The 143,834-nt window shown below is 40.2% G+C and overlaps 2 protein-coding genes across 8 annotated transcripts in view; both read left to right on the plus strand.

Moving 5' to 3' along the window:
• The first annotated feature begins 7,120 nt into the window (after positions 1–7,120).
• On the plus strand, positions 7,121–91,327 carry MAP4K3 (mitogen-activated protein kinase kinase kinase kinase 3). 6 transcript variants are annotated; one of them, XM_082049195.1, is made up of 34 exons: positions 7,121–7,409; positions 15,877–15,934; positions 18,910–19,000; positions 24,270–24,334; positions 26,819–26,874; positions 30,472–30,519; positions 32,363–32,405; positions 33,053–33,125; positions 35,433–35,564; positions 35,837–35,899; positions 35,983–36,064; positions 36,163–36,273; positions 41,217–41,292; positions 42,301–42,359; positions 45,008–45,070; positions 55,686–55,744; positions 56,915–56,953; positions 57,254–57,307; positions 61,033–61,075; positions 62,081–62,243; positions 62,657–62,766; positions 65,205–65,246; positions 68,962–69,046; positions 70,676–70,755; positions 73,442–73,502; positions 73,589–73,706; positions 76,334–76,392; positions 78,713–78,816; positions 79,556–79,727; positions 82,332–82,400; positions 82,519–82,611; positions 84,903–84,973; positions 87,451–87,506; positions 89,927–91,327. In XM_082049195.1, exons 1-34 carry the CDS (start codon positions 7,296–7,298, stop codon positions 90,012–90,014), a joined length of 2,700 nt encoding a protein of 899 aa, XP_081905321.1. In that variant the 5' UTR covers positions 7,121–7,295; the 3' UTR covers positions 90,015–91,327. The 6 variants fall into 6 exon arrangements, with proteins under 6 accessions (XP_081905321.1, XP_081905322.1, XP_081905323.1 ...); XM_082049196.1 differs by lacking the exon at positions 56,915–56,953; XM_082049197.1 differs by lacking the exon at positions 45,008–45,070.
• Positions 91,328–97,631: 6,304 nt separating this feature from the next.
• The window catches only part of SOS1 (SOS Ras/Rac guanine nucleotide exchange factor 1), a 50,938-nt gene continuing 4,735 nt past the window's right edge, over positions 97,632–143,834 (plus strand). For both annotated transcript variants that reach the window (XM_082048775.1, XM_082048776.1), the window contains exons 1-19: positions 97,632–98,107; positions 107,611–107,736; positions 110,096–110,227; positions 110,770–110,934; positions 114,462–114,671; positions 115,142–115,285; positions 118,708–118,818; positions 118,928–119,026; positions 131,108–131,235; positions 132,206–132,861; positions 137,633–137,714; positions 138,124–138,246; positions 138,758–138,861; positions 140,096–140,318; positions 140,985–141,104; positions 141,408–141,570; positions 141,924–142,041; positions 142,687–142,859; positions 143,817–143,834. The exon at positions 143,817–143,834 is cut by the window's right edge and continues 99 nt beyond it. In XM_082048775.1, the coding sequence (XP_081904901.1) occupies positions 98,021–98,107; positions 107,611–107,736; positions 110,096–110,227; positions 110,770–110,934; positions 114,462–114,671; positions 115,142–115,285; positions 118,708–118,818; positions 118,928–119,026; positions 131,108–131,235; positions 132,206–132,861; positions 137,633–137,714; positions 138,124–138,246; positions 138,758–138,861; positions 140,096–140,318; positions 140,985–141,104; positions 141,408–141,570; positions 141,924–142,041; positions 142,687–142,859; positions 143,817–143,834 (2,982 nt within the window). In that variant the 5' untranslated portion in view covers positions 97,632–98,020. The remainder of the gene's footprint in view (positions 98,108–107,610; positions 107,737–110,095; positions 110,228–110,769; positions 110,935–114,461; positions 114,672–115,141; positions 115,286–118,707; positions 118,819–118,927; positions 119,027–131,107; positions 131,236–132,205; positions 132,862–137,632; positions 137,715–138,123; positions 138,247–138,757; positions 138,862–140,095; positions 140,319–140,984; positions 141,105–141,407; positions 141,571–141,923; positions 142,042–142,686; positions 142,860–143,816) is intronic.

Below are 143,834 nucleotides of genomic sequence, written 5' to 3' on the forward strand. Positions count from 1 at the left end.
TATATACTGATAGTATTTTGAATAAATGATTGACACTTTTGTATTGCTGGTATGCTAGCTTGACCTAGCATCCCAACTCGTGCAACTCTGCAATAAAATCAGTATCTCACCTCTGTGTGCAGAATTTGGCTCATTTGCATGCACACTAGGTAAAGAACCCTGTTTTAGGGCCAACAGTTCTACCCTGTTTTATGGAAAGCACAGTGAGCCTTTCCTCAGGCCTGTGCTATCCAAATGTGTTTTAAAAAATATAGCTGTGTTGTGTGTTACAGCTGCTCAAATAAAAATATTTCCTCTGGCACAAAAGAACGTGGTGTGCTTAGCCTAGTGAGCTTGGATCTTTCAAATTCAGGCTAGCTTTGTGGTCGCAGATTTTACCTTTTCTCTCCCTCTAAAAAACCTCTAATCTTCAGTGTTGAAACAAACATTTAGTTCACCATCAAGGACTGCAAACTTCAGCAAGTGACTGTTGTGTTCTGGGGAAGAGATTGCTTTCTTTGTAAAGAGGAGGGAGTGATTGTTTCACCCCGTGGTTCTTCCCTGCTGCTGCATAAGGCCTAGAGCATTTTTTCAGGTTTTTTTTTTTGTTTCCAGGTATTGGTTATTCCACTTGTATGAGTAAGTGACTTGCAAGGCACAGTATCTGGAGGTCAGCAGGAAAGGCGTGCTCCACTGACCAGCAGCTCCACTGCCTACCCAAGGGATACCTGCTGAAGCTTTAATCTGTAATTGGCATGTCAGAACAACGCGTTACCTCTTGTCAGAAACCGAATGTGCTGGGTGAGGCTTTTCTCAATGATCAGAGGGCCGGAACAGCTCTGCTGTGAGGACAGGCTGAGACAGTTGGGGTTCTTCAGCTTGGAGAAGAGAAGGCTCCAGGGAGACCTTATTGGGCCTTTCAGTGCTTAAAATGAGCCTATAAGAAAGATGGGGGCAGGCTTTTTAGCAGAGCCTGTTGCAACAGGAAAAGGGGTGGTGGTTTTAAACTAAAAGAGGGGAGATTCAGGCTAGACATGAGGAAGAAATTTTTTACAATGAGGGTGGTGGAACACTGTCCCAGGTTGCCCAGAGAGGTGGCAGATGCCCCATCCCTGGAGACATCCCAGGGCAGGCTGGATGGGGCTCTGGGCAACCTCATCTGGTTGAAGATGTCCCTGCTTATTGCAGAGGGTTGGACTAGACGACCTTTGAAGGTTCCTACTAACCAAAACTATTCTATGATTCCTTCCAAAAGAAGCTGACTGCTGCCACAATGTGCCCACCAAGAAGAACAGCTACAGCCACACCAGCCATGATCCTACTTCAAGTCCGTTTCCACCAAACCCCAAAAATTAAAAGCAGGTGTTACCAGGGACAAGCCTGCCACTGCAGGGGGAAATAAAGGGACATCTAGAAAAGCCATGACGGCAGCTGGCCCATGCTAGGCAAACCTGTGATAGGAGTAATCCCAGACCTGTGAGTGAGGACCTGTAGTGATCCTGTAGTAAGGCTGCTAGAAACTAGCAGGTTTATAGTTCTGCTATAAACTTCCCACTGTCATATGAACCATATAACTGTACGGCTTCAGCTATCTGTCCTTCAGGATGTGGGTGCAATATGGTTTTATGCAGACACACCATAATACACTCTTTATTCTCTGTTTCCTTCTATAGTTTAAATTTAACCTGGATGGACAGAAATGCTCCAGTTTCTAAATGTCAAGGAGTTTCCGTGCAGACAGGTTGTTTAGCATGTGGCTTCTGTCACGTCTCCTGCTGGACCTTTTCCAGTGACAGCAGAATGCAGGCTTTCAGGCTGGTGTCTGCAGACCCCTGGAGAGGTGAGGAGAGAGGTGGCCTGCCTGTGGAAGGTGGCTAAGAGCAGGCTACATTCAACAAGCTTAAAAAACCCTTGTGTGTGGTGTTCACACTTTCCTGGACTGACTGTAGCAGCCTGCAAGAAAAAAATGAGAGTGAAAATTGCTGATGACTGGGCCCTTGTGGGATCCTGCCTCCTCAGCTCCTCCTCTGCAAACTAGTGTCTCATTGCTGTGTTTCAGACATGAAAGGGAGAGCATGAGCCAATGGGCCTCAGCAAGGAGGAGCAGGCCATGCCAAACATGCTATACAGATGCTATTTGTCCTGGTGGTTCATCTTCATTGGGTTGAAGGAGATGCTGTGCAAGCATACCAGCTGGGAAAAGTGGGACTTGATAACAGTGCATCTCTGAGCAATGCCTACCAAAGGGAAAGGCAAGGCGTTCCCCTACCAGTTAAACAAAACCAGCACCAGTCTCCCCTCCCAGCACTGGGAATTAGCCCCCTTTCCCACAGCTAGCCCTTCTCACCTGTCCTCCTCCTCCCCAACCTTTTACCATCTGCTCAGCTTCTGCGCACCCTTTCTCCTGAGCAATCAGCTATGCCCGGCTTCTCCCAGTACCAGCACCTGTGTCCTCTGGAGACCACTGATCGCCAGCAGCATTCATAAAACATTATCTATTACATGGGAACTTGACTTCTTCCTTCCTCCTTGCCTCTTCCAAAAGGATACTGCTTCTCTCTGAAAGACACAGATGAGTATTTCCACACAGTGACGTGGATACATGGGGAAATGCTTATTACTGGGTTGCTGAGCAAAGGCAATCAGTGTTTTCCCTATCATGCTTCACTCATGCCTCTCCTGGCGAAGATAAAACCTTCCCAGAAAAGGCCTGTGCTGCAGCAGGAGAAACAATGCTCTAAGTAATGCAAAATCATGGGCAGGAATCCTGCCTGCTTGGAATTGGCTATTGCTAACTCCCCCCAAGCGGCCTGTGCCAGCTGAGCCATGGAACTTGCAGTGGAGAGGGAAGGTGGGCTGGACCTCATGCAGTCTTTATTTTTTAAAAGAAGGGGAAAAAAAAAAAAAGTAGTGCAGGGCTCTGGCTAGACTCCAGTTGCCACATGCTGCACCGCTCCCCAAAGGGCCACAGGCTGGCAAACACCATGGACACGTCGTACATCTCTCCTGCAGCCACCACTGCCCTGGGGCACCCTGTGGATGGGTTTCTATTAGATGGAGATTTGTTATTGAACTAGCCAGGCCCAAAGGAATTTCAAGGCCACCTCAGAAAGCTGAAAACAGGACCTGCCGTGGGAGAGAGGCATTTCTACAATAACAAGGCCTCAACATGATGTAAATCAACAGTCCTATCAGCAGTGAGACTCCAGCGCATGGACAGCTCGTGAACATAGATGATATCCAATTAGCGAATGCATGCTTGGAGTATGGACGCATGATCAAAGAATAGTTGCATATATAAGGAGGCTTGTTTCTATAATAAATGGCTTTGCGTGATTCACATTGAATCAGAATGCTGAGTCCTTTATCACTCCAACAGCACCCTTTCCCTAAAAAAAGGCACTTTTTTCCTTCCGGTTATTTGCAGTGCAAATGCCAGCATGAGCTGTCACTGGCACCTTGCTCTTCAGCATAACACCACCAAAGTGGCTGCTTTAAAAGGCAGTCTTGGGCAGTGCAGCTGCTTACAGATAAATTAGGCATGCAGGGCAAAGGAGATCATCCTGCATGGGTGCCCCTCCTTGAGCCAGGGTGCTGGGTGCTTGGGATGACACACAGCTGGGCTTGCTCAGCTGAACAGGGATCAACCAGCAAAAGGCATCCCAGAGCAGATGGGAGTCAGTGTGGGATGCCGCAGTGAAGTGGTGTTGGAGAGATACTGGCTGCGGTCAGGAGGGACTGGGGGCTGGACAGCTGCTCAGGGAGGTGTTGAAGAGAGCATGGGAGAAGCCAAGTTTTCAGATTGTTGACATCATGCTGGAAAGATTTAGTTTCTTTTTTGTGTGAAGCACAACGTAAAAGCCTTCTGTTTGAGAAGAAGGAGGAAATGTCCAGGCTGCACTGCTGCTTTTTTACACTTTTGGAATCATCCCTAAAAGTTTGGGGCTTAGATCTTCTCCCTGGTCATCAGGAGTGACTGCAACAGAAGTATGGGAGTTGTGTACATAGGCCTTTCATTTCTGGAGCCAACTGAGCCCTCTAAATTTAAACGTCATACTCTTTCTTTGAGGCACAGCTTACAACCACAACCAATCTGCCCCAGGACTGACACAAACTGCAGCTCTTCTCCCAACCAAGGTAGCCTTCAGCATTCTAGAAAACACCTATCTTCCTCCATGTCTGATTCCACTGAACCCAAGCAGGTGCTCCGTGGTCCCTGTAAGGACATCCTTCCTCTCACAGCAGCTCCAATCCCATCAGTGAATGGGACAGGCTGGCCACTGGCCACATCTTCCCTCCACAGCACTGGCAGATGCAGCACCTCACTCTTTCATCTGGCATGGAAAGATGCCGGAGAGGTGGGAAGATGTCTCCAACCGTGGCAAATTGCATTGGCCTCACCCAGCTGGAGGCAGCTGGAGCTGCCAACACATGCTGGCTGATAAGCCAGCACTCCTGCTTCAAGCAGTGAGTGGGATTTAGGGCTGCAGAGCCCCAAGTGGCATTTGGGATCTAAGCAGCAGCAGGATGGATGGGTTGGGAGTGCAGATGGAAATAATACAGCATCCAGCTTCAGCAAGGTCTTTTTGAGGCCGTGGGGTGCCACTGAGTATGGCTGGGGCTTGTGATCCCTGGAGGCACAGTAGTCAAATGTCACAGCTAGTCCCTCACCATCACCAGAAGAACCCTTAAAGCAAGAGCATTGGCTGAACTGTCACAAGAAAGTTAAACACCCAAGTGCAGTTTTGTTGAATTTGTTTGACCTTTCCAAGCAGTGCTGAAGAGAAGCCCAGCCTGTCTCCCTGTAGCATACGGTTTGGCTGTACTACTGTAGCCGTGTCTAAGGAACAGGAAGAAAAAGGGAAAGTGGGAGAAGTCCTCCCAAAGCTTGAGGAAGCAAACCATGCCTGATACCCATTAGAACCAACCTGCTTCTGAAGGCAGCAGAGGGCACACCTCTCAGCTTCATCTCTCCTACCAAGGAGAACGGACACAGACACTCCCAGAAAAAACCCGTGGGTGTTTCTACAGGAACAGAGAAATCACAGGCAGCTACCATGAATAGAAAGCAGAATTTAATGTGAAAAATAACACTGCTTGCTTCATTCATAACCATTTTTACCCAAGCAGAACTTGGCAAGGATGTAACATGGGAAGAACTCTAACCCATTTTCCCTCTAATGAGATAAAAATGAAGACTTGGAGACAAGAGGTGGGTGATGAGGTTATCGGTGCTTCCCAGCAGGATGTCCGTTAGCCCTTCTGGGCAGAGCTCAAACTCCCTGGCATTTCCTTCCATAATTCATTCAGAGCTGCTGCTACTCCTGAACTTGTCACAGAGCCCAGTCCGTTTGGATCAGCTCTTGGAGCATCTGTGGCAGCCCCGTCCAGCTAATCTATGCTTGCTGCCTGTCCCAGCCCTTCCACAGCAGAAGGTAGCACAGCATGCCCAAAACCCCTCGGTTACGCACCAGGAAGAATCACAGTGGCCCGAATCTGATTCTGGCAGATTTGAGACTGTTTTACTTGTGAGAGCAAAAATCATAAAAATGAAGTGAAGGACAGGGATGCATGGCCCAGGGCGGCTGGAGGGACAAATGTACCGACAGACACTATGCAATTTCACAGCCATCGCTGATACACCTGCCAGAGCTCAATTCCCTCAGCTCCTTCTCTGCTCTGACAATCACACATATTGAAATAGGGCCATCCCCAGCTCCCTCTCCCCACACACCTTCTCAGTGGAGAGCCTCCATACCAACATCCTTGGCAAGGTGGGCAGGGGCAGTGAGTGATCGCTGCATCCTTGTGTCCAAAACCCCCCTTGTCCCAATCTTTTTATCTCACCTATCATTCTGGTGGGAAAAGCTGTGCCTGTTCCACTGGCACAGAGCCCAAGAGGTGCCCAAGGACCCACACTCCAGGGGTTGCACATCTGGGAGGAGGGTTCCTATAGACATCTGGTGCTTGTCACTCACAGAGAGAGGGTGGGGACAACAGCCAAGGATGGAGGGCATGCACTAACACTCCAAAAAGTCACAAAATAAGGGGAAACAGTCCCATGGATGAGGGGGAAGAAGTTGCCCAGACAGGGTGCATTGAATGGGCACACAGAGGTGCTGCAGGTGCACAGCATGGTGCAGATGCGTGGATATCCATAACGTGTGGTTCCCGTGCCCCGCTGGGGAAGGATGGACACCCCACAGGAACCGGCAAGGGCCCCAGGAGCTCCTGTGGGAGCTGGCACCAGAGGCTGTGGATGACCGGGCAAGGCCAGGGTCCCAGCAGGTTCCAGTTTCGAGTGCTGCATTTCCATGCACCAAGGTGAGGGCAAGTGCCCTGTCTCAATCTACAGACCAGGGACTGGGCGCTAGAGGAGCGGGTGGGTGGTTCCCAGTGCACGGAGACAGCATGGAGGGGCCCTTGGGCTCCGGGTTCTGCAAGGGCCCCCGTGTGCACGCCCGGAGGGGCCGGCTCTAAGGAGGGGTCCCCAGCTGCATGCATAGGGGCTCGTGGATTTGCAGATCCTCAGCTGCATGCGTGGGCACGGGGATGGATCGCGGTTCCCGTGCCAAGGGGCTGTCTCTGCGGGGTCCCGGCTGCATGCTCGGGTGCTGTCTCTTGCGGGGAGGTCCCGGTGACCACGCATGGGGATGGCTTTTTGGGTCTCCGGCTCCACGCACAGGGGCCAAACCGGGGGGAGTTCTGAGCCGGCAGCGCCGCTCACCCATGCGGACGAGGGTGTCGAAGCAGGAGCCGATGTCCAGGGAGCGGCAGGTCCCCCACAGCCTGGCGTGCATGGCGAAGAGCGGTCGGGCGCAGCTCGGAGGCGGTGGAAGCGGCGGAGCGGCAGGGGCGGCCGCGGGTCGGTCTCGAACCACCTGTCGGTACCGGGCGCTGCCGCCAGCAGCCCCGACGCACACAAGCCGGGGCACACACCCCGGGCTCGCAGCACCGTGCGGGGCGCGGGCGGAGGGAGGTGCCCAGGGGGCGGGTCTGGGAGCTCTGGGGGGTGGGGCAGTGAGCCGGGGAAAGCGGGCGGGACTCACCTCCCCGCCCCGCCACAGCGCGGCGGGCGCATGCGGAGGGAGACTGCCCAGCCGGTGGCGGACTGCGCAGGTCTAAGTCCCGCCGCGGGGGAGATGGGCCGGGCGGCGCCCGTTGCGCCTGCGCGGTACGGCGGCGCGGCGCCATGTTGCGGGAGTGGGTAGGGGTCAGGCGGTGAGCACTCCGGTGTTGGGTTCCCTCACCCTCTCCTTCATCCTCCCCTCCCCCGGCCCGGGCGGCCGCGGCCGATCGGGACCTCCCCCGGCACTATGAGCGGCGGTGGAGGTGGCGGGCGGGTGTGCGACCTGTCCCGGCGCAACCCCCAGGAGGACTTCGAGCTCATCCAGCGCATCGGCAGCGGCACCTACGGCGACGTCTACAAGGTAGACGCAGCCCCGCCGGCCGGGGGACAGGAGGTGGTGTCGTGTCTTTCCCCCCCCCACGGTGGTGGGTTCCGTTACCAAGCAACGGGCCGCCCCCCCCACCGCTCCGTCCATCTGAGGGGCCTCCGTTGTCAAGCGACGACCCTGCCCCGGCCATGAAGGTCCTCCCGCCGCTGCGGGCAGCGAGGTCGTCTCCCGTTCCCCTCTCGAGCGGGGTCTGCGCCGTCGCACCGACCCGGGTCCTGGTGGGGGCGGTGGGCGCCCGGCATGGCCGACCCCGGCTCCCCTCCGGAGGGGCCCGGCCCCTCACGCCTCTCCTGCCGCCGGCTTGGCAGCGTCCCGGCTCGGCCGGCCCATGCGAGGGGGCGACCCCCGGGGGCAGCTGAGGCGTTCGGGCCCCGCTGCCGGCGCGGGGCTGGCGGTGCGAGGCCGCGGCGCTCTCCGGGCTTCCTATGGCCGCAGAGCCGCCCCGGGAGCGGGGTTTGCTGCTTTTGGGGGCCGACTTGGGCGTCTGTGTCACGGGCGGGGCCTTGGGGTCGGTTCCCCTCCAGAGCGGGCCGGGAGCGGTGGGGGTGCGGGAAGCGCACGCTTGTTCTCTCGTTTCCAGCCCAAATGTCCCTTTAAATTGTGTGCCCGAAGGTGAGCAGGGCTGCTTATCGTGGCTGCTGCTCCCATCCCTGTCTTGGGTGGAAATACCAGTGTTTTGTGCTTGGGTCTCTGTCAAACGCAAGGCTGACCAGCCAGAGGGCAGACTCGGGTGTCGTTAGGATGAGACTCTTTCACGATCCTGTCGTAACTTCAGAAACAGGAAAAGCAAAGCTAAAGCAAAAGCAGCCTAATGTAAGTTTGGCTTTTTGGGCTTTATAGCATGCTTTGACGTTTTTCTCTGCTCTGCAGCGTATGTTGTTATTTGTGTATCCAGCTGAACTCTTGCCTGATGGGACATGTCAGCCTGTCCCTCAGGTAGGATGACACTGCTCCTGTTTGCTGGGGAGCGGAGGGCAGCGCTTGAGTTTGTCATGTCGCTTCCTGTTGGAAGCATCATTTTAACTGTGTGCTTTCCAAGTGTCTTCTGGTTTCTTTTTGTCATCACAGAGTGGGTGCATGTGTTTAAGAAAACTTGTATTGGTAGGCAGGACTGTAAGGAAACACTTAGAGCCATTCCACAATTTGAGGTGGGCAAAACTGGTGCTGTTGCTGCCTTGAATTCTAAGTGAATGCACTGAGAATGAAATTTTGTTTGGGTTGGGGTGGTTTTGGTTTAATCTCAGCTTGCTTAAATGTTATGAAAGTTTCAGGATCTAAATCCTCTTGTTACTGTGCTCTTAGTGTGCTAAATCCCTGCTTTATTAATTAAATGAAAGAGGGTTTTTTGTGGTGTTTTCCTCACCTTGGCATATTTGAGTATTTGTATACTATGCCAATGTTTTAATTATTGAAGTATACTTACCTTATGCTCTAATTTTTTTTTTGTTTTTGCTTTGTTTTTGTTTTTGTTTTTCTGCAAACTGTTATCTTTGATGTGCTCAGCTCTATTTCTTTTGCAGTTTTTAACTGGCATGTTGACTCTGTGATATCAGCTGGATTTTTTCAGTGCTCTGTAAATGATTTTGGTGTATGTGAACTAGCCAAGCCATACGTGTCTATGGTTTAATTTTAAAGATGTTATCTCCAACCATAGAGTGAATATTTATGTTTGCAATACCACCGTGCATCTGAAACCTGTTAAGTTTCATTGGATTTGTCAAGGTTTTCTCCATAGTTATCTTACTTATGTTGCAGTATCTTTCAGTTTGGTGCTCTGTGAGTGGCCAGTGTTTGGCCCTGCCTGAGACTTTTTTATTTTTTTGAGGCACAGGAAGTTCCCTTCTTCCTCAGAGTGGATTTGTGATAGAAGATGATACATCAGGAACAGGTTACAGTAGGCTGGTATTATAATTCTCTCTTCTAGATGAGAGGTAAGTGCTTTCTGATTAGGCTGTGGACAAGGTAGGGAAAATGAGACCTGCTTTTGTCCTGGATGGATTATTGTCTGTTTCATTTTGAGGAAAGGTCTTGTCCAAGGTGCCTTTAAAGTGGCATATTTTAAATTTGTGAGGGGTTTCATGAAGCCTCTTTCATTTGCTTCATCTGTAGGTGAACTTTGTGGTTGATGAAATAATTGTGTGAAGTTGAGATTCGTCATGTGACGATGGTGCTCATCAGCGGTGGGATTTTAGCAGAGTGGATGCAAGCACTGGATGTACTTGGGCAGCTTCAAACTGTTCTTTGTAAATTGTGGTTTCCCCCCATTAGCAGGGAGAGCCACGTAGGGAGGTATTTCTGCTGTTAGTAGGTAGGGATTATTACCTTAATAAGATGACAATCTTGTTATGTTGACATTCTTGCTAACTGCTGACCTTTCTGTAACCTGCTTTCCTGGCAAAGTGTTGAGGAGCTGAAAGCAAAGCAGACAGGCATTTACTTCCTTGCTCCATTTCTGTTGAACTGAGCTACAACAGGGCATGGTTAAATGTATTATTTATTTAAAAAAAATAGTTATATTAAAAAAAAAAGCAGAATGTCTACTCTGAAGATTTTTGAATTTGAAGTAGGAGCCCGTAGTGTGGACTGACGTACAGAGACACAACAGGAATGAGAATATGGGTCAGATTGATGTGGTCCTGCTGCTATGAATCCTGCTATTTAGCTGGTACCTGGAAATGTGCTAGTGCACCACAAATATGGATTTTTTGCTTGAACCAATATTTTAATTATTTGCCCTCCCACACAAGTTCAGCTTTCAAAGAGGCCTTGGAGAAGAGGATGATAACAGCAGGAAAGGTAATGGGTAACTAACTTGTTCATGCCCTTAGCTGTCTATCAAATATTCACAGTCAACAATAAGGTGTCTCTTCTAACTGACACCAGTGCAAATTCACTATAGGAGATGAAGCTTCATCTGCTCCAAGGCTAAGACCTGCCCAACCAACCTACAGGCCTTCTATCATGGAGTGACTACATCAGTGGACAAGGGAAGAGCTATGGGTCTTGTCTGTCTGGACTTCTGTAAAGTCTTTGACATGGTCCCTGACAACATCCTTCTCTCTGAGTTGGAGAGATATGGATTTGATGGGTAGACTGTTCATTGGATGAGGAATTGACTGGATGTCCACATCCAGAGGGTAGTGGTCAGTGGCTCAATGTCTGGATGGACACCAGTGACAAGTGGTATCCCTCAGGACTCCATACTGGGACCAGTACTATGTAATATGTTCATCAATGACATAGTGGGATCAAGTGCACCCTTAGCAGGTTTGCAGAAGACACCCAGCTGAGTGGTGCTCTTGACATGTCTGAGTGATGGGATGCCATCCAGAGGGACCTGTACAAACTTGAGAAGCGGAGCCATGGAAACCCCATGAGGTTCAACAAGGCCAAGTGCAAGGTCCTGCGCCTGGGTCAGGGCAGCCCCTAGTATCAATACAGGCTGGGGGATGAAGGGATTGAGAGCAGCCCTGCGGAGAAGGACTTGGGGGTACTGGTGGATGAAAGATTGGACATGAGCCGGCAATGTGCACCTGCAGCCCAGAAGGCAAATCATATCTTGGACTGCATCAAAAGGAGTGTGGCCAGCAGGTCAAGGGAGGTGATTCTGCCCCTCTGCTCTGATGAGACCCCACCTGGAGTCCCATGTCCAGCTCTGGAGTCCTCAGTACAGGAAAGACATGGACCTGTTGGAGAGGGTACAGAGGAGGCCACCAAAAAGATCAGATGGCTGGAACAGCTCTGCTGTGAGGACAGGCTGAGAGAGTTGGGGTTGTTGAGCCTGGAGAAGAGAAGGCTCAAGGGGGACCTTATTGTGGCCTTTCAGTACTTAAAAGGGGCCTATAAGAAAGATGAGGACAGACCTTTTAGCAGAGCCTATTGTGACAGGACAAGGGTTAGTGGTTTTAAACTGAAAGAGGGAAGATAGAGACTAGATACAAGGAAGACATTTTTTCCAGTGAGGGTGGTGAAACGCTGGCCCAGGTTGCGAGGTGGTAGATGCCCCATGCCTGGAAACATTCAAGGCCAGGCTGGATGGGGCTCTGAGCAACCAGATCTAGGTGAAGGTGTCCCTGCTCATTGCAGGGGGGTTGGACCTTGAAAATTCCCTTCCAACCGTTCTGTGATCTGGATTGCTTAGTTCTTCATGTATCCCAGGGGCATAAACACTGGATTTAAGACTGTTTCCAGTGAGGATCTGAAAGAGAGATGATGTTTGAGGTTTTTGTGGGTTGGGTTGTTTGTTTGTTTTAAATTTTAGTGAAATTATATTGCCACACTAGATGGCTAAAATGTTAATATTACAAAGTTCTCCTTAGAAGTTTAGACCTTTGGACAAGGAAACAGATTTTCTCCTTTCAAAACTGCTGAAGTTAATGGTGAAACTGAGTTACTACTTTGTCTGATAGTTGATGTGTCTGTAACAAAATACAGACAGATGATCTGCTAGTAATGCTGTTGTGGAGTTGAGTATTCTTGAGTGTTGCATATCACATTTTCATTTGTATGGGTTTGTTTTCTCTGTCTCAGTAAACTTGTCAAGTAATTTAGCTTCATTTAAAGTCTAGTGTAGAGACTGACAGCAAAATTGCTTTTTTCATTGCAGTTACATGTCAGGAAAATTCTTGAAATTTGCCTTCTGTTTCTGTCAAATATTCTTGTTCAAAATGACACTTGCTAGAGAGGGTAAAAACTATAATAGTTTTACTGTTGTACAAGTAATTTCTGTCTTTTGTATTTCAGTGTTTCACTGTAGTGAAAAATATAATTGTGTAGAGTGGCCAGCAAAGTGTAAAAGTGGAGTTATGGTGTTTTTGATTGTGGAAGAGAGACAGTGTCCTCTCCTGCTTAAGTTTCAGGAAATATTCCTAGAGTTAAATGGGGTGGCTGATTAACTTAGTTTGCTCTATGTTTACTTCATGTCTCATTTAGAACAGCTTCTCTGTGTCTTGGTATGAAATTGCAATTCTAATCGTCACTGTTCCCAGGCCATCTGTAATTTATGCCATTTTGGGGGGCTTTGGGTTACAAGTGCTGCATGTGGTATTCTGACAGAGACAATATTAATAACAATAATAATAATACTATTATTTTCCTGCTTGCCCGTGTCCTAATACCTTTGGTTTTGGTAGTAACTACACATAGATTTTTAAGTGTATTCTGAGGCAATTGTAGGTCCATTTATTTTGTTCATACAATTAATTTATATCACAGTATATCTTGGAAAAAAATAATTGGTTTAGGTTGGTAAAGGTTGAACTTCATTTGTCATCCGATAGGTCATGCATCTAGTGTAAGTGAAGCCTTCCAAAGATTTTCAGCATCTTACTGAAAGAAAGGCCCTTGTTTTACTTTCTTCTTTACTGAATTTCAGATAATTGTGATAATTTGTGAGATTATTGTTCTTGCAGAGGTATCTGTTATACCATCTCTGCCTTATTTCAGTTGTTGATGTCGTTTATTGCTTCAGCAAGTTCACAAATGAAGATACAGAACTCCGTAGGGTGCACTTTGCTTGAGGTCTCATATTAAAAAAGAAAAAGCCTTATTTTCTGCCCCTCAGCCCTTTGGCATGGGTGTTGGTTTTGATGAGGGAAGTCATGTATCGACCAGCTCAGCTGTTTCACGTTGAAACTCTCAGATTCTGTGGGTGTCTCTGGGGAACACTTAATGACTGTTGCTGCTTTCTGCCATAAACGGTGTTTCAGAGTCTCTGGTTTCTGGTAGCACTCCTGGAAGAGAATGTGTCCAGAACAGATGAACCTGAGGAGTCTCCCATTTTGCAGTTATACGCACAAATCTCTCTGCGTGTGTGCTCTTGCTCCTTCCTCCTGGGGTGGTCTAGTAAGGCATCAATTCTTGTACAGCTTTGCTGCTCCTCAAGTAATTGAAACTTGGCCTTTCAGTCGTGTGCTTTTTGACAGGCATTTTAGTCTTCCTTCTTGATTGACCTTACAGCTGTTGAAGCTCCTTTTGTTGTTGCTAGGAATAAGTGTCTATGTTTTGAAGGCTCTATTTCAGCTTGAATCGCCTTTTGAAGCTTGTCAGGCAGGCAGAGAGGAGTGGATGTTCTGCCATCCTGTATTTACTGCACTAAGTACCGCCGGGCTTACTTTCTGTGACTGTGGTTTCTTTAACTACGAATCCCTGCCTTGTGTAGGGATTTTTGCCTTCGTTTCAGATCCTTTTGTTTAACATCACCTTTATCAGAGCATTGCTTTCTAAAATTGTAGCTGTTCCAGGTCAGGAAACGTGTCTGTGTGCTGGGACGAGTTATCCTGTGAAGTAGAGACTTGCTTAGGGATTGCTTGTCTGCATTTTGTTCAACCATTCACGTAGGAAGAAGTCAAAACCAAAGGTGCCCTGTTGTTACCGTCTTTGCTTTTTGTTTTGGTTTTTGTTGCAGCATAATACAGTTTATATTACCAGCTTCCATTTGAAGGACAAATATAAATTGAAGGACAAATATAAACTAGGAAAGATGTTTACCTCCTTAGACCATGGATTTTGTGTTTATACTGGTTCAGCTGCACAGACCTCTCCTGAATCTGCTGGTGTGGCATATCTTTAGGGCAGTGTTACACACTAGCCTTCCTTCTCCTTTTGTTTCCCCTCCTTTTCAGACACACACCATGCAGATCTCTTGCTCAGCTGGGATTTCCTACTGGAGCCCATCCGTGTACTGCCCTACCATTGCTCTTTCCTTCTCTATTTCAGAGTAATAAGATCTTTCCAATCATGAGGTTTTTTGGTTAATAAATTTTTGTATAATGTGATAACAACAAAATCTGAATTTTCCCAGCTCTTGTTTCTGGTGGGTGGCAGTTTTTTACGTAGCATTTTGTTCTGATGTCCTATTGTTGTCACAGAGACACTAGTAATTATTTCCCTTTTGATTAGGTAGTGCTTCTCCAGTTTGACATAGCAGTTGGTGTTGGTGGTTTTTTTTAAGCTCCTTCCCAGATATGTCAATCTGTGTAATTCTTTTAGCCACTGGTAAAATGGTTTTCCATGGCAAATATTGTATAAATGCTGTATGTGTTCAGTAAAGTGACTGTGTATAGATGCATGCATTGTAGGCCAATCTTTGCTTCTGGAAAACCTGTGTAATGCTTTCCCATTGACACAGTGAAATCTGCATGAGAAGGAATTAGTTGCTGGCTCCTGGTCATGGAAACAGGGATGGTAGGTAAAACTCTTGGCTTTTGCTGTTAACCTCATCATCTGCAAGGCTGGGAGAGAGAGCACTTACAGGGCAAGTGGAAACAAAAAAAAGAATGTGTGGTTTTTTTTCTGTGAGCCTCGTTGAAATTTTTGGTTGCATTTGCCAATTTGAAAATAGGGCCAAAAGGCATGCAGTGGGATAAACCTCTTGTGGGAGGCTTGGCCACGGTCACATGTCCTGTGGGTACAGCGCCAGGTGCTCCCTGGGCCCTGCTTGTCTGCACTGACATCTGCGTGCCTTACAGCTGCTTGGCTGTCTATTGCAGGGGTTGGCTTGTTTATGGATTTTAATACAGAAGGACGGCGTAGTTAAGGATGGTTAGGATAAGTTAAGGATAGTTAAGTTAATGGTGTAATTTAGGGCTGTTGTATGGCAGTGCAAGGTTTCTTGAGCATAATTAAAGCTAGCTTCTTATCTCACTACAAATTAGTGTTGGGACGTGGTGGTGTTTGGTTGTGTATTTTGGTTTCTGTGTGTGGTGGTGTGTTGGTTTTGCTTTTTGTTGTTGTTGGTTGTTTTTTTGTAGTTTTTGTTTGTTTGTTTTTATGACTTGCTTTGTTAAAAGATGAATCCAGGCGAGAACTTTTGTTGGAAGAGTGCTTCCTACAAATTTGTGCTAGAGAGGAGCATGCTAGAGAATTCTTACTGTTTGGTTCTTACTGTTTGGTTCACTGTCATTAAGCCCAGACGTGGATTATTTAAAATAAGTGTTTTGGATCTAACAGTACTCAGAGATGCTTATCTAATGAAAACATATGCTGTAAGCCCCAAAAATAAATGCATGGTGTATTTGGAAAAAAAATCTAACCTTGCATGAAACATAAATACAGGCTGCCCATGGAGGTTGTGGAGTCTCCTTCTCTGGAGACATTCAAAACCCACCTGGACACATTCCTGTGTAGCCTCATCGGAGTGTTCCTGCTCTGACGGGGATGGAGGAAGAGGGGGGGCAGGATTGGACTGGATGATGTTTTGAGGTCCCTTCCAATCTCTAACATTCTGTGATTCTGTGAAGATGTTTTAATTTATTGGCTCCTCCTGAGGTTGTTTTTGCCTTTTTTTTTTTTTTAATTTTTTTATTAAGTGGTTTCACTGTTGTAGACCCTTGTGTATCTCAGTTGCTCATTGTATTGTCAGAGAATGGTGAGTGGAGAATGCAGGGCTAATTGCTGTGTTCTGCTCTCTAATATTTTTTCTTTTTTTTTTTTTTCTTAGGCTAGAAACGTCAACACGGGTGAGCTAGCAGCAATTAAAGTAATAAAACTAGAACCAGGTAAGTGTTTCTTTACTGAAATAGGCTGCAGAAACTAAATATTTTCATGCTTAATATACAATTACACAAAATCAGTTGAGTCCACTTATTGAAGGGATAATTGTTGACTTTTAGTGTAGGACAAAATATGCTTTAAAAAAAAAATAACAAGCATGACAAAATAGATGTTAGAGGAAAACATGTAACTGGAGAAGAGTTAAAGGAAAGCTAATTAAAATTTAAGTGAGAGTTGTGGTTTTTTGTCTTAATACTGTGTTTTCAACCCGTGTTATACAAAAAACTGTATAGAACAAAAGAAATGAGGAAGCCAGCAAGGCAGAAAACAACTCAACCTGGTAGAAGTGTAGAGGGAGAAATAAAAAGAAGCAATGGTGTAATAATAGGTTAGCATTAGTATCCAGGAAATTAGTACATTTCCTGAAATTCTGTTGGAGACTCTGATTAAGACATTGTTGTATGCTAGATTTATGCTGTGATTTCATGAAGTACATATACCCTACAGATCAGTTATCAGTCTGCAAATGCTATTCTCTTAATCTGGCTAGACTTGTTGGACAAGAGTACAGTAGTCTGGGAGGCAAAATTTCCAGACTTTTTGTTTAATTTTTAACTGTTGATGTTCCATTTCTGGATTTAATGTTGGGGGGAATATTTTAAGTACTACCTGGTTTGATCCTTAAGGTCTAAAATTATGGAAGTGATTAGAAATTTTGTGTTTATATAATGCATGCACATTTAAAATTCAAGACAGGACAGTATGTTACTACGTAGTTCCAGAAGTGTCTGTTCATCGCACTTGTTTAATTCACACTGAAAGTTGTGGTCTCAGATTATCTTGTCCAGTTCTGCTGTTTTGGCTTTTTCTGTCAGTTCCCATTGCTGGAGCACTTGGCTGTGCATGATGGGGATCACCAGTCCAGCCAAGATGAGCAGCTGTGCTGTGTCTCCTTATGGAACTGTAAAGATAAAACAGCAAAGGAGACTTGTGCAGTGGGGCAAGAACCATAGGATTCAGCAGACTCAGATTATATCAGCCTTTAAAATAGGTAGTCTTTTAGTAGGACTCGGAGAATCGTGCTATGTGCATTTTCTGAGCTGTGGACAGAGCCTGGGGTTTCGCTGCCCTCACGATGTTCTGATGGGTGAACAACTGGCATCTCGCAGCTGGCAGCCTTTGGATACCTGATTGGTGCATGAAGAATGTACTTTAGCTCTCCTCTGTTTGCTCAGCGAGCTCAGTTTCTCTATGCAATTGTTGCTTCCAATTGCAGTAGAGGCTTCACTCAGAATTTCAGACCAACAGTGTCCACATCCCAGGACCACGGCACTGACTTTCTTTGCAAGTTTTGCAGATTAGGGGAAAGTGTGCAGATTGAGGGTTAATAATGTTTGGACGCTTACTCTAAAGCTTATGCTATTATACTTTAACACCTGTCTGTATGTGAAAATAATTTTTTGCTTGCTCTTCAGTGTTTGCGTGTTTAAAGGTCTAGCCAGGATATGGAAAGCCATCAGCAACATACCATGGATAGCAGACAGTCTTTTGTGATGTTAACTGGCAGCTTGTGGTTTGAAGTTTGCTTTCAGTTAAATAAAATACACGTGAATATTGGATTTCTGGTTTGAAAAGTACCAAATGATTAGGTCACCAATATGTCGATGTATTAGGAGAAATGTAAAACATATTTTTTATAGGTAATAGCTTGGCCAGTTCTATTGGAATTTGTTGTGTTACATTTCAAATTTATTAACAGCCATATTTGAGAAGTGATTTGGGGTTGCAACAATTGATAAATACAAGCTTAGTGTCTATATTAAACTTTTTAGACAATAGCTTTGGCTTCTGGTTTAAAAGCTCTTGAAGAAGAGTGCTACGGCAGTACAATGAAAGGAGAATTTTGACATACTTTGAATTTTCCTGGTTTTTCAACTTACTTATAGAGTCTCTTAACCAGTTAACTTCATGAATACTTATTTTAGGCCTTCAGGCATCTCTTACCTATAAAGTCCTTGAAGTTAGTAAGAATGAGGTTTTTTGTGAACTCTGTATCTCTAGTAAACAAACTTCAGAAGAGCTTCTTTAGAAATAACCTACCAGACTATCTTTAATTTGCCCTTATGACTTAAGAAATTTCAGAGGAGCCCCAGTGTAAGATACTGAACTGCAAAAGAGCATTTGACATGTATTTCTTAAAAAAAAAAAAAAAAAAAAAAAGAAGAAAATTAAAAGGCTGTTAAGTATCTGTTACCAACATTCTCTTACATATTTATGTCTTTCTTACCTTCCCTCTTTAACTTACCTACAAAATTCCTGCACAATGCCCCAAACCAAAAATGTCTCTATTTGGTTTTCATTTTTTTTTGTGTGTGGTGTTTTGTTTTTTTCAATGTTCCCATCTGGTAAGAACCTTTTCTAGAAAGAGAGGGACAATTGATGTACCAAACAGTAAGACTCAGAGAGGTGCCTCGTCTGTGTCAGTGTTTTATCTGGATGTAAGTTTTGCACAGTCCATAAATTTACGTGCTTACAGAGTTTACTGATAAGTTGCAGCAGCAGTGTACTATTGAATTTTTTTTTTTCAGGAAAATGATCAAATGGGTGTTGGACATGTGGCAAAAAATAGCAAAGTTTTGTCATGTTTTTAAGAACCTGGACTATTGGCAGGGCATATGCAGGTGGACACAGCAGAGTCTTGGTGAAAATAGACTTTAGAAAGAGCTATGACCAATATCATAATAGTTATCAGCAGATGTGAGGTCCATCTGGTCCAGAATGAAACTTCTTAAGGATATAGTTACTTATTGCTAAATCCTGCTAATAAAACAGCTGTAAATCAGTATTTATATGTCTTTGAAACTGGCAGATAATTAGCTTAATTACTCAAAATGTTTATTTTATAAACATGTACTGAAATTCTAGTTGAGATCCAAGTATTAGCCAGGCCAGTGAAAATATTCATTCCTCTGCTTTTCAGGAGAAGATTTTGCTGTTGTGCAGCAGGAAATCATTATGATGAAAGACTGTAAACATCCAAACATTGTTGCTTATTTTGGCAGCTATCTCAGGTACAGTTTGTTTCTTTTACTCACTTAAAAATACCTCTCTATACCCTTGAAGAGAACAGGTATATAAGGTGACTTAGACAAAACATAATTTACCAAATAAGTGTAATCCACTAATATATTATTTTTTCACATTTACCTTAAAATCTGTTCTGTTTACTACAGTGTCTCTCTCTAAATAATGTTTCTTCTAGCAAAATGTCTCAGTGAACATGTAGTCATGTTTCCTTGGAACTAAGTTGTCCTTTAAAAGCTTTGAATTTAATACATAAGTGGAAAATGAAGAAGTATGACAAGAATGAAGCAAGTGTGTGTGTATGTAGTATCTCTTAAGTCTGTTTCAGGAAAATGTCTCTTAAATTTGCAAAACTTTGGGAAGTATAAATATTGCATAATACAGATAGAGTTCTCAGAAATGTTCTGATTTAACTGGTGTTGGCATGTAAATTTGTCTGAGAACTCAAAATTTAATGTCATGAGGAAGTAAGGAGGAAAAATGTTGTTGTTTTTTTTTTTTTCTTTCTTAAGAGTAGTAGTGCTATGTTAAACTTTAAGGACAATTTCATACTGAAGTACCTGAGAGTGTAAACTGTGCAGCCTTTAAAAAGCCTGCTGGTGATTTGTGGTTTGGGTTTGCTTTGAAATCTGAAAAATGATCAATATTTTAGCACTTTTAATCTTTGCTTTTCGTTGTTTAGGACATTTAATGAGTATATGTAAATTACTCTGTCTGATTATTTTTTTGTGTAATTCCTTTTGTAAGGTATTATGCTTGCTTGTTACAAGTAAACTCATACTCCACACAAAGTCTCAGTATTGAGAAAATTGATGGCAAGTTTCTAACAAATTTTGCTATTATTCTTTTTAATACATTGTCACAGAGGCACCCTGAAGTTAGTTTAGGCAGACAACAAGGTCCAAAACAAACTTTTATTCTGGTCAAAAAGGTACAGCAAATTAACTGATAAAGAACCATCTTTGAAGCAGGAATATATGACAGAATGTGGTTCTTATATTTGGATTGCATCTTTTTCTTTTAAAAATCCTTTTAAATTTGACCAAGTTATCTTCTGTGATACTGCATTTCTTTCATTCTAGATCAGCTAGAGCTTTGGAAATCCTGTTTTTGGAAATACTGTTTCTTTTCTAGCCAGCAGTGTCTGGTTTGGTGCACATCAGCAGTACTACAGAAGAGCTAACATGTGCTCCCTGGCTTGCTTGGCCATTGTTGAACATTCCTTGTCTTGCTCTGGGTGAGCTGGGGCAGGATGTTGAAATGGCAAGTGTGGGCTGCTTTCAGGTGCTCCTAGTGACCTTGACACTGAATGTGTGCATAGCTGGAGCAAACTGAAATTAAATGAGTTGAGTGTACCAGAACTTGGAGGTAGTGCTGTGGGAGCGATGAAGTCCTGGCAATAAATGCTAGAGAAGAAGAGGTCTCATGCAGAAGCTCAGCTGACTAATGCTGTCCTGAGGAGTTTCTTCTCCCTGCCTCTTTTATTCAGCGTCCTGAATAGCTCTGGATGCTTGATGAAGCCATGTTTTATCACTGGCGGGGTTCATTGTATCTTTCTGAGTATGAGTACCTTGTTAGCTTTTGTCTGATGAGTGAAAGTATTGGATGAAAGTCAATAGAATCTGTGTTTTGAATTATGTTTGCTTTATAGTAATTTCAAAGGCCTGGAGTGGAAAAGCTAGTCACAATAGTATTTCACAGACGTTGTTTAGCATGGAGCATGAAGGAAGACTCCAAGAGCAAATATATTTTAAGAATAAGATTAAGTGGAAATGCACTGAGAGTATAAGAATGAAGAGGATAGCAAGCGGTTGACTATCCCATCAGACAAACACCATCTGCATGCTGCGCTGAGCAAGGCAGGAGTGTGTGACTGTGTGCTGCTTGCATTATTGTGGATACATGTGCAGGAAGGTATCAAAGCCTGAAGATGAAATCAACAAGCCACGCTGTTCTGGCATCCCATGTCTTGAAGGGTGCTTGGTAGCCTGAATGCTTTTTTTAACACCATGCTGGTCTGTAAGCTGCATTATGCACAAGAGTGTGTGTGTGTGTACATGTATGGGCTTGGTTCTCCTAACCAAGAGTGTCTGCACTTTGGTTTTGAGAATTTGTGGAGTTACTAGTCTGACAGGAGCTTACAGATTTTTCTGGTGGTAAAGTTGGCAAGGGATCTTGTGATCTCCTAAAAGGCAGTATTTGGAAGCTCCATGTTATGGTGACTAAGCTGCTTAAATAGATGTTGTATATTCTGAAAGTTGTGTGGCAGCAACCACATAGTGTCCTACCCTCCTGTTGCACCTTCTTAATCTTCCTCCCAACCTCAAAGCCTGCCTTTGTTTGAGAAGAGAGCACCTTTTTGTATGTTGAGGTGTCCTTGGCTGCATGCAGTTACTTCGTTTGTACCTGTCTGCAGTATTGGGAAGGAGGCTGTGCTGATGTTTTTCTTGGTGTGTGACATTGTCTGGTGTGCTCCACAAACCTTTTCAGAAGACAGATTTAGAAGAAAGAGGTAAGTGCAGAATGGCAGAGGGGAGGGGTGGGTCTCTGCTGTGCTGTTGTAGTTATCCCAAGCTGTTTCTCTAGCATATGAACTTGTGACCAGAATGTGATGGTTCCAGTTGTGTTTGTTTCTGGAGGTGAGATGATTTGTGTTGTAGAAGTGCTGATAAATATATGCAGTTGTCTTACCAGCTGCTGCTTTGAACTAGTCATAGTAGGAACAGATTGTTCAGTATAACTAATAAAAAGCTGTTTCTGATGAGTTTTTAAGATTTCATGTGGAAACACTGAACAAATCTAGTGTTGCATTCAACATTCTTGAAATGTTGTAGAGTGAAATGGTGCCTCTTCTCAGGACGCTGTATTAAGGCTGGGGATGCTTTTTCTTTAAAAAACAAAGTTTTCCTCTTGTCTCAGGGTATCAAAATACACCTTTGTAAACCCAGAATTAAATTTTGGCACATATATTATATAATCTGCCACTCTGTTGTGCTCTTGCTTGGTCCCCTCCCCTCTCTTTGGTGTAGGGCTTCTCTTTTGTCTGGGCAATTGAATGGCTGTCTTTGAGGCCTCTCATTGTCTGACCTTTTGTTTTCTGTAGTGTCTTTCAGTGCTAAGAACAGTAAGAAAAATACCATTAACCTAAATTTGGCACTTATCAGCATATTGTTCCCCATGCTTTTCTTCTATTTACCTATGGATTTTTCAGAGAGTCACATTTCTGCCTTGCTGTTACCCTAGGTGTTAAGTTGCAGACACTAAATGGTTCTGTTGATCCTGGCTGTTTTGTTTGCTGTGCTTGCCATATGCTCTGCAGACACACACAACTGTGTACCCTGTTCCTGTTGATGACATGGATCTTCACTTAGCTCAGAGCACTTCGGCACAGTAATAAAAGGCTAGATAGTGAATTAGAAATGGAATCTCCTCTTCTGATCCTCTTTTGTTTTGGTTCTTTTTTTTTTCCTTTTTTTGTGGTATTTTTCCACACTAGGAAGTTAATGCCCTATAGGGAAAGGTGTGATTTTTTTTTTATTTTTTTTTTTTTTTTTTTTATTTTTTTTTTTACAGCACTTATCTACTTCGTGTCTCTTTGCAGGTGCTCTGCTGCTGTCCAAAGGCTGCTGGGGTTGTCCTGGCTTTTTCCCACTTCCACACTGCTGCTGCTGTTGGCATCAAACGGGATGCAGCCACATGGGAAAGAGTGGCTTTCATGAGCCCGGTGCCCCCAAAAGTGTCTCTGTCTGAGTCCTGCATCATTGTGGGGAATAAACAAAGCACTTGCAGATTTCTGTCTCCTCAGTGTTTCTTTCTCACTCATGTTCCTCTGCTGCCATTGCTAATTCTGGTTTCTTTCACTGGCAGTCATGTTGCTTCTGTGTCTGACTTTCAATGGAAAGCCTTCACATTATTTCAAGCAATGCTTTAATTAACCCCTAGGAATGTATGGAGTTAACAGCCAGGGACTCCTGGTGCTTTAAGCCTCTGTAATGCCTCAACGATACCTTTCCTAGCACTAGAGGAAGCAGCCAGGGCGTAGCTTTGAGGACCATGTGGATTATGGACATTAAAAGGGAGGAGATCCAAGAAAGAAGTTCTTCCTTGGAAGAATAGCTATTCTAGCTTTTATCTGCTGGTGAGAAATACTTGCAATTTTTGGCTTGGGGGATGACCTCAGCACTTACACTGTTGCCTTGCAAAACATGTCCACGAATGTTGGCATTGCACACTCAGCTATTCTTTCTGATAGGGGCTTATGAATGCAAGAAACCCAAGACCAGGGGTCATGGGCGAACTGGAGAACAATCATCCATCTTTCCTTTGGTTGTTCTGTGTTCCAATCTACCATAAGGTGGTCGTATGTGATTTTTCTTTCCTGCGTGTTTTGATGGCCAGGAATGACCAGGGCAGTCCCAGATTTTCTGCTCTCCACAATGCCTTTCTGTGGCCTCACATGGTACATCTGTCTTACCAGTGAAGATTACTAAGTGAAAACAGAGTTTAGTGTCCGTAATGGAAGATACCTTTGAATCCTTCAGTCCATTGTCTATTCTGGGAAAGCACCTTTTATGAAGGTATAGTGAGTCAAACTGAATTGATTCCTGTAGTAGGAGACATCTAAAGAACTTCCCTCTGACCCCTGGCACAAAAAATATCCATAGGTATTTTTGAGGGAAAAGGCTTATTTGAGAAGGTGCTGACCCACAGCGTGGACTCCACTCTGCCTATCTTTCACTAAGGCACTAGAGCTTCACTGCATTTTTTGTGAAAGAAATTGAGTTGAGAGATATCCCTAGGGCTTTTGCTTTGAGGGTTTGTGTGTGTGTTAATTCCTCTGCTCTGAAAAAAAAGTGGAGAAGAAGTGAAAATGATGAAGAAATAAAAACCTACATCTGTTTTCTCTCTACTCTCAGTAAAAGTATTTTTCATTTTTTCTACTTCTCTCTATTTTCTCTACTTTCAGTAGAAGTATTTTTTTTCATTTTCATAGTAGATCTTGGACAAAAATCAGTGTGCACGTTTCATTAATGCTGTTTCTGTTCCTCCAATAAACCCTGGAATATTTTGGGTTTTTCATTAGTTACTATTTTGACAGTGAAGTATCACATAGAGAGTAAATAATATTCTTTATTTGACTTGTACTTTTCATAATACAGAGCTTGTTATATTGTGCTTTATAGCGTTTGAATCCTGACTTTTCTAGGTGCTCTTTTCGAATCTTACAGCTAATGAATGGTTTTGTTCACTTTTTAGACGAGACAAGCTATGGATTTGTATGGAGTTTTGTGGAGGTGGCTCTCTACAGGATATTTATCATGGTATGTCAAGACTGAAATTCCTTAAAATCTAAGTAAAGCTTATTTTCAAAAATGGAGATTATAGTGTTTTAGAATCAGAGGAGGAACCCTAAATTTAGTATCCATGATAACCCAGTTAAAGTAAATTTTAGCTTATGTGTTTACATAATTGGTTGGGATTTGGTTTGGGTTTTTTAAACAAAATTATCTATAGTGGGGTTTTTTTGGGCAGCAGAAGTTATTTCCTTCCTTCAGTAGCTCATACACCTATCACTACTTTTCCAAGGGTATAGCATTATCTGATGTTGCATTATAAAAAATGAAAAATGTATATCCTTATGTGCTGTCTTACTTCATTGCCATTTTTTTTCTGAGCTTTTAAACTTTGCTTTAGTGTAATCTATACCACTGCATACAGATACCAAGATAAATGCATTGATTAGTATGGGTGCCCTTGTCCTTTGTGTTCTTTTGTGTGTTTGTGTTCTTTTTTATGTTTGTATAGCAGCAGTGGTACAAGGGTCTTTTATTAAATGCTGAATTCATGACATGAAAAGCAAAGGTGGCCTATATATTTGCTTTAGGCTTAGGTGCAATGAGTGGTCAAAGAAATGAGGGATGTGTGTGAATCTTGCATAACGAGAGGATCAGTCAAGTGACTGCTAGTTTTCAAGAGACAAAATCAGTTTTGAGGGATTTCACTGCTCTGGAATTAAGACTTGCTTAGGAAAAGATAATGCCGTTGGTGAGTAACGGCTCTGTGGTTTTCAAGGGATGTTTTTCAGACAGGAAATCCATCCATATTCTAAATTCTTAAGATTTTATATGTTAAAATCTTCACATTCTTCTCTTATGTGTAAACAGTATGTATACCGTTTTACATTTACCTTGGGTGCAGTTAAAACATGTCACCAATTCACGAATTTGCACTCTGCTTATGGGGTGATTATTTGAGCATGGCCTTGATCCTTTACACCTTTGCTCATGTTGATAAAAACTTTGTGTCTAGTGGGCTTTGTTATGTGGAACACCTGTAGAGTAGGAAATGAGCTCATGCCACATAAATGCCTGAACAGATGTAGAGGAGAAGTTTCCTGTTGCAGCTGATTTTTGGCTTTTCTGCCAGTAGTTGGAGGGGATGGTTCTGTTGTGATCTTAATTACTTTCCAAAGGGTCTTACTCTAGTTGAACTGTAGGTCTCTGTAATCTTATGTAATTTAATTTAATCAAAATTAAAATTCTCAAAATAAACATACATGCCTAGAAATATGAACTGTGGGTGCTAATACATTTAGTTTTATGTGGGTTTGGAGCTTTTCTTTCAGTAAAGGGAAGATGGATTTAGACCTCTTTTGAAGACATATATTGCATGATACTAATTTATATTATGGTGTGAGTTTTGTAGAAGCTAAGCAGTTAGGTGCTTAAATCTTGTTTAATTTTTAACTCCCTACTCCTTCAGTTTCCTTTGGGAAACATCATCCAACTTTTCTGTTTGTTCTCTCTGCAAAACCTGAGAAGCTTGCAGGGAGGACTGCCTTTCCCCGTCTGAAAACCCTTTAATTTCATGGCCAAAGTCCAGTGACTGGGTTACAACTCGCAGGCCATTCCTTGCTTGCTCTTCAGTGTTTGATTTATGTATTTATTGAGAATTTAATTGCTTTCCTTTAAGAGATGTGGGTGAAGTGGGACCCTGGAGGGAGAGGAAGACAACTCCTTCCCTTGGGAATCTGCTCAGCCTGCTCAGAGGGAGAGCTTGAGAAGGCACATGGTGTGGCAGGCCCAGAAGCAACAGTGCTGGTAGCTCATGCAGGAAAGGGTTGAGAAGCTGCAGAGAGAGATGGAACGGCTGCAGAAAACAGGACAGTGGGAAGGATGGAAGGAGAGAGCAGGTTGCAAAATGAGGCTCAAAGGGGACAGAGCAGAGGTTGCTGCAGCTTTGAGTCACCGAGTTGGAAGTCCAGCCTTGCATAGGACACAATGCATTGGTGCAGGGAAAGAGTTGTGCTTAAGTCACTGTTTCTGTTTCTTTTTCCTGTTAATTACTTTGAGATTTATTTATGGAGGGAGTTACCCTGTTTCCCTGAAAATAAGCCCTAGCATGATTTTTCAGGATTTTTGAGGATGCTCAAAATAATAAGCCCTACTCCAAAAATAAGCCCTAATTACAGTTCATTTAAAAAGTCGATTTAAATAGTGTCCAGGCAGCTATACATGTAAAAAAGTAATAAGTTTTAGAGAAAAAAAATTACTATAAGACCCTGTCTTATTTTTAGGGAAAATAAGAAGTAGTAGTAGTTTCCATTCCAATGGCACTAGACATTTTTGAGTTTAAAAAATGTTTGGTGGTCTTTGGGGTGCTGGGGGAAAGTCTAAGCACATTTACTTTGAGACTTCTAGTGTAAGATCCTGTCAGTGTGAATGGGAGTAATTGAGATATGTGTTAGGAGCGTTAGGTATCTTACCTGATTTTGAGTATTTTACTTTTTTTTCCTTCCATTTCAGTGACTGGACCACTTTCAGAACACCAGATTGCCTATGTTAGCAGAGAAACACTACAGGTAGTGTGTTCTCAGGTTCTTGTGGTTGACTTTTAATGTAAAAGTATTAAAAGCTAAAAATGAAAGCTACAAATAAATGTGATGCCATGGAAGTACAGTGTTTGGATGGATTAGCATTTTTTCAGACTTTTGGGGAGGTCCTGTATTATAGCCTAGAACTGATTTGTGTAATTGCATAATTTAAAATAATCTTTAATCATTTTAAGAAAACTTTCATCATCTTTCCATTGTTAATTTTTTTAAGGGGGGAAGCAGCATATTTATTAATCTGTATTTGTGAAACAAATTAGTTATTTCAAGTTTGAAGGAAAATGTAAAGACTTTTGCATATCTGATAGTTGATCTGTGCCAATAAGAAAAAATTGTCTGTGAGCTTGAGATGTTCAAGTTAAGGTCACCAGCCTCTTGTGAGTATAATAGCCTCTATTTTTCTTGCCTAAATGAAAGGTTTAGTTCACCAGTAAAACTGCTTTTTTGGTAGATGTCTTGCTTCCATGTGAGAGAGCAGTTCTTGGCTTCTAGTGAATGCATATCTGTTGAATGCCATCAGTTGAGAGCTGCTTCCTCTCTCACTCTCTCAAGGTAGCTTAGTCCCTGAGCCAGCTCCCTGGTGTGCTACTTACCATCTCCCTCTGCTCTGCCAAAGATTGCTGACTTCTGACTTGCAGAACATGGCTTTTTTTTTTTCTTTACAGTGAAGTCTTGTGTGATATCTGGGAGTGTTTTGGTTTTTGAACCTTTAAACCCTTTTGTTCTTACAGAATCATAGAATGGTTTGGGTTGAAAGGAACCTTCAAAACTCATGTAGTCCAACCCCCCTGCAATGAGCAGGGGCATCTTCACCTAGATCTGGTTGCTCAGAGCCCCATCCAGCCTGGCCTTGAATGTTTCCAGGCATGGGGCATCTACCACCTTTCTGGGCAACCTGGGCCAGTGTTTCACCACCCTCATCGGAAAAAATGTCTTCTTTGTATCTAGTCTAAATCTGCCCTCAGTTTAAACCTTCAGTTTAAAACCGTTACCCCTTGTCCTATCACAACACGCCCTGCTAAAAGGTCTGTCCTCGTCTTTCTTATAGGCCCCTTTTAAGTACTGAAGGGCCACAATAAGGTCTCCCTGGAGCCTCCTCTTCTCAACAACCCCAACTGTCTCAGCCTGTTCTCACAGCAGAGCTGTTCCAGCCCTCTGATCATTTTGGTGGTCTCCTCTAGACCTTGTCTAACAAGTCCATGTCTTTCCTGTACGGAGGGCTCCAGAGCGGGACACAGGATTCCAGGTGGGGTCTCACCATAGAGGAGTAGAGGGGCAGGGTTCCCCAACTCTGCTGATCACGCTCCTTTTGATGCAGTCCAAGATACGATTGACCTTCTGGGCTGCAAGCGTACATTGCTGGCTCATGTCCAATCTTTCATCCACCAGTACCCCCAAGTCCTTCTCCGCAGGGCTGCTCTCAATCAATCCTTTTATCCCCCAGCCTGTATTGATACTGGGGGTTGCCCTGACCCAGGTGCAGGACCTTGCACTTGGCCTTGTTAAACCTCATGAGGTTTGTGTGGCCCCACTTCTCAAGCCTTTCCAGGTCCCTTTGGATGGCATCCCGTCCCTCAGACATGTCAGCTGCCCTACTCAGCTTAGTATCATGTGCAAAATGCTGAGGGTGCACTTGATCCCACTGTCATGGCATTGATGAAGATAATAAATAGTACTGGTCCCAGTATGGAGCCCCGAGGGACACCACTTGTCACCGGTTTCCATCCAGGCACTGGGCCATTGACCACTACCCTCTGGTATGGACATCCAGCTACTTCCTTATCCACTGAACAGTCCATCCATCAAATCTATAATCTTGGAGCATGGAGAAGTGTTTCAATAGTCTTGAATGGAATTTATGAAATCATTATTTATTGTGTTGGAAGATTTCTTGGTTAATATGTATTAATTCCTTGCAAGAAGGAAACTTGCTACTTCGTACGTGTTTTCCAAGTATTATTCATACTCATTTTTTGTGTATTTTTAAGTTGTCTGTAAATACATGCTTATAATACTCTGACCAAATATTACGTATAAAGTTTCTGATATCTTGCTGTAGCTTATAATGCAGCAGTTACTCTTTCTAGTAAAAATTCTGTGAATGTAGGCCATCTGTCCGTCCATAAAAGTAATTTGTCCAATGTTAATTTTGCCATGAACCTGGAATTTCACTTGGGTGCCTAAAGTTAGTGTTTGACCTCCATATTTAGAAGACCATTAAATGATGTGTTTTCAAAAAACATTCTCAGTTCTGATTGGAATCAGTGAGTCTGATCCTGAAAATATAGGTCCTTCAAATATGACCGTTAAAGTATCTGCCTCCAGGCATTCAGTTTCAGAAATAGTGACCTCAGGTTCTTCCAGGGCTGTGGTAAAAATTAGCGAGTTGTTGAGCTTTCTGTGCCAGTAGCATTCAGAGATTTAAGTGTGAGGAGCATACATGAGACTCCTCTAGCTAATGCCAGTTGTTGCAACAGTTGGGTAGATGCTTTGATTAATTACACTCTGTACCAAAAGCAAATCAAGTCCAGTTTTTGGGTCTGCATGCATGCCTGCAGTGAGGACTCTGAAAAGCCATTGGAACAACTGGGTATTATTAATTGTTTCCCCCAGAGAAACAGGTTAAGACGTCTGTGAGTAGGATTCTTTTTCTTTCTTAGTTTATTTAAAGGAGTTAAATTTTGTATCTGATTAGCACATCAGCTACATTGCATGCAGGTTTTCATGAGCTGACAAAGGTACCCCAAAACTGTATCTTCAGTGGTACTGTTGTCTATCTGTACAATGTTGTTCACTTGAAAATCTCTAGTACCAGGTCATGTAAGTAGTTGCTTCCTTGTTTTTCCAGTTGTTATATTTAGGACCATCCATGAAAAAACTGATAATTGAAGACAATACGAATTTATTTTTGTGATCAACTCCATACTGTCTTGCATGAGCTGGCAAAACAAAAGTTTCTGTCTTGACTTGGGTATCTCCCATGTTAATGTCTTTGTGGAGGTTCATGACTGCAGAGCAGGGAAGATGTTGACATGTCTTTTTACCCCTGGAAGAGAATTTTAGTCAAATGCTTTGGTACTTTCATTGAGACCCAGAAAAACAACCTAATGCTTCTGCAGAAAAACATGAGTCAAAGTTGAACTGCTGTGTTAAAGCCAAAGCGCTGCCTGCTAGCGTGCATCTAAACTTAATTGTGTAATGAGCTAGGAGATAACTGCACTAGGTATCCAGTCATCTGACTGCTGAATAAAAGACTGTTAGGCAATTTAAATGTAATTAACTTGGTCTAAAAAAGTGACAGTTACCATGTCCAGAGGAAAACCTGGTCGGGGGATGCTTTTCTTGGAATACATGTGGTGACTGATATTTTTTCCATCAGTCCTGTGTTTTAGGTATTATGATACCACATATATTGAATTTGCAAATGCAGTTTGGATACAGTGAAGTATAAGAATGTTCTTCAGTCGATGGGTCATGTAGATGATTGGATTGGTCTTGTAATTAAATAAGAAATGTATATAAAATGAAAAAATATTGAACTTAATTATTATCTAAATATTTTTGCAGGGACTATATTATCTTCACAGTAAAGGAAAAATGCACAGAGATATAAAGGTAAGTAAAAACTGAAGGCAATTTTTTGTTTTTATAACAGGCTACATCACCTCTGATGGGTCTTTACTGTTATGTATAAATTTTGGGGATATTTTTAAATATGTAAGCTGTTTATTAGAGTAAATTAAAATTTTGTGCAAAAGGAAAGAGAAAAATCTTTCCTTTAAATGCATGCATGAAAATAGTTTGTTCTTTTGATTGGAGGCAAACATAGTATTTATATAGACCAGTGCTGTAAGCTCCAGGCATCAGCTGGTGTCCAGAGCAACATGTGTTCAGATGACTGTAAGGATGTGTCTGTGCAAAATGAAAGGTTTGGTTTTTCGCACACCTTTTCAAGAAGCTTGTTGTGCCCTTCTCTTTGAACCAGTTAGTGGGCAGAGCTGTTGCTTTGGCTTCTTGCTTTCTTGGTAAACAGATTGCAGGGCAGTGACTGTTCTGCGTGGTTCTTGGAGACTGTTTCTGTGCCCTTCCTCACATGTTAAAATTAGAGAGGATATCGCAAATCAGGCTCTTCACATTGAGTTATTTAAACCATAATCTCAACAAATCTGTATCAAAGGTTGCTTGTTCAGTCTCTTACACTCTTTGTTATAGTTTCCTTCTAGTGCTTCCTGTTGACTTTTTGTCCCTGAAATTTTACTACCTACTTTTTGATTTTTTGAAACTCTTCCTTGTTCAGGCTGCAGCTTAAACTTGGCAGGCTTCCTCCTGGAAATTTGACAGTAAATTATCATATTCCTTTGTGTCTTGTAGGGGATTGGTTTTGTTTGGTGGTTTTGTTTTTCCTTTGTCAGACAAGGAATGCGATGTACATAGGAACTTCAACTTCAACACAACCTTAATGCAGCCTGATTCCAGGCTGTTTTTGTAGACTGCAGAATAATACTTGGGTTTTGAGCAATCATAAAAGTAATTTCTGAAAGAGAGATTACCTTGGACATGAAAATTAAACATTTTTCGTTATACTTTATAGAATGCAAAATGATGCTTGTGAGGACTGTGTGCATAGATACTTGGTTCTGAACAGAACTGTGCTGATAAGAAATGCTTACAGTGCTTATGGAGAGAAATATTTTTTTTTTAAAGTCATTCTCATGAGCATGGAAAAACAGTATGTTAATCTCTTGGCTGTGGACCTGTGTTTAGCCAACTCCAGCCTTCACTCTACACAACCTTTACCTGGTTTCAGTCTTCAGATCAAGTTTGTTCTCAGTCCTTTTATGCCATGATTTTATGGTACTGACTACCGCTTCGGGTTAGTTTTGATTGTTGAACTGAAGTCAGTGGTACATACAGCCACACAACAGGGAACTCTTCAAATCGAGCACTAACAGAATCTCATTTGCGTAAGGACGGAAATAGTTTTGCTAAACACTTGAATATCAAGGCAGGTCCTTGAGGGTATAATTATTGTGGTTCTCAAACAGGACAAAACCTCCATATGAAAAGAAAAGAAAATTACTTCCGCTTTGACCTTTTGGAGTTCCTGTTTCCATTCAGTCACTGTAACTAGAAAAAAGAACTAATCAGCATAGGCAAAACATCATATTCTGCTTTTTGAGAGGGTTTTGTATACAGTAGAAACTCAGTAGTACCAAAGGCTGAGAAATGCTAAACTAAAAATGAATGAGAAACCTTATATATCCGAGTTTCTTTATATAACAGAATAGCAAGTTTCTAATTTCACACACATTTCCTTGGTAAAGTTGCAGATTTCTTGATCACACAGTCCTTGGTTTGTCTAAGGCCCCTAGTTTGCCATAAGATCTGACTTTTGTTTTTTTTAATGTGGTATTGGAGGAATCTGCATGGATTAATTCAAGTATGCTTACTTTTTAAGGGAGCAAACATTCTTTTAACGGATAATGGACATGTGAAATTAGGTGAGTTAATGCAATTTAGTTTTATTAATAGTTTTTCATGTGCCCTTAAAAGCAGTCTTCTGTATTTTGTTTAGTGATACAATGGCTCATGTAAGGAATTAGTGAATGTCAGAATTGTTTTTCTCGTACTGGTAATATCTAACTGCACCATCCAATTAGTGTCTGAAGAGTAATTGGAGTAGTTTTGGAACACTAAGGTAAAAGACTTTCTGATGTGGTAAGGGGGAAGCGAAAGTCAAATCAAACTTTTTTGATACATTTTTAATAAAATTTCCCATCCAGGGTCCTTAAATGTGAAATGTACCTTTTAAAGTTATCTGAAAGAATCTCTTGGATAATACTAAATGATGTATTTAATCATCTTGGAACACTGCTAGGACTTGTGTGCTGCCCTGTTTTTTCTTGTGTTGATGGAGGCATGTTTGTGTGTAGCCTGTGTATTTGGCAGGCGACTGAGAGGAGCTGAACCTATGGTATCTGAGATACACCAAGTTCCCTTTATTTGCTTTTGTTATTTATTTTTTGTTAAATATTTCCAGTATATTTAAGAAACTCTTATAGTGGGGAGACCAAACTTGTGTTCATTAACAATTCATTCCATCAAATAAGTTATTAACTGCTGTTTTCGTTTGTTTGGTTTTTAATAGCTGATTTTGGAGTATCTGCACAGATAACGGCTACAATTGCCAAAAGGAAATCATTCATTGGCACCCCATATTGGTAACAATATTTTGTCATTAATATAATAATAACATACAATACTGTTGAAAAACTTTGATAAGAGCATGCCATGTCGCTTTCTGGGTAGACTAATCCCTGAAGGCTTTGTTACTGATTAGTGATTATGTCTGTGTTACTTATGCTAAATCCCAAATGAACTGAGTATCAGAGAAAATGCTCTAATGCTCTGTAAAACTGAAAGGCTTTCTGTGCTGCTACCACTGTTGACTAATGTATCTCAATTTAGTCAAACTTAGAAACTATCAACAATTTTACTTGTTATTAAATCTGATCTTAAATATTTTTTTCTTCCCTGATTATTCCATTTTGGTATTTCATGTTTATTTCCCTCCACCCTAGATAAGTCTTTTTTGGAACTCCTCAGTTGATAATGAGTTTCATTTGTTTGTCTCCACAGATTCTCTTGCTGCTTATGAAATGTTTCCTCTAAGCTATTTTCTTTTTTATTTGTTCCTTGTTTGCCTAAACTGATTGAATTGAAACAAACATTTCTATTATATCTGTACTATTTCTTTATTCTTCCCTTAGTAAACTAGTTTGCATAATTTATCTTTTCTGAAGTTAAGTCATTTTATTTTCTTCTCTTTGTACTGGCAGTGGTTGTTCCCTTTCACTTTGGGGTAAACACGTTCTTCACTATAAAATAGCACTTTTGTTGTATGTTTTCCCAGAAAAATATTCAAAATCCTCTTTAGTAGCAACAAGTTTAAAATGTGTATAATGGAAAAAACCCTCTACTTTCACGTATTCAGCCTTGAAATAGTCAGGCACAGCATTTGTAGCATTCTTCTGCAGTGTAAGTCATGGATTCACTTCCCTTTCAGAATAATGTAAACACCCATCAGTCATGATTGTGTAATTGGTTTGTGTCTCTTTCCTAAGATGTCTGGGTGACTTCAGTCCTGGCCTGTATCACTGTAACTTCCAATTTGTGCCAGGCTTCTCAAGTGACATGTCAGAACTTTAAACAATAGCTTTGAAAGCATTGCATAGGTTAAATGCTGATGAAAAGCATCAGTTTTTCTTTGTAAAGCTTCTCAGAGATTTGCGAGGAAAAGCAAAGAAGCAAAATTGTTGAGATGGTGGAGAAGAAAATTAGCTGGAGACAGGCGGTGTGAAGATTTTAGTGATTATTAGGGGTGTCTGGGCAGGTGGTGCTTGGATGGGAGAGAAATGAAGGGCAAAACTGCTGCGCACCATCTTTAGCTCTAGTAACCCTGCTATTTGCTCTTTTGCTCCTCCCCCGTGTCTTTGTAAAATTCATCTGTGTTCCCCTTCTACCTTGGTAACTCCCTCCTTTTTGATTTGAAGCAATTGGCTTTTTTAATTAATTCTTGAAGAAATTTATGTAAATATAATTTAACTATGCAAACATCGAAATAACTTTTACCACCAAACCTGATGGTGTTTTCAGATCTACAGATAAGGATGTCTGTATTTAAACTGTGCATCATTCGAGATGCCACCTGCTGCTTTACTGCAGCACTCATGTGGTGATATTCATCTATCTTGCCTATATTGAGTTAAATCTCCAGTTCTACTGCTACTTTCCAAGTCATTTGGACTGATAAAGTTCAAAGCTAAAACATACTAACTTGTTTGCCATCTGATATGACTATGTAGGACAATCAAAGTCATACCTTTGGCCATTCAAAACCTGTGACAGTTCATAGCAAATAATTTTCTTTAGGTATTCCTATTTATGTGTCAGTTATGTCTGTTAATTTTTGTCACCTGAGGATGTGAAACTACTTTGTTAACTTAAATGAGGTCTTCTGACACTAGTGAGGCAGACTGCAAACAAGGAGTGCAGAAGTGACAATGTACCTTCAGGTCTCCTGCTTTCAGGATACAAGAAAGCTGACATTTTGTTACCTTTTTTGTTGTTTGTTTTTTTTGTTAGAATTATTCTATTCAAAGTCAGTTGATCACTTTCAAGGGCAGTGTGTGAATTTTGATTTTACTGTAGTTCAGTAATTATACCTTTAGGCACTTTGCTGGTTAAGTTGGTAGATCATTGTGTGCCTGCAGAAAAGGTTGAGACAGATTGGCTTCATCTGCTGACTGCTAAATAGCTGTTTGGGACACTACCTGTTAGTTACTAGACGATGATTGAGGGAAACTTCTTGTATATGCTAACTTTTTATACACACGTATCCATGTGTATAAATGTATATGTTGTGATCTTATAGACAGCTTTAGGGAAATGAGTGGAAAACTGCTGTATACAGAAGAATGTTTGATTTGTGATGAGAATTTTATCTCAAAATGTCTTTTATCCTTTAGGATGGCACCAGAGGTTGCTGCAGTAGAAAGAAAAGGTGGCTATAACCAGCTCTGTGATCTGTGGGCAGTTGGAATAACTGCTATAGAGCTTGCTGAACTTCAGCCTCCAATGTTTGACCTGCATCCAATGAGGTTGGTAAGAGGTTAAAGCTCAGTGTGTAAATACAGTTTGTAAATAATCATTTGGAGCAGTGGCTATGTGTACCTTTGTGGTGTTTGGGGGTACTGCAAAGATATTGGGTTGTAAGTGTTCTGAATGTACACAATAGAAATTCCACCAACTCTTTTTGGTGCATAAATGTGTGATGACGGAATTCTTCCTGCCAACTAAATAATGTATTTAATAATTAATCTAATGCATGCATTGCAGTGTAAACCACAGAAATACTGTTGTTTTTTTGCAGAGCACTTTTTCTAATGACGAAAAGCAACTTCCAACCTCCTAAATTAAAGGACAAAATGAAATGGTAAGTACTCTTCTGTTTCAGTAGGCAATGCTCACGTATTTCACTGGGCAATTGATTCTGATGTTTACCACTTCATTTTGCAGGTCAAATAGTTTCCATCATTTTGTGAAAATGGCACTTACAAAAAATCCTAAAAAAAGACCTACAGCTGAAAAATTACTACAGGTATAAATTTATGTATGGGATTTTTTAAAGTTATAAAATTAAAATATACTTAATATGTGTGGTTGTAATTTTAATGTGTTTTTCCTTCTGTCTTTCAGCATCCTTTTGTTACCCAGCCATTAAATCGAAGTCTTGCTATTGAACTTTTGGATAAAATGAATAATCCTGATCATTCCACTTACCATGATTTTGATGATGATGATCCTGAGGTAGGAATATGTTTTGATCGTAGAATCAGATTTAAGTTTTCATTTGCTGACAAGACTAAATTGTTATGATTTATTGATCCATGGAATGTTTTGTTATCTGGGAATAGTCTCAAGGGTTACTTTTACTTCTGGTTGTGCTGCTCTGTCGCATGTACAATCACTGACCAAAATTCATTGTATTTGGGGGAGAGAAGCTCAAAGAAAAGAGGTGTAAACACATTAATTTTTTTTTGTCATCCTTCAATAATTTTGCAACAGTAAGCGTGGACTACTCTCCAGTCCTGAGTTTTGTCATGCATTTTGCTTTCTGTTTCTTTGTGGAATTATGTTTCCATTCATCTGCAAAGAAAGGATTCATAAAAATGTTTTTATACCTCTGTAGAACTTGTTCTTTTGTTCCTAATTTACTTGCTTATGAGGAGAATGACCCTGTAGTTGTTTTGTCAAATGGTTTGCTGTGTGTTTCTTGCAGATTATGTTTTCTATCTTAGAATTCTCTGAAACTTTATTTCACTTACAGTTTTGTCAAAGGCAAAGTTTCTAATATTCTGCTTTATCAACTGGGAAAAAAATAGCATGCTTATGTAAGATGATAAACAGCACAGGACTGAAGTATTTCACAAATAAGAGCAAACAGATGTTCTGTTACTGCATCCTGTCTCCACACTTAATGTATGCTAGTGAAGATTTACCAAATGTTTACAGTTCCCTAACTGATGATCTCTTCTGGGGGGAAAAAATTAATCCTTTCAACACAAATGCCATTGATTAATTGATTGCATACTTACGTGGTGTTTGTTTGTGGCTTGTTTTGTTTGTGGCTTGTTTTGTTTGTGGCTTGTTTTGTTTGTGGCTTGTTTTGTTTGTGGCTTGTTTTGTTTGTGGCTTGTTTTGTTTGTGGCTTGTTTTGTTTGTGGCTTGTTTTGTTTGTGGCTTGTTTTGTTTGTGGCTTGTTTTGTTTGTGGCTTGTTTTGTTTGTGGCTTGTTTTGTTTGTGGCTTGTTTTGTTTGTTTGTTTTAATGGATAAACTACTCTAAAAGTAGTGCCTTCAAAGGAAAATGAGCTTAAAAGAAGCAACTGCTTTAAGATGCTAATTTTCAGATTTTGCAAGTTAAATGATTTTTTACCTTCTGGAACAGCAAAGATGGATTGACATGCACCTAGTCTGTCTTCCATAGAAGTTGAAATAAAGAAATGTGGAATGAAGCCAAAGTGAAACAGATCCTTTTTTTGTTTTTGTGGGTTTTTTTTGTTTGTTTGTTTGTTTGTGTGTTTTTTGTTTTGTTTTTGTTGTTGTTGTGCTTTTGTTTTTGTTGGGTTTTTTTTTGTACTGTGGAGTGCAGTGTTTACGTATTTCCTAAATGAGAGGGAAAGAGAAGAAGGCATAAGGATTGAATAGTCAATACTTTTTAAAGCAATTGCAAATAGTGGAGCACACTTAGTAAATTTTTCAGTTTGAAAAAAAAAAAAATCCTTTCAGTAAGAATTTTGACCTTCATTTAGGGCCACTTACGTGGTAAATCTCTCTTCTCTTCCTCTACGGAGTCACTTCAGTATGTGTTTTTTTGACAGTTACTTGTAGCTTTCAAAATAGTGTTCATTCTCTTCTGTCCCTTCTGATTTAGCATTAAGAAGGCTCTTCTGTTGTCTAGTGTATTACTTAACAGTTATCCCATAATCAAGTGTGCTATCAGGGGAAAAAGCTGTGCCTTGTCTATGGAGAAAATGAAAACAACCTCACAGCGGTGATGAGAGAAAATGCATATTTTCATCATTTATAAAGGAGCTGACTGGCTGACAGTACGGAGGACAATCAAGCTGCTTGCATGTCTTTTGACAGGCATTCTTTCAGATGCTGGTTCATTTGTTGTTTATCTTATATATGCTGCTCCATTCATGTGCTTCTTTGCTAGACATAATGATAATTCTTTATTATTGTTTGTTGCATGGGCTTTAACTCTCTCCACTGAGCTTCAAACACAGTTAGCTGTGGTGCTGGATCATTTTCATTGGATAGGCAACTTAGATGTATCTTCTCATTTCTCCCCTAACTGTGTTGACAGCTAACTTTCCATTGAGACATTTAATCCACCTGCAAAATGAGATTGACAGTGACACTTGGGAAAACATTTTATTTTGTAATAAGCAAACCTGTAACCCACCTCTGTGAATAAAACAGGTGATAATGAATTATCTGATGCATCTTAAGCAAGGTCTGTGTTTCAGGGGAAGAATCCTGCCACAGGCAAAGCAGTTGTTGGCATTGTGATCTTTCTTACAATTAGTTGAAGGGAATAGTAAGTGTACACATTCCTTTTATACACGGTTGAATTTGCTCCAAAACCTGCCTGCTCACAGAGGTAGGTGGAGATGTTAATCTGAACCTGGGGATTGACCATACCTGTACTTGTGGCAATCACTTGAATGCATCCATCAAAAATTGAAAGAAGCAATATAACATGGTACAAACAACACTGGTGAGAATTTTGGACTTCAGACCTGCTCCATAGTTCCTTTAGAATTTTGGTTCTTGGGGTGGTGGTGGTGTTTGTGTTTTGGGGTTTTTGGTGTGGTTTGTGGCTTGTATGTTTGTTTTGGTTTGGTTTGGGTTTTTTTTGGAGGCTAGAGAGCTTGTCTGGCTATTTGTAGTCTTTGAAGTCAAGTCTGCCCACTGCAAAGTCTGCCCACTGTGATGACAGCTCTTCACCTGGCCAATGTGGCTTTTATGGGGATGCTATCTGTTACTGCTTGGGTAGTCTGCAGAGTTGTATGGATGAGGTAGAGATTAAGATGTGAATTTGCCACCTCTTTGAGGTGTGCTGTACTACATCTTCAAATCATTCTAAACTTGGACAAAGCCGAAATGTTAAATGTGTAAAAACATGGCTAAAACCACACAGTCAGTCTTTTTGGATATAATCAAAAAGGTCTTCCGTAGACACAGTTGTTATTTGTTTGGTAACAATATTGTAGCTGACATTTTAAGTATTTTTCTCTACCCTGATTCCTGGAGGACCTCATTTGGTTTGCCAATCAGTCAAAGATGGGATTTCCATTAGGGAATCTGCTTTTCCTCCCTTAAGAATAAACCTTTGGAGATGTTGGCAACTACCTGTTCACCACATTTCTGTGACAGTGATATTAGCTAAAAAGTTTGCAAAGAGGGAAGTGCATATGGTTTATCCTTAGCACACTCTAAGTTTTGAGTGAGAACGTAGCTCTTGAGGTCTGTACTGTGATTAAAATTGTGCCCAAATAGCATTTGTGTGGGGAAGTTAACCTGCATTCCTTTGTCCTCTTGCACGGCTCAGATGTCAGCTGTTTTTATTGGTTCGTTGGTCATGGAGAAAGAGGTGTGAGGGCAGGCTCTGACCTGTTGTGTAGTACAAACATCTGTCAGGATGCAAGGAAGTAGCACAATATCACTGCAAAGGCAAAAATACCTCCCAGCCCTACTACAGGCCGGTTCCTGGTGCTGGCATTACTTTTAGGGCTCAGATTGTTTGAAATACTGAATTAGAAAACCAGAATAAACCTTGAAATGTGTTCTGAGCTATAGCAAACTGTTTTTAAAGCTCAGAAGAATGCACAATAGACAGGTCGGAACTGAGGAACGGGAAGTTTGGCCTGCATTACAAGAAACAAAACACTGTCTGTGAGATACGTGGGAGGAAATATATACCCACAATTTGTCTCTCCAATTTCAAAAAAGACCAAAGTCAACTTAAATGGTAGATGAAACATTATGTACGTGTGTGTTGGATCCCAATATAAAGCAAGGAAATAGTGTGTGATGAAAAGGGGAGAAGGGAATAATGCTTTTAGATAATATTTCAGGGACAAACGGAGTTGCTGAACTATTTGTAACTCATGGTAGTACAGAGGTTGAAGTTAAGTCTGTAATCACTTCATAGTCAAAAGTTGCCAAGTGAGGATTGTAATTACATATATAAAAGCAAAGCTAACATACCAGCACATCAAATCTCTGATATTATTGTGTCAGATTCCTTTAATTAAAAATTGTTTTGCTGCCCCATATTCAACACAGAAACTTCACAAACATACACGTTTCAAGATTACTTGGGCTAACATGATGGCGAATGAACTTTTTTTCTGACGAGTAAGATTTCATTACATACTGAGAGCACACTGTTTGGATTTATGTTGCTAATTTTGGTGCCTAATTGTATACAGCAGTCAACTGGTCTTGTACTCTTGTTAAGAAACCTTCAGTTATAGTTTCTAAGAACCTGCAGTAGTGGATGTAGAAAGAAGAGAGTACATCTGGCAGGGGCACTGGAAAGAAAGCTGTGCCTTAAAGTTTGTGACACTTCGTTCTGTAGAGAAGTAAATGGAAATCTGGGGGAAAGATAGAAGTGGAACATAACTATGGAGGTTTATTTGTAGAAATGATGGCATTGCTCTTGCCACAGAGCACAAGAGTACCAGGAATACTCTCTTCTACTTAGCTTTGAAAACCTTAGGCTAACTTCTCATCTGCTCAAAGGAACTAAATGATGACTTCTTAGGAATCAGTTTAAGTTAGAAGCTGAGATAATGGTTGCAGTATCTAAACATAGGAAATGCTGCCCATAAGTCAGATTTAGTCTTACTGCTTATTCTGGAAACTACCAATACCCTTAAGCTAAAAAGTGGAAAAAGGAAATGTTATCTGAGCAAAAACAAGTGCTGGCCAACCTTGTCTTTATTTCCTAAAACCCAGTGTTTTAAAAATCCTTATCCTGCAGTTGAAGACACTTTACAGATAAAATGTCTCCAAATAATTCTAACTTTAGTGTGCAAAACCATGCATGCAATCTTTATCTTCTGCTTGATTTCTTTCTTTCTTTTTGATATTATGCTAAAAAAACCTGCTAAAAACAAGGTACACAATACTGGATTTCAATATTTTGTTGTTGAAGTATTTTGTTTTTCTCTTCTAGCCTCTTGAAGTGCCTCATAGAATTCATTCAACAAGTAGAAATGTGAGAGAAGAAAAGACACGCTCTGAAATAAACTGTAAGCATGTGTATTATTACAACATTAAATTATTAAAATAATTATTGTTATTCACATATTTCAACTGGTATTCTGGGTGTCTGACATATAGAAACATTTTTAGTGATCTATAGAAAAATTAAAACTTGTGCTGTTTTACTTCTAGATATAAATTCTAGATGACTGTGCAAAAGAAATACTAGTGTAACATATTTGAATATGCCTTTTGGCAGCACTTCAACAAATCTCACCATTGCTGCTGCTTAATTGAACAGGGTGCAACCTGAGCTCTTCTGCAGGCTGATTGGTGTAGCTTCATATGCCAGAGCAGCAAGGATATTTGGAGTGATGCCAGGTTCTGCAGGGTAGCAGAATGGCAGAGGAAGATTTTTCTTTCTTAATTTAGTATCTTGTTGTAGTTCTTGCTTTTGAATTGAAACAGTCATGCAGAAATCAGGAAGGGAGGAGTTTTATCACTGGCCACTAAAAGTAGACTCCGTCCCCCAAATCGTAATCACTCTTGCTTTAATAAAGTTAGAGCAATACCTGGAGCTTTAGTTGTCTTAAGCTAAAATTGAGAGGAGTTAGAGTATGTGCCAAAGAACCGTCCTAGAAGACATGATTAGGTCTCTCCATACTTCCTTCAAGGCTCCTTAGTGCTAATGAATCTCCCAGAAGAACAGATCCAAGAGTGAATTCACAGAATGGATGAGGTTTTTTCTATAAATTACAGCTGTATTGCTCCTCTAAAGAGGGCACTTCACTGCCCTATTTGCTGAATGGTTTTCTTCATCCTTCTGATGAGTAGGAGGGGCAAATGGTGATTGTACTACCTTTGTGTTAGAGTACTTTCTGTGCCAGTTGGTTTCTGGCAGGCACAAGTTCCGTATGTGCCTGTCAGAAGTCTCCATCAGTGGGGATATGACACACTCATTAAACTGGATTTTTTTTTTTTTGCTAGCCTTTAGAGATAGATTTTGTCTAATTACAGTTAAACTTAAATTCTTGTTTTCCCTTTCTTTTCTTCAGTTGGTCAAGTAAAATTTGATCCACCTTTGAGGAAAGAGACAGAGCCACATCATGAATTTGTGAGTAACATGCAGCGTGGGCTATGCTCTGCACGGTATTGCCTGTTAATATCTCTGGAGGAGGAGAAATCCAAAATGTGTAGCATACTTCCTTAGCCCTACGAAACTTGGTAGCAATTTTTCTAACAAATTGTAAGGTATTGGTCCTAAATTTTTTGCTAGCATTACGCTATGCAGCAAGACCCTGTGTTTGTGGGCTCTGCCAGGTGTGCTCTATGTGCTAAGCAACAGCCCTTTGTCTTGTGGGTTTTGTCTGTCCTTTATACCTCATTGCCTAGTATATCATTCCCTTAATTATTTTCTTAATTGTAGGATTACTGTGCATACTGAAATGTTTCTCTCCCCTGTTGCTTGTATTGACAAGAATTGATAATGGAAATAATAAAATTTGGAGCCTGGAAAAGAAGTATGATGCATGTTAAGAAACTGTTTTTTTGTGGGGTTGTTACTTTCCCATGCAGTCCTTCTGTGGCCCTGTATCACGTCTGAGCCATACTGGGTCTGGCAGTTCACATATTCTGTAAAGGTGTATTATCCATGTTTTCTTCTTATGGACCCATCAGTACAAGGGATATGAGAACTCAAGCAGAGAGGAAAAAGGCATCTGTGCTGTCTCACACACATGATTGTAGTAGCTTCCTCTCTTCTGTGCAGACTGTTGCTTTCCACATTAGTGCACTTGGGCAGTTTGTTCACATTCCTGAATAAAAAAGACACTCCTTTGTTTCCTTACTGCAGCCTTATGTGTTCTCTTTGTTTTTCTAAGGCAGGTGTTAAGGTGAAAAAGTTGGCTTAGTACATAGATGGGAGGGACATTGGCCTTGCTCTGAGTTGCTTTTGGGCAAGGTGTGTACCTAGGAATGTACTTCCTCTTCTGTAGTGTATAAGCCAGATGTGAGTGGAAATTCTGACCTGTATTTGTACTAAAATCTCCTTCCCCGTGCCTTGTCCTTTGGTAGTGGGTCAGCTGGTTCTGGGTGGATGAGGTTGTAATATAACCCTCCTCTTCCTCAGCAACTGGCTGGACAGGTAGTCTGCAGTTTCTGGTGCTTGTTTGAAATGGGGGAGAGTAGCTTATGAAATCACACGTAGGACTTAAACAATTATTTCAGACATGTTATTTAGGCCTTGACTTAACTGCATAACAACATAATTTAGGAGCCCTGGTTGTAGAATTGTTTATTAAATATGGTAATGAAGTCAGTGTTTCTGCCATAAACTCATCAGTTAACTTAAAATTATTTTTTAACTGATTCCAAGTTATCCTGACTTTGCTTCTCTGTTGCGTTGTCTGGATTATAAAGAAAATAAAATTGATAGCATCATATAGTTCAAGTTATAATGCTTTTGCTCCTTTAGAATTGTTCTGATTTATACACACACAGAATCATAATTGCAAAAATGGAGAAGCTGAAGTTTTAAAAATACTTTTCCAGTTTTTCTTGTTTTATCAATCATGGCTATACATACCAGTTAGTGGACAAATTAATGGGCCAGAGAGGTGTTTTCATTGCAGTTCAGGAACCTGAGTTGCTAAACTGGGGAGGGAAATTTGTGCAGGAATTAGATCACAACTTTTGAGAGCACTTCTTTGGCAGGTGTTGTCAGAAGGAAGGAATCAAGCCTTTTCCTGTGTTGCATTTAGCAATCAGGACCTTTGCACTTTGGAATCTCAGAAGCTCTTGCTGCACCAAGAAGGGACTTGAATGATCCAGATTGATTCTGCTGATAAGGAAATCTCTTAGTATTGCCTATTCCTGTCAGAGTTTGCATATTTGAAACCTATCCAAAGAACTTGCCTCACCTTCCTGTCTATAAGGAAGGTTGTTTGGATCTTCATGAAGAAGGAAATGTTCCACTGCTTGTATCAGAATGAAGCATGCAGACCTGAAATGTCCTTCCCAGATAAAACAGAACCATGGTTTTGAAAATGATGATGTTGGGTCTAGAGACCAAAGAAAAACTGTATTTTGTCATTAGACATAGAACCAATGGACAGTTTAAATTGGCATGTCAAATGCAAATGAGGTCTAATCAAAGAATGGATGCTGTAGCAAAGAGCTTTAGCAGGCTGAGCGGGAAGGTTTTAACAATCTACACACTTTGGGAGAGAAGAGTGTGTCTTTTAAATGGAAGCGGGAGCAAGCAATGCCTGTCTCTTCCTCCAGTGATGACAGTGTGGATCCCTTTTCATTAAAACAGTTCTGCTTACCCTTTTGCTTCTGTGTCACTAAAGTGTGCTCAAACTTTATTTACTGATGGGTATGAGTGCACAAGCCAAAGACTGGACAATTGCAGCATGCTGAGTTATTGGTGGTGCACGAAGATGTTGCACTGGTGCACACTTAGCTCTTACTGAGGTAGTTTGTTGCTCATTACCTGGTAGCAAGCTCATTAGTACATGAGTGGGAGCTCATTGCTCAGGTGGTGCACAATAACTCATTGTGTTGATGTGATTCAGTAGTGTTTGGTAATGTGACCATACCTGTAGCTGTGTTTTACCCCCATCCACAGAACTGTCTTAAGATGGTTTGAGTTTCAACTAACAACGTGGGTTTTTTTAAGCAAGAAAATTTCCCCTTATGTATACCTGGCTTTCAGTCTCAATGTAAATAACTTGAGTTTCTTGATCTCTACCTAATGAACAGCCTGACAGTAGCGATTTTTTGGACAATTCAGAAGAAATATACTACACTGCAAGATCTAACCTGGTATTTTTCATCTTATGCTTTTCTTTGTCAGTGTTAGTTTTGTCTTTGTTATCCCAGTGTTAGTTTTGTCTTTGTTATCCCAGTGTTAGTTTTGTCTTTGTTATCCCAGTGTTAGTTTTGTCTTTGTTATCCCAGTGTTAGTTTTGTCTTTGTTTTCCTTTCTCAAAACTTGTGTTCTGTCCTGTTGTTGTACTGGTGTTTTCACCTGTGTAAAAGCTATTCAATGTTAGTATTAGTCTATATGTGTATTTCTGTAATGTAGGAGGGAATTCATAGTATGTGCAGTATTGCAAGTATTTAACCTGTATTCATGTTTACTTGAATCGCTTTTATAGAAGGGGCTCAATGTTATGTATTCTTTCTAATTTCTTTATTTAACTGCCTCACAATGCATAACTTTTAATTTCTTGGTGGGTGATTAAAAATAGAAGAGACATTATCTTCATTTTTTGTCTGGTAGTTCCTTTAAATAGTGCTATGAAAGACTATAAAATTATATAAATAGAAGTATTTGAATTCTCCAGATGGTAATTATGTTACAGAATGAGTATACATTCAATATGATAATACAAAGTGGAGTCAAAAGTGTTTTCAATGGCATTTGGCATCATTTATAGTCTGATACATTTTCCAAATTTTCTCTTACTGCACTGCTAAAAAATTTGGTTGTTAGCATTACAGTGTAGAAATTACTCTAGGAAGTGAGTTTTCTAATTTCTCTGCTCTTTAGGTACTATGTAGTTAGAAAAGTAATGCTTTTAAATCTTGGACATTTTCACATACTGTTAAAAAAAATGAAGAAACATTCTGTACTAGGTGAAGAGCATTATTCTGCTAACTTTATTTGATTTGTGAGATGTTTAATATAAGTGCTCTGAGGAGAAAATGGAAAAGTACGGTGTTTGGGAATGTCTGGTTTTGAAGTTTTTGTGATGCTTTTTGTTTTGGATTTGTTTGTTCTGACATCAGTTGGCTTAGTGTGACTTGAATCTGCTGATACCATAGTTACTGAGAGCTTAGACTGTCTTCCCCATTCTGGGAAGGAACTTCCTGTATTACTTGATTATAAAAATGTTTCACAGATTATTTTGAGATCTGTAGCTTAGATTTCTTTGTATGTGATGGGAACACCTCCATCCTGTGCAATTGCTGTGTGGTTTGGTTTTCTTTCGGTTTGATTTGCTTTTGGTTTCACCTTTTCAGTTTAACACTTACTAAAACCCATCTTTTTCAGGTTACTTTCAATATTGTTGCATACCTTGGTAGCCTGGTGTCTGTGGGTCTAAAAAATGAATGAGAAGATGTCTGAGAGCTGGACTGTCCTTTCCCATCCTTCTTTTGTCCCATGCTGTTTAGTACAGTCTTCAAAAATTAGTACTATGATAAAACTTACAAGGTACTACTGTTGAAGGGGTTTTAAAGTCAATTGACATCACTTTCTGTGTTTCAGTGTTTTCTTCACAACATCCTGTGGTCGTTGTGAATCAAAGAGGGGAATTCTAATTTTGTTGTAGTGCTTCACCCATTTGTGAGGTTTTTCCTTCTGGAAACTGGAAGAAATATTTACTAGTTGGCTCATTCATTATGGACCAGGAGATACTAATCAGACTTTGTTTCTCTCATTCCCCCAGTCCCTGCTCCTGCTTTGGCAGTATTGGCTTCAGATACATTCAGTGAGAAGCAATATGTGGATTTTTAAAATGTCATTGAGGAAAAGAGTGCTTTTTCACAAGCATAATAACCTACTACTGTTGGGCTCTTTCCCTTGCTGTTCTGCTGGTTTTATAAAATACCTTAGGAGCAACAACTCTTTTGCAAAGTTATGTGTCTCTAAGGTCCTAGAAAAATTTTTGGAAATTGAGGCATATTTTGAGCAGCCAAGTCATAAAAGGTATACAGCTGAGGTGTGAAGCAAATATAGGGAGTGAGAGAATTTTTACATGTCACCTAGAATTTTGCACAGCTAGGTTGGATTGTATGGCCACTTACGCAGTCACCATGCACATTACACCCTTAAAAATCACTTCTCTCCGTTTCCCCTTCCCACCACATCTGTGCTTCTGAAAACAGCTACCTGGATCTGCCAGAAGAATGGAAAAATTCACTATAGGTCTTGTTTGCAGGGAAAAATGCTGTGTCCAAACCCCAATATCCCTTCATGGAAATGGCAACCAGACAAGGACCAGATAGTACTACCCCTTGATCTTTTACAAATTCATTCCTATCTAAATAAATAACACAATATTTTGCTCTAGGTACAATGCTCTTCTCTTTTTCAGGATAGATCTTTTTTACTTTTTCTGCAACTAGACAACAGATTCCTCAGGAACTTCCTTGGGTGCTTTTCATCGTTTGAGATTTTCTTGCACATGCTCTTTCTTGTTATTTTGAGTTTCTCATGTTCTTCATCTGGTTATTGTGCTGTGTTTTGGCAGCTGTTTTCTGACAGTCTCCTTTGCCTCAGGAGCAGCAGAGGTATGCTGAAGACTTAAAAAAAAAAAAAAAAAAAGAAAAGTCATTTGTGCACCTTAGACTTTACATAGAGTAGACCTCAAACAAATGCTTCTCCCATATTTTTCACTGTCTCTGCACTTTAAAAGCAGTTGTTTGGATACAGACTCAAGTGGGCGAGCTGAGCATTGCATCTGCACTCAGCTCAATAAATGATTTAAATCAAAGTAATAATCTCTAAAAATATATACAGCTTCGTTCTAGAACAATTTTTAAGTTTTATACTATTGATCTGGGAGAAGCACCTGAAAACCCAGTGGCGAACTAAATGTATGACTGTTCATCTTTTATTGTGGCAGCCATCATGGTGACAGTCTCAGGAATCTACATGAGTTGGCATAGCAGGAACAAATTTTTGTCAGTTGAAATGTTTTTGCTATAATTAGGCATATGTGCAGAAATAGTCTCAAGTATATAAGATCCTGAGGAAAAAATGTGCAACTTCTTTCAGATTATTTTTTGAAGCAAATCAGTCCCCTGTTTGGGTTCCCTGTGTGGCATTGTAAATGGCTGTGTCCGTCTAATGAAAGGAGGTGTATGGGGTAGAGAAGAGCTGGGAGTAAGGGCTGTTAAACCCAGTTTCTGCAAAGCTGTTGCTGTATGTTTAACTGCATCTGTCTCTCAGAGGTGACATGTTGTACTTAATGACTGGTGGGATCTGTCAAGGGAACTCTGTAGAAGAATTTGGTTGTTTGTCCCAAAAGCACTATTTCTGAGACACAAAGCTTACAGTTGTTCTCATTCAAAACAAAAGGTCATATTATTCAAATAAAAATATTTTCATTCACGTTATCCTGATCTGCAATGAAATACTGTAGCTAAAAAAATCTTTCTTGCCTTTCATAGCGAGCTTAGAAATAATTCCAGTTCACATACGGTAGACTGAGCTGCATACCTTTTTAGTTATAAATACCATCAGAGAATATCCAAAAAAAGATGAGGTGGGAAGGAACCCCTGGAGATGTCAAGCCTACTCCTGCTTAAAGCAGGGACAGCTTCTAAGCTTGATATGGAAATTACTTTCGCCCTGTCCAGCTGAAGTTTGAATGCATCTCAGCATAGAGACAACTGAGTATCTCTAGGGTTGCACTGCTCCCATGAGGAGCTGGGTCCTTGTAGCCTCCATTTGCATTGCTGGCATATTTGCCTGTTGCCTCTTGTCTTTCCACTGTGCATCTATATGCCTTATAGGATAGCTGAAGGCAACAGACACTTTCTCCAGGCTACAAAAGCTCTGATCTTTCAGCTTCTTCTATTGTGCCATTTGCTTAATCACTTGAACAATCTTGGTGGCCTTCTGCTGGCTCCCCTCTATTCTGTCAACATCTTTGTCCTGGGAAACCCAGAACTGGACACCACATGCAGATGTGGCCTTCCAAGTGCCGAAATAGAGTGGGTAACACCCTTTTGTTTCACTGTGGTTTACCGCCTATACCACAAGTGTGTGCTGCTGATGTGGTCTCCTCCTCATCTGCTGACACCTCCAAACCCTTTTCTGCAGAGTTGCCCTTTCTGCCCCCAGCTAGCTTGTCCTCAGCATCTGTACGTGTATGTAGTTGGTCTGTCCTACCTGCAGGACTTTTCAGTTGGCCATGTTAAGCCCCATAGGGTTTTGTTGCCTACTCCTCCAGCTTGTTGAAGTTCCTCTGACTAGCAGCTCATGCTTTTTTGTTCATGTTAGATGTTAAGAGAGTGGTTTCATGATAATGTTGGCCAGCTACCTCAACACCTTAGATGCATTCTACCTGGTTCTAGTGTGCATCATACTAATTTGTAACACTATAGCTAGTGATTTTTTTTTCTTTGTATTAGGGAAAAAATTTAATGTTTCTGCAATGGACTTTAATTTAGCCTGGAGTATTCAACACACAGTGAAAAGTTTTGAATTCTACCATTTAAGAAAGTGACAGAGGAGTTGAACAGAACTTGGATTTGTTATCTTAGGTTCCAACCTATAGTTGTTTTCAGTTGTTATGAACTTAGGGTTCATTTTAGATTTCTTTAGCACAGAATTCAGTAAGAGGGTTGCAGTTACCATGCAGTCTGCACTGTTGTATTTGCCAGATGCATTTATACATTTGGTTCTGTTTAAGTAATTTAGTTGTGGTTGGTTTTAGTTTTGGTTACAAATATATTCTGGGTTTAATAATTTGTAATAGTTGTTGGTAACGCTTAATTTTAGAAATGAGATGTCTCAGCATAGCTATTCTGTGTTAGTTAATTATTTGTGGCAGAAAAACTAAAATATTGGTAGGAAAGGATTGAATGAAAGAGATTGACAAAGATAATAGAGAATGTTGCCCAGAAGCCCTTTTCTTTAGTTTAAATAATTTTTCTCCTTACTACACATGCATGCATATGCTTTTTCTTTGTTACAAGCCGTGAATACTCATGTCCCTCTTAGTTGCAATACGTTTTTAGAGTTATGTTAGCTATCAATGCTGAATTTCAGAGCAAGTCTTCGAACTTTGTTCAGCTTTAAGTAAGGAAATGATGAGTAGTCCTTATGATCAGAAGCAAATAAATGGGAATGGGGGCAGAAGTGCCTAAGGGTTTGGGATGTGGTTTTTGCTTCCTTGTATGTTTTGGGTATCTTCTGCCTTAGCAAAAGTAATTGAGAAAATGAGGTGTTCAGTTTTACTGCTAGGAGGCAGTTTAAAAATGCTGTGTACAATTGTCTGTTGCATCTAGGCCTTAACATAGCTAGTCAGGGTAGTGATGTCCCGTTATATGGGTATGAAATGGTGGTGTTTGTGCTAAGTAGGCATTCACAGACAAAATGCATAGAAAGCTGTAATACAAGGGAGAGTGGAGCAGTGGTTGTGTATCAGTAATGCACAGTAAAACCTCAGTCAGTCACCAGGGAAAAATTATAGTTGGCGTGTTTAAAAAAATATACAAATAACTTGCTATTTCTGGTGTGTTAAGCTATCCAAAGAAATTCAAGAATGGACTTCTTAATGAAATAAAGGCCTTGAAAATATCACATATGCATTAGGTAATATTAGGCTCTTTAAAAAAATGATCATACTCTTTTATGAAGCGATATGATGGGAAATACTTAGTTTACTAAGAAATAGAGATGTATATGTGCCTTCTTGTTTGATATGTTAGTAGTCCAAAGGTATTCTTTGAAATTCAGAGTTACTTCCCCAACACTTTGTGTCTTTTAAGTCTGAATTTTGTCACTTCAAATGATCTTACTTCTCACTAGATTACAGGAACAGCAAATGTAGGAAGTAACTGTGAATCGCTGGTTCACTGTATACATTCATTTTTGGTTTTTGAAAGAACAAACACCTAAAAACAGATTTCCAGTACAGCTCAGGCCCACAGAACAAATTAGGAACAGGAGACTGCCAGAGCTACAATAACAATTCATCATGAAATTCTGCATACAATTAATAGCAGGTTTTGAAATTTAAACTGCAGAAGGTATTGTACATTGGATGATTCCTGGGGAATTTGTTTCATAGCATGGCCTTACCACCAAATGTGCCTTTGTTCCAAAGAGATATTTATACTGTTTTTAGTCATTGATAATTTTGAATATATGATATATCTGAAGGTGTTATTTGCCTTTCTACATCTTTTCTTCATTTAATATTACCCAGGCTATTGAGAAGAACTGGTACTTATTGTCTGTATTGCCTCTTTTCCAAAGTGGTCATTGCCAGCAAATAGCACTCTGTCTTCTACATAGCTGTGTTGGTTCAGGAATGGGTTGTTGGTAACCTGAGGCTGAATGCAGAATAATCTGGGATTGCATCTTTGATTTAACACCGAGGTTATTGACCTCTTCTCATTCCTACAGGCTGTAGATATTCAGATTCTCTTAGAAAATATCTGCCTAGCCACTCAGATTTACTCTGTGGGGATGTTGTCTGATCTAGAAAGAAGTTTAATTAACAAATTGGTGTTGTATGTATGTTAAATGAAAATATTAATGTAGATTCATAAAGTTGTTGAGTTACTTCAGGGATGCAGGAGAGGTACCAGATTTTTGTTTTGTTGAAAAATACCTTTATGTTTGGCTTTTTTAAAAAAAAAAAAAAAAAAAAGTCTCGTTATATACTGGTGGCTCACTCACCCCCCTCCATACCCCCAAATAGGGGAGAGAATCTAAAGGGAAGGAAGAAACTTGGATTGTGAGAAACACAGTTTAATAAAATAACAAAATACTAATACACTACTCGTATTTATCTATAAAATAAAAGATACTCAATGCAATTCCTCACAAACTCTGTCCACACCGAGCAGCCAGTCCCAGGAAACAGCACCTGGTCCCGAACAGCTGATCCCAGAGAGAGAAAAAAAGGATAAAGGCAGAAGGGCCCAGAGGCCTCTGCAAACAGCAGGATGGGAAAAGGCTGAACTAAACGTCTCGAACATAACTTGGCTGAACAGGTCTCCAAGAGCAAAGAGAACACAAGAAAGTGACTGGAAGGTCCCGAGTCTCCTTAAATAATTAGCATGATGCTAATGGGATAGAATACTCTTACTGATCAGTCTGGATGTCAGTCAAGCTCTGCCCCATCCATGCCCCGCTTCCTCGCTGCCTCACACCTGTGGGCAGAGTGCTCAGAACATCCTTGGCTCTCAGACCAGAGCAATTAAAAGCATTAACTCTGTCCCAGGGTGTTATCTCTTGTTCTCAAACTCAGTTCAAATAACAACCGTGCTAGCTATAGAAAAGAAAGGTTTCTAACTGCATGAGGAAGATTAACTCATTTTCAGTCAAACCAGCACAACTGGTTGTTCTGATAAAGTATAACAGCTCACTGATGGCTTTGCAGGATACATGCAGTATTTACTGTTGTTTTGTATCAAATATGTAGCTAAAAGGTTTATAAAGTTATAACTTCTGGATATATTCGGAATAGAGTGTACAGGCAAAAATGTGTTGCACTTTTTTAAAGCTTTCTAGCTCTTGGTATTTATCTGTCAAGAGTGCAAAAGGAGAAATTTCCCTAGCAATGGATTAGTTCTCCCCATGTTTGGAGTGAAACCTAGCCATATTTAAAGCTCTTAGAAGAACGCTAACAACCTAATTAAGGCAAAAAAAAAAAAACATATCCAATTAAGATCATAGCCAAATAAATGCTAATAGGCAGCACAACAGTAAACTGAATCATAACAAAGCTTTTGTCCTTTAAAGCATTTAATCAAAAGTAATTCTGGCAGATGTCATTTTTCATAAAGAAAATTCCAGTAAGGTTTAAAAAGTCTGGTGATAGATGAAGGCTCCTTAGGTTTTATAGGGGTGTGCTTATTTTCTCTTATTAATTTTCCTGTCATTGCTGTACAATATACACAGCCACACACTGTGCAGTTTGTAAACTAAAATGGACAGATTTTTTTGTCTCTGCCCACCGAAAGATCTTTGTTTCACACTTTTGAATAATGTGATTTTGCAACATGTAGACAAAACGCATGTCACTTCAAGGTGAAAATCTCAGATTTCATTATACTGATCTGGGCTTATTTTTTTCAACAGCTCTCCAGGCTTTGTTGTGGTGTCCTCTTACATGGACTCACACAACCTGTTTAACCTTCTTGTTCGTGAATCTAGTGAAATCTTATTTTTTGCCCTAGAGCCTGAATCCTCAAAATACCTGTGCTTATATGTGGAAGTTTTTGAGACTGAGAAGTAATATAAGTACTCGCAGTAAAGAAAGTTAAATTTGTGTTTCTTTGTGGTGGATTGAAGTGCATCAAATGGTTATGAGGGCCAGCAGAAGGTAATTGCCTAGATGAGGTGACAGATATTAGGAGTGATGAAGATACTGCAGTTGCAGAAGGCCTAGGGTGGCCTTTCTTGAGGGAAGAATCATAGAGTCATTTCAGCTGAAAGAGACCCTCAGGATCAAGTCCAGCCATAACCAAATTCTAGCACTAAACCATGTCCCTAACAATCTCGTCTAAACGCCTTTTAAACATCTCCAGGGATAGTGACTCCACCACCTCCCTGGGCAGCCTGTTTGACTGTCCGCCAACCCTTTCTGTGAAGAATTTTTTCCTAATATCCAATCTAAACCTCCCCTGGTGCAACTTGGTCATTTCCTTTCATCCTATCACTTGCTGCTTGGGAGAAGAGACCAACCTCCTTTCAGGTACTCGTAGAGAGCGATAAGGTCTCCCCACAGTTCCAGTTCCCTCAGCCACTCCTCATCAGACTTGTGCTCCAGTCCCTTTGCCAGCTTTGTTGCCTTCTCTACACTCTCTAGTACCTCAGTGTCCTTCTTATGATGAGGGGAAGGATACTTGCTGAGCTTGTTTGGGGCAAGGAGCAGGAGGAATTGAGGTTGGGGGGTAGGAGGAGTCGAAATTGGGGCATGGGAGGAGGCTGAAACTGTCAAGAAGGAAGATAAGGATAGTGGGAGGGACCAAAGACACCTGGGACCTCTTCCACCTGCTGCCTCACAGAGCCCAGGACACGTTCCCAAGACAAGCGAGCCTTCCTCCCTGCTGCCACCGCCGCTTGTGAGCCCTTGTTTTCTGTCACCTCGCTTTCCAGCTCCACTGAGAGATGCCTGGGGGAAAGTTGGGTGGCCCTTGTCAGTCAGATCCATAGAAGTGGATGGGGTTTGGTGGTTTTGGGGTTTCTTCATTTAATTCTAGAAAACAGATGTGTAGTAAAGTTGGTACAAAGATTGAAAAGTCAGTCTCTCCATAGTTCAGGAGATGCTATTAATAGCATCAGGCTTGTCTTTGCAGTTTTTATTCAACCCTCTGATTTATGCATTCTTTTATATCAAGTAATTATCAGTTACATACTGTTTTTACCACACTCTCACTTGTCTTGGGAAAATACAGGGAAGTCACTGAAGCAATGAAATGCTGCTGAGAGCTGTGGTAGAAACACCCATGTGGAAACTACTACTTAACTTTACAGAGCACAATTGAAGGTGCAGTAAACAACCTGGAACTCCTTGCTGAGCACAAAACAGTATAAATAGCTTTGCATTCAAGTGATTACTCTTCAGTCTGGAACTGAAAGCTGCAGTAGCTTCTGCTTTGTCAGTTTGGACAACTGGCAAATCTAGTCTGAGGCTTTTCCTCTGTTTTTTAAAAATGCCCTTTTGAGAGATCAGCCCCATGAGTTGTCACCTGATCCAAGTTTGTCACTCTTATAGCTTGGATATCTTGGCATTTTTCTGAAGGATGGCATGTTTTTGATACAGGCTGCAGCTGAAAGAGGCACATTTAACAGAAGATGTTGGGAGACCTTTTTCCTGGAAAGGAGCAATGTTGCTCCACTTACCACTGGCTTTGGTGATCAGTAACTCTCAGTATTTTGGGAGCAAATTTATGCTCAGATTTTACCTGTTGTGATCCACATGAAGAAAAAAATACCTTGTAATTAGAGCAGTATCCTCCTGGCAGATGCTGATTTAATGGTGCTTCGATATGGTGCCTCTATTCCCATTAATGCATTAAATTTGTATGCCTCATGGCATCTAGTGAATAATAGTGCTGGAGGTCTGATGGCACTTTTTCTAAGTGGCCCATGCTGCATGATTGCTTGAGTGCTTGGCTTTGCTATTAATATTGTATTTTTTCTTTTTTATACAAAAGGTGATCTTAAACTAAACATGTATCGTTATCCTTAAAATACATATTGCTTTAAGCAGAACTATAAAAACACGTTTACTGTCCTCTCCGCTTATTTGATGTTCTCATGTGCCAAAGAACTATGTCTCAATCTGAAATGAATACTGTAATATTGAGGGATGGCTGGGTTCTCTACAGGGTCTGGTAGAAGACAAGGTCCTTTATTTTTTTCCCCCCCTTTTAAAAAGAAATATCTTTTTGTTGTTGTTTTGTTTCCTTTTCTGCAGCTAACTTTATTTGAGCAAAGATCCATATGTTCAAGGAAGGTGTTAAGGTCAGAGTTTTAAAAGTAATTAAGAGATGCAGCAAACTGTCAGAGAGGAGATTTTTGGGTGCAGTGGGACTGAGAGTGGTGTTAGGGGCCAAGGAGACCAGAGGAGTGAGCCTGGTTGGTAAATCAGATGTGGCAGAGGAGATAACAGCAGCATGACAGAAGGTATGTTTTATGCTTACCTGTTTGTCTTAAAGATTCGTTCTCTTATATTTGTAGGATCTACAGCTAGAATATGGTCACGGTCCTCAGTGTGGCTACTTCTTGGGTGCAAATAAGTGAGTAAGCAATGATATTTTCTGTTTTGAATTCATTCAGTGCTGCTTTAAAATAAAAATCACGAATGCGTGCTAAACACATTAGCTGAAATGGATGTAGTAACATATGTCAAGTTTGTTTTATCACTTACAATTCCCAAATCACTTATTTATTTCTAAAATAATAGTAATTCTAATGATATAGAATTACAGCACTTCTCAGTATTTGAAACTGTGCTGACCATATTGTCTCTATAGTGCTGTAAACTTCCTTTTGAAAGCTGTTATCTTGGTCTGCTTGTTAACAAAATGTTCTGCGTGGATAAGTCCCACACACCACAATTTTACCCCATCTAGGAGCCAGCAGTGCTGCTCCTTGACATTGCTTTATGCCCTTTTTCATGTTATAAGGTGCTAGAAACATTCAATTCTAGGTGCTTTAAAAAAAATAAAACTTGCCTGTCTCAGCAAAGTCCTTTGACTTCATGTTCATATACTAAATAATTTTGTTGTGTTATGAAGGAGTGTTCCATGTAATTCTTCCTTTCCAGCCAATTTCCTAATTTAAATTTATGCATGTCAGAATTAGAGTGCTAGCTTTGCTTTGCTAAATTAAATAATATTTTTAAAATGCAGAAAATCTACTCATAGAACGTGATCTTTTTACTCAGTCTTTTAGTTGGGGAAAATAAGAGTATTGATATCTTCTGAAATCTTGTTGTTTCTCATCCCTGTGTTTTGCCTGCTATTTCTCCCTGACTGTGTTTTCAGACAAAGACACAAAAATGGGAAAAGTTCAGATTGTTACAAAAATTAACTAGGGAAGAATGAATTTATTTCAATAGTAGTTTAATCCTCTTGGCAGTCTGACTTTTTAAAATGTAACCTTCTTGGATAATATGGATTTGTTTTAAATTGGATGAAACTAAGACCACTGCACTTGGATGAACAAGGACCACTGCACTTTACAGCAATACATGAATAAGCACATAAGAAAGTGTGTTGTGTGGAAACAAAGACAGCTGTGTTAATTTGTTATGTGGATGGTTAATGTATGCTTTTAAGGCCAGCTGAAATAACATGCTCTGGATAATTCACTGTTAGAATCATAGGAGCATTTGTCCTGGCTTTTGATAATTAAGTTTGTGTGCCACAATTAAACTGTGTTCTTGTTCTTATTTAATGCTGAAGGAGTCTCTTAAAATCAGTTGAAGAAGAACTGCATCAGCGGTAATTCTATTCTTTTTTTTTTTTTTTCTGTCTTGTGTGTTTCAAAGTCATTTGTGTGTTAATTTCTTATGTCTGCTACAGCTAGTTCTTGCTTGTCCCTGTACTTGCTGAGAGGATATGGGAGAGGCTTAGTTGTCTGGATTGCAGCTGTGCTTTCAAGAATAATAATAGTGATAAAAAGCTAAAAGACAGCAAAATTTCGTAAAAGAGGTAGTAACCCTTGAGCTCAGACTTTTTCACAGTAGCCAAGGTGATTTTAATACAACTCACTCAGCCATAGTACCTTGTTCATTTTCTTAGGGGACATGTGGCACATTTAGAAGATGATGATGATGCGGACGATGATGCCAAACAGTAAGTTCTTTCTTCTTGTAAAAATAAATATATATATATATAAGCTGAATTTTGAATAGATGAAATAAAAAAAAAAATGAATAATGTTCTAGCCCTAATATCTCAGCATTCTTCTTCTTCTATAGCAGTTTTAAAGGTAGACATTTAATGTTGTTCCTATATGACATTACTAGAAGTTTTCTTATTCTGCTGATAAACTTGTGATAAATTAGGGGGGAAAATATCTTGTTCCTCACTTGATGCAGTTGTCATTTTATCTTCTATTCTTGAACAAAATCTTGGCATAGATACATTGAGCCAGTAATTCATCTGATCACAGTCCTGATGTCTTCTTTAGAACCTATGAATATATATTAAAAGAAAGCTCATTAAAATACATAAATATATCCATAACTATCTTCTCTAGATGACTTTGTTCAGCCCACATTGTTAGCTAGGAGGATACTTGTCTGGGTCCTTGATTTTTTGGAACAGAGCTGGCTCCCTTACCACAGAGAAAACAAGAGTATGTAACTGCAAAGGCCGTAACAATAGGCATGTGTTTAATTATGCTCATATTAAATTCTACTAATATAAGTATTCTAGGGCTATTTTCAATTGACAGATAAGAGCTGAAACAATTTAAAATGAATAGGCAGTATGTGGACATTTACATTCCTGAATAAATCTGATGTAAAGACCAGAAAGAAAGATGTGATTGAGACAGAATTCTTGTTTACTTTCTGTTAATGAATAATTTTTAAAGACATTGCTTCATACTAGAAACCTGTAAAATAAGCGTTATCTATTACTGGCATCTGTCTCTTACAGAGAACCAAACCTCTTTTTTTTTTTTTTTTTTACTTAGGTTATTTTACTGCTGCTCTTTTATAAAAGGGCAGTGGTTTTATCACTGTACTGAACAGGATGGTAGAGCTACTGATAGCATCTGACATTAGTTAGATTAGTTAGGTGACAACTACATTGAACTTGCATCGTTTAATGATTAACTTCTCAAAACACAAATAAGTTTGCTGTTTAACACAAGTCATATTTATAGAAGAAAAATGATTTTTAGTCAGTTTTTAGCAGGCTTTATTCCCTTGCTAATTGCTTAAGAAATTCCTTATATTTCATTATTAGGCAGTTGTTTCAAGGCATGATTGGTTACAGAGTTCATCAATAATATCTTTGAGAGGAAGAGGTTGATAATGCTCCTCCTTGATCTGCTCCCCTGCATTTGGCCCAAGCTGAGAACCCACTTTGCTCCCAGCTGGATAGACCTTGGTAAAGATAACTCAGGTTTCCTGCACTGTAGGATGCAATGGTCCCTGTAGCTCCATGCTGCCAGCCCCACTCTGGCCATCAGTGAAAATGCTCTGGACATCTGTGCTGCTGCAAGCCAGCTCAACTTGGTTCCTCCATCCTTACTGATCTCTGCACGTTTTTTATATATAACTCTGAGTCTGTTCAGTTTTGCTTAATCTTGTTCTTTCTTCCTCCATTTCTTGCTTTGTTTGCAGCCAGTATCATCAACTTTGGTAATGTTCCAGGGCTTGGAACCTCTTGATCCCTGCTGTCTTGAAGTGCTTGTGCTGATTTTTTGTCCAGTGTTTTGAGATCCTTGTTGCTTGTGCAAACTCCATGAAGACTTTCAAACAGTGTTGGCTTTAGCTGCTTCTGTCACGTTTCTGTGGATTTTCTTTTTCAGGTTAAGCAAGAAAGAACCTGATAGCTTCCAGGGAGGTTCCAGTTCGTTTGACCCTAAGAACAGTCACCAATAGTCTTCTAAAAAAGTCCTGATGTTCTTTGCTTCTTCCTGTATTCCATCCTAGGTACTCTTGCCCTACAGAGAGGGCCTGGCGATTTCCTATAAGCGCAGGAATTAGCCTTGAATGCCTCAGCCTTGGATCAGACAGGTTGTGTATCTGCGCCTTTCCTCTTAGTATCTGCTTGAGCCCAAAGCTCTGCTGCAATATGTTGGGTCATCAGCTTGGTCTTGGATATCTTTCTCTGTACCCCCCTGAAGATTCAAGGCTCTCATTTGGTTTATATTCTGAGCGGTGAAGCTGCAATTGAAGAGCACATGTGACATCAGTCACTTCTCCCTTCAGATTCAAAATGAAAACAATGAAGCCACTGTGTGCCTTCCAGTCCACGCTGGTGCTGCTGCGTGACTCTGAAGCTGGGTGATTCATAGAAGAGAATCCACACACTTCAGGGAACGATATAAAATTCTCTCTCTTCGTTTAACAATTTTAATTGTTTTGATATTTCTTTTTCTTTCATTTGCAGCAAAGCTGACAATACTTGAACTTCCTAGTTATGGAAGCTGGGCAAGCAGAAATTATTGGGGCACTGCCCCGTGCGATCAGCAATGACAAACTGCACAGAAACCTTGCTCTTAAAACCAGAGCACACAGTCCTTTGTACAAACACTGTCACATTTATGCCAAATACTGTGGTGTGGATTTTTTTGTGGTATTTGTTTTGTTTTGCTTTGGTTTTTTTGTTGTTTTTTTTTTGTTTGGTTTGATTTTTACCTTTGACTGCTCAATAACACTGTGATGTCTGAGATACAGCGAAGAATATGAAAGAAAATAGTAATGGAGCTTGGACACACATGACTGAGGACTTAAGCTTGGTCCCATGTTATAAAAAGAATATAATTTCCACCATCATAATAGCTGAAGTGCATTACATGGAGTAACCCGTTCTCAGAAGTTCCCTTCCAGCTTCTCTGAAGTAAATGCAACTGATAAGATGCCAGGACAGTAACTCCTGAAAAGAATGAAGCAAAGCAGCCAAGTTGTTGATCTGTAAACAAGGAAGCAAATATCTTAATACTTGGATATTTTCCCAAAACTTTGGAACATAATTTAGAAATAAGGAAAATACTGTGCAAGAATGTCAAGTTTTCACAGCTATATTCCTAATTTATTTAATGGAAATAATTTTCTGTTCCAAAAGATTAGGAAACAGGACACTGTAAGACTTTTAAAAGCATAAAAAAGTAGGAATTTAGGATTTTTTTTAAAACCAGCAGAGAAGGAATGCTCCTGATGCTTCAGCTTTCTTGTTTCCTGCTGGTATCTTGCACTATCGAGCCAAGCTGTTGAATTGCTCTTTTGTTAAAACATTGTATTTACCAAGATTTCTGTGAAAAAATGAAACTTATGAAAGAAACAAAACCCAACAGCAACAACAAAAACAAACACACACCAACACAAACCAACCCAGACAGTAGGCTAGCTGTCCATTGCAGGTGGATTTTGCTTTCATGAATAAGGCTGTTCTGAAAAAGTCAGTGGTAAATTTATCAAGGAATGGTTTTCTGCAGTTTTCTTGTAACTCCGCTTTGCCCTGTATAGCTACAGATGGCCCTTCGGAAAAGCTCACCGATATCCTAAACCTTCCTCCTCTCAACAGAACATATCAGGCCTGCTCTGCATCTCCCTACTTTTACAAATATGTGTATTTTCAACAAATCAGTTCTTGTCATTTTGTGCTCTCTAGGGAGGATCTGTGATGCTCGGGTTTTCGGGTGGTATCTATGTTATGCACAGCAATAACAAAATGTTTGAAAGTATTAGTGATGCAATTATGTGGATATAATAGTGCTGTTGACAAGTTAATGCTGTTTATTTGCATGGCATTTATAAAATCGTATATTCTCATGGATACCGCAATATGAGTTTCGAAGAACTACACTGAATAACAGTCTGTTTTGTCTCTTTCCTTTCTAGTGCTACTATGAAACCTAAAGTGCCACCTCCTTTACCACCAAAGGTAGTTGGGGGGGATTTTTTTTGCCCAGAATAAAAGGGCACTTTAAATAAGCAAGTGCAGAAGTGTCTAAATGACTATACTGATGGTTTTCTGTCTTGAGCCATGACTTGAAGACTTGAGGCAAGTTTTAAATCAGGAGTATAACCAGGGGGTTGATCTATACGTTTGTAGCCTTTAGTTGCAAATCTGCATGAAGTCTTGCACTGTAGGGTATTTTGTCAGTGTGAAAGTGCTGTTGCTGACTAATTGCACTTCTGATAGTTTAGAAGGAATAAATTGGATAGTTAAAAATGTAGTGGCCCAAGTAGTTTTTAATAAAGAGCTGCCAAATAAAGCACTTGCGTCTTAACTTCTGGTGTCTGAATGGTGATCTTCAGAGGCGTGCCTGGGTCAGATTAGGTTTTGCATGCTGCCACTTGAAAAGTAAATCTTTTCACATTGATATTATCCTAATATGAGCAAAAATAAAAATTAAAAAAGCTTGCATCTTTTTGTCCAGTTGTCAGTTCCCCAGACAAAAACTGCAGGTTTAATTACTTACCCTCCTGCACTATCTTTACTGAGAAGAACTTTACAAGCAGCATCAGTGTAGCCAGTGTCTAAACAATGTTTCCCTCTGTGGTTAAATCCCCTATTTGGGATTCCTTACACAAAGTTCTGGCTGTATCATTGAATGTTCCCTAGTTCCTACTAAAATGCCTGAATTGGTTATCTGCAGTCATAAACAGTAACATTTCTGCATGCCCAATAATTGTTTAATGCATGAGTTAAATATAATGATTTTGAATTTCTCCTTTGTCAATAACAAGGTCTTCCTTATTGCTCTGCATTTCCTTCTAGTTTGTTTTTGAAAGAAATCTGCATGGTAGAACACATTGCTTTCTCAATTTACATGTGAAATTCCAGGATCCAAGTATTACTTGTATATTTTTCTCATTGAGAAATAACAGGGATGCTTTGAGTCTTTTTTCATTATGTTTTTTATTATTACTATGTCTTTTTCAGCCTAAATCCATCTTTATGCCCCAAGAAACTCCTTCTTCTGAAAATGATAATCAAGGGACAATCAAGAGATGCCCAGCATCAGAGAGTCCAGCAAAATCTGCATCTCAGGTTCCACCCAGACCACCACCACCTCGGTTACCTCCACAGAAATGTAATGCTTTAGGTAATAAGAATGAAACCAAGAAGTATACAAATATTTCTTAAATAATCTAACGTGATTTTATTTCTACATCTTCACCTATGTCTAAAGTCTATTTAAATTTAATTGATAATTGAACTATAGCCAAGTTTTTCTTTAGAAATGCTAAGTACATTTTTCCTCATAACTCTGATTGTATCCCTTGCTATGCCCACAAAAGATTGTTATATTAATTACCAAAAGCCATGGACTGAGATTGAAAGTGGCTCTACAGACGGTTGTAAGTGCTCATGTAGGAACGTGTATGCTTTAGAAATAGAGTATCGGAACGTGATCTGACATAAGTGGAAATTTTGGCCTTTCAAAATTGTTTTTAGGATAGACTACTTTTTGAGTTGAAGGTAGAACAACACATTTCTAAATATGAATCTTCTTAGGTAATGGAGTCACTTCTGTACAATTAAATGGTGAAAGAGAGGGCTTACCACATCAGCAGAATGAAGCTAGAGACTCTAATTTTTCAAGGAAAGAAAAGAAGGAAATACTGGTAGGTATTTAAGCTTCTAAGTGTTATTTTAAAGTTGTCTCAACTGTTTTACACGTGCAATGAAACAGAGCAGGCACTCTCTTTAGTATAGAAATAACGCTGCATGGCATCTTGTTTACTTTGAATCAAAGCACAGTTTTGCTAGATCATCTGGCTGTGATACAGTCTGAAGTTTGAGTCGGTATTTAATTTCCATTAGAAACTACCATAATCACAGATATACAGGATTTACTTGCTTTTGTTCACATACTTGAGAAGCACATAATGAGAGCGAGATCCTTGTGAGACAGATGTATTATAATGTGTTGTGCTGAGCAATTAAGTAGTATGCTGCCATCTGATGGCCTGCTGGAGGATTTGACTGGCCCTGGGAAAGGAGTTGAGTCAGGGCTGCTCCCAAATGAGTCCTTCTCCTATCCCAGATGTAGGCATACAGGCTTTTTGGTGTTCTAGGGGGGAAAAAAAGAGAAATATAGATTGAAGGTCCAGATATGCAAACTATTTGCCTGCTGGCCTCTGGAGCTCTGGGTTTCATGGTTTAGCAGCTTGGATTTAGTGTGAGACTTGAGCTACCTGTACTTACATGAAGTTGTACTCATGGAAATAATAGTTTTACACTATGTCATGGAGGCACCCCAAAGTTAGTTTAGGCAGACAACAAGGTCCAAAACCAAGCTTTTACTCTGGTCAAAAAGGTGCAGCAAATTAACTGGTAAAGAATGGGGTTTTAGCACTCCAATAACATAAACACAGGTTCAAATATCAGTTGAGGAAATTATTGAGGTGCAGCAAATAATAACAATGGAGATCCATAGTGTGCATACACGTGGCTCACAAAAACAACGTCAGAGCCGCCCCTGACTTCAGGAAACAAATACACGTACTCATATTTAGGCACGGAATACCCTCACTTTGTCTAGTGAGGAAAAACACCCGCAAATTTTGCAAGGAAATATTAAGTAGGTTATCACTCACCCAACGGTGCAGTGAGGCAGTCCCAGTCCTGGGAGATTACCTTAGGCAGCGATCCTGCCTAAGGGGAGGGCTCTCGATGGCAGCATTTGGCCCGCTGCTCCAAGAGAACATGCCAAGCGCATGCCTCGGCAGAGGTCCCGTTTATATAGCTGTGTCAAATCTGACTGTGGGCGTTCCAGAAGCTTCTCTGCACCCCCACTCTGGCTGTGGGGTGCCCTGAAACTTCTCAGCTCCTTGGCGCCTCTGCGCCCCCTCCTCCTCTCTCTTGACCCTGGCCAACAGGCTCTGGGGTCAAACAAAAGAAGCTGTTAACCTCATTGCAGGAGAGGCGGGGGGGGGATGTCTGCACCATCCATATCGAAGGAAGCGGGGCGGGGCCGAGGGAGAGGCCGGGGGGGGGGCGGTGTGCAACTGCCACACACCACGTGCAGTCTGATCTAGCTGTGAGCTGAGGAATGGGAATACTGCTGCATCCCTTTCTCCTCTTCAGTGAGTTTTTCCATCAAAGCAGCAAATGGCTTCCAGAGTGGTCGCTCTGTTATTATTCAAAAGCAAAAGTGAGAATGTGAGATAGGAGAAAGTGGGACATCTGTAGATAGATCAGATTAAATGTAACATGAAGTTCCACTCTTTGGGGGCTTCTTCTAAGGATGAGGTTGGAAATGTCAGTCTTTTGAGAGAAGAGGAAATACAGCAGAAATGTGTGTGTTTTTTGCTTTGTTTTAAGGAAGTGCCAGTAATACTGGCAGTACTTTGGAAAGTATGATTTCCTGAACTGCTTTGAACTTGGCATTTGAAATGGTGTGTTTAAAGTTTCCTATGTTACCTGTAAAATACTCAGAGAAATTGAGACTGATACAGGAAAGTGGGTCTAGTACTGATTGATAGAGTTTAATGCTGCTTGTAATATTGAACAATTTAACAATATCTACAACATTGTTTAAACTTTGCATTGCTGGATATTACGTGCTTTCAGGCATCATCGTAATGTGAAAATGTTTTGCAATAGACGACGCAGACATACAAAGAGGAGATATTAGGGAACCATATTAACAGTAGATACTTCAATGAAAGAAAGATACTGGTAGTCTGTGGTAAGCAAACTTAGACAGAATTATGGAATTGTCAGTTGGAAGTCCCTAGCCTAATCTCATGCTTAAAAATAGGACGGTAGCAAAAGCTCAGCCATGGCTTTCAAATCTAGTACATGTGGCATTAGACACAGCAGAGTGTCCCAATAGGTACCTAGTGCCTTCCATTTAGCATAGCATAGAAATATGCAAGTGTTGGCTCTTAATTGTCTCCTCATACAATTATGCTCAGTTACTTATCAAGTGCTTTTAACAGCAGTCTAAAAAAATTTTTTAGACTTGTATTTTGGTTATGTTGTAGTATGAGGGAGTGTATATGCACATTTATGCATGTATATGCATGTGAGTATAAACATACTTTTTATTTTCTAGAAACCAATTAGTAATGGCCTTCCTCCCACACCTAAAGTACACGTGAGTATTGCCGAGTCATACAAGTGAATGTTGGAAGCAGGACATTTCCTTGCTAAAGCTGAAGAGAATACATTTTTTGAATGTTTGTAGTATTTTTTTTTAACTGTAAAAGCTGGTATCTCTTAAAAATGTTAAGCCACAGATATGGGATTTCAGAAATCATCATTGATTTTGTGCTCTTGAAGTAAATTTTGAAAGGTTACCTGTTTGCTTCCTTCATTAAAAACTGAATGAGAGTTCTGTGACTACTGTGACAGAAGCACTTTCAGCGCTGAAGTCTCTCAGGAATTGCAAGTAGCTCAAACTCTATATTATGCAGCTCTAAGTTTTGAAACTTCTGAAAATAGTATTCATAGATGCCTTAGGGCTGGAAATAACTGTTGCAGACATCTATGTGCCCCTTCATAACATAAAGCAAACTAGAATTTCATTACAGTTTCTGTGTAGACTTATCACTATGCTTTTAGCCAGCACTGTGATCAAAAGAGCCAGTTTTCCCTTTTTGACCATTTGTTTCTGCTCTCACCACTCTCCTTGTTGTGTGGGCGGTGCTGGAATGTGCATTCATGTAGTTTTGCTGTGCACCAAATGGGGGATTAATCTGATTTTAAACTAACCTTTTTGCTACGTTACTCCTAAGCCAGATCACTTTCTTGTCTTTCGATAAGAAAATAAAATTGCTACAAGGATATGTGATTGCAAATGATATTATATTTTGCTTCCTACCAATTTTAGAGAAGCAGGACAGGTTAAGGCAGATGTCATGCTTCTCTTCCTTAGAACTGTAATCTCTTGGTTATATGCACAGGATTGTCCCAGAGCTCTGAATTCTTGATATGTTTAGCATCGTTTATTGAGGCCAATGCTGTTGTAATAAACTAAATATTAAACTAAATGCATTGCCTAGGAGCATGCACTTTCAGCTAGTGAATGACAGAAATTTGGAAGCACTCCTAGCTTTGAAAATAACTGAATCCTCACAGGGAGGGAGAAATATGATGGATTCAGTGACTGGAATGAGAAAAAGGGGTAGAAAATAGAGCAGCTCAAAATGAAGTCATATGTGTTGAATCTTGGCCACAAACTTCGGGGACAGGCCATCAGACAATGACGGTGAGTTGCTAATACAATGAAGCTGTTAAAAGAGACTTATTAAAATAGGAAAACTTCTGAAGCTGATCAAATGAGTCTCTGGGTGTTGAACAGCTCTCTGCACGTTCATGCATTTTTGTAGCGCACTAATTCTCTGGTTCTGCTGGTCTTCAGGTTAGAAACTCTTTCCATTGTCCAACTCTTCTTCCCTCATCACACCCCACCTTTTATGCATAACAAACTTCGTAACCTTCCTGTTAAGTGTTGAAGACTTGATTTGGCATTTACATGTTCCTCTCTGCTTGCTGTCTCTCCATCAATTGCCAAATAACAAAAATTTGGGTAAGGAAGTGGGTTTTTTCTCCTAAGTCATTGAGATTACTAGACCTTGTACTTTTCTCTGTTGTGGAGCATGGTTTGCATCCTGACATCACCTAGGAGTCTTATAACAAATGTGCTGCTACTGCAAGTGAAATTTTGACAATATTTCAATCTCTTCTTTTTCTGTGGTATATCATTGTTCTGATTCTTGTTTGTTTGGGTTTGATTTGTGGTTCTTAAGTATGTTGCCGAGTGTGAAGTGTTTTGTGTTCTCCTTGTCCTCTGAAATAGTTAGATGTTCTAGTGTTCCATTCAAAATGATATCTATGCATGGTTGCCTGTGACTGTAGAGATTTTGTTCAGCTTTCTTAATAACCCAGTCTGGTAGTGTTTTTCCCTGCTATCTCAGGTGGCTTGCATCACACAGAGACTTGTTAGATCCTCCCAATGAGGAAATGCCCAGCCTGCTGAAATTCCCCTGAGACTTAAATGCATCCATGGCAGTAGCGATGCTTCAACCATTTGTTCCATGTTTGCGGGCTTTTTTCCACACTAGCAACTCAGTTTAATTTCTCTGATTCTCAGCTGGTTCCTTGAGATTCTTTTGGTATTTAGAGATTATACCCTCAGGCTCCGTTTACCCTTCTGAGGCGTTTGCAAGCAGCATCTTGACTCTGCAGGCTTCCAGAGATTAGGGCTGAGAATGGCCAGAGGAAAAAATTGTTAGTCTCTTCTGATTTCTATCTTGTCCTTCTTTCTTATCCAACTTAACACTGTAGCTCAACTAGGTCGTAGCAGTGAGCACAGCTTTCCTTCTCATCTCTCTTCAATGCTTGGCAAGCATCAAGGAGAATTGCGTAGCTGGTTACAGGAGCAGCAGAAACACCAGTATTCTAGGAGATAAGTGCTTCCAGTGTCCTCTGGTGTGTTTTCGGTTGAGTGCCTTCCAGTGCCTTGCACACGTGGAAAGAGGCCATAAAAAGCCCGCCTAAAAAACCTTTATTGTTTTTCTTTATGTCATCCCTCCTTCAAACTCTGCCAAGGGGTTTGACAACACTGAAGCTGTCAGTACCTCAAGGTCACTCTGTGTCAGTGTCTTCTCATATGCCTGCCTCATGTATATGTTATTTTTCTTACACTTGGAGACGGTTCATCTCGTTGTCTAGCAAGCAGCTAGTAGTCAGATTCCTGCAGTAGTACTGGCAGTGGTGGAGTCTTTGAAGTTATTTTTCTTTTCTTATTAAAGTAAACTATGTTCATAAGAGACTGAAATGTGTGCAGACTTTGTTATTCAGCAGCAGGTTAACAAAATAATTGTCCAAATACTGACATGAGAACTACTTGGTTAATTAAGTTTATAGATTGATAGTAGTTTACAAAGTATTAATATGAAGTGAGAACATTGCCATTCTGTAGCTATATCACAGGGTGTGTTGCTTTGCGTAAAGGTGATACCTGCTTGTATTCCAAATGACAGCTGTTAGCTATGACTGGTTCTTAGCTAACCATCATTTGATAAATGATGACATGTCACTTTACTAATTGTTGTTTACTACTGCATCATTCCTTTTTATCTACAGTACTATCAATCAGCTCTGTTTCTTAACAAACAGGATGGGTAATTATTATGTTGGCATTTGACAGGAAAGACAGAAACCCTGGCTTTTGCTTTTCTGTCATCTTGAAGCAAATTTACTAAGTATTCCTATAAATGCCTACAAATGTTGCACTTCACTAGGAGGAAGATGGAGAGATTTATTAAATTACACTATGTCAGTCACTTAGTAGGCAATCTGAGTTTATTAAGGTTATGCTGAACAAGGAGTGGCATCTTCTACAAGAGGTTTTGCTTTGGGAAGCAATCAATACTGAAAATAACTTGAAACAACACAGAGAATCTGACACTAAGATTTTTATTGTTGCGTGACCTAGAGTTTTATTTTAAACGTGTAAAGTGTGGCAAGGATAAAGTTTCTCTGAGATTTCCTGAAGTCATGTTATTCAGGAACCTTTTTAGGTTTGTCACCTTTGTAGTAAGCATGTGCTTAGACTGTTAATTTAAGAGCCAATTCCAAAATGCTAATTCTTGTATGTTTGTTAGGAAGGGTCTTGCGTACAAAGGAAAAATCACTTAAAAAAAAAAAAAATCCTATTGTCAACTTGTCTGGATGAGGTTGTTTTCCACATGGCAAATTAAGCTAATCATAACCTTTTGTTACTACTTTAAGTAAAAATAATCCTACTGGAAATGTCACGTGTTAATTTTTCATAAGTATATTTTTAATTGTTTTTACTTCTACAGATGGGTGCTTGCTTTTCAAAAGTTTTCAATGGCTGTCCATTAAAAATTCATTGTGCAACATCATGGATAAATCCAGATACAAGAGGTAGTGTATTGCCTATATTTTACCAATTTTGTCCTCTCTTCGGATTTCAGGAGTTGTAAAATAGGTTTATTTATGTAAGCACAAGTTCTTCTTTAATTATGCCACTGCTGTCTGAAGTTCGACGTTTTTAATTATGTTAAGGTATGTGGGGTGCAGTTTTCAGCTTTGATTAAAAAGAATAAATTGCATATCAAAGATAAAAAACAAAACAAAACACTTTTTTTGTTGTTTTATTCAAGATTCTTCTCAAAATGTTAGTCCAAAAGATGCCAATCCTAATTTGTTTTTAAAAAGTCTGACTTCTGGATCACAGTATCACAGTATGTTTGGGATTGGAAGGGACCTCAAAAGATCATCCAGTCCAATCCCCCTGCTGGAGCAGGAACGTCTAGGTGAGGTCGCACAGGAACATGTCCAGGCGGGTTTTAAATGTCTCCAGAGGAGGAGACACCACAACCTCCCTGGGCAGCCTGTTCCAGTGTCTGTCACCCTCACTGAGAAGAAGTTTCTTCTCAAATTTAAGTGGAACCTCTTGTGTTCCAGCTTGATCCCATTACCCCTTGTCCTATCATCCTAGTTGAGATTTATCTTTGTCATTCTTGATCATTTATCATTATTCTCTATCATTCACTTGATTCAGCGCCCCCCAACCCAACCCTTTCTGGTCCCACAGGTTTCTGCAGCTTGCTTTATTTTCACATACATTTTAGTGCTTTATTAAGTAATCTGATGAAAGGGATAATTGGTAACATTGTACTCACATTGCCTGCAATTTCACCTTTTGATTATAGGCTCTATAGACATGCTGCTGAGCCAGTAAATAAGAAAACACTTAGGGTTTTTTTAGAAACTGAAATTACAGGAGTCAGTCTTTTGCAGTTGACATCTTCTCAACATGAGATGTCTGTTTTGTTCATATGCCTAGATACAATCCAGGGTATTAATTATGTTCTAGAAGTGAGGCACCTGCAAAGTACTAAGAAAATGTTACAGTCAGTACTGCTGTTGAAGTACTCCAAAAGAAGCCTATGAATATGACATAAAATATATGAAAATGTTGAAGTAGGAGGCCCCACCTTGAATACTGTGTTCAGTTTTGGGCCCCTCATCGTAAGAAGGACATGGAAATACTATAGAGAGTTCAGAGGAGGGCGACAAAGCTGGTGAGGGGTCTGGAGCACAGGTGTGATGGGGAGAGGTTGAGGGAACTGAGGCTGTTCAGCCTGGAGAAAAGGAGGCTGAGGGGAGACCTTAGCACTGTCTGCAACTACCTGAAAGAAGGTTGTAGCATGGAAGGGGTTGGTCTCCCAAGTAGCAAGTGATAGGATGAGAGGAAATGGCCTCAAGTTGCAACAGAGGAGGTTTAGATTGGATATTAGTAAAAAATTCTTCCTGCAGAGAGTTGTCAGGCATTGGAACAGGCTGTCCAGGGAAGTGATGGAGTCACCATCCCTGGAGGTGTTTAAAAGGCATTTAGATGAATTTCTTAGGGGCATGGTTTAGTGCTAGAGTTAGGTTAGGTTATGGTTGGACTCGATGATCCCAAGGGTCTCTTCCAACCGAAATGATTCTGTAAAACACACCTTCCTTAAATGAAGATTTCAGGATTTTTTTTGTTTGTGTTTGCAGATCAGTACTTGATATTTGGTGCAGAGGAAGGTATTTACACACTGAACCTCAATGAACTTCATGAAACATCGATGGAGCAGGTATATTTCTATTTTCATATTTTGGAAAAAAAAACATATCTTTGGCATTTTTTTTAGCCCTTCAGATTAATGTGGTATAATCCTTGTAAAATTATCTTTACTACAGTTACTTTGGCACTAGCTACACTGAGAAATACCTTTAATGTTTACTACTGAATATACCTTTCAGTCATGTTTAAGTTTTTAGTAGGCTGACCCAGGTCAACATATATCAGTGTGTTGAACTTCATCGTAGTGCATTGTCCTGCAGTTAAATGGTTTGTTAAATAGTATGGAATTTCCCTGATATATTTTGGATGAAGGATTCTATTTCCTTTAAAGCTTTGTTACAAGATAAAATATTTGCAACAAATATGTTTCAGCTACAGGGAAGCAAGGAGTTCCTTTATACAATAGATTCCATTCTTTAAGTTTTAAAAGCAGCTTTGGCGGTGAGACTCAGCTTACTGAATCCCAACTAAAACTCTTGTCTTTGCAGAATCTTATAAACAGTAATTTTTTCAAGGGACTGTGGGGAGGGGGAAAGGCCAGTTTCAGGCTTTGCTGTATGGTGTCTTCTCCAGCTCTTTTGTTAATCTCAAAGAGACCTGTTTTTTTCCTGCCTTCTCCCTAACTTAGGGAGCTATTCATCTGCCACCAAGATGGAGAAGTTTGCAAGGACAGCCTTCATACTGTAAGCTGGAGGCAGGCACTGGTGTTTGCTCATCATCCATGATCCAGACATTGTAGATGAATCTGTTTTGTTGAGAAGGCAGACTAGCTTGTACTGAGCTCCACGTAGCCCGTAATCTTACTGGTGCTTGAGTTAGCTAGTTCAAACGTAGTTCAGGTAACTCTCTGCTGTTACAATGCAGTTGTAAAATCTCTGAGAAATATCACTAATACAATAATTCCTGTAGGCCAAGTAGACCGAAGAAAGTTTTGTTTGATTTTGTTTCTTTTGGTTTGTTTTGTGGCTTTTTTTAAAAAAAAATTGGGAAGGAGAATAAGTGTAATGAAACTCCTGCTCTCATATCCAACCTTGTTTTCTCTAAGCACCGTGTTCTGTACTGCATTGGTCTAGTGAGTTTTTAGGGAAATGTTGTAATAAGCACTTAGAGATGAGAAGAGATGCTTGTAAAAACAGCCAGTCATGTGTGGAAAAGAAGGGATCAGTGGCAGGCCAATCAGACTGCAGATTTGAAGTATTGCTGTTCTTCTCTAATCCTCAAATACTAAATCACAATATGCTTATGCAGCCACAGAAGATCAATCAAACTTGCACATTAATTTTGAATACAGACAGACTGGTAGATTACGTTAGGTTTTTCTTACAGTGTGTTTAGGTTATGAGGACACTTCAGGAATAGTGGTGCACTCTCTGTGCCAAATATTTATTACAGTATTATTTATAATAGGCAATTTGGCTTCAATAGCATTTTCAAGTTCAGTGTTTCACTTCATTGATTGCTCTCCAGGTCTGATACAATTCAGCATAAAAGCAAAGGTAGTACCCTTGGTAATTTTTCACTACATTCCACTTTGCTAATGGACAAAGCAGAAATAACATACCTTTCCAAGGGTTAGTGCAGCTTCAAGATGAATCTCTTGCTCTTTGACAGAAAAATATTTCCATATTTACAGATCTCTTAAAATCTTTCTAATAAATCATCAGTGACTTTTTTGTTGTTGTTGTTGTAGCTTGGTGGGATTTTTTTTGTTTGGGATTTTCTTTTTTTGGGGGGGTAAGGAGTGAGATGGTTCCTTTTTTGGGGGGGCTTTTTTTTAAGAGCAAAAGAAATGTCCTCCTGAGTGGTCCGTGTATCCAACAGTCTGTTTTGTAAAGTGGCAGCAGGAAATGCCTGTGAACTTGGCAACTGTCTGCTGTCCATTCTCAGACTCCACTGCACTCTGAATCAGGGATGTTAGAGGATCCCTGCCTATTGGCTCCTTGTGTCCATTTACAGACCTGTTGGACACGAGTATCTCTAATCCCTCAGTTATGCTGTTGATACTTTCTACCTCCATGACCTCTTGTGGCAGCAGTCTCTAGAAGTTATGTGAGTGGGGAAAAAAGTACCAACTTTTTAAAAATATCTTTTTTTTTCTTTTTAAAGGATGTCTCGTTGGTTTCGGTGTCATCTTTCTACTAATTGTGGGATCTGATTAATAACAATTCTGCCTTGACCATTTGTTGCATTCCTTGGTCACTTAAGTGAAATGTGTAATCATATGCAGATGAAGAGTCCCTTCTAGTGCCAGATTTAATAGTTTCAAGAGATATGGACTGTCACAGGCTTTAGAATGGCGATGGTTTAACCATGCCTTGTTTACTGAAGTTTACATTGTTAAGCTTTTTTCCTTTGAAGGAGAAAGTTTGGTTTTCAAAATTTTTGAAAAGGGATGGATTGATCTTTATAATGGTGTCTTGTTGGGCTCATTATATTACTTGAAGACATGAATATAAAATGTGCTAATTGTCTAAAAGTTAACATGTGTGTTAAATATAGTGTGTTTGTCTCTGAATTAACTCTGGAATCCAGATAAATATTACTTGGCTTAAGCTAATTTCTGCTAAAAAAAGTAAGTCAGTATTAGTTTTGTCCTGTTGTCTATACAGATATTAATTGATCAACTTAATGTGCCCACATTTTGTGTATATCAAATTGAATGCTTTTTGTTCTTTGTTCTTCCTTCCTTTTATCAGCTATTTCCTCGAAGGTGTACGTGGCTATATGTCATGAACAATTGCTTGTTATCAATATCTGGTAAGTTACTGTGCTATCCTTGAGTGGTAGTGCTGGTAAACATTTGGTTTTGTATTCGAAGTGTGGTTTTGTTTTCTAATTTCCAGGTAAAGCTTCTCAGCTTTATTCCCATAATCTACCAGGACTCTTCGATTATGCAAGGCAAATGCAAAAGTTACCTGTTGCTATTCCAGCACATAAACTCCCTGACCGAATACTTCCCAGGTAAACACACGTCATCAGATATATCAGAATAACTTATTTCTGGGAGTTCTAAATACGCTTGTGAAATTCTAGGAATACCAAATAATATGGAGCTCTGTTCACGGATTGCCATGAATAACTCTACGGGTCTACCCTCTGATTAATGCCCATATAATATACACTAACCAAGATGTGAATATCTTCTTATTAAAGAAATGGGTTTTGGTACATCGTACCTTCTTGTCATGAAGCCTCTTGTTTCTGGGCATGACTCTTTTCAGGTATCATCCAGTGTGGTAAATCCTGGTTGTACTTGACGCTAAAAAAAAATCTAGGGTCAGTATTGTACCTGTGATATTTCAGGCAAGTAGAAACAGTGATCTTGCATCAGTAGCTCTGGGCACTATCTTTTAGTTCTATGAAAAAAAAAAAGGGGGGGGTGTGTAATCTCTTACTGCAGAGGGAATGGGTTGTTTTGAAAGCTGGGAAGAGTAGAACTGGGTTACAGATCTGACATTCATCATTGTATTGCCATTTTTCACGGACCAGTGTAGAGGGTACTTTTGTCTCCAGCATGTTGTGCAGCCTCTCCAGCTTTATTTACTAACAAGCGCATGCAAAATCCCAGAGACTGGGTACAGTGCTGGCTGCCAAACAAGCATTAGGAACCCATTCAAATCCAAGAGGAGGAGGTAATAGCACTAATCTAGTTTGAAGAGGAACCTTTAATTCTTAAAGTGCATAGTGAATCAGTTTTTTCTCATATAATAGGCTTTCTGTTAGGAAATTGTACTGTGGAAGACCTGATTCTCTGCTACCTTTGGTTCTGCTAGCAGCCTATTAACATTTAATTCTGGGATTCAGGAAAAGCTTCTTTTTCAGTCACCTGCAAACATAATGGTGCAGCACTTGTCTGAAAATTGTGTTATTCCTAGAGGCTAAATTCTAATCACCCAAGGGATAATATGTACTTTGAATTGTTGTCTTCTCTGTGCCTGCACCACTGTTCTGTTCCTTTCTCTTCCAAACTAACTTTTACTGGGTGACTTTGGCTTGAGGACTGCATCAGCAGTGGACTGGTAGCCATAATTACAAGGATCATGTGAAGAAGGCCTTCTGACTACATTCATCATGGAATGACAGCTCACCTAAGTTGTAAAGGGCTCAGAAAATTTCTTGTCCAGTCATGTCACTTCCCAAGAAAAATGCAGCCCGACCTGAATGTGCGAGCGACAAACCAGACATTCAAAGGCAGGAGAGATTCATTTAGATAATCTATTTTGCTGTTTTATCCCTTGCTGTTAGGCATCAGGGTAGTAACATTTAGCTAGGCAGAAGTAGTATGTTTAAGTATATAGAAGAGCATAATTTTTTTCCTACTGAGCAACAAAGTGTGTTCTTCAGCAAGTTCCTGGATACCATGATGATGAATGCTTCATGAAAAATGTAGGTATGTTAAAAGCAAAGGTTTTGGTAGGCAACATGCAAAGCAAAATAGAATTTAAAGTAATTTGTGAGGTTCATATATTCACCTGCAAAGTGGTCGAAGCTCAGCTTATGATACTTGGTAGGCAAATATTCAGTAGCAGAAAATATGTCTGTGATGAGTCTCCTTTCCAGCTTCTTTCTTTTGAATGTCCTTGAGCAGTTCCTTTCAAACCTTCCATGACTTCTTTCAACCAAAACTGGTGGCCAGTCCTCAGTTTTCATGCTGCTCAGTTCTGCTGCATTATTACTCACTTCTGGACAGCTTCATCTGAAAAGCTATGCAAGTATCTTCCCAATTCATAGCTTTGACTGCAGCATCTATCATCCAACTTATTTGCATCTTTTCTACAGCATCAAGTTAGTTATTTTTACTCTCCAGGCTACTGTGGTCAATCTCAATACTGTCTGTCATTGTCTAGTCTCTGCAGAAACACTAGTTCCCACTACCAGCAAATAACATCTTATCTGGCTTATCTGATAAATTTTCAAGTAATTGTTTTCATGATTTCTCAAGTTGTGTCCTTTGCACATGAGAACAGATCTTGCAAAGCTGCAAGTCTGAAGTCCTCCTTCCGACCTCTTGAAACACATGCTGTGCTGCCTGTGAAAAGTTTTGTAAAATTTAAGCTGTTAGTTTGCATGGACTTTGCCCCAGCAAGCTATCCAGTACAGCATCGTTTCCCACACCCCTTGGGTCGATGTGCCTTTTGTGTTTGAAGTATAATGACCTAACGAATAAGAGTGAACTTTGTTGTCCGTGTAGTAACCAGCACAAGAGCACAAGATGCAATAAGTTACAGCATTACAGAGAAGAATGATCATGAGAGTACCAGTAGGCAATCCAGGCATGTGTATAAATACATATCATTAAATAGCAACAGATAGTGTTAAATGATGCTTGAAGGTACTGAGGTACCTATTCCTCTCCGTTCCTGACTTTTATAATAACTGCATTGATAATGCTGCATAACTGAGAAGCACCCCCTTGCTAACAAAGGAATGACCATGTATGTTCTAGGCATACCATTTTGCAAATAAATATAAAAATATATTTTTAGTTTTTCTGGGGGGCAAATATAATTTTCCCACCACACCTCTCTAAAAAGCAAATTAAATAAATTGTTTTAGTTGATCAATACTTTTGTATTTATATCTTGCAGAAAGTTTGCAGTGTCTACAAAAATTCCTGACACTAAATGGTGTCAGAAGTGCTGTGTTGGTAAGTAAAGGTCTGCAGAATAAATGCCAAGAAGCAGTACAAATGGTAGCAGCATTAAGATCACTGAGTCAGGTTTAGGAGGTAAAAGGAGAAGAGATTTTTGTCATTATTGTGAAACTATGCATTTGCAGACAGCAAGTTCATTCAGGTTAGTCCTTGTGGTTAAGCAATGAAAACTCTCCCATTTTGCTCTTTAAATATGAAGGCAATTCTCAAGAAACGCAAAGATGCATGTCAAATTTAAACCAGCAGAAGACATGTCAAATTTAAACCAGCCCTCAGGAAGAACCTAATCTCCATGGATGGACTGACTTAAGGAAGTTACCATCAGGCTAAAGTAGCCTGACTTCTTAGCACAAGTTGCAGTTATCAGTATTGGATGATAAAAAGCAAGGAGTATTTTCACTTCTTTGAGGACAGTGTTGTCTCTGAAGCCTTTATAGTGTGAGACTTGGTAAGCAAGCATCTGTCAGTTATTCTGACAAAAATCTCCCTGATATTGCTACAACATCTGATGTTTAACAGTCATTTATTTATCCAACTCACCTGTTAAAACTTGACTTTTTCTGGGATACAAGTCCTCTAGGGTGCGGTAGGGTAGCAAATTAAATAAATTGTTTGCTATGTACATCCAGGCCTTGCCCTAATTTAGGCATCTTGTCAAGCTGTGAATGTTAATGGATGCTGAAGGGAACACCCGAAGGGGTGGAGTGACAGGTATCAGAATATGAAGGCTGGCTTTGTGACATGAAAGTTAATTTGGAAGTCCATATGTTTGCAGATCTCTGTTTATGACGTGAGGATCCTGATGGTGTGCTCCTCTGTGATCTGTTTCTGCACCAAAAGGCACAGAATGTAACGAGAGTGCCATGGGACATGGAGGCTGCTGTCCTGGTGTTCAGAGATAGCTTAGCCCGATGAGCCAGGAGTCCTCATTGCATTATAGGCCTAAGTAATATTTGTGATAGCAAGAAGGCAGCTGCAAAAGGCAGGCCCAAGGGGAGAAATGATAGATTCCCCCCTCCTGCCCTATTTACTACACGGAGCCTCAGCCTCCATTCATGCTGGCACCACTGATGTCCCTTCGCCTGCGGGAAGCAGCAGTGCCACAGGAGGCAGGAAAAGATAAGAACTTCTGCTCTTGTTTCTCCGCCTTACGGGTGTTGGTAATTGCACATTTTGTGGTTTCTGCTACTGAGTTCAGCCTTCCTAAAGGTCATGCCAAGCATTATTTGCTGTATTTTGCAGTTGCTTGGACTGATACTGAGTGAGAATTTGAGATTAATGAAATTAAGCTTTGATGTCTAAGGTGCCAAGGGATTGCTTAGTGGATTTCCTTGGCAGCAAGGTAGTATGAGTGTCTTTCAATTGTGTAGATGGTGTTGGATTGTAGAAGCTTGTTATCTGAACTGTGTTTTTAATTACCTGATGGCCCACAGTCACTTCACTGTGCTTTAAAATCTGGTCTTTAGATGTAGTTATACAAAGTGTAAAGTAACAGTTGTTCATCTTAATGGATATGCTGGCGCAGTGCTTAAGCAGTGACATTTTGTCAACGCTGTAGAGTTAAAGTTGTGAAACTTCATATTTCACAGTGCCCAATTTTGCAACTTTTATTGTTCTCTTCCAATTTTTAATTGAGTTCTGACAAACAATAGAAGAGCAGTTGAGTGGAAATAGATTATGACACTTTAAAAAAAACAACCCACTGGATTTCCTGCTGATCTGGGAGAGTTAATCAAGAATATAGACCTCCCAGATTTTAGACTTGCTGTGTCAGTGCTTGGCAGGTAGCTAAGCAGTTCTCAAGGGACAGTGAGTGTTCAGTGCCTGCTGGATAACTGTCTGTGTGTAATAGAAAAAGCCATTCTTGTAATAGCTTCCCATGATGAATTTGGAGATAGCTTAGGCAAACCAGTGTGGTGGGGCAAGATACTTCAAAGGTGTATGCAGTCAACTATTTTGTTTAAGACTATGTCAAATAGTAAATCCCATCTACTAGTCTTAAAAAACAAAGCAAAACCCACTTTATTTTGAGTTGGAGAGGTGAAAGGTACCACAGTGCTCTTGTGGGAGTCCTGTTATGGCTTATTTGGCACCAGCTGTTCATGCCCAGTGGAAGGGCAGCCCCTGCTCCAGCATGATTACTGTCACCATTTTCATAGTGTGGATGTTGACTTTTCAGCAGCTTTTTTAAAAAAAAGATTAGAGCGGTAGTGGGTATATTCTAAAAGTGTATGGACTGTTATTTACTTTGAAATTGTTTATAATTTGTATTTGCTTAGTACACTAATGTATTTTACCTCTCCTTTTTTGGCAGTGAGGAATCCCTACACGGGTCATAAGTACCTTTGTGGAGCACTACAGTCTAGCATTGTTTTGTTAGAATGGGTTGAACCAATGCAAAAATTTATGTTAATCAAGGTAATGTTATGATAAGGTGAAATACTCTCATGTTCAGTTCTATCTATCTTGAAATGACTTATGAAGTAGTATTAGCCATTTCTCGATTTACTTGACTTTACTATTGGGTTCTGTTAAACTACTTTGAAAATAGCTGTTTAAATGTGTAATATGTATTAACTGAGTTAAAATATTTACAAGAATGTTCTTGTTTTTGCGGTACACTTCAGTAAAAAGAACTCTGGCTGACAGACTGAGATGAGACATGGTAGAGTGATAACATGGGTTAACAGCAGGCTTGCTCCCATGCCAGAGAGAAGGTGGCCACTTATGTGTTGTGACACTGGAGGTGCCCAGAAATGCTTGTTATCTTCCCATGTGACACCACCTGAAGAGACAGAGCCAGGGTGGACTGATGTTTGTAGAGAGGCAGCTGCTATAACTTGATCAGCCTGGGAAACAAGGTTTAGAGACTGCATAGCCAGGGAGAGCAGTGGCAGGTATAGCACTTTTGGCACCTGTGGGTAGCTGCACAGCACACACATGATGAAAGACATTCTATTGTATTCTGAGTCAGGATGAAGCTTCTGTAAATAAACTTAACTCACACGTTTTGTATCTATCAGTTACTGTTACCTGGAGAGTAAACTTAATATTACAAAATGTATGACCTAAAATTTACCATAGAGTTTAAATAGCTAATAGCAACTCAGACTAAACTTGTTTCCTTTCTAATATCTGTTTTTGTTTCTTAATCTAGCACATAGATTTTCCTGTACCTTGTCCACTGAGATTGTTTGAAATGCTGGTAGTCCCTGAGCAGGAATTCCCTTTAGTTTGTGTCGGTGTCAGTAGAGGAAGAGACTTCAACCAGGTGGTGAAGTTTGAGACTGTCAACCCAAATTCTACCTCTTCATGGTTTACAGAAACAGGTTTGTGTGCTGTTGTAATTGCATTCAGAAATGGTCCTTGCTCTTCTATTATAGCTGAAGCACTAAGAAAGGTAGTTTCCTCTGAGAAAACTAATGGCTAAACCATTAGGTCTAAGTCAGAATTTTAAGTTCTCCATTTAAAGGGGTATCTTGTTGTACCTGCTTGCACATGCACTTTTTTTTAATGTTTCTGCTTTTTGAACTGACTGGATTTCTTGACATGTTGCATATAGCAGAGGATGGAGTTGTGGCTTCTTGCATTTCCATAAATCAGGCTGTACACAGCTGTTACCCGCTGTGCTGTTCTGTGCTCTAGCCTGGCACCATTTTTTCTTTATTTAATAGATTTTAATCAAATTACATTCTGAGCAGTTCCTTTCAACATCGCTGTAGGTGTGGTTTGACTCTGCGATAAGCCAGTGTGGTTAGAAGTGGTGTTATAAGCCCCCTGCAGAGAGACAGCACATTTCTATTCTTCCGATGTTTGTGGAAAGCGGAAGGGATTAGGACCACTGGTAGCAGGAAATGAAGTACCTGTCTGTCGCCGGTCCTGGTGCTGTGTGTGAGGAGGCAACCACCTGAGCAACAGTAGAAATTCTCTAATGAAGGAAGCATGCTAAGAATTACTTTTTGAGAGTTGCAAGGTTTCCCCCTAAACCTAGATACAGTAGTGAGCTGAGCCTAGTCATAGCTTGCAGATTTAGAAGCATAGAGCCCTTGTTGATCCATGATGAATTTATACATAGCCCTGTGCTGACATATACGTGTGTACGAGTCTAGCTGATGGTGTACTGTGGAATTCCCTAAGAAGTACAGTTTCCACTAGGAGGATGCCTGCTGCCTGCCTTGCTGCTGAAAAGTGCATCAGATTTTGACCCAGTTTAAAGCATAGCTACAAAAAATAAAGTGATCAGTGGATGGCAAATTAATGCACTTAACTGCTTCAGGGTTAATGCATTTTATTTGCAAACTCATACATCTGTTTACGTAACTTTGTGACTTAGTAGAGTCCATAGAAGTAGCAAACCGAAGAGAAATTCTTTGACCCTTGAAGTTTTGTCATTTTTCTCTCAGTATTGTCTGCGTTAGTGTGTAAGTACAAGAATAATAATCCCTTCCCAGTTCTTTTTTTTTTTTTTTTTTTTTTTTAATATGGAAGATTTAACATTGCATTGTGCCTTCCAAAAATACTACTTTAGCTTCCTTGAATCATTTTTGTGTTCTCTGTGGCTGTGTTGTTGTTTTCTCCTATTTGTTTGACCACTCTGATTCGAACTCTTGTGGTTTGGGTTTTTTTTGTTTGTGTTTTTGTTTTCCTGTCCCCTGCTGACAGGAAAGTGATCATGCAGTGAAACAGATTTTTTCAGTGTTCTTTAAATGAGGAAAGTGTGTACCATATGGTCACAAATAACTTCCATTTCATTGTTTGACACTTGATGTTTTTTTAAGTGTCTGATAAAGATGTTTTACAAAAATCAGCTGGCAGAGACTTACTGCAGGGGGTTTCTCCCCTTGCCATCCTTCTGCTGTCAACTTCAGCCAGGGCCATGCATGTTTCCACATCACATAATGTGGTTGCACAGATGTTTATCCTCCAGTACTCCTGTCACATGCTTTCATCATGGCTGTATGCACGTTTGGTTAAGATCATGCATTAGAAATTGGTTAAGATCATAAATCTATACCTTTGAAGACAAACAGCAAAAAATAAATGGAGGGACCATCTCAAGGAGCACATTTCTGCCATCATGCTTGAGGAGTTTTTTGCTTCTCAGCAGGACCATGGATTTTATTATTTAACTGAAAGCTGCTTTTGTATTTTAGGTAACATGCTCTAATTTCTTATCTCTAACAGATTTAATGAGTTTCTCTTTTCTGTGTGAAAGAATGCCTACAGAATCACTGGCAGTAATACTGAATTAGTAAGAGCTGCTTTTTGTGAGTTTTAATGTTATAACAAACAAATGGACCAAAATTATACATCTCTTGAGTTGATATGTCCACTAATCACTTGTGGGTCAGATTCCACTGTTTGCTGTGATGGAGACTACTGCAGCTGTAACCCCGAAGAGATGGATGTAACCCTTCTTTTAAGAGTTTGGACAAGGAAATAATCTCCTACTTTGGAGAAGAAAATAATCCCCTATTTTTGGAAGGTCTGAAAATAGCAGCAAGAATTAAGTACTAATAAAAACATCCATAGCAACATTTAGAAATAAAGGCAGAATTAAAATTGAATGAAACAGCATTCAGGTTTAGTGCGGACGGTCTCATATATCTGCCTTTTTTTTGCAACAGCACTATTAAGTGACACCAACAGGGAATAAAGGGAGAACAATGTACACGAGTTTGCTTTTGTGACGTGGCTCAGAAAAGGCTGGATTAAGTACATACTTAAATATCACAGCTTCAGTTTTCCTGTCACAGTCAACATGTTGGATAAGTGGACATGCCTCTCTAAGAGAAGAGAAATGTCACTGATAAGGTGATCATTTTAAGTAGATAAAAACACACTAACCCATTAAATTGCCTCAATCTCTAGAACTTCCATTTCAAATTTCATGGTAATTTATGCTACGAACTAACAGTGTCATTTTTTTATAGACACTACAGAGACAAGTGTTGTACATGTAACACAGCTGGAGAGAGATACCATTTTGGTGTGTTTGGATTGTAAGTTTTAGTATCAACTAAATATATACTTATGCATGTACTTGCATACTGTCTGTCTTCAAATTAGATCATGTATTGAAGTTTAATTCTTGGTTGACGTATCATATTTATTGTCTAGGCTGCATAAAAATTGTGAATCTGCAAGGCAGGTTAAAATCCAGCCGCAAACTGTCATCGGAGCTCACATTTGACTTTCAGATTGAATCAATAGGTAAGTTGGATTCATTATTAATATTGAATATCGGGATAGTCTAGAGAGCTGTGCAGTCACCAGCCATATGATACTTAACAAGAGCAAGTGCCAGATTCTGCACCTGGGATGAGTTATCCTGTTTATACATATAAACTGGGGAACAAGAGGCTGAAGAGTAGCCCCACGGAAAGAGATCAGGGGATTGGGGTTGATGGCAAGCTAAAGATGAGTCAACAGTGTGCCCTGGCAGCCAGGAGGGCCAGTCGTGTCCTGGGGTGCATCAAGCACAGCATTGCCAGCCAGTTGAGGGAGGTGATTGTCCCACTCGACACCACACAGGTGCAGCCTCACCTCAAGTGCTTGTGTGCAGTTTTGGGTGCCTCATTGTAAGAAGGGCATCAAACTATTAGAGTGTCTCCAGAGGAGGGAGTGGGATTAAGATCGTGAAAGGTCTCAGGGGCAAGACTTATGAGGAGCGGCTGAGGTCACTTGGTTTGTTCAGCTTGGAGAAGAGAGGGCTGAAGAGTACCCTCATTGCAGTCTACAACCTTCCTCAAGGGGGGCAGCAGAGGGGGAGGTGCTGATCTCTCTGTGGTGACCACTGATAGGACATGAGGAAATTGGATGAAGCTGCATCAGGGGAAATTCAGATTGGACATTAAGAAAAGGTTCTTCACTCAGAGGTTGCTCAGTCACTGGAACAGGCTGCCCATAGAAGTGGTTGCAGCATCAAGCCTATCAGAGTTCAAGGAGCATCTTGACAATGCTTAGTCATATGATTTAGTTTTAGATAGTCCTGTGAGGAGCTGGGAGTTGGACTCTGATCCTTATGGGTCCCTCTTTCCAACTCTAGATAATTTATGATTCACTCATTTACTGTGGCAGTCAGGAATTACACATGCAAACTGTCAAATCTTTGGCATTTGAAACACTATCTCATGCATTTAACTTTGTGTGAGAAGACTCAGTGAAAGGTTCTAGCCCACTGTGCAATGGGCTTCCCTTTGAGCAATTGGAATGGATTAATAACCCTGGAGTCTTCCCTGATAAAGCTGAATGTCTTGAGTATATGACAGCCTCTAAAGGAATATGTTAACCTACATAAACCCTATGAAACCCTCATGGCTAACTCAATCTGCATGTGTGATCACGCAGTCCATTTTTATAAAGCAGCTTAAAGACTAAATTATGATATGTCACACTTCACGTAAATTTTATTTTCTTGTGAAGAATCTGCATAATTTAGATTTGTGAAACAAAGACAGAATACACTTATTTTAACAGTTCTCCAGTTACATACCTGGATTGCATCACATGCTTTTGAAAGAGGGATGAGGAAGGATGTGTGCACAGATGGAAGGTAGCACCAGAAGAGGAGGAACACTAGGAATAAAAATAAGGAGCTGGAGGGAATTTACTTCTGAGGAGAAGCTTTAAAGTTTCAGGTGCTTCAAACATGGTGTCCCACAGAGAAGGGGACAAAAAGTCATTGTCATGGAAAACATTACTTCTATGGCTGCTCTTGATAAGGAAGGAGGAGTACATGCACTTGAAGGTGCTCACTGTGGGGCCTCTGCACATGCTGCAGTCCCCTCTCTGCTTGTCACAAGCGAACTATCAGTGTCCTGTCTGGCCTGGTTGTGTCTCCAAAGAGCTCTGCTCTCTTTCCTGCATACCTGCCTAGAGTCAGGATGCTGGATACAGATGGGACAGATTCTTCCTGGTGACCTACACACTTGCCCTCTCTCTGAGGAAGGCCCTGGACCGATTTCCTTTCACAGGGTTCAAATGCAGGTGTCTGTCACCACCTTTGTGACAAGGGGAAGGGTTGGGAAATAGAAGACTCTGTAAATCTTTGCATTGCTGTTGCAGAAGCAATATTACCCAACAGTTGCTGGGAAAGTGAAGAATGTCACTGCAGTATCCCTGCAACTTTTCAGCTAAAATTCAATGTATACATTCTGCTAGTATTAGAATGAGGAGGGGGTTCCTGTTTAAAGGAAAAGACATGTTTAGGACTAGAGAGAAGGACCATTTTAGAACTTTTTCTGGTTGGGTGGGAATATTTTTAAACCCTGTTCATTAAACAAACAAACAAAAATATATAAATGCGGCTGCTTTTGAGGGCAGGTTCAGTGATTCCTGAGACATTTTGCAGTCTGTATCTCATACATACAATAAAACAATATATACATGATACAATAAAACATACATGCTCAAATTTCAAAATTGCCGTCATATACTTTTGGCCTTAAAAGCATGAGTGGGCATTATGCCTCAAAACTGATTCCAATGTTCTTTGTTACCAGTCTGTCTACAAGACAGCGTGTTAGCGTTCTGGAAACACGGCATGCAAGGAAGGAGTTTTAGATCAAATGAGGTAAGTACTGCATTTTGCTTCAAATTCTAGCTTCTATTAGAAACCAAAGAGAGGATAAATCCATAATTTTGTGGTCTGAAAGAATAAAACATATCAGCGACTTCCTAGATTAGACCTGGAAGGTGGAGTTGCATTTTAAGTCTGTTTCATAAGCTACAAACTAATTAGTGAAGCTATTTAAAAGGCCCTGTCAAGTCTAACATGAGAAGCAGAAAACAGCAAGAGACCAGGCCACGATGCCATAGAAAATATCCAAGCCTAATTTTTGGTAACACTAATTTTCTTCACCTTCAGTTGCTTTGAAGAACAGTGTCAGTCCTTTAGCCTCTTGCACGTGGATACCAAAATTTGGGGGTTGCCAGTGGTTTCACGATGCACTGCTGAGCTTAGTTTTTTGTCACAGTGTCAAATGAGTTGCTTGTTTTTTAGTTTATTCCATGTTCCCTTGGTTTATGAGTACTTCAAGAATTTTAGTGCCCAGCTTTCACAAGAAGTATTTTTCATTCTCAGGAGAAAAATGTCAGATGCACCTAAAGGTTTTTTCTAAAATTTCTGTGTAGTCCCTTTTTTCAGCTAGTTTGATGTGATCTTTAGACATTGTTAAACCATTATAAGTACCTTCCGAGCTCTTTTTTTTTTCTTGCTGCAAATGTGCTTTGTAGGATTTTAATGAGTCTTTTAATCTGGTTATTAAAGAATGTTTACAAACTTCAGCAGTTGTTTCATCAGCTGAGCAACTGAGGTCGTTATGACTAACTGTATTTTAAGGTACATGTACAGTCACACCATACCAAGCTTAGATATTCCACATTGTTATACAACTACATTTGTTTGCACAAAGCCACAGCTGATCTAATCTGTGATGACAGTAAGGCTGCTCTTTATGGGAAGTTAGACCAGAGACTAGAGTCGGACTCATTTCCAAGTCTGAAAATGGTTCTTGTGGCATCTGTGCACGTTTGATCCCCAGGCATGATTGTCCTTCTCCCAAGAACTCATAATGGTGAACAGCAGCACCCTGCTGTTAGCACAGACCAAGAGGATGAGATGACACTGCCAGGCACTTCTCCAGCTCTGGACTCCTGCTGGCAGCATTCTGCAGGGCTCAGAGGGTTCCTCCACCCATTGGCACTTAGTAGCTCTGGTCCAGTTGTTAGAGGACATGATCTAAAGTGCTGAAGCGCAAGTGGATGCTGTGATTTATTTATGTAAAGCACAAGGAACACTGTCTTTGCTGTCTTCTTGCTTTGTTATTGTCAAGCCAAAGCCAGTGCCTAAATGAAGAACAGAAGGCAGAACTGAGTTGCTATCAGAAAACAAGCCACCCCAAAACTTTTTATCTGTAGAACATATCTAGGGTAAGCTCTCGGGCCTTCTCTCTCTTGGCTGTCCTTACTAGCCACAGCTATGGTGAAGAAGAAGAAAAAACAAAAAACAGTCATTTTAATCTGTAATATGAAAAGCTTGCATTACGAGGCTCAAATCTCTACCATATTAATTACTTTTGAGGAATTCTATGCTATGTAGTATGTAGGAAGCTGCTACATGGGACAAAAACCTGACCTGTCTGTCTTTGAAGACATTATTAGTTCAGGTTCCCTAATCTTGTATCAGTTGGTCTAATTTGGGAGGATTTGAGCTGCTTGCAAAGTTATCTTCTTCCACAACCATGACTTGCCACAGTGGTTTGATTGAGTGGGAAGAATAAAACAGGGAACTGTGTGAATTCTGAGACAGGAAGCTTGAAATTTGCACCAAGATTATGCACTCAGCCCCACAGCAAGCAGGAAGTCCTTTTCTTAACAAAGTGGGAACTTTGTTTTGAATTAAAATTCTCTTGCAAGTTCTCTGTGGCATAAGTGAATTCATTAAGTCAGATGATGCTGCTAGGATCTGGGAAGGAGTGAAGAATCTCTCCTCAAGAATATGCTTCAGTTGATTAACATGATGTTTCTTTCAGTGCTTTGGTATTCATGTGATCATAAAGATGTATCACAGAAGTACAATTCACCTGTGGTAAACAGAGCTCTATTGCATGAGTCTGAAATGTCAAAGTACTATTTTTTCTTTTCACAGTGTACATGAGCATCACAAATTAGATTGTTTCTCTCTTAAGGTTTTCAGAATATGAAGCTATTGTATCAATACTATGGTTCAGAATTTTAACAAAATGCATTGTATGTGTGATTTACTTGACTTATTTTTGATACCTACTCTAGAGTGAGACAAATTGTACTCTACAGCTGCCTATTTCAGTCATGGCTGTACAGAGAATTGCACTAGTAGCCTGGATGCTGTGCAGTGCTGAGCATGGCTGTTGTGCTTGCAGTTGCTACCAGAGGAATTCACATAATGTGGTGGAAATTACATAAAACTTTGAGATCTCATTTGAAAGTGACAGTTGCATTAAATTCTCTAGCTGACTTAAATGAGCAGTAAATTGGTAACATAGTCACTTATTTTCTCTTTTTGTCTAGATCACACAAGAAATTTCTGATAACACAAGGATATTCAGGCTTCTGGGATCTGACAGGTATGAAGAGAAGTGAACATGGCATGCTAAAATAGAAGAATGTGTGTTCCTTCTACCTTGTAAAAGTTCTTTTTGCTTGTTTCTTGTGATTACTTTTTTAGCCATATTACTCACTTCTTTGTGCACGTCTGCCTTTCAGCCTTTCAAGTTTACTTCTCTTTCTTTAAAAAAAATAAATCTAAAAGTGTTTGTGGGCTTCCAGAAGTACTCAGCCATGCTAGCAAGCTCCTACTTGGCTGCAGTCACAGCCTCCAGGAGTGTCTTCCTTTTTGTGCTGTAACTTTTTTGTTTAACTTGGTGAAATCTTTACTGTCAGATGCTGCGGTAGCTCATCAAGATCTACTTATTGAGACAAATGCAAAAAATACTTTAAAATGTAAATATCTCACTTTCACCCCCAGAAGGGAACTCTACCATTGTCCTCTCAACATGACAGCTTAGGTCTTGTAAGAGCTCTTGGTAATTCCCAGCATAGCTGGTTTTTGGTGTCTGCTTTGCAGGACGTTAACACTGTGTCTGTCTGACCCATCAGATACCAGCTTGCTGAATCAGTAACTGCTATTTCAGGAGTGTCATTGACTTCCTCAACTTTCTCTGCCCTGCTGTTGAACTTCGTACTTCTGTAACAGCCACAAAAACATCAGATATTTTATCTTCTGGGGAGTGTGTGCTGACAACACGATTTCATCAGTACTGTATTCCTATGAAGTGCAAAGATAGGCTTTAGTTTTTCTTCTGAGAATTGCCTCTGTCTTATGCCACTTGTAATAAACTCACTCTCTTGTCGCATCGTAGAACTATCAAAAAAGCCTCTCATCAACCCAAGGTTTTCCACGTTTTCTGCTTCTCCAGGCTTGATAACAGCCCATAACATCAACAGCAGTGAATGGTGCTGTGGCTTTGTTGGCTCGTTACCAGCAATTGTTGCAGGCTGAGGGTTGAGGGTTCTGCCCTATGTGCAATATGTGGTAGCTTTTTGGTAATGGGTAGTTGTAAGTAATACTCATCTCTGACCTGAGGTTCCAGTGAGGTATGTGTGGAGCTCAGCTTTATGTCATTTCTCTTAGTTGTTGAGAGACAGCAGCAGAGCTCCATTTAAAAAGGAGTCTGACTTCTCAATGGACATGACATTGCAAATCACTGCCTTGGAAAAATGTCCTCTTCCCCAAATACAGTTAATCTGTTTCTGGCTTGCACTAATAATCTCCCAAGGCTGAGTCAATGTTTAAATACTTTGCACTGCAATAAACTTGCAGCTCTGTCATATTTTGTGCTTGAGCTGTGAAAACTTTTTCCAGTAACATATGTAATTTCCTAGACAGTTCATAGGAACTGGGGTTCTTAGAAGCAAAAAAACTGGTATCAGTCTGATAAGAGCTTGCATGTCACTTTCTCCTGGTGAGCAGGGATTGCCTTGTGGTATGAGGTGCCATTCCCTTTGTGGAGCACTTTGAGCAGAGGGTAGGTTTTCTGAGTGATAGTTTTGAAGGAAGCAGCCTCTCCTTGAGTGAATGCACAATGTATTGATTTGAATTTCCCACATTCTTCCTTCACTGTGGAGGAGAAATCAATCGTGAACATTCTGGTCCATTTAGCAGTTTTAGCAGTTCTTGCCTGAGGACAAAAACAAACAAACCAACACCCCCCTTCCCCCACCCCACCCCCCCCCCCAAAAAAAAAAACCACCAAAAAAACCCTCAAATAGTTTGTGAAACAGAATTGTGACTGCCAATTTCTCCACTTCGAGAGAGGTCTGATGTAGGACATCTCTTCTGGTCCTTGCAGTTGTAGTGTAGGTTGAGCTAACCCAGTCTCCTGTCTCCAATGCTGGTCAAAAGTGGACACTGAGAAAAGAATAAGAGAGAAGATTCTGCACATAGCAGTCTTTTCCTTGAAGACTCTCTAAGCCTGAAAGCCTTTGTCTCTGGGACTTTCAGAACTGGAGGGAAGTTTCTGTGGATCTAGGTTACATGGGCTCAGGGAGAGACTAGAAATGCTCCAGAACTGGAGCCTGATGAATGAGTTAGCTTTGCAAAACACTGGGAAGCACAAGCTCAGTCAATGGAGGAATGATGGACCCTCTTCAGAAGCCTGTACTGAAAGGAGAAGAGGCAACAGGCTTACATTGTAGCATTGAAAATTCCAGCTGATAAAAAGGGGGAAACATCATGGTGAGGATGGTTAAACAGTGTAGTAGAAGCCCAGAGAGGCAATGGGAGATCCTTGGACACCTTGCCTGGACAAGAGCCTGAGCAAGGTTTGAGGCTGGCCTTGCGCGGCTTTTGGATTAGAGGCGTCCAGGGGGAAGAGAAGTGACCTCCAGTCAGATGGATCCTGGGAAATAATATTTACAGTTATATCCAGGGATGTTTTTAAACAAAGGCTTACTTGATGTTGTGGCTTTTTAATTTTCATTTTAGGGTCGTGGTGTTGGAGAGCAGGCCGACAGATAACCCAACAGCCAACAGCAACTTATATATCCTGGCAGGGCATGAGAACAGTTACTGAGAAGAGCGGACGGCAGGCAGCTCACCTGACCAGAGAACACTCCTGCTCCAGCAGCATGCACAGCTGGCTGAAATTGCACAAAAGCTGCAGTAACCCGACTTCAGTTACTTTATAATTTATTGTGGCATGAGAGGAAGATGAGAATTGTTTGTGGTATAGACACATAAGCATTATGATACCACAGAAGTGCTTAATTTACTGTTATGTAATCTTTGTACATATGCAGTATTTTTCAGTGAAACTTCTTGCTGAAGACCTACACTGACTTTCTGTAGATAGCGATCCTCCTGTGAAGTACAAGAGTCTTACCTGTACAGATGTAAAAGTCACTGAGGATGCAAAAAAGAAATCCGGGTACTATTTTAAGGACTTCTCATGTGTTTATTATAAAGTGGGATGCTAGCAACAAATATAGTACATTTAACTATGCTATTGTATTTTATTATATGTAATTTACTAATACAAGTAAATCTTAACTTTTAGAAATTGTAACCAAGGCTGTAATCGGATTACAATCTTGTTTTAATTTTGATGCAACACACTGGTGTTCATGTTTGCACAACGCATTGAGATGTGATGTATTTAGTCACAAAAGTAAGCTGTGACTTCGTGGTTATAACTTGGGCTTCGAAGTTTTTTTTTTTAGTTTACTTGGGTAGTTTTCATTGTGAAACAAACCAGTTAAACACCTGTATTTTTATATTTAATTGAAACTGTCCTTACAATTACTTCTCTATGCTTAAAACAATACCTTCTGGATGGGTGTCAGTCCCAGACTAGTGGTACCTGGCTGTAACACTCAATAGGTGTTTGAATTATTAGTGTATGCAGTAATAAAAATAAGTATTACTGTTCATGTTACTACATAGTTTCACATCACAATGAAAAGGAGCAACATTCCACGTTGTGGAAATGGCTCAGATATGTTGTCATTTGACTTTTTTTGGTCTTATAACCATTTTCACACTTTTCTTGATTTTAGGATGTTAACACATGGCCAAAATAATTTAGTTACTACCTCATTCAAACAATACAATGGTTACTACACATCACAGGAGCTTAGTTTTGATCAGAAGTATTTTTGATTGCTGTTTTCCAATGGAGTATGTAAATGCCAAGTTTTAGCAAAATGCACACGTTTGACTCCTTTTTTGTATATGTTCTTTATATTTTATTGTGATAATATACACTAAAACCAAACTAAATTTAAAGTGATTTATGGCCTGCATTATTGTTGTGATTGGTAATGCTTTGAAATATGTTCTCTAATGTATATAATGTAAAATAAACTTTTTTAACATGTTGTTGTACAATTAGATTACCACCTGCCCTAATTTTCCACATAACACTAAAATGGAACATACCGAGCTTTGACTTCTGCTATTAAATGTTTGTGCCAAACACAGAAGCTGGGCATTTCTGAATGAATGAATGGTCAGACCGCTGGAGTTCAACTCAGTTTAGGCGAGCACTTGAGGGTAGATGTTCTTACCCTTTTGGTCTTTAGGCAGTGGATATACATATCTGAGATAAGCCCAGGTTCCAGCTTGTTTGATTTCTTCCCTCCGTCACCTACTTTTCTACCTCTGACTGCAAAACTGTTGTGTTTGGGGTTTTTTGTTTGGTTTTGTGGGTGTTTTGGTTTTATTGTTTGTTTTGGTTTGGTGTTTTCTGTGTTGTTTTGTTCTTTGGGGGGGTGGGGGTGGTTGGGTTTGGGTTGGGTTTTGTTTTTTTCTTTGCAAGGGTTTTTTTTTCTGCTTATGGGACACAAGCTCGCTGCCTCTGCTGGCCCCATCTCTTCTGTTCACTTACACTGAACCTCAGATCCGCCCTGTGGTGGTAATGCAAGCCTGAGAAGCCGAGTTCTCAGAAAAAGGCAAAAACTTGTGTGTGTTTCACAGCATGTTTGTGTTGCCACCCAAGGGGGATTTCCATCCTGCCTCCCATGGACTATGCTTTACTTTGATGTGCAAAAAGCAGCTAAATTTTAACCAAGTACAGTATAGCTGATGTGCTATAAACACACTTTCTCCCATGGGGTTTCTGCATTAGCTGTGTTTTGGTGTTTGGGGCTGTTGCTGAATTACAGGCAACAGGAGCTATGGGATTATTGGGTTTTATTGTGGTTGAGCATTTTTGGTACAGGAATGCATGCTGGGATGCAGCTAGAAGAGCTAAAAATAAAAGAGGACAAGGTAATGGCACGTGGAAAAAGAGGGGCATTGTGCTAGGGCAGGCTTGTCTCAAATCTGTCTGTATAACCAGGACAGCTTTGCTTTCCATGTGTTGCTCCCTAGCTTGAAAGATGAGAAGGAAGTGAAGGATCCCTGCTTCTTGAGGAATTGTCCTGTTGCAGGATTTGGGGTCTGTGTTATGAAACTGCCTCTCCCCCACATGGAGTTGCCCAGCTCCTTGGCTGGTAGCTGCCCTCAGCTGAGCCCAGGACCTTGGATGTCTGGTAGAGCAGTCGCCATAAACTGAAAGTTTCCTTGAGCCATGCTTGGTGGGAGCTTCCACCATCCCCATCCTGATGTAAGATGGTGATCGGCGTGTGGCTCGCTGACAGGAGTCACAGACACCATGAGGTTAGAGCAAGACGTTTGCCTACAGCTTGTTGATGCAGCTTCTCTAACAACCTGTGTAGCGTCCCTTTTTCTCTCTCCTCCGAGCGAGAGATTCTTGCCGCTAAGAGGCAGAAGTGTGTCGTGATGGGGCATCCACCAACCTGCCAGCAAAGTATGGTCAGTGCAGGGGATGAGCTTGGGTCTCAGTTCACACTGAGGTTTCTTAGAGAAAAAAGAAGCCCGGGTTTTTGGGTACACGGCAGAAGTGCTTCTGGAAGCTGGGAGGATGGCAATGACCACTGCTCTTATCTTGTTCTTGCACATTTCTCCATACAGTGCTGCCTGCCCCTGTCAGAAACAGGATCTGGTGACCTGAAAAAGGCAGGGTTCAGGTTCAAGTTCTGCGTCCCACTGCCCTTGACTGAAACCAAGAGCTGTGCGAGGTGAAACACATGTTGCTGGCTGCCCATTCTTGTAGCTTTGTCACTTGGACCTTGTGATGGGGCTGGGGGAACCCAGCAATGCTGTGAGCAGTGATGGGGATGGATGTGTCCCCCAGGTGGGAGGGGTTTCTTATGCTCCATGGGGTTCAGCTTTACCAAGAGCACTACTGGTTTTTGAAGGAATCTACAGGAAAAGGTGAGGGGAAAAGCTGGTAAAACCAGGGAACATGGCAAAACCACTCCAGGTAGATCTAAAATACGGGTTATAAGGAGTCATGTTCCAGGCCTGTGTCATCTGTTGAGGGGTGCAGAAGGAGCTGGGGAATGCGTCTGGTGAACCCCAGTAGGCTGTCAGATCCTCACTGTGGACAGCAATGCTGGGTTTGCTGTCTGCTCAGTGTCAACCTCCACAACACAGCTGCATCACTGTTGCTGGAGGTCATCTTCTCTCCTTGGGCAGCATCTCATTGGGTGCAGATTTTCCCTTTAGAGCTAATTTAAGTTCAACACATTCAGGTTCCCTTTGCATCACTCTGACAGGCAGCTCCTGCTAGCAGTGTCTTGCAGGCTGAATGGAGGACTACCTCACCAGCTCCAGGCAGTCCCTCCTGGTGGTGCCTCCTCACATACTCCACTGCAGCTGCTGGGGGTAAAGGGGTGCTGTCACTTGTTGTAAGCCCTGTTGCTTGGCCAGCCCTCAGAACAGTATGGCAAAAGGCTGCTGTGACCCTCCACCTCATCCTCCTCTCCCTCCTCCAGCAGCACTCAGGGGCCTCGAGTGTTCCTGTGCCACCCACAGACATTGTACACCCTTGTAAACCCACCACTACACTGGCTGTGGCCTTTGGTTTCTACTCCTTCTGACAGCAATGGCAGCAAGTCTCATCTTCACTTGTTGACATCAAGGCTGGATCCTGCTGCCTGCCACCCCGCACCTCCCTATGCCACTGAGCTGCTTCTATCCCCTCATGACTCAACTCCTCTGTCACTCCATCCCTACTAAAGCAGCCCCCAGTTTTCAACTCTGTGCTCTTCCCTGCAAAAGCTTGCACCGTAACAAGCACCCAAGCTGCTGCAGTCCTTCCTCCAGGTCCCCAGACACCCTCACCTTGGGAGATGTGCAGTTGCAGATGTGGTCACCACCAGCACCTGTGTCTGACTGCACTTCCCCTGCCTACGCTCACCATCATGGATGGGGCACAAAGCCTGGGCTGGGAAGTTTTAGCTGAACAGCATCTCTCAGGTGTGCTCTGCCCTTCACTGGACTCAGGGGACTTTTCTCACTGTGCCATACAGGCTGGTTTATTTGCCCCAAGCAGTGAAGCAACAGCTCCTCAGACAGCACCGAAGATAGTTCTGTCTTGTTCAGTTGCTTTCCAAGCAAAGCCACACTCTCCCATGTGGCAAAAGTGAGTGTGATCAGGTAGAGGCCAGTGAGGAGCTCACTGCCCTGTCAGCAGCAGTAAACCCAGGATGGCCCCAGGCATGGGGCACTGAAAAAGCACTGAAGGCCAGGAGAGGAAGGCCATCAGCTGGTGGAGACAGAGCTCAGGCTCAGACTGTCCTGTGGCCTTACCCGAAGTTTGAACTGGCTGAACACAGTGCCTGCAATCTCACATTACCCAACACTGTTTTGTTTGAAGGAAAGAGGTGCTGCAGAGCCCCAGCACCTTCATCTCCAAATGGAGGGGCTGCAGAGCAGAGCACAGCACTGGTGCATTTTTACACCCAGTGTTGCACATGCTTGAGAGCAGCTGAAGATTTAAACTTCAACAGACTGATTTTTTTTCCATCATAAGGCAGCATGTGCAACAGCTCCACAGTCTACAAGAGGCTGTGATGGTGTCCCTGAACACGCAGGCAGGCTGCTAGACCAAGCAAATACCTCTGAGACGTGAATATTCCTGCCTTTCATCCTTGTTCCAGTACTCTCAAAGCAGAAATCTGACTCCTTCAGACAGCAGTTCTGTCTGGAAGAAAAATACCTGAGGCAGAGCTGCAGGGTTAAGACAGCTTTTTCTGAGAGGCTCCATCCACTACCTGCTAAAGTATTGCTCAGTGTCTCAAGAACATCTTCTGTCCTCAGAGCACTTCACAAACACCAATTAAGTGAACCTTCCAACATGAATACCATTCCAAACAGGTGTCTGCATGACCAGTCCTTGTGATGAAGAGAGACTCAGCAGTCTCTGGCCAAGCAATCTGCACAGGTACTTTGCTCTCCTCCCAGATGGGAAACTGATCCTATATCTTCCTTCCAGTGGCTAGTGAAGGCTTTCACACATCTATCTCCCTCCCTGTACTCCACAACAGCAGCTCAGTATTTCCTTTTCTAGCCCTTGGGCTCTTCCTGACCCCTTGCCTTGCAAAGCGGAGCACAAAGATCGGCTTTTCATCTCCAGCATCGTTCTCCTCCCTCTATCCTACCATGCCCTGGAGACCACCATGGACTTTGTCCTGTTTAAAGTTCTGGGCTTTATTTGCATTGTGGTTTTGCTTTTTCTGGCCTTTTTTTTTTTCCAATAACCAAGCTTCCTTTCATGCTTGAGGCTGTTCTTGTGCTGCTTGAATGGGGTGTTTATTTATAATCTCTGATCTTGGTCCCCATGTGAGATGATCACAGAATCACAGAATCGACGGGGTTGGAAAAGACCTCAGAGATCATCGAGTCCAACCCTTGGACCAACTCTAGTCCGTTTACTAGATCATGGCACTAAGTGCCATGTCCAATCTCAGTTTAAAAACCTCCAGGGACGGCGAGTCCACCACCTCCCTGGGCAGCCATTCCAATGCCTGATCACTCTCTCCGTCAAGAATTTCTTTCTAATATCCAGCCTAAATTTCCCCTGGCAGAGTTTAAGCCCATGCCCCCTTGTCCTATTGCTGACTGCCTGGGAGAAGAGACCAATCCCCACCTGGCTATAACTTCCCTTCAGGTAGTTCTAGAGAGTGATGAGGTCACCTCTAAGCCTCCTCTTCTCCAGACTAAACAAGCCCAGCTCCCTCAGCCTCTCCCCAGAGGTCTCATGTTCAAGTCCCTTCACCAGTCATGTTGCTCTTCTCTGGACCCGCTCCAGCACTTCAATATCTTTCCTGAACTGAGGGGCCCAGAACTGAACACAATACTCCAGGTGTGGCCTCACCAATGCAGAGTAGAGGGGAAGGATCACTGCCCTTGTCCTGCTGACCACGCTATTTTTGATACAGGACAGGATACCATTGGCCTTCTTGGCCACCTGGGCACACTGTTGGCTCATGTTGAGCTTCCTGTCAATTAGTACCCCCAGGTCCCTTTCTGTCTGACTGCTCTCCAGCCACTCTGCGCCCAACCTGTAGCGCTGCAGGGGGTTGTTGTGACCAAAGTGCAGCACCCGGCACTTGGCCTTATTGAACTTCATCCCACCGGAATCAGCCCATTTTTCCAGTCTATCCAGATCCCTCTGCAGAGCCCTCCTGCCTTCCAGGAGGTCGACACTCCCTCCCAACTTGGTGTCATCAGCAAATCTGCTGATGATGGTCTCAATCCCCTCATCTAAATCGTCAATAAAGATGTTAAACAGGACTGGACCCAACACTGACCCCTGGGGAACACCACTAGTGATGGTGTCTTTCAAACCGGGAGTGACAGCTCTCCAGGAAACAGCAACACCACCCCTGTGCCTCCAGCTCCCAGCAGACAGTTGCCACGGGCAGACAGTGTCTCTGTGCCCCAGGCCACCCTGGCTAGTGCAAAGCTGCCAGTGGGATCAGTCGCTGCCCACAGGGAGCACAGCCCTGGAGCATCACTGCAGCATGTCCACAACGGCACCAGCTGGGAGAGGGTCTGTGGGGCCGCCCCTGCCCCTGAAACGGAGAAATAAACTTAACAGCAGAGTCAATTATACAGTTAAGCAGCATTCTTTATTTTATCAGCGCTGGGGAACACTGGGGATCATCCTCCGTAAGTGCTCCAAAGACTGGATGCTCTTGTGTTGCTTATGTTCACATAATTACTACATATGCGTTATAATTTTTGAAAATTTTGACATACATCTATACTGAAAAATAACTGATGTTAGTTATAATTATTTAGTTTCTTACTTACAATGCATCTATTAATTCGTTAAAACTAAGCACTCTGCTTCTAAACAATGTATCACCTAATCTTCTGTCTCCCTCTTGTCATGCAGAAGGATCTAAAACTTGAAAAATATCCCCTCATTTTGCAGGAGGTCAGAAAGCATTTAGCATGTCAATTGGTTAGTGATGGGTACGTCCTTTGTAACTTAATCACAATATGCATTAATCTAGGAGCTTCTCTTCACCGCAGCACAGCTCCCCAGGGGTCTGACGTGGACCCAAAGCCCCTCTCTTCCACGCGCCCCCCAGGGCCCGCGCTCTGCCGCGCGCGGCGCAGGGTGCCCAGGGCGCCCGGCCCGGGCCGGACGCCCCCGGGCTGCTCGGCGGCTGCCGCGGAACTGCGCGGCACCTCCCACCGACAGGGGGCGCCGGGGCGGCGCGGCCTCGTGACGTCCCTTCCGGCGGAGTGGGCGGGGGCGGAAGGCCTCTAGCAGGCGCCGGCGCAGCCGCAGCCGGTACGGAGCGGGCGGGGCGGGTGCCGCTGAGCCGCGCGTGCGCCGCTGAGCCGCGCGTGCGCCGCGGCCGCCAGCTGTGCGCGCGAGGGCCGGCGCCGGGGAGAGCGGGGAGGTGGTGGCGCTCGCGCTCTGGGCGTCCGACCCCGCCCCTCGCGGCCCGCGCGCCGCACCGCGTGACCCCGCTCTTGCCGCCCCCTCCCGCCGCCCACCGCCGCCCCTCGGGGCGACCACCGAGCGCCGGGGGCGGGGAATGCGGCAGCCGCCGTCTTCTCCCGCCGCTGCGGGCCTGCCGCCGGCGGCGGCGGGGGACCGCCGCGCCTCCTGCTGAGGGGCGCCCAGCGCTCCCGCGGCGGCCTCCTCGCGGCGTCCGGCCCTGCCCGGCCCGCCCCGCCCGCCTTCCCGAGCGGGCCGGGCTCGGCGGCACCATGCAGGCGCAGCCGCTGCTCTACGAGTTTTTCAGCGAGGAGAACGCGCCCAAGTGGCGGGGGCTGCTGGTGCCCGCCCTCAAGAAGGTGAGGGCGAGCGGGGTCCGCCACCCCGGCGGGCGAGGGCCGCGGGGGCTCGTCCCGGGGCCCGGCGCGGCGGGCCGGCCTCGGCGCGGGATGGGCCTCGGCCGAGCCGCGGCAGCGGGGCGGCCGGCGCTCCCCGCGCTCCGGAAGCGGCTGTAGGCCTCGCTGGGGATCGGTCGCTGCCATGCTGCCTGCCGGGCGCCTGCCTCGGCGGGTGCCGCGGAGGGGAGGTCCGGCGGCCCCGCGCAGCGCTCGGAGCCGCGCTGGGGCGATGCTCTGACAGGCGGAGCGGGGTTGATAAAAGCTGGTTAATGGACAGGCGGTTCCTGGCCCCCCTTCGACGAGAAGGAAGCAAATGGTGCTGCTGTGGTTTTCTGCTGGGCTACCTTAGTGCCCAGCATTGACACGGCTGGGGGGGATCGTTATGAGGACCTTGTGAGAGAGTTTTGGTTAATTAGTGTTCGGGCTTAATGACTTTTAGTTAAGCTTCTTTTAGCTTAAGTGCCTTTTTGCTGAGAAGGCTTCCTTAGGACAAACCAGCAAGTATTGCTCCCTCATAATGGTGAAGCTTGTGCCTGTGGTGTGAAAAGAATTTATTTGCAAGAGAGAGAAAATGGTGAGGGCTTCTCTTCAACTTCTGCAGCCAGAGCCCAGAAAGTAGAAGGCTTAAGAAACAAGGGGTTTCTGACACCGTTGCTCAAACTGGCTTCAAATTGCAGAACTTGATGCTTGTACACAGCAACGCTTCATGAGTCCATCTAGTTACAATGATTAACTGCAACTTTTGTGTAAAGAAACTTGCTCCTGGGGCTAGTTGAACTATTGCATTCTCCGCTATGGATTTTAAGTGTCAAGTGTTGCAGTTGTACTGGTTCAGTATTCTTCTTGATTTCCTCTTGCAATGTATTGCTTCGCTTTCCTGGGTGTGCTCCTTGAGGCCTCCAACACTGTGCTGTTTCATCCAGTCCTTGGAAATCTTGCGTGTTTCATCCATACTGTTAATATCTTATCCCTGATCAGTAGTCACTTCTTTGAAACTTCTGCACTAACTGTACAATTTACTGCTTCTTGTGGTGCTTGGAAGCACTTGGATGACCATCTGACTGGAACCTGCTTGGAAACTAGATCTACCCAAGATCTCAGCCAGGGAGAGCTCATTCCTTTGGAGCATGGTTTATTCCATGATGTAGCAGAGGCTTGTCAAATTCTGAGTGAGGCTCAGTGCTAACTGCTGGAGGACATAGAGTGAGGATTCAAGGCAAGTGTGCGCTAAAACTTTGGAATTACTCGCTACATCTGAAGAGCAAGATTTCTCCCCAATGGAGAAGCTATTTGTGGAGTCATCCTGCATTAGAGATGCCTACTGAAGGAGCTGGCTAAGTTCCTTAGGGGGAAAAAGGAATTCTGGAGTCTGAAGTCAACAGAGAAAGCCGACGATGACAAGCTACCCAGGATGACAAACTGGCCCTGCAAGGTATAGTTGCCTTGGTTTTGTTGTGCTGTGCTGTATTTCTTACTGTGGGTAGAGGGGTGGCAGGAGTGAGGTGTAGCTAGTTCTGGAGGCTTCACACTCAAACTTGCAACTGTCTGCAGGTGTTAAGTCTCTCAACCTCAGTTCTTCATGAAATCACCACCTTTTTCTTCTCTCAGGCTATTGCCTCCTATGCTCCAGAAGCACAGTCTTCTGCTGCTTACTATTGCTGTCCCTATAAAGGTGGAAATGAAAAATCCATCCATGTTGTCATCTGCTTTACTGAACAACCAAATGCTTGAGCTACAGGAAAACTAAATAGCAGATGAAAATATTAAATTATTATCTTAACGGCTTTTTCGTGAATGGAGAAACCAAACTGGGTGTTTCACTAACTTACACAGGTAGTGGTGGCTAGGGTGTTTAGCCCTGATAAAGTTCCCCTAAAGTAATGAACCTGTCATAGGTGGGAGATAAAACCATGAACATTGCAGTGTACCTGGTTTGACAATCGTCTGTCCTTGTTCACAAGGCGGATGTGGTACTGCAGCTTTGCAGGCAGTGGGTTTAAGACTCTCACCCCTCGCTCTGCTCTCCAAGGACTTGAGCTGTACCTGCAGGCCAGCATGTGGAACTAGTAGAGATTGGGCAGCATATGCCAGTAAGGTCAAAGAGCAGAACTGTCCTGGACAGAGACTAGTGCCTTGTGGCTTTGTCTGCTGAATTGCTAGAGCATCTTATCTCAGTAGGAGTCAGATTATTTGAAGCTCATGTATGTCCTGTTGTTACTAGAGAACCTGTCCTTCATTTTCCCCCATTAGCTGACCAGATGCTGACACTCATTCTCAGGCAGTGACAGCAAGCTGGTTTCTGAACTCCACTTTGAAACCAGGTAGATGCACAAACAGGACTGTAGTGATTTCCTGCATAGCTGGAAGTGAGACTTAATAGTTTGGGAAGAACTATGTTGAATTAATATCTCTGATGAGGACAGTGGTATTTAACATTGTTAAAGCATATATACAAGGATGGAGTAATTGCAGCTATTGGGGAAAGCTCCCACATGTGGACTGAATAATTAAAATGCCGTTGCCCTTTTGTAACTGTGAGTTGGCTTGTAATGCAGAGCTCAAACTACAGCCTTGGAATAAATTTCTTAAAAAATGCCTGTTGTTCAGTCATCGTAAATAGCTTTTTTTTTTTTCCTTTCCCAATGAGTTATTTTCATTCAAGTTTTTGTTGTTTTTTAATCAACCAACAAACCAAGAATATGTAGTAAGAATAAATCTATTCCTACATCAACAGAGTCTTAGGAGAGCATGCCTTGTATTTCATTAGACGTGAACCTTAACAATGGAACTGTATTTGCATTGAACAGCTGCATTTGCGAAAAGCAGCTCTTGTACCATTCAGATCATAATGTAATCTCTTTTCTTCCGATTCTCTTTCAGATGCTGTCAAGATAGACTCCAGTGCACTCAATTAGGAAGAGGATAATGTGTGCTGAGATGCTTCTCTGCCTGGTTACTGTTATTTTGAACCAGCAAAAGAGGAATGTTGCAAAGATCTTTGGTTGCTGTTGAAAGGCAGTAATTGTGATGATGAGGTGCAAGAAAAGGAAGTAAGAATAACAGCTGGTGTCTGAAATTGTAGTTGCAGAGATGGACAGAAGTTTTGATGCTGGGGCTGAAAATGAAGGATTCAAGACACATGAACACCAGAGCTCTTGGGTGGCTGGAGATGGAGATACGTGGCTTTTAATGCACCTTGAAAAACAGTCTCAGAAAGGACACTTGCAAAGTGACGCCTCTTCCAACATTCCTTCACTAGTGAATTTATACACTTTGTTCTTGTCATAACCTTTTGGATAGTTTTTCCTAAACTTCTTGCTTGTGTAACTCTTGTTTATGCAGTCAGAATTTCTCTGCATGCCTATGACTTTCTTCTTCCCTGATATGTTGTTTTTTACAGTAGAAAGTGTCATCCTTACTGATTGATACCTTAAGCGATTCAATGATTAAGAAAAATGAAAGAACTTTCTTACCTATATATATTCCTCTGTTTCCATACTCCAAGTTGTTGTGAATCAGTTGAGCAATTAACAAGGGGTGATATTGAAATCTGTTGTGATCAAAATGATTGGACTGATGTGGCTTGACAGTTGAGGGGGATTTGCTTCCTGAGTTAAAGAAACTGTTCCAGACATCGTGCTTCCAGGTATTCCATGTGTCGTATAGTCAGTCTTCTGTACCTCTCAGAGAGCAAAAGAGACAGGAAAAGCTGCTTCAGTGACTACAGAGTTCTCAGGAAGCTGTGGCTGACAAAGATATTTCTACCTGACTTTTAATTACCTAGTTCTTCAAATTGATGGCAGTCCAGTTACCACTTGCTACTTGGAATGGCACTACTTATTCTTGACATTGCTTCATTGCAGATGTAGAACATCCTGAGCTGATTGCTTGGGTTCTCTATCCTTCTGATGACTGTGGAGGATAAAGTTAAGATCCTTCTATGGTTCAAAACTTTACTGTAAGTTTTTTCATTTTCTCACTGGTAGAGTGTAGTACCACTCCCTTGATACATCAAGGGACATGTTAGCAAAAACCTGAGTCTTGTGGCCTCGGTGATTTGTTGCTGAAGTCTGGATCCAAGACATCTGTGTTTGGTTTAATTTACTGGATTTTTAATTGATCAAGGCAACAAAACATGGGCAGGGTTGCCACATATCAGCAGAGATGTGCAAGAATAAAAGAAAAAAGCTTTTTATGGAGTACTTGCACTATGAGAACACTCATATATATATATATATATATATATAAGCTGTACATAAATTTTTTTCATCCTGGAGTGTTTTAGTGGTAAGCAGTTGCTTGTTAGTAGTTTGATAGTTATTGAAGGAAGATTAACAAAAGATATGTTGAGTAAAAATAAGCGTTATAACACTAGTGAAGACTTTCAAAGTTACTGAAGTGAAGAAAATTCTTCACTGCCCCACCTAGAAGAACCTACTCTGTTGTCAAGTCATTTCTACTAGTAATCCGTTGAATAAACTGCGAGGCTTTAGAAAATTTTAGGTTTAGACAAGGCTTAGAAAAACACTTATCATCAGTGAAGTTTCACCCTCTCTTGTTAGCGCTTTGGAAAACAGCTTGACCTGTTGTTTTATTTCAACTTCTTCCATTTTATTATCAGAGTGCTGTGGTAAATATAATGGGATTTTTCCTTTAGACACTTTCTTACAGGCACTTCAGCTGCCACCAAGGAAGACTGGCAGCACGGTGGTACCTGTACTCAGCAGTGAAGCGCAGTTGTTCTTTAGCAGGCTTGGGTTCATACTGTGACTTTTTGCCAGAATACCAGTAAGTGCATAGTCTTGCCCACATGTGAAAAAATTATCTCTAACCAACAGTAGATGCTTCGTTTTTATTTCAGTTTATTTTGTAGCTTTAGAATAATTTCCTTCTGTTACAAGCTTTTCTGAAGCTGCTGGAGCTTTTGCTGCTCCTGATGGGACTTAGTTCAGTATTGTTCTCTCTACAGCCTTTCACACATAGGCTTTTTCTGGTGTGTTCTTTATTTAGAGAACTGCAAACCTGATTGCGTTGATTGCTAATGATTATTTTAGAGCATTATGCTGGTGGGTTTTTGTAATATGCTTTAAGAAGTCTTTGAGAGGTTTTTTCATTGTAAGTTGGAATTTTTCAGCTTGACAACAAATTAGGCTTTTCCTCATGGCTGTGTGAGGAAAAGGTAACTGAAAACTGTTGCCGAGGAAGTGTGGCTTAGTGTCAGTCATACTGTTGAATCTGCTGTATGAGTTTTCTTATCTCTTTCTAGTGCAGAATATGCTGCTGTCAGTCTAGACTCTGTTTTGGGTCACCTTGTGACCAGTCTGGGAGTTGTGTTGGACCTGTAGGAGACCAAGCCTCTGTGTAAGCTAGAGCTGTTCGTTCTGTAGTCCTTTAATTATATTATATATTAAATTATATGATAATTTATTGTGTAGAGTTTGAAAGGAATGGCTTGAGAAAGCTTTATGTGAAATAAGTTGCTATGGTTTATGAAGTAAGATCAGATATATTTATCTTGGTATTATTCATTAAGCACTTTTTAAAAATTGGTTTCATTGACATTTTCTGGTAGTTAAGATTTATGGTGGTTGCCTAATTTTTAAGCTATTTCCATTTTTGATAAAAATTCCCTGCTCTTGTGGATTTTAAGGGAAGAAAAAAAAAGCCAAGTGGTCATATCATAGGATTTTTCTGAAGTTCAATGAATTTTCTTGAGCAGACACTGCTTGTCTCTGCTTGTATTCTTAGACAGAGCATGAAAAACTGTTTAGGAAATGCTGGCTCTGCTTATCTTCAAATAAAGAGAATCCTGGTTGTTTCTCTTCTGGGAATTAAAAAAGATTGAATATTCAAAAAAGTCATCAAATGAGTTGAGTGAAAACAGAGCCATGGAGGCAGGAATTTGTAGCTTATGTGGATTGTATTTGCCCATTAGAATTTGCTGGGGTATTTTGAAGAATGGAAGCTTTACTAAAAGAGCAGCTTAAGATCTTTTCACAAATTTCCCTTATCTTAGGATGGACATTTTTGTGTGTGTAGGAGGGAAGGGATGGGTTCTGTCATTACAAATGAGAGGTTAAATGTTTAGATAAGAATCTTATCTAAACATCGCTGCACTTCAGAAGTTGTTAAGTCTGTTTTTATCGTGGGTATTTCTAACATAGGCCTGTGAAGGATCTGGTGGGATTAAAGCCATACTCCTCCTTTTCATGGGTGATAAGGCAGGGTGGCCCAGTTTTTTTAACTTAAAATCTGAGCTGACTTTAAGATACTAGGGGGTTTCCATATTTCTCATAATCTTTCTTGAAACTGGTCATGTGACAGCGTATGCTAACAGCCATTCTCATTTCTTGTCTTCTCTTACTAAATCTTGCATCTTACGAAGTCTTCTTGCGTCAAGATAATGGACTGCTTGGGACTTGCTTTGAGTACCCTCAAATAACACTCTTTCATTCTCCATCTGAGCTTTTAGGTACTATAGTAGTACAGATACTAAAATTACACATTTCTGTGATAATTGTACACCAAGCTATCCTGTAGTTTTGCTTGTTAAGTCTAGTTGTTTTCTTTTGCTTGTATGTCTTTGAACCATAATTGATATTTGTCGGGGTTTTGATTGTGGGGTGACAATAAAACCCTGGCAGATGCATTGTTAACCAACCCCCCCCCAGCTTTCCACTAAGGACAGGTGACCGGGAGGGAAAGAAGGACAGAGAGAAGAGAGTTGGAAAAATTAAACATGTTTTACTAGTGCTACCAATAAGAATAGAGAAAATAACACAAAATATACAAAACCAATCTTGAAAGTCCCAGCAACTGCAGAGCTGGCACCCGAAGTCCTGGATTGGACTCCGCAGCCAACCGGAGCTGGATTCAGTCTCTCACTAGGCCTCGGTTCGCAGGGACGACTAGCAAGGTCCCCTCCTAATGTCGGCCCTAAGGAAAAGGGATGAGATCCTCGTGATCTCCCACTTTTATATGAAGTATTCACATGAATGGGATGTTACACTCAGTTGGTCAGTTTCTTGGTCACCTGTTTCTCGTTGCCCCTCTTGCGAGAGGTGCATCCATGCTTATCAATAACTTTGCATTCCATTGCTATGTTTACCAAAACATGTATCTGGTTCTCCAGGAAAATGGAGCTAATATGAAAGCTTTAGCTGAGAGGCAAAGTCACTGAAAGAGAAACTTGTTTTTAACAAAACCAGGACAATACTAAATCTCACTTAAGTAGCAATGAAGCTTGTTTACTACCAACCTAGTATATATAAACTACACTGTCAAGCCGATAGTACCTCATGATGTTTTCCTCTGCTGAGGTGGATATTCTATTAAAGTAGAGCTTGATAGTACCAGAAGATGATGGCCTTCGAGAAGAATGATGTAATTGCTGCCCAGACGGAAATGCTTAGGAGCAATGTTTGGAACTTTATCTCCTGAACTAGGAGGTTATCATTGTTGACCCTGCTTTGGCTGGCTATGGATAATGTTTCAGGTCATGGCCTGATGTGGTATTTTTGTGTTTGTTTTTTCTTTCTCCTATAGACTCTGTGTTACAGACCAGAAAAGTTGTGTTAAGGCTGTTTCAGTCTGCAGTCTGTTTTCTAAGTGAAGAACAAAATAGAGCTGCTCTTCATCACTGTGATTTATCATGCTCTGTATTTTTACCATTGGATTGACTTATTTGTTTAACACTTCTGGAAATACAAAGTGCTAGAGTATAGTGTAGGGAGAATGAAATACATATTTGTTCAGTTTGGCTTCCCGACAGCACAGATCAGCTCTGATCTTTAAGAGAATATTTCTGCAAGTCTGTAATTTCTGGTGTTAAGATGTTTCAAGCTTGTACAGTATTTCAGATGTTAGTGCTTGAATTGTAAATAATGGTTGGGACTTCTGGGCATGCTGTTACTCAGGTACATCCACAAACACACTCTGTAGCTGTGCACAGTCAAGTTCTTAGGAAAAATGAAACTGTTGGCATAATCAAAATAGTAGCGTTAGCTAGTCAAATGTAGAGAAGTTCTCCTGTTTTTTGCTGGAGTGCTTTTAAGTTAAAAAAGCAATAACTTCTGCACCTGCTGCATAAGGGTATGCAAGCTGCAAGAAACTAAATACATGTTCTAGCATATTTAAATCTGAACAGCATTTAAATGAGCACCATTTATGCCCAGACATGAAGTTTTCAAACTCTGTGCCTTAGCAGGCAAATTGATTTCTATTTAAAGCTGTTGTGCGTTTGAACTTCATAACATTTAATTCTCGCTATAACTGCGAAGAGGAATGAAATTAAATAGTTATGGCACCATTATTTGAATATAGACATAGGTTTAATGTTTGGATGACACAGATTGTTGGGTTTCGGTTTAAGGTGGTTCAGCTCTTGTGGTGGTGACGGAGAAAACTGGAGGCATTTTGAGTTGCGTGCAGTGGAATGGTAAAATGATGAAATTGGGACTTGAAAGATATATTGCAAAAGTTTACAGTCATCTTGCTCTGGCATAGTATTTGCCATGGGTGTAGGACTGAGATTAAACTGCCTGTCTGTTTAAGCTCTGAAGCACCTGAAATTTGCGTACCTGAAATTTAAACTGGTTAAAACTGTGCTGTTTTGTGAACTACAGATGTGCAAAGAAAAGCTATACTGGAGGTTTCAGAAGTTAAATGACTGTCTGCAAAAATAATGGGAGGAGCAAGGAGGATCGTGCCTCAGTGGATTCACACCAGTGAGAATTTACAGACACTTATGACATACAAGTATGTCATACAAGTCTAGGGACCAAACTCTAAAAACCTCTGAACTGCCACTTAGTGCCAGGACAACATTGTAGCCTTTTTTGAAGTGGTTTTTACTCTAGAGGCTGACATACTTTTTTAAAACAGCATGGAAACAAACTTCTAAACCAATTTTATTTTAGTGAGAGCTAACTAAGAATGGATTAAATAATTTGAAGGCTACATAGTGCTGAAGTCATTGCTGTTTCTTTAGTGCTGCCTCTGTGAAAAAAAGTCTGTATTTAATTATTATAGATTGAGTGATGAACAATGAGTTGTAAAAGGGAGAAAACCCCATGTCTAAAAAGCCTTGTACAAACAATGATTTAAGAGCTAGGGGAGAAAGATAAACGTATGCAGGGTTTTTAAACTGTTTTCCTAAATGCACTGCTAAGCACAGTTACTAATTAGCTGTTTTCTTGACATTAAATGTCATGGTGATTTGAGTGTCTTTAACATTTGAGATTAGTGTTTCTATCAGGTGTAGATGAGTGTTTCACTCATGTTCATCTGGTGTGCCTTAACAGAACTGTGGTTTTGGGTTGGATTTTTCTGAGCTATTTGACTCGTTCTTTTATAATGTTGGGGTTGTTGTTTTGTTTGTTTGTTTGTTTGTTTGTTTTTGCAAGTAAAGCATGTGGTTTGGGGAAGAGCAAAACTCAAAGCTTGAATTTTTCTGTTTACTATAGGTTCAGGTGCAAGTCCATCCTAAACTTTCCTCTACTGAAGATGCGTTACAGTATGTGGAGGAGTTAATTCTCCAGTTGTTAAATACGTTGTGTCAAGCCCAGCCGAGAAGTTTTCTGGATGTAGAGGTATAGAAAATACTTATTATAAATCTGCAATAATTTGAACTGTTATATGAAAAGTTAATATATTAATCATTTCATTATGTAAAAAGGAAAGCAATAATTAATATGTCTTTATGTAGCAGAACCTTCTGCATAAAGCCTGCTCAGTTATCTAATAGTTGATTTTCCTATCAATTGATTTTGTTGTTCAGTGCGCAGTAAAACTACCTCTGAACTGTTGTAGTGTATAACAGATGGTGACCGTAACTTGTGTATGTAAAGCTGACTAGTTCCTTTCAGAAGACCTTTTTTCCCCAATGATATTTCATGCAAACCATAGCTGCTTAGTCTGAGGCTCTTGTGCTGCTTTCTCAGCATAGTGATTTAAGGCTGATACATCCCCTGTCCTCCCAGAAATTTGAACAAAAATAGTTCAGTCATTTTCTCAGACTGAGTTGAGGAAACACCTCTTTCCTCTATATAGAAACCTCTTCTCTTACAATTGCCTTGCAAAGATCTGCAACATCTACTCAGAAAAGCAGCTTGATGTTTGAGAAGAGGGCTTGATCTGAGTTTCTCCATCTGAGAAACAAATTAGCTAAGCTTCTAAGCCCATGAATATCTTAGTACTCATTTGTGCTTAACTGTGATTTGAAGACTTTGGTGCCAAGCCACAGACATGGTGTGCAGTGTGCCTGTTGTTTTCCAGTATTCAGGACTCCCTGTGCTGGGTTAGGTAACAAAACAGGTGCAACTTCTTCATGTTCTGAAGAAAGTGGACTAATGGGGAAAAAATCAAAAACCAAAACAAAACAATGAAACCAACAAACAACACAAACACACACCAAACAAAAAAAATACACAAAAACCCCAAAGCAAAACCCCTTAAAGAAGAAAAAAAAGAGCTGTCTCTGAGCTCAGGATTTGTGAGTTTCATCCTTTCTCTTCTCTTTTGAACACTGATGACACCTCTGATAGTGTTCCAGTGTCCCCTTTAGTGGCTGCCCTATTTTGCAACAGCATTCTGGTCTGGCAACTCAAGAGACAGGAGGTTTGTAGAAGATTGTTTGATGCTGTGTTTTAAACAGTGCTAACAAAACACTTGACATGCGGCATTGCTTTATGAGTCTTACAGCTGTGGAGTCAGGATGAGAAGTGCAAGAATTTGAGATGATACAAGCAACCTCGATTTACCCCATTTGTGTTTATGCATAATGATGCTCTCTTGAATTATGTGGTCATATGCATTTATTTTTTTTCCCCAGGACATCTCTGTTGTTCAGTCAGCAGGCTGGACTATGTTAGGGAAGTGAATTGGTATTAGATAGTGAAGGAGGTTTGGTTTGGGTGGTTTGGTTTTTGTTTGTTTGGTTTTTTGTTTGTTTTGTTTGTTTTTTTGGTTTTTTTGTTGTTTTGTGTGTGTGTGTGTGTGTGTGTGTGTGTGTGTGTTGTTTTTTTGTAGGACCTCTGCTTTATAGAATCGTATTCTGTCCCAGTTTTTTGTCAGAAAGTTTTTATTTAGGTACCTTGTCCTGTACCAGGTCTTTGTAAGTTGTCATTAACGTCATCTTCCTCATTTTGTGATTGCTCAAACGGCGCTCATATTTACATAAGTGAGCACTTGCAACCAAAATAGTCAGTGGGAGCTATGATCTGAAAAAATGTGAAGTTATCTGAAAAATGAAGATTTCTTGCATCTGTGAACACCAGGACTACCAAAAATGGTTGAAGCTTTCGAACTCCCATAGACCTGTGTGTGGGTTCAGCAGGAGAGTTGTTCAGTGCATGGGATAATGTAGATGTCTTCAAGCACCCTGACTGTTGGAATGAGTGAATAAACTGGGGCATAGATGGTCCAGCTATAGACTAGTTCACTGTTTTAAAATACATGGGTGCTGTTTGACATTTTATTTTCCTGTTATGTTCATTACTAGTTTGTATGTATACAATCTGGGCCATATGCTGATCAGTAAAGGTGGAACAAAAGACTCATAATCTTGTTCAGTGACCATTCACTCATTCTGTACAGGAAGTAAAGTGCTAGGATAAAATGTAGTCATGTGTTTAAATGCTGAATTACCAGGCATGTGCACAAGGGGATCAAATTGTGCCTGCAGTGACAACTTAATTCTGGCTTTTCTTAAATTTTGAGCACTAGATTGTTCTATGATAATGATATTCTGATACAGCCCTATGAATGTAGTGAGCAGCATGTACCAAAATGATAAAATGTACGCATGTTGTACAAGCTTTTATAGTTGAAGTACTGAAGTTAGCTAACATTCCTTTGTTAAATAATGACAAGTGATTTGATAACATAGCAGTATTGCTAAGCTCATTCAGATTGTGCATTTACCCTTTAGTCTTTTTTTTTTTTTTTAAGGATCGTGTTCAAAAAAGTTTTCCCCACCCTATTGATAAGTGGGCAATAGCTGATGCTCAGTCTGCTATTGAGAAGAGAAAACGAAGAAATCCATTATCTCTCCCAGTAGAAAAAATCCATCCCTTATTAAAGGTAAGCAGCAATGTAATCTTGCTTTTAGAAAGCAATTAGAAGTTGACACCTGTTTTTCATATTATGTCTGTATGCTGCCCAAAATGTAAACTAAAAAGAATATCTGTGTTTGTTACCTAGTTTGAAGTGTTCCAGTTTAGTTAATTGCATATATTTCTTTTTCACTTAGAAAACTGTTTATTCTCTGATGGATAAACAAAGCCAAGAACTCATTTGCTATTAATTTGTTTGTTCTTGTTTCATTTTGCATGACTAAGAAAATGCTCTTGAAACTTCTTGAGATAGCCCTAAATGTGTAGTGAGAGTTTTTGGGGATGGTCGTTGGCTGTTGTCGCTTCCACAGTTAATAGAGCAGCATTTACAATGACACTGTGTCTTCTCTAGGCCTACAGACTGTTGTGTTTCTGTTATTAAATTATACTGTGGGTATGTGGTCAATGTTTATTGAGCAGGGTCTTAAACTTTCTAGTTTTAGTTGTAACCTGTGGTCTGTGATTCATAGACTGGGTAACACGTGAATGCTTATTTTTTTTTCTTTTCAGGAAGTTCTAGGCTACAAAATTGACCACCAAGTGTCTGTTTACATAGTGGCAGTATTAGAATACATTTCTGCAGACATCTTAAAATTGGTTGGGAATTACGTGCGGAATATAAGACATTATGAGATTACAAAACAAGATATTAAAGTGGCAATGTGTGCCGATAAGGTAAGTTTAACTCTTGTTTCTCATGTCAATGGAAGTTTTAGTTAAGTTTTGACAGGACAATGTCTATTGCTCATTAAATACGTGGAGTGTTGTACCTTTGAAAGAAGAAATTGCTGCCATAAAATATGGTTCCAATAATAGCGTAAAACTACCAAAAAGCTAATTAAGCTTACAGAGCTGTTGCTTGTGCTTACTAATAGTTAAGTCTCTCTTCCTTTTGATGTCACTTGTCTACTCTCAGCAAAGTGTGAATACTTTAAAATTTGTGGAGCAGCACTAACTTGAGAATTCAACATTCCTAAGTTGTAATAATGGAACCTCATATTGTAGCTTTGAAAAAGAAGGCTGAAATTGCAATTGCTTCAGTGTTCTCTCAAAATAAGTACAACTGTATTGCATGTAAAAAGTAGTGTTTTGATGGTCCTGCATTAGCATCTCAGCCTAATCCTTCTAGCAGTCCGTATTTTTATCTGGAGGTAGTCTTTCTTGTAGCTTCAGAAGATTCATTAGGTTCAGGTAGAAGTCGCCTCTTCCTAGCAGGGACAGAGCAAGGTCCTGTCTGTCTTTCAGGTGCCTTTGCACTCTAGCTTCTGTGGCTACCTCAGTAGCATCTGCATTGTTTAGAAAACAAAGCTTGAAATTAATCCTTCAAGGGATGGGATTTAAAAATCTTGAATCTTGCTAAAGTCTAGAGATTTTCAGATTTATCACCTCTTTTCAGTATTTTGTCTCAGTCTATGTTAATATCTTCAGTTGGGATCATCTGTGTGTTTCAGTGAATGCCTCTGTATCATTCCTGCTTTTGGTTTTTTTTTTTTTAAATCCTACTTTCTTGTGTGTTCTTGAAGAGTCAAGTACTTCTCATTCAGAACAGTAGACTTGGTCACTCTTGCTTTTGGGCATATCTGTCTGGGTCATTAGGGCAGGGTTTGGAGGTGTATGTTTGAATATTTGTCGTAGAATAGTATCAGGAACAAGTGCTGTTGCTGCATACTTCTATCCTGGGAAAGGTGGTGAGCAGAAAAGCCATGAGGAAGTTGATTTAGGAACTTCCATTACATTACATTGGCGGAACTCTCTGTGTACACTGAAGAAACTTTTGCAAGACTCTGAAGAAGGCCTGTTGGTTTACTGCCTCAGCAGAACAAGCCATTGAAAAGTGCTACTAAGCTGGTTACTTTCCAGTTGCATGGAAAAACTTCATAGTATATTGTGTTTCTACCCATAACATGTGTTCTGCTTGTTTTTGTCTTTTGAAACAAAACAACCAGAACAGTTTCTTGGCCCTGTGTGCCATTTTTTTGTCTAGCACTTTCACACTTGCTTTTGTGCCATCCATCTCTCTGGAAAATTTTGCCTTGTTGTCAAAAAACAAACTCCATTAAAATGCAAGCTGGTTTTCTTCTATCTGCTCATGCTTCTGACTGCTCTAAATTCAATATCTGGGGTATAGTTACTTTGTTTCTGTGTATTTGATAGTGGTGATATACACACCTCCTGAGTACAGCCTGGAGTCTTCTGGCTCAGGTATGTGCTAGAACTGTGTCCATGAAGCAGTTAGAAATGTTGAGGCCTCCTTGAATACCTGCATTTATTCCATGTAATTTCCTACAGTAATGACCCTATATAATGTCCTATTCCCCAGAATTAGTTGGGATTCTCCTTACAACCTGAGTTCCATGCACATTCACTGCCTTTAAAGGATTAATCACCTTCTTAGAGCTTCAGAAGTCAGTCTTAATGCAAAATGTCCATTGTTCTGCTTTTTGAGGAGCTTAAGACCAGGGTGTGTTGCAGGGACCTTTGACTCACTAGGAGAAGGAACATGCTGTGTGCCCACCTCTCTCCTAACTAGACCTGTATATTTTTGAGGAGTGTTAGAACAAGACCTTTGTGAAGAATTACTGCGCTGTGTAGGTGTGTGTGTGTGTGTTCCATTATTCAAGTCTGATGAACCTACTAGACCATCTCTTGAGCTTACAGGTCCCCAGGTATTCTCTTGCAGAATAGTTCATTTGTCTAGTATCAGTAGTCAACAGCTTGGTTAGCTGACGTGTCTTCTGGAGAAGTGCTTGTAACATGCTTTAAAGAAAGAAGACTTGTGCTGTAAATACCAGAGTAAATGTCATGTTGTTTGTGGCTCATTCAAAAGTTTAATTCTTGATCTCCAGTTCTATAACTACTTTGAAAAACACCTTTTCATTCTGTTTTCTGCCATTTAAATAAACTCTAGTTCACGTTTAATGCATTAGCCTTCCCACCTGTGGTGCTTAGAGGAGTATTTACAACTTTGATCCTGTGGTCTTTTCACTGATTGACAGCAGTCATGTCAGTCTCTGCAGTTAACAGGTGTAGGTTGCCATGGCTTCACCTCCAGCTGTTTGGAAGAGAGGTTGGCAAGCAGCACTTAAGTTCTCATTTATTCTGAAGTTCACATGTATTGTTTGATACATGCGTGACTTCCTGGAAGGGGTGTAGCTCTGGGCAGCAGGTGTGTTTATAAATACAGTCCCATTTATCTCAGGAGAAAGTCATCTTGTATCTTGAGCTACATCTTATGCCAGTTTGTTGTTAAGATTTGCTGCATCATTGTAGATTGTTTGTGGACCCTCTTTAGTTTTTATTTCTGCTAAAGTTATTTCAAATTAGAATGCCTTTTACTAATTTTCAGTCAACGTATTTAGTTTGCCTTTAGGATGTTCTTTGAGTATCACTGAAACAATCCAAAATGTGATTTCTCTTCGCAACTTGCTAAGTCATTGTAATGGCTCCTGGCTCAGATACCATGTTTGGAAGAAGTGTTCAGTGATCATCCTCTCTTGAAGTTTGAATTATGAATTGCTGGTGTTGCTAAGCCTTGCTTGGGTATGAATTGGGACCTCTGGTTGTCATAGTTTTTAGAGGTCCTTTTGCCTGTGTGGTTCTGCAGTATGACTACCACCTTTCCCAAAGCTGATGTCCTTCCTCAAGGGTCTGTTTTAACAAGAGAGCTTGGGAGTTATTAATGACAGAAACCAGGCTGTGCAGAGTGTGTGGGCAGGCCAGTATTCATTGCAGGTAGATCATAGGTTTCTGAGCACGATCATGTGTGACTCCTGTTAAAGCTAAAACTGAAAAGCCAAAGTGCACATGCTTTTCAACTTCAGATAATATAGTGGCTTCAGAAACTTAGATTATGTACGACTAATTCAGAGTAATAGAATACAGCTAAATGGTAAATGTGTCTGTCTACTCCATAGGCCTCCTAAGGTTGTAATTGATTTTAGAACCACATTCTTGGAGAGATGCCTGGATTTTGGCCTAAATGACTGGGAATTCTTCAGATATTGCCACTGCAAATAATGACTTGCAAATTTGTAGCAATGACTCTTACTCTTGTAATGCTCAGCCGAATGATAATACGTAAATCTTACTGCTGATCAGTCTGATTTCATGGGAATAATAGATTTCCTTTACTGGTAACTTACTGAAAGGTCTTGAAAAGAAGTTGTTCTCACTTTGTGGATTTCCCCTTCTCTACTACCTAGGTATTAATGGATATGTTCAATCAAGATGTAGAAGATTTAAGTGCACTAACTTTATCTGATGAGGAACCCTCCACCTCAGGGGAGCAAACCTATTATGACCTAGTAAAGTCATTTATGGCAGAGGTTCGACAATATATAAGGGAACTAAATCTCATTATCAGAGTTTTTAGAGAGCCATATGCCTCCAACTCCAAACTGTTTTCATCTCATGTAAGTATTGTATAAACCACAAACAAAAAAATCCCCTACTGTAATATCTGAAAATCTACATGAACACTTCTAGAATTTAACTGTTACCCAGTTTAATGTATCACTAGTAGAGGAAGCATTTCTGGGGAAACACTGGTTTTGTAGAACTGTGGAAGAAGCTACCGAATTTACTATATTGAATTACTGGCCTGTAATTTAAGATTTGTCACTGCTCTTTACTATATCTGAGTAATTGTAAATTTTTATATATTTATGCATATATGTAGTAATTATTTTAAAAATGAAGTATGATCTTGTATAAATTATACAGGAAGTATGTAATAAAATATATTACAAAATCTTGATCTGCTTAAGGAAGTGCTTGACTTTTGTATTGTAACAGAGTAGCTTTGCACATAGCATTCTTCCTCTTAGAAATTGTGTCTAATTCTGTGTTGATTTTTTTTTTCTGATTCTGTTGCTATTTGCAGGATGTGGAAAATATATTTAGTCGTATATCGGACATTCATGAACTTAGCGTGAAGTTACTGGGTCATATAGAAGACACTGTTGAAATGACAGATGAAGGTAGTCCTCATCCGCTGGTAGGCAGCTGTTTTGAAGACATGGCGGAGGTAAGAGAATACTTGAAGATTCTTTTGCTATTCATATGTATTTTAATGACTTGCACTTAGATGCACTTGCACCATTTTTTTCTAGCTGCCTTTGTTTAGGTTGAGATCTCTTCTTTCAGCTCCACCATGATGAATAGACTGCCCATTTTTGGTAGTACTTTTACCTTTTTAGTCTCTAAACCTCAGGTTTTTGTAAGGCTGTTTAAACTTCAGAGAGCACAGGAGAGAAAAAAAAAAAAAGGCAAAAAACCCCACAAAACAACAAAACACCTGTGACTAGAGTTTGACAGAAATGGACATATTCTGTAACTCAGCTGTAGATCAGGATTACTATGGAAGGACAAAGTGGAACAAGAGCTTCTTTGTCAAGAGGCTTGCTAAGCTGATGAGGAAGGCTTTTGAACTACGCTCGTTAATGGAAGGAGACCAAAGCTTGCAGACTGAAGAACTGAAAGGAGGACATGCATAGCAGAAAGCATGACAACAAAGGCTCTTGCACCATCTTCCTGAGAAGGTGGGATGACCGAAGGCCCATTGGAAGTATCTGTTTCCCCTGTTCTGGACTGTATGAATGAATATAGGCACTCAGGAAGGACAGGTAGGAAAAATGAGGCCAGGAGTCTTGAAAGATCAGCTCAAATACATGGAGCTCTGTTACAGAATAATAAGCTGATTGAATGCTTAAGGACTGAGATTGAAGAGGAGGCCACCAAAGGGCATGTTGTGGTCAAGCTGTTTCTGCAAAGAGGGTCTAATTGACAAGTGGCAAAACCTTCTCTAAACAAGTAGGAGTCATCTCATTATCATGGGCCCTGGCTCTTTTGGGAGAATAACCTTCCTGACATCTACTGGGTGGACAACTTAGTGTGGTTCAAGTAATCCAGAAGATTTCTGGAAGGCACTGGGGACAGCTTTTTGTGGCACATGCTGATGGACCAATTAAGAAAAGTGCTGCACTTGACCTCTTCCTCTTAACAAGGAAGAACTGGCACGAACATTGTAGCTAATTGCAGGCTTGGCCACAAGTGGTAGAGAGTTTAAGGTCCTGAGAAAAGTGAGGTTGGTAAGACTTAAGACTCTGGGTGAGCAGATTTAGCTTATTCAGGGACTGAATTAGGGGTTGTTCAGTCTAGAGAAAAGGAGACTTGGGGGAGACCTTATTGCTGTCTACAACTACCTGAAAGGAGGTTGTAGCATGGAGGGTGTTGGTCCCTTCTTCCAAATAGTAAGTGATGGGATGAGAGGAGACTGCTTCAAGTTGCACCAAGGGATGGTTTAGATTTGATATTGGGAAAAATTTCTTCACAGAAGGGGTTGTGAAGCACTGGAACAGGCTGCCTTGGGAGATGGCTGAGTTGCCATCTCTGGAGGTATTTAAAATATGTGTGACTGTGGTGCTTAGGGACATGGTTTAGTGGTGGACTTGGTAGTGTTAGGTTAATGGTTGGACTTGATCATTTTAAGGGTCTTTTCCAATCTAAATGATACTGTGATTCAGAAAGAAACACAGGCTTCCCAGGAGAAATGTAGAAACTTTGTCTAGGTAGGTGGAAATGATATTAAGAGGGCTGCAGCTCAGCTGGAGTTAAGCTTGGTGAGGAATGTGGAGGAGAGCAAGAAAAGCTTGTATAGGTATTATAAAATAGCACAAAAAAGATGGTAGAAAATGCAGGTATCTTGCTCATGGGGTGAGAGAACCTGTACTGGAGAACATGAAATGGGCTGAGGTATACTCAGTCTCCTTTTCTAAGACTTTACTGGCAAGATGTGCTTCTAGGTCTCCACGTTAGGCCTGCTACCAAAGATTGAGGGAGAGAACTGAAAGTTAAAACACAAGTTGGGGGCTGTTGGTCTAAGGTGGATATACGTAAGTCTATGGGGTAGGATAGCTGGCTAATGTCATTGCAAGGTCACTGTCTAGAATTCTTGAAATTTAGCGGTGAGCTATGAAGGTCTCCAGTGACCGGAGATAAAATATAAATGTCTGATCTCAAAAACACTGAGGAGGATCCTGGAAACTAAAAGCTAGTCAGCCTCTCCTTAGTCCCTGAGAAGACTCGCAAATTTTTCTGGAATTCACATCCAGACATGAAAGACTAGAAGGTGATTGGCAACAGTCAGCACAGATTTCTGAAGGACAAACTGTACCTGACCAGCTTAACTGCTTTCTAAGAGGAGATGGATACCTCCATGGACAAAGGGAAGAGCAATTAATGTCCCTTATCTGAAGTTAAGCAAGGCCTTCAGCACAGGCTCTCATATCCTTAAGTCAGTTTGGTGAGATGTAAACTAGCTTGTATAGTTATAGAGTGGGTGGGAAGTTGACTGGACTGGCAAGCTTTGAAGGACTGTTATTAGCAATATAGAATCTGTCTGGTGGCCAGTGGTTAGTGGCATTCCTCAGGGTCTGATACTGTTTAATGTCTGTGTTAGTGTTGTGGGAGAAGGTCTGCCTCATCAAGTTGGTAGTTGATGTCACATTGTGGGGACACATATGGGAGGGCAGGGCTACTTCTTGGGGCATGTGACAGGCTGGGGAAATGGAGTAAAGGCAGATAAATAGTTCTGCACTTGAGACAAAAAAAACCATGTGCAGTGGTCCAGCTGCCTGGCTGAGGAGCAGTACTGATTGACAGGGCTTGGAGATCCTCAGGAATCATCAGTGAAGGCTGACTGCCCACTGGGTGATATTAGGAAAAGTGCAGCTGGCAGTTTGAGGGTTCATTTCTGGGGAGCACTTGAGACCACATCTGACATACTGTGTCTGGTTTTGGTCTTCCTGGTATGAGAGATGCTTATACATGAGGGTTGCCATGATGATGAAGGAGTTGAGGCCCGTGACATACAAAGAAGGTTGAGTGCTGCGTTTATTCCATCCTAAAAAGTCTGAGGAAGGATATATTATTGCTGCCTTCGGTTACCTGAAGGGAAGGTGTAGAAAAGACTGAGGCAGGCTTTTATTGGGGCTTCACAGCAGAGAACTGTGAGGTGAGAGAGAGCATGCAAATGGTAAAAAGGGTAATGCTGATAGATACTGGGGAGGGGGAAATCTGCAGTGAGGACCATTGAATACTGGAATAGGCTACCCAGAGAGGTTTTAGTGTCTCTGTTCTTGAAGGTGCTCGGAACTTAACTGGGTGAGGTGCTGAGCAACCTCAGCTAGCTTTGATGCTGTATGTGGGTTTGGTCCTCAGGTGGACCCTGCTTTGAACAGGGAATTGGAGCATTTGACCTCCAGAGATCTCTTCCAGACCAAATTACTCCATGAGTCTGTGCATGTGAAGGTATTGATTGTTCTCTATGGGTGTTTTGGAAAAAGTATTCAGAAAAGTCTCTCCTATGTAGCATAGGTGTTTAATATCTAAACTTCATATTTCTTACAGAATAATTTTACAAAACTGATTTTCTTTATTTCTTCTTAGGAACTAGCATTTGATCCATATGAATCATATGCACAAGATATTCTGCGGCCTGGTTTTCATGATCACTTTCTAAGTCAATTATCAAAGCCAGGAGCAGCATTTTATTTACAGGTAACTTTCCTTTAAGTAGGCCATATAATTGATATTAATACATTAATTACATTATATTGTTACTTCAACACATTTATGGTTTTAAGACTGAAACTTATTTTGTTTCTAGTCAATAGGTGAAGGCTTTAAAGAAGCTGTTCAGTATGTTCTACCCCGGCTGCTCCTTGCCCCTGTTTACCACTGTCTTCATTATTTTGAGCTGCTAAAAGTAAGAATGTTGTGTCATTCTGATGTTTTTTCATAATTCTTGGTGTTGAATACCAGAGCTTTGTGTGCTTAGTTAAGTATAAAACCTTTTATAAAACCTTTTATTGGAATAAAACTTCTATGGTGAAAGTAAAGCAAGTTACATGCTCTGGTGCGTGCTATAACTATCTGAACATCAGTTTGTAGTTTAGAAAGCAATAGAGATCTAGGTACTCGTATTCTTGGAATGATTGTTTCAACAGCGGTAAGAGGTAATGGCAAATGACTTTTTTACAGAAAATGTCCAAGGCTTTCTCAAGCTGTTAATTTGTAAATTTAAAATCACAGTAAGATTTCCCTTCAGACTTCATTTTATTTTCATAAAAGCTTTGGTGTTCTTGCATGGTGGTTGTAAAGGTGATACCTTTCATTCAAAGGGAAGGCTTGGTTGATATATATACACTTCTTGGGCTTTTTGTAGTGGGGCCTCACATCAGCAGGGTAACAGTAAAGGCTCTGTAACATACACACAGAAAGAAAACAGCTGCAGAATGTTTTATTTGTTTATCAATTAGCATTGAATTAATAATCTTTAAGAAGTATAGAGCATTTTGAGGAAAACTTTCAAGTAGAATCTTCATTTGGGCTTAATGGAAATGCATAAGGGACACAGTTCCAAACTTAATTACTTGAGGAAATTTTGATCAGAAGTGTAAAAAAAAAAAAAAAAAATCTCTGTTCTTTTGAAGAAATCTGGGTGTGTTTGTCTTGAATGTTTGGTTGGTTGTCTTGGGATAACCTAGTAGTTAGGGCATCTTTGAGTCTGTGTCTACAGTTGTAACACCATTTTTAGTGATTTAGATCTACACATACAGTTTTGGCACGTAGCTCATCTTGTATAATGTGCTTTTTTTTTTCATTTTGGAACGTATCCTTGATCTGTTTGTCTCACTCATGGGTTTGCTCTGACTTTTCAGGCATTTTTAACATATAAGCATTTCCTTTCATGACAGTCCATTTGAGGGGAGTTATGATACTGCTTGTCTGTATTTTGTATGATAGGGGTCTGCGGAGGCATAAGGTTTCTATGCCCATACTTTTATCACACACTCTCGAAATGGAGTACCTAGTGTCTTTGCATACTCCCATGTGAACATGGTATTGTCTTACTTAATATGAAGGATTAATGCAACACAGGCATCCTGTGTTGCTTCTTACCATTGGTAATTTTAGAAGGGGTAAGAGGGCATATGTTTTTATAGAAACAGGGAATAGCTCATGTTTTCCTTTTTTAGGGCTAAGCCCACCTCCAGAAGGGTATCGGTCTTTTTGCAACTCCTGACCTAATGCTTTATGTAATAAAATTCTTGTCCTTTTTCTCGTTCATGCTTTATACACACACCCCCCACCCTATGTAAATCTGATATTGTTGGGATGGATTTTGTTCTGTATATGGTAATTGAGTTTAAAATGCTATGAAAAAGAGACAAAACCTTGGTAAAGTCGTATGTGGAAAAAAAACTTTTTATTTTCTTGAATATAGATAGATTTAAGGATAAAGGGGTTGGCATTTTTCTTTGAGTTATGTTGTGTGAACTTGCATACTTTGAAGTTAGCTCTTTAAAATGCATCTCAAAGTTACCTTCTAACTATACAGACTACAAAAACGTAAATTTCTATCCGCTGATGGTTATCCTCTTTAGAAACTAAAGACCTCCTAAAGTTTGGCAGGGCACCAGGAACACACAAATATATATACTATTTTTAGCTGAAGCTCCATGCTGTAACTTTGCTGGAAAATTAGCATGTGACTAAGGGCTGTGTTTTCCTTCAACCAGCCTGAAAGTCCCCAAACTTTTATAGAAGAAAGTAACTATATAAAATAGCAGCTTCATGTGAAACTGTGCTTTTCTGCAAATTTTCAGATAAGGTGAATTGGCTTTTCTAAATTTAGACTTTTAAGTGAAATAGCTAAATAGAAATAGCTAAACCATAATGTGTTCTGGAAAGCAGGAGAGCTAGATAGATGATTTTTTTTAAAAAAAAGCGCAGATTTGGCTGGCATGATTTACAAATGGAAACTTGTCTCTTAGCAAATATTTTTGAGTTGGAATTCTATCTATAGTGATCTTAAATTCTCAGGATGCTTTCATTTTACAATAGCATCTAGGGTGTTTTTTGGTTTTTTGTTTTTTTCAAACTTTGTTAGTAGACAATAAACTTGCCAGTCTGATTGGCAATTCAGAAATACTCCTCAATTAAACTTTTTTTTCCTTCCTCTTTCACTATGCTAATGTAACTTGGGAAAAAAAAAAAAATCTGGTTTGACAAGGTGTTCCAAGATAAGAAACAACCCTGTTCCAAACCTGATGGTATTAAATGTGTTACATGTTACTAGAGAAGGCACCGGATGGTGAAATGTTAGTAGTTTAGGACTAAGAGTATTTTTAGGTTGGTCCTGTAGGTCTCTTGCTGTGTGTCATGTTGGGCGACACATCCCAAATGATTTTGGGCTTTGACTTCACTTTCTCCGCCTTGTTTCAGCCAGGCTCACAATCCAGAGTGTAATAAATTTAATGAAGTTGGTTTGTAATCCCATCTTTAACCAGTGCAACCCAGCCCAGGGTGGAGAATCACTCAGTCTTAATTAGTTGAACTTTTGCAGTCTGCAAAGTTTTTACAGTATCTGCAATTATAAATCACTGTCTCAAAACATGTGTTGCTTGTATTTAGTACAGGCACTGTAATTAACAGGTTCTCCAGCTTTAGTTGATTCTTAATCTCCTTCAATTAATAGTAAAACCAGAAAATCAGAGATCCAGACTAGCTATGAATTATTTTAAGAAAGTATTTTTTTAGTGTCAGCAAAGGATGTTAGTTTGTCAGATCACTTTGTATGGTGTGCTTCTTTCCAAACACAGCAACTTGTAGGTACAATACTGTTTCGAAATAAAAGTAAAAGCAGAAGTATTAATGTTTTACATGTATTTGTACATGTAACTGCAGTTGAGGGTGACTTATTTTACATCCACCGGAGATAATGTGCGATTTTATGTCTCTGTGACAGGTGAAGGCCTATCTGCTGGAGGAATTTTAGCTTGACCAGACTGTTGCTAGTGTGTGATAAGCACTGCAGAGTGTGTATTAGAGTGTTTCTTGGGGAAAAAAAAAAAAAAAAAAGCCTGGGTGATGTAAAAATTTGTCTCAAGTCTAGGAGGATATTTCCTAGAATATGACAGTAGGTGAAAAATTTAAGGAACTTCGTATGGTTAAGCTGTGAGGACTTATATTACAACTGCAATGTTGTAAAGGTACAGAACATATGCATTATGGTAATACAGCCAGGTAAATGAGGTTCTGTATTTTTTCCTGCTTGTGTGGTTTCATTGACAACACTTCTCTTGCTTTTCTCCTTTAAATGCTAATGGGTTTACACTTTGTTGAGGGTTAAGATTGCGGGGTGACAATAAAACCCCGGCAGATGTATTGTTAACCCCCTCTCCCCCCCACTTCCCACTTTTTGCCCCTCCCTCTCCCCCCTTCCCACTCAGGACAGGCGATCGGGAGGAAAGGAAGGACAGAGAGAAGAGAGTTGGAAAAATTAAAAATGTTTTACTAATGCTACTAATAAGAATAGAGAAAATAATACAAAATATACAAAACCAATCTTGAAAGTCTCAGCAACTGCAGAGCCAGCAATCAAAGTCCTGGATTGGACTCTGCAGCCAACCGGAGCTGGATTCAGTCTCTCACTAGGCCTCAGTTCGCAGGGACGACTAGCAAGGTCCTCTCCTAATGTCGGCCATAAGCAGAAGGGAAAAGCAAAGGGAAAAGGGGAAAAAAAGGGAAAAGGTACAAGATCCTCGTGATCTCCCACTTTTATATGAAGTATTCACGTGAATGGAATGTTATACACAGTTGGTCAGTTTCTTGGTCACTTGTTTCTCGTCGCCCCTCTTGCGAGATGTCCATCTGTGCTTATCAATAAGTTTGCATTCCATTGCTAGGTTTACCAAAACATGTGTCTGGTTCTCCAGGAAAATGCAGTTAATATGAAGGCTTTAGCTGACAGGCAAAATTCACTGAAAGAGAAACTTGTTTTTAACAAAACCAGGACACACTTTTAAGTCAGCTGCATGTTTGGCAGCCAAATGGAAGATGATAGGGGAGAATAAAACTTTGTCACGTGTGTGTTTGTGTGTACTTTTTCCACAAACTTGCTTATTGTTAATCTAAGTAATCAGGCTCTCTGAGAACTCTTTAATTGAAAAAGTTATTCAGAATGTATTTAATTTTTTCTTTCTAGCTGTGGTACTTGATGGATTTGCGGTGTGTTTGTATCAGAGATATGTCTATGCACATGTGTATCACTTCATTTGTCAATGACTTACGTAATTTGTTATAGAGTTGTGATGGGGCTGTATGTTCTGTGGCATAGCGCTTTTTTTTCTTTATACACAGGATTTGTCTGGGCTTTTGAGAAGCAGATGTCTGTTTCCAGGGAATTTTCTAATGAGAAGTAATTACCTTGGAGAATATATTTTTCCCACTAAAATTGCTTTTCTGCAAAAGCTGGATAAAAATCTAACAAAAGTAAAAGTAAAAAAATTCCTCCTCCTAGTTTGCATATTGTCCACAGTGACACTTGAGCTGTGTTACTGTCAATCTGCTGCCAGACCAACAAGTGCTGTACTTTGATCCTTTGAAGAAGGGAGCAGGGTGGCACAGGGCCAGACTGATCTTATGTACATGATGCCTTCTTTGGGGAGTCACATGAAGCACTAACTGAACGCCGAATTTTGACTTGACTTATGTGTTTAACTGCAGGGTTCCAGAGTCCTGTTTGCTGATCAGTTTTCTAGGAATACCTGCAAGGCAAATTCTCCCAACCACTGTGGGAGTGAGGAGAGCTGTCCTGGGGCAGACTGTTCTCTGTGGCTGGTGATCTGTTCCCTGTTCTCAGTGACTGCTGCTGGTGATGCTAGATAGCTCTCCAGCTTACCTGGCAGCAGTTCATGCTGAACACACGTGGCCAAGCTCTCATGAAAACAGATGCATGTTACAGGAACTTGGACAAATTTTGATCCTTCTAAGTAAAAGTTTTGACACAAGTAGTCCATCAAGGATTGAATGTTAAGAAGCTTATCATAGCTGGGATTTTCGACTCCTATAGGATGATGTTAGTTTTTGTGACTGTGGCAGTCATGATAGAGTCCCTGATACACTTGTGTTGCTGTATAGTCTTTTAGTAGCAGTAGTGTATTTCCCTGTCCTCTTCTCCTGCCTCCATTCCTGTCACCTTCTGTACAAAAGGTAGATCCTCGGAGAGAGGTAGCACTATGGTTGAGACTTTCATATGCTTGATACCTTCAGTGGAAATGTTTCTGGATGTGGAGTTGTTGATTTTTGTCCCACTACCCGCATGCTTTCTATGTCTGCTCTTGTAGCAGTACAGGTTTGCATTTTCTGTCAATACTTCGAGATCTTCAGTGGAAGTCTATAGAAGGATGTAGGAAATAAAGACAAGTAAAGCAACAAGCTGCATTCATGGTTTCTGTAGACCAAGTCTACAGATGGGATTCTGCTTGTCATCCCTCATTTCCTCTGCTTATTTTTTCCTTAACAGGGTTCTACTATTGCTTCCCAAAGTGATCTCTGAAATTGTGAATTCATCTTATGTAGCATTCAAAAATTCATACATTTCTATCCAAACATAGAGGTACCATCCAGTTATGCTGAAGGCCTTGTGAACTTGGCTGGCAAAGATTGGATTTGAATTGTATTGTAGCAGTGAAAGGGATTTTAATCCACTTTGGAATTGCAAAAGAGAAAGGGAAGATGTTTTCAAATTGAATTGTCTTGACTATGATGGAAAATTTAGGGGAAGAAAATGGAAGATCTCAGTTACAAGTGTGGAAGCACTTAGGTAAATATTTTGTGATATTTCAAATACTGATCTAACTAAATGTTATCTATTTATGAATTTTAAATTTCTAATGTATTCTGCAGGTCTGCTAATAATGATGAGACAAACCAAAGTGACAGTAAGAAAGAAGAGAATTTCAGAGCATGAAGGCTCTGGAAGGATCTGTGTGAACTTGTACGTTTGTTGCAGAAAGGTAATGAATCTGCTGTGGAGGAGACATCAGCATATGCAAAAAAACCCCACCCATATTTTTGAAGAATGCAGATCAAATGGGTTTTCTGTACTCTGAAAAGACAAGGCCTCCTGTAAACCAAGTAACCATTTCCCTAGTAATGGAATCTGGGCATATAAAATACATATATGGCAGCTAGTAGCCTACAAAAGTCTGAATGTTTAGGAAATGGTTTTATGAGAACATCAAGGAACTTATTTAAAAATAAGGCTTCGGGTTTGTATCTATTCCTTGATGAAGGAAATGTTGATTTTGTAAGCTCAGTGAGAATTGCTCACATACTTTAATCGCTTCCCAGTTGCAGAAACTAAAAGGAAAAATAGACTCTTTTGTGCTGGGCAGCTACTCGTTGAGATTTGTAGCAGGCTAGAGTAGCACTTGAGCAGACCTAATCTGAAATATGCTCCTGACAGGCTATACACGTTTGTAGGAATGCTAGTGGCAAATTTGCCCTGTAAGAAACCTGTTATGGAAAACTTTGAGCTATTGAATTGGTGAACCATCAATGGATAGATTTCTTTGTGATATATATGTTTCTGAGTAGCTCTTCTTGACTTTTCCTCAGCGTACATCCTGATTTGAAAAGTAGTACTTACTTCAGAGTAGTGTAATTTATTTCTGAAACAGATTTATTTTAATTTCATTTCACCCCCTCCCCAAACAAGAGCATCCACATCAAGTAATCAAAGTATCAATTCCATAAATTCACTTGCTCCTTTAGTCTAAATGGTTTCACCTTTTTGGGCTCAGGTGAATTTTGATGTACTTAAATTTCACCTGTATCTTTGAGATCTATGTTAAGTCACATCATCAAGCTGTGAAAGAACTGGGAAGCTTGCACTAAAAGTTGAAATGCTTCTTATTTTCCTCTGTTTTAATGCTTTACTTCTACAATATGCTTCCCAATGGGCTGACCATTTTTTGTATTATGCGAGTTAAAACTTCATGTGAATTAAAAGATGAGGGCTTTTTAGCTCATATCTCTTTTACAATATGCTGGAGGCTTTTTGTAACTAATTATCTGATACCTGACTTTTGATATTTGACATGTTTGCGTAAGAATGTGTGATTAAATGTAACTTTTAAAAATTAAACTGAGAAAGCATAGTTAAACTTTAAAGTGTTCACCTTTACTTCAATAATATATTAATTTCTGTTCGACTCTCAATGCAAACACTTCTGCTGTAATATATATAAATAAACAATTACAGATGTATGCACATTTTTACTGCACTGTGCTCAAAATTTTCTGAGTTGATGTTGAAAACAAAATGACTTTTGAAATTCCAACGCATTAAAGCTGTGTGTGTACGTCTAGAAATATGGCATGGAGTTTCCTTTAAGCTTCAAGTGTGAAGTGCCTTTTAATTTTTCAGAAACGTGTAGTGTTCCCTGCAGTTGACCCCAATTACTATTGCAGATTATTCCTGATGCTTTCTGAAAATTAAGGTTTCTGCATATGAGGGCACTTTTTTCCCCAGCATACTGCTGGTTTGGACTGAGTTTTTTCTTATTTGGAGGAATTGCAGAAAGTCAAAAAAAGCACTTGGGCAGGTCAGTGCTATTGAGCCAGCTTCCAGGATTCTTTTATGTCAGAGTGCCAGCAAACCTGCCTGCCTGCGTTTGTCAGAGGAGAAACCATGTTCATTTCTATGCTTGATCATAAAATAGCCTGTTTCAGGATTGCATTTGGGTAGGTACCCTGTTCTCAGAAACATGTTGAAGAAAATGGTGAGGCATTAGAACAGAAGCTAGAGTCCCTGCTGTCAGTGCGCTGCAAGATCTCGTGAACGAGAGCAGGTAGCCAGGTTACACTGTGGATCAGGCTTGCTTTGCCAGCTATACGAGCATTCTGTTGCCTTGCTGTGGCCTTCAGGATGTCTGAGAAAATTAGACAGTGGATTTTGAAGAGGTTTCCCTGAACCATTACTACTTTGAGTTCATTCTTAGTACTGCTGTGTGCAGCCTCCACCTGTAATGTGGGACAGTTATGCACTGAACTACTTGGATTAATGTTTTGAGGGACAGTCAGTATTGTTGGCTCTGTCAATCAAGTGATCTTGAGTTAAGCCTAAGCAAATTCAGTTGTAGTTTCCCTGCCTCCCATATGCTGGTATGTCTTCTGTGCATAGGAGCTGGTTTGCAATCTCCTCCCAAATGAACTGGGGAACCCGCAGTTAAGAGATTTCAGTGGTTACATTTAGAATAATCTTCTAGGAAGACAGAAGTCTAGATTGTGATATAAGACTTTAAGTACAAGATTTTATATCCATTGTGACACTTACTAGTATTATCTGCATATTCTCATCATAAGTATAAACATATTTTCTGTCATTGCCTTTCTAGATAGATGCTTTCCTGACAGTGTAAGAGAAGGACTACCATAGTTTAATTTTGTACCGCATGAGGAGGATTTCTTTTCTATCTGTTTGGAATTTCCTGGTTTTATAAATATCTAATTCTTGTGTAATGCAATCGGTAGAACAAATACCTTGTTTTCTATTTCTTGATAATTTCCTTAGCAGTCTATTTTCCAAGTTTGTTTTCCTTGAATGGCCAGGATACTATGCCTGTAGTATTGTGAATCATTATAATAATTATAAACCAATTTTTTTCTCATAAGATTATTAAAACCCACAATGACTATAATACTGTTGGTAATCAGAAATCTGCATCTCCTTCCTGTAATACAGGATTTTTCACAGGGCACCTTTTTTTTTTTTTTTTTTTTTTTTTTTTAAAAAGGCACACTTATTTAGCATGTACCTGATTCTTTCATTAGGGGGCACTGCACAGCTATAGAAGAATCTGTGGGATTTGCAGAGAAACTTGGATGCGTTTCCAGTGATGCCATTTCACTTGCCCTAACCTCCTCTTCCAGACTGTCTGGGGACAGTGTAAGATGAAAGTCACTGCTGTAATTTAAGCTCAGTTCTGACTAGGACTGATTTTGATAGCAGTTTATGGTAATTATGCAGTGCTAGAATATAAACTTTTAAATTCCTTTTCTGTGTGCAGAGAAGTGTCTTCGTAATTCACAGCACTGTCTGATTTGCCATTAGTGTTGTTCTAATGCTTAAGAAGGTGCATACTTGTAGACACTGCTTTCTAAATGTTAAAGCTGGAGCATAATTACACTCGCTAGACTTCGATTTAGTTTGTATATACAGTTGGAAATATGAGTTACACCCAATGGATCCTGATGGAGAAATGTTAGTTTTAAACAATTGCTTTCTCTCCAGCACTGTATAGAAACATTTAATTTGCTTTTGGACATGGTATTTTCTGTGAATACCGAACTTTTTGCAACTGAACAGACATTGCTGTAAAAAGCATTTTATGAACTCTGCACAGGAGCAGAATGCATTGCAGTAAGGAGTGTTAATCTGTACCAAAATGTTTCTGAATAGAATGTACAGTGAGTCATTTTTTTTCAGGGTACTTGAGTTGTTAAGTAATCAGAAGTTTTCCCAATGTAGCACCTTTATAGGGGGTTATTTTTCTGTTTCTTTGGTTAGGGCTCCCCTTATACACATTAGCCTACACTTGCAGAGGTTTTTTGTGAGATTTTTCCAGATTTCAAAAACTTTCTTCTTTTGGGCTATGGGCCATTTTTGTTCTGCCTTATGCAAAGCACAGTGCATCTGTGTTAGTTTGACTGGAGCATATAGGTTATAGAGATAGTATTAAAAATAAGGAAATAATTTCATAGGCTTTGTTACGTATTAAGTCTAGTTTTAGTTGATTTTTGTCCTGTGTTTTGTATGCCTTTTGCTCCTTACTCTGTCTCCTGTGCTACCTTTACAAGCAAATGGTAGAATATTGTAGGATCTAATAGGGCCTGTTTTCAAGGAGTCTTGGCTAAAATAATTTTATCCGTTGTTGAAAGGTAGCTACCCAGAGATGTTAGGAAATCCAGCCAAACTCTCTTGATGGAAGTTGGCAAAGAGGCAGTGCACAAGGCAAAGAGCCTCCTTTGAACTCCTGTGCAGGAAAGATGCAGAATTTTAGAGGTAGTTCCACATTTTTCTTAGCTTGCTTTCAGGACTTCTGCCAGCAGTGCTGCATCTGCCTCATCTGAAGCCATCGCTAAACCTAGATGATCTGCACAATGGAAGCAAAGGGAAGATTATACTTTTGTGTTAAATCTAGAGAGTAGAGGAATATGATGAGCGTAGTCTGTTTTTTCTTGGGGTGATGTGTTCTCCCCGAGACCTTTTGTGAAATAATGTCTGCTGTGGTGCATTGTCAGCCCTATTTCAGTGGTTGTTGCATGAATAGGCACTCATGCCTAATGGCGCTTAGGTCGGGAGTATGCCAGATTATGCTACATGAACCAAAGCTGCCTAGAATAAACCTTGTGGTCATCCTTATGGCTGAAAACACAAATAAGGTAGTCTGTGGCACTGACAGCTTTTGCACTGAGTGATTATCTCTGATCGGGGGAAAAAATTAATGCTATTCTGTGACCTTGTCAAGTGTGAGTATGTTGTATTCAGTTGACTTTTGGAGGACAATACACTTCACACTGGAAGCAAAGAGTGTGATTGTGCTGTTTTCAAGAGTGTCTGTTATTGTGGTGCATGCAACCCTGTTGCTTCGCTTTTGAAAACGATGTCTGTCAAACAATCTTTCAGTTGTGTAGAGCCAGTTCTTGGTGTGTAACCTGTATATAATTGTTATCTCTGTTTTATCTGTAAGCCACAGCTGTAGTCAGCATTTTTTTCACTGACTAAGATGTGAAACATGTTAATGCTTAAATGAAGATTTAAGATGAAAAACATGGCAGATCTCATTTCATAAAAAGGTGATAGTTAGACACAAAATAGTAGTATTAACCCTTCTTGTACAGTTTTAGTTTATAACTTTGTTATACTTTTTTTACATAGTTTAAGAAAAATTTGGTTACTATATGAATTGCTTAATGTAGCTGTGTGCTCAGATAAGGACTTAGGTACCCTGGTTTTACAAGGTGGCTGTAATTAGATGCTCTCATGTTTTCTGATGAACAAACAACCCCTCCATGGAAGAAGAACACTTGCATGGAGCATGTGATGAAGGAGTAGCTGGGGCAGTGGGATTTATTTATTCTGGAGAAAAGGAGGCTCAGTTGGAGGGGAAACCTTCCTGATGTCTTTGTGTGATGGAATGGGGAAGACAGAAATACTTCTTACACTACATAGTGCTTCCAAGTATTCCACTGTGAGAAGTCAATAAGGGAAATCCTGATAGGCTATTACGAAAAAAAAAATTCACCATGAGGGATTTCAGACATTGGAACAGATTGTCCAGAAAGGTCATGGATTCTCTATCCTGAGAGCAATTCAAAACTCAATATGGCCCCAGGCAACCTGATCTCTATGTTGGCTGTGCAGTTGAGCAGAAGGTTGGCTAAGATAATCTCCAAGATCCCTTCCAGCCTGAAATATTGATTAGACTGTTGTTAGTGAGGTAAGAGCCCTAGTAATCTTTTGTTTATTAATGAGTGAAGGGGTTTTGCTGAGCTTTAGGTTCAGCTTGTCTGTTCCAGGAGTGTTTGTGCATGTTGCAAATGTACAGACATCCCACAGATTTGATCTTGTGCTGTAGAACACTATGTATGGGGATCTTTCTCCTCTCTTGTTTCTCTTAAGATTTAACACCTCTGATGGGTTATTGTTGTTGAGATGTAAGGTAGAGTTTGGAGGTAAAGTGTGCCTGAGCACGTCTGTGTCCGGGGAAATATTGACTTCTGCTCTCTTTTTACTGCGATGAAGATTCTAGCAGATAGTTGTCTCTCTCGCCTGTGTCAATAATGCACCTGGTTACTCCATTAACTTCAATAACAAGCAGGAGCATGCAAAATCAGCAGATGGTTGGATTTCTTCTTCCTAGGTCAAACTTCTGGATTTGCGCATACCAAAATGCTTGTAACACTTTTTGTATTTGACTTTCAACGTTCACAGCAATTGGAAGAAAAAAGTGAGGATGAAGAGGATAAAGAGTGCTTAAAGCAAGCAATAACTGCCCTGCTAAATCTTCAAAGCAGTATGGAACGGATATGCTCCAAAAGTCTTGCAAAACGAAGGCTTAGGTAAACATGTTTCCATTTTTCCTGCTTTCTGCTCTTAATGCTTTGCTATAAATCCAGGGCTCCCCATTTCCTCTTTTAGTAAACAATGAACAAAATAGTTTGTGACAACCCTGCTTTTTCAGAGGAAGTGACATCGAAGCCAAGATAGTTTGTTATTGTTTTAAAACCATTCGAGTTTCTATGTGTCCTTGCATACTGGTAGTCGGGACATTCTGAGAATTCGCTGGTATGTAGAAAGTTATGGCATTTGTGGCTAATTATGCTCAGAAAATAGATATGCACTTTAAAATATTGTAAAAGTACATTTCTCTGTAATTAGAAGGGAATGTTCTTGAATTCGAAACTACTTAATCTACAGAGTTTTTTGTGCAACGGCTGGTTAGAATTACCAATGGATAGTAGAAATAGATGCATAGATAACTAGTACTTGCACTTTGTAGCAAATTCTTGGATTATACCATCTACTGTTTGATTTAATGCTGATACTTGTGCAGTTATTTAAACATATTAAAACTTTGCTTTTGCTCTTAAAATTGTTTCAATTTTTCTTTACCAAACAAGTTCTGTGCTGCAAAGTGTAATCTTTAGGCTTGGATGTGAATGCATTTAACAGCTTATTTTCTCTGAATGTGTTTTTTTCAAATTAATGCAGTCTAAAATTGTTTGTTGGCTATGGAAATCAGTGGTTTGTTAGGTTAAGAAGCTCTAACGGCTTTCCTGCTTCTGGTTGCATGTGCTTATGCAAAACATTTACTGCATAGAAGATAAGTAGAAAATTTATCAGGTGAGGTATTTAAGAGCAGCATTAGTCCAGGCTTGCAGTGACACTGATACTGAGTGCTGAAATTGCATTCTCAGTGGAATTCTCACTACTCAGGAAGATGATCTTATGTTTTTGCTGTTAGTGGTGATTGTGGTTTTTAAATACATGTATACTAATAGGCTACCTTTCTCCCATCCTTCACTGAAGTGAATCTGCATGCCGATTCTATACTCAGCAGATGAAGGGGAAACAGCTAGCAATTAAGAAAATGAATGAAATCCAGAAAAATATAGATGGTTGGGAGGGTAAGGACATTGGACAATGCTGTAACGAGTTCATCATGGAAGGAACACTCACGCGTGTAGGAGCAAAGCACGAGAGACACATATTTCTGTTTGATGGCTTGATGATTTGCTGTAAGTCAAATCATGGCCAACCAAGACTTCCTGGTGCTAGCAATGCAGAATATCGTCTAAAAGAAAAGTTCTTCATGCGAAAGGTACAGATCAATGATAAAGACGACACTAATGAATACAGGCATGCTTTTGAAATCATCCTAAAAGATGAGAACAGTGTCATTTTTGCTGCTAAATCAGCTGAAGAGAAAAACAACTGGATGGCAGCATTGATATCTTTGCAATATAGAAGCACACTGGAAAGGATGTTGGATGTAACAATGTTGCAGGAAGAAAAAGAGGAGCAGATGAGATTTCCAAATTCTGAGCTTTATAGATTTGCAGAACCCGACTCTGAAGAGAATATTGTGTTTGAAGAAAACATGCAACCCAAATCTGGAATCCCCATCATCAAGGCAGGAACTGTTGTGAAGCTAATTGAGAGGCTGACTTACCACATGTATGCAGGTGAGGCACTTCATTTATTTTGGCCAAAACTCAAGGTAGTGACTAGTTTATGTTTATCTTTCTATGTTAAATGTATGCAGCAAAATATATAAAGCGTCTAGAAAGTGAATGTGCTTTGCAGGGTGCAGATTCTAACATGCTTTTTGAGTTAAGGTTTTGAGATCTGAATATGCACTTCTGTAGCTGTAGCAATTTAAAATATGAATTCTGTTTGGCTGAAGGTAGCAGAATATGCATGTGCATAAGATTATTCTTATGCAAGAGACGAGGGTGTGGGAGCCTGCAGAAGTTGAGCTCTAGACAAAACTTTTTCCTCTGTGCACCACGTTGCAAGATTTAGCTTCCCTTGAGACTTGCAAAGCTGGTGGCACATGGAACACTGTGGGAGAGAGTTGTGTTTTCAGTTAAGGATTGTACTTCATCAGCTGTTACCTGTGGCTGTGCCGGTGTGTAATGAAAAGGCCAAATATCAGCTTGCTAGAAGCAGTCACGTGCATAATTTGGCCCCAGAACTTTGCCTTAATTGGAATTTCCATGGGAATTTGGTTTCAGGTTTCTGTTTGTGTTGAAGATACATCAAAGGCATTTATGTGATCACCCAGTGCAACCTCAGTGTGTGGAGTTTTTCTTTATTATTTCCCAAGTTTTTCATAAGCTGTGCTGAAAAGCATGGGTTTGGGTCTTGTTTTTTTTTCCTTTATTTTTTTTTTTTATTCTACCTGTATGTCAGTTATTCTAAAACTTCGTTCATCTTCATATTAGCGTTTCTCATATTCAACTGTAGATTCTTCTTTTTTTCCTTCCCCCCTTTATTCTTTACACTGATTATCCTAAACTGTTCTGCAGCTCAATCCTGGATACCCTGCATAGACCAGGAATTTTTGGAAGTGGGGAGTAAGCAGAAGATAATTAATGTAGTTTAGTACTTCTGTTTATTTTTAAAATGCTTTTAAATACATCTGTTTACTCCATTACTTTTATCGTTCTTCTCCACACTTTCCTCAGTTGAGCTTTCCTAACATTTATCAGAAACTCAAATGCAATATTGTGCTGGCAGTTTTGTGCCTGTTTTGGTTTTCTTGTAACTTTATAAACTTTTAGCTCTTGGATTTGGATTTTACAGGCGTGATTTAGGACGTAATTTTATGGTTTGGGAAGTTAAAATAAAACAATTCAGCCTTTGAGAAAGGAAGACGCTTTTTTTTTTTTTTTTTTTGAATGCTAGTATTGTATTTGGCAGAGAATTAGCAAAAATAGTGCCCTTGTGAACATTAGCTTTGTTTTGGCTAAGTTGTGCACCACTGGAAATCGCCCTTTCCATACACACTGGGACTTAAGCATCACTGCAGGTGCTAGCAGTGCTCTTCACATGTTGTGTCTATCCAGGGAGCTGCAAACTACATTTTCCAGCTCTGTAAAACAGAGAAAAACCTGGTTTTAAGGAACATATGGCTTGTTGAAATATGTCTCCTGTATTTTTATATATATATATATATATATATTTTTTTTTTTTTTTACATCTACATCTCTTTTTGGCCCTTCTAGCATGTGGGACTTCAAGGAAGAATTCAGATCGATTTATTAGATTCACCTTCATCTACGGTCATTTGAATCTCTGCTTGTAACAGCCCCTTTTTAATAATACTTTAAGTAGGTTGCTTGAACCTTGACATTGTAGGTATGTGAGACATTGACCAAACTATTGAGTGACAAAACTGAGAACATGGGTCCTGTGAGACAAGCTGAAAGACTTTGACCAGAAAAATAGAAATGGTTGTCTTGTGATGTATTTAGCCTGTCTTTGTAGCCTTAAAAATATCAGTGCAACATACATGTACCTGATGCTGAATTGCTAGGTTGCATGTAATTTCTTAAGACCCTTATCTTTCATTCTGTGCCTTTTGTTTTATAATTGCTTTTCTGGGAGGAGAAATGTCATCGTTCTAACCATTCAGTGCTGTCTTTTCCAGGGGAACAAAGAAATAGAGATATAGTGACTCGGCCAAAAATGCTCTGTTGTACAGGAAATGAGGTCCATTTACTATGTAAATCATTCAGTGTTTTGATGCATTTTATGAGGTGCAGTGAGTAGGGCAACAACTTTCCATAGTAACCCTTTGGCTCTTTCATACACCTGTCAGTTTTGTTCAAGGCTTCTGTTTTGCTTGGAGATGTGGGAAGATGAGTACTCTGGTGTTATCTAGACAAACAGCTACAAAGTATAGAAATGCTTTTCTTGACCTACATAGGATTTTGTATGCATGATTGTAATCTTAAAATAATTTATTGACTTTAATTCATATGCCAAAATAGCAAGCCCTTACTTTTCAAGGCAACTTTTCTCAAATGTAATGTGACTGGTTATGGCAGCCCTTCATCTGACAGTCTGAAAACAGTGTTTACCATAGCTGTGACTCTTCTCTAGGTTTTTATCTTTGTCAGTCAAATACTAAAAGGAATAATTACAGATATAATTGTAGAGGTGGTCCCAATTTGTTTTAAGTAGCTGAAGAGCAATTTAGTTAGTTGCTTATGCACAAACCAGCTTGTCCTTTGTTTTGCTGTGGAACAGGAGCAGCCCAGTATAGGCCAGCTCTAGTGAAGTGGCGCTGCCAAGAGTAGGAGGCATCCAGGACAGAGCGACAGCTCTGGTGGCCCCTTGGCTGCAAGGTGCAGCAGACTGTCCAAACCACCCTGTCTGTGCTGGAGCAGCAAAGTAGGGAGAAATCTCCTCTGCATCTTTCCATATATTTTTACATGAGAGAAACTGCCCTTGATTAGAAATTGAGGTTCTGACCCTATTTTCATATTCTTGTGGGTTTTACTTGTTTCAATGTGTTTCTGCGTTCATTATCTCCTCCTTTGCTTGATTCCTGTTTAAGAGCAGCTGGGTTAAGTGGTACCAAGATTTGAAAGTCATGGCATTTTTTTTTTTTCTCTGTAAGGCAGTGCTCTTCTATTTTTAAAGCTTTGATATGTTAAAAGTGCTTGTGCGTCATCGTAGTGTCCGTTTCCTTTCTTGAGGAATTCAAGGGTGATTATTTATAAATTCTTGTAGAACAAGTTATTGTTCTTTTTAAGCTTTCAAATTGGCTGTGTTGAAGAGAGAATTATCACATGAGCAGACATCCTGACTGACTAGTGTTGTCTGCATTTTTTTTGTACTCTATTTTGAGTTAGAGATTTTGCTAGTAAGATAACAAGATTAGATTCTATTTTCTTATCTACTTCATTTGAATTTCAATATGTATCATGGATTTAAACACAGACCCTACCTGTAAATAACAATAGCTATGACTCAGAGCTTGCCATGATCTGAAAATGTTAATTGGTATGGAGGCTTTCTTTTCCATGTAGACAAAGTCTATTTAGGGTGGATGTGGTGTACAGAATGCAAGCTGTGGAAGTGAAATACTGTGCTTACTTCTGTAGTTGTTTTTTAGGACAATAAAAATTGTGTGGTTTCATGATGAGGATGATGGGGACAGGGATGACATTGTTCTTGCAAAAGGATTTGAAGCTTTGCCTTTGAAAACAATTCTAGGCTGTACAGTTTCAAGGAGAATTGGGAGAGGTGTTACGATAAAAATGGCGTAATGAAGGCCAAAGAAATGGTAAAGCAGAATAGTTAATTGTTTTAGAAATCGGAACTGGCATACAACAGAAATGCAAAAAAATGCTGTGTTATACAATACATGGTCAATCTGTGCAACGCACCACAATAAACTGCTGCCAAAGTGAGGAGCTTAGTAGGATCTAAGGTAGAATGTTCTTTCAAATGGACAAGATGCTGTTAAGGAGGATTTTTAAAAATCTCCTAAAAACCCATATTGTAGGGAATATGTCTAAGGGCTTAATATAGTTTTAGGTCAAATAACGCAGGCGGTTTTTTTCTTCATTGCAGTCTGCAGGAATTCCTGCTTCAAGTCTTGTGTGCTCCTCTTCAGCTACTCTGTGTTAGATAAATTACCAATTAGGGCTTGTTTTTAAAATCTGTATATGGATGTAATATATGCAAAGCCATTGCAACCCACTCATTAATTTTGTCCAGTGATAACAGTGTTAACCTTATTTCTGGCCAGCACTGTGCAGTGCCAGTGTTGTCACTGCATTTCCTCATACCTGAAAACAAAGGGGCTTGCTTTCATAGTTAAGGGAGACACTTCGGTTTTCTGTTTTGTAAAATCCATTTGAATACTTAAATGAACTCACATGTAATTAGTCAATTTAAATAAAATCTGTTGCTTTTCCTGAAGTGAAATAAGTTTAACCTCTAATGTATAACTGCCAGTTAACTTCAAAAATGTCTAGCCTGCTGTAACCATGACTGGTTATCAGGAGCACTAATTTAGGTAAAACATTCTCCCCTTGAAGAGGTCATTTCTATCCAATGCAAAGTCACTTGCTGTGTCTTTTAAGTTATCTTGTCCTGATCATTGTCAAAACCAAAGTTGTTTACTAGATGGCTTATAAATAAAATCATCTACTTATTATTTTCAAAGTTGTTGAAAAAAATGCAGTCTTTTAATAACTGAACAGAGAGAAAAAAATGTTTTGCATTTTCAACAGAATAAAATTTGGCATTGAGTTCTGCTTTGCATGGCTATTTTAAGAGGTTCAGAATTGTTACCCAAGCAGCCTGGTTGACATCATCTTCTATATAAATTGATAGGCTGACATCCTTAATTTTAAAGGATACTTAAAGTTATTGTAAAGTATAGAAAAAATTAGGTAATTGCTGACATGAACATAACATTATTCTTTGTCTTAGATCCCAACTTTGTTCGGACTTTTCTCACAACATATAGATCTTTCTGTAAACCTCAAGAGTTGCTGAGTCTGCTAATAGAAAGGTATGCCACTGTTCAAAATATTGTTCATATGAAGTGTAAGTTAAAAAAAAAAAAATTTGGAGTAGAGCTTGTAAAATTACTGTTTTCCAGTTGGTTTTTAATCACTCCAAACTCTTTTTAAAAAGTTGTCAGATTCAAGGATTGCAAGGAAAATGTGTAAGCTATATCTAGAAGCTTTAGGATTGTTCAGGTAGCTCCAGTAACTTCTAGCATCCCACTGTTTTGTGTTTGAAATCTGTATAGTTATTGAATTTAGCAAGTCTTCTGATGTGCTTACCAAGCTGTAAGATTCTGATGTGTAGAAACATTCTGAATTTGAAGTTATCGTTAATTAACATTTTATTCTTACATGCTGTGAGCAAGATTAGCGTAATAGGAGCCTAGTCCTTACACCCATCTTCTATGCTAGATTTGAAATTCCAGAGCCTGAACCAACAGAAGCTGATCGTATTGCTATGGAGAACGGAGACCAGCCTATTAGTGCTGAGTTAAAAAGATTTAGGAAAGAGTACATTCAGCCTGTGCAGCTACGGTGAGTACTGCATCAATTTGAGCTAAACCAGCTTCCTTTAAGTTTTCTGAAGTACCATCTTTTGGATGCAGTGGCTCTTGGTGTTACCAGTAGCCTTTCTTGCAGGTGCTTTGATAGAGAGTGTGCCTGAGCAGTCAGGCATTTTGACTTTGCTATTGAAAACCTGGTGGGAATTTGAATTAATTGCACGAAAAGCCTTAGCAAAGGCTTGTACCAAGTTTTAGACTATTAATGTGGAAATTAGTTTCTTACACTCACCATTTTTTTATCTGTGTTTCTTTACAGATGTAGGCGGAGAACATTTTAGATAATGTTATTTTTATGAACAATAGTATTACTCTGACTTGTTTAAATTTAAAGTAGAATAATTCTTACAGCTGGTTGCTGGTGAAATGCAGACAGTAGAATAATTGCATTTGGTCTGTTGATTCTGATATTCCTGTGAGTCCTCACCTACTTAAAACTTTGAAATGCTAGACCTAGAGTGCTTACTTACCCTTTACTTTTGCAGAGTTTTGAATGTATGTCGACACTGGGTAGAACACCACTTCTATGACTTTGAAAGAGATGCTGATCTTCTACATCGTTTGGAAGAATTCATTGGAACAGTAAGAGGTACTTGTGGTTTAAGTGTTGGCATTTATCAGAAAGCCTCTCTTTTCAAAGGTATGGAATGGGATCACTTTTCCTTTCACTGAGCAGATAAAAAAACCCAGGACTGACTGCTTATTAAATACTTCACAAAGATCACAACCCTAAATTATAAATAAATAAGAACACAACAAACCACCAAGCAAACAAAACAAAATAATGATGACAACAACAAAAAACACACAAAAAAACAGACACACAAAAAAACCCACACACAACCCCAAGCACTATTATTCTAAGTCTGGCCCCTGTTCAGAAGAATGAATGTTATTTACATCCTGATAAATAAGTGTTGGCATTGTTATAAAGGGACTGAAATAATGCAAAATAATAAGAACTAAGGAATGAACAGGACAGAATAATTGTTGGATTGCCCTCTTAAACTATACACAGGGGTAATTTTTGTAAATGTTTGATGGTGGAAACTACCATTTCTTTGAAGCAAGGGTTTTCCAGCTATTTCTCAGTGCATATTAGACCTGTAGAACACTTCCAGTTGTGATTGTACAGATCTTTCCTGTTCCGTTGGAATAAAAACTGAGACAGCTACAGGAGCAGTTTGTAGGAAAATATTCTGTTAGAGAAGTATTTAATGGTTATTTAGCAATTAAAAAGAAGGGGGAAAATGAGCCAGCTAGTTTAATGTGTATTACTGGTAAATTTTCAATGGACTTGCCATCTCATGCGTGAAATTATTTAGGTGTAGAGTTAAACAGGGATTTGGCCTTTGGGTTTTATTCTGAGCTTTGATGCTAAATTCAGTAAAGGAAGAAGCTTCTCCATGTTTATTTTTTTGCCCTCATATGTTATCTGAGGTAAGCATGTACTCTTGCCCAAAGTATAAAGTCCGGGGTTTTTACAGAAGTGCATTTCAGGCAAAAGAACTTTAGTTCCCATTGTAAACTCAGAAGAGAAAGAAAAGCACTTGATTTGGAGCAGGAGCCTAATTTGGATGTTCTGAATTGTGCTTTGGCAAACTCTGTGTGCTCAGCATTGCCTGTTGGAGAACTCCTCTTTATATTTTTGAATGTTTTGAGACTTGTGTGAGAATACTACTTAACATACTTCTAAAGAATATACAGTTGCTTTAATTTAGTAGGTTTTGGGTTTAAATCCAAAGATTTCTAAATTATACTGACCTCTTTGGTGGAAAAACAGTATTAAGAGTAACTAAATAGTAATTTTCTCTCTATGCCAGGGAAAGCCATGAAGAAATGGGTTGAATCAATCACAAAGATAATAAACAGGAAAAAGCAGGCACAAGCCATTGGGCCAAGTCACAACATTACTTTTGAGAGCCCACCTCCGGCGATTGAATGGCACATAAGCAAACCAGGACACACAGAGACTTTTGACTTGCTCACTTTGCATCCAATAGAAATTGCTCGGCAGCTCACTTTACTTGAGTCAGATTTTTACAGGTAACTTTCTTCCATTGAAAAACACATGACACAAACAAAAATATTCTCCAGCATGAAATTGTTTCTGCGGGCACCTGCTGTGAACCCCCACGGTAGGTCAAGGGACTTTACCAATGCTGTATATTAATTGCTATTAAAAAAAAATAGTCTGAAAACCAGTATTTGTCTTATTCTCTCCAAGTTAATGTGCAGTAAACGTGATTGATGCATACTGTTAACTGCATTGTTCTGCAGGTTTCTCCTCATGTTTTCTGAGTAGATCAACTTTTGAGAAGTACAAACATTAATTAAATCAGTTTTCTTCATACCCTAGTTTGTGAAGCAAATTATGGACCATATCAGATCACACCAGCTGTCTGTGAGAGGTTCTCCAGGCATTGGAAGCTCGCGTGTTATGGTGAATGAGATGTAGACTTCATTCTTCATTTAGATAGACTAAGACAGTTAATACTTACATAAATTAAGAAATATTTAAACACTGAACAAGAAGCATAGAAATAACAGTCACTTAGTCATGTTGGGATCCTAGCATTATAAAAGAGAAGTGATACCTTAAGAGTTTATTTCCAGTGAATTTGGAATTAATATTTGGAAATAAAGAGTTTTGGGAAAATAATATCTTCTTTCATGCTTTTAGCTATATTTTTGATGCATCTACTTTTCTAGAGCTGTGCAGCCATCTGAACTAGTTGGAAGTGTGTGGACAAAGGAAGATAAAGAAATTAATTCTCCCAACCTTCTCAAAATGATAAGGCATACAACTAACCTCACTTTGTGGTTTGAAAAGTAAGTGACTTTCCTGAATCTGCACCTACTCCATTTCTGGACATTTACAGTCCATTCAGAAATATACTGTGTAAAATTCTGTTGTGGGAGAATTCCAGTTTTAAGTTATGATTAGATGCTACAGCTGGTCCTTGCAAGAATTTTACCAGCTTTTTATTCTCAGAATATTTTCAAATATTTTTTCTCTAAATGTTTTCAAAACTTTGATAAATTTTGCATATTTGTTTTTGCTACAACTTAATATTTGAATTTGGAAAACTTGTCAATGCTTTAATACAAAATCAAATTTTCTTGTGCATTTAGATGCATTGTAGAAACAGAAAACCTAGAGGAAAGAGTAATTGTAGTGAGCCGGATAATTGAGATCCTGCAAGTTTTTCAAGAGCTAAACAACTTTAATGGTGTCCTTGAGATTGTCAGTGCTATGAACTCTGCAGCAGTGTATAGGTTGGATCACACATTTGAGGTACAGTGAAATGTTTTCAATTTTCGTTATGGAAGTGTAATGCAGTGCACCTTATCTACACTAAAAGCCTGTCTTTTCAGTAGACGTGTCTTTCAAAGAAGCAGCAAGGAAAGTAAATCCCCCAACAAATGAACCAGTCGGGGTGGATAATAGAGAGGGTTTTTCTCTTGGTTTCAGAAGCAAGAAATCAGTCCTCACTTAAGCAGAAAAAGGCAGCAAGATCCTGAGGTGGTGGTACACTCCCCTCATGGTCACTGACTTAAATATTAGTGGGAGACCTTTACTCTCAGTATTGTTTCTGGGGTACACCTTTACCTGTCTTTCCAAACAACCTGCTTTATCTCTCTTTTTAGCAAATTCCAAGTCGCCAGAAGAAGATTTTAGAAGAAGCTTATGAGCTAAGTGAGGATCATTACAAGAAATACTTGGCAAAGCTCAGGTCCATAAATCCCCCTTGTGTGCCTTTTTTTGGTAAGTACATTTGGTTTGAATGAGCTGTATCATGCATAAAAATTTGGAAAATATTGAGCTAGGGCACTAAACAGAGTTTCAATAGGACAGTTGGGTTTGAATTTCAGGTGCCCAGATATTAATTGCATATATGTGAAAGAAAAATTTAAGTGATTAATTGCAGTTGTTATTTGCAGTAAAAATAAATCTGTGATTTCTTGTTTACATATTTTCTCATTTTTATTTTGAATGTGGTTTAAACTGTGTTATGACCATAAATGCCTTAAATGGAGCTTAGCTGGAGTCTCTAATGGAGTAGAGCTGAATTGAGTCAGAACAGTTGAGAAAAAGAGTTCAGTGTACTCTTGTCTTGCAAAATGCTGATAGTGTTCAATTGTGTGAGTTTCATGAGCAATAGAAAGATGCAAAGAGTTTGAGATTTTGATGCAAAAAAGGTACCTTTCTGGAAAATGCATATTAAAATGTTTAAATTGTTCCCTTATTTGAAAATTAGGTGTGATTATTTTATTGAGCCTAAGAAAGACTTTTTCTAAATAATTAGGGAGTACATAAATTAAATTCTTTAAGAATTCTTTATATTCCAGTCATGTGACTTCTTCCTTGTTTTGTACTATATATTAAGAACCTCTTCTTTGTGCTCTTTAGGAATTTACTTAACTAACATTTTGAAAACAGAAGAAGGCAACCCTGAATTTCTAAAGCGACATGGGAAAGAACTTATAAACTTCAGCAAGAGAAGAAAGGTAGCTGAAATAACAGGAGAGATTCAGCAGTACCAGAACCAGCCATATTGTTTGAGAGTGGAATTTGACATCAGGGTAAGTGGCATTATTTCCTTGAGTCCATACACTGAGCTACTTTTGTGGTGATTCTGTCAGCTGATAGACCATAAGGATAGACTGAATTAATGTAGATTCAATAAGGCTGAATCAGAGACAAGCAGAAGGCCTGTCATAAAATCTCTCTCAAGTCTCAGTGTAAGGAAGGGCAGAAAACTCAGTACTTGCAATTTGATGGGTTTTGGTTTGTTTTCCCCAGTTCGTGGGATGTTGGTAGACAAATCATCTTACTGATCAGTGTTAAATGGGAACAGAAACTACCAGATTCTCCGTGTCCTTCACTGAGTTGTGTTTGTTTGTCCAGTGAGCCCAATTGTCTTTTTCCTCCTTTGTTACACTGCCTTTGTTTCCAGGTTTATCTGATAGCACTGCATTTACATCATGTGTTGACAGTGATGATGCTCATATTTTTCTTTCTCCTGGCATTTGTTCTCCTTGCTCTGTGGCGTTCTCTAGGCAGCCCTTTCTCTGTTTTCCTTTTTTTTTTTTTTTTTTTTTTAAGTATCTTTTGAGCTATATGCTTTTAGAGAGTCATAGGACAGTTTATTTTAAGAAATTCTGCAAGATTTTCTTTTGTTATTTGTTCTCAGGGTTTGACAGAACGCCTTGTGAGAGCAGTCTTCCCTGCATCAGTGTAAAGATAGACTACATAAAGCTTCTTCTGAGGGTGTTTGAATTAACCTGGTCTGGTTTTTGCACTTCAGGAAGTATTTAGGATACTGGCATCATTGGTTTTCGGGCCAAGCATAGCAGTAGCAATGCCCAGCCAAGGGCTGGCAACAAACAGATTTAATAACCTAAAAATCTATATTTACTTCTGACTCCAGCATTTTCTCTTTTCTCTGGAACAGCTGGAATAATTTCTGTAGTAGAAACGGACACTGCTAAGCTACTAAGAAACTTTGTTGACAAGTTTTCCGCATTCTTGTATTTCAGAGATTTTTTGAAAACCTG

Source organism: Streptopelia decaocto (genome assembly GCF_964273445.1).
Source record: "Streptopelia decaocto genome assembly, chromosome: 3".
Lineage (NCBI taxonomy): Eukaryota > Metazoa > Chordata > Aves > Columbiformes > Columbidae > Streptopelia > Streptopelia decaocto.

Bases quoted from the DNA above. Each gene is read 5' to 3' on its own strand.
- MAP4K3 (XM_082049195.1), top strand. From the start codon at position 7,296: ATGAGCGGCGGTGGAGGTGGCGGGCGGGTGTGCGACCTGTCCCGGCGC. The intron at 15,935-18,909 runs GTAAGTGTTTCT...TCTGCTTTTCAG, and splicing joins AGTAATAAAACTAGAACCAG to GAGAAGATTTTGCTGTTGTG. The intron at 26,875-30,471 runs GTAGTGTGTTCT...ATATTTTTGCAG, and splicing joins TTAGCAGAGAAACACTACAG to GGACTATATTATCTTCACAG.